Raw genomic sequence first — 132,468 nt, 5'->3', positions numbered from 1 at the left:
GTATCTGTTGGGAACATGCAAATGGTGTCCAAATATATTAATGAAATGCAATATGAAGACTTGTAAAATAATTTAAAAAATTAGAGAATGCATAATATTAGTTATATCTATGTATAATATCCCATAGTTAGTCAGCTTGTGTCAGACTTTCTGTAGTGTCAGAATGTTATTTTCTACTGAAATGCTTCCTATTTAGGTATCAGGTCTTACTATTTTCCTGGTATTTCAGATGTAGAATGAAACTTTGTCCTTAGTAAGGTGAGGTCTGCATCTTCAAATTACTTCAGGCTGAGCATATTCTTCTCATGTGAACTGAGCTGTCCTGAAGTGTTACTGCATTCTTGGAAATGAAAGACAAACACGTTAACAAAATTGTTCCCCATCATGTGGGAAAAAATGTTTAGAAATCATCCAATGAAAAATCAATTCTGATTTTTATTTCTAACCGAAACTTGTTAAAAATGAAAATACTTGTTTATCTTACAAAATCCTATACATTTGACCTGAAGAATGAGAGTTCAATTGTGGAACCAATCTACTACCCAGTAATTATTGTTAATAATTTTCTCCTACTTGTCATTCCCTTGAAACTTGTGCATAAGTTCATCTATGCATTGTGCAGTTCATAAATACTGAAGTGATAGTGTCTTTGCAGGGTACCCTAACGCATTTTTAATATGATTGTATTTGTATGTTTTTATTGTTTTTTCAGTAAATTGCTACCCAGAAGATTTATTTACTACTTTGGACAACTTTTAGATTTTTTTACAGCAATGTTATCAAATACCACAGGTGTTTAAAACTGAAGTAGTGATTGTTTCTTTTATATTTGTATTTTCTGCATCTGATGTCATCTGCCATTAAAACTCAAGTAAAGGTCGCTGCATTGAAGAGTCACAGGTAGCTGCTGCTTACCAACTCTGCTGTTGTTGGAGAATAATTTCTTTCCAAGGGTCTTTCAGTGATCACATCTTTTATAAACGAGTTTTGTCTCCTCAGTTCTGTTGTGTCTTAGCACTCTACAGTGTGGTCTGAAGTCCCAGTTTTTCATGACTCTCTGTAGTATAAATTTCCCAACAGCAAAGATTGTCTCTGCCTGTTTATTACAACACCATATTAGATACCAATGGAAACAACAGAGCTTGTTTGCTTTTAATTACATACAATTCAAGCAGTGTATAATACAAACCTTTGCTAATTTTGTTTCTGTTGCCTGCTATTGAGGCTAGTGCGACCTGGTTAGGAGCGAGACCACGGCAGCACTTACAGCCTTGCCGGACAGATCACACATCACACCAATATGGTGAATGGTGAAGTGCGATTTATTTCCTGTGGGCGCCCGCTTATATAACCGCGGGGTGCCCACGTAACGCTGCGGAGAGGGAGGGGCCCTACCTCCTCATACACCTGCGATCTTCCGCACGGTTTATGTCTAACTGCATTTCCCCCCTCTCCATGAACACTTAAATTCAAACTTATGCAAGCACAGCAACTGCAAACGAAGTAAACAACTTGTTAATAACATGCAAGCAAACTGAATTGTTAGTAAACAAAACTGGCTTAACGGTTATTCTAGGTTAGTTGTCTCTGCTGCAAAAGCATAATATCGATTCTACTTAACCGAGCTCTAACAAACTGGGTAACTTTAAGCAAACTTGTTAAGCAAACAGGGTCCGAGTATGAGAGCTAGTATTATAACGATGACGGGTCCCATCAGGGTAGAAACTATGGGGGTAATCCAAGGGTGTTGGCTGAAGAGGGAATTGAACCAGTTCTGCTGTTGAAGCTCGTAGCTGCGACGCTCGAGTCTATTTTTGAGCTCAGCCATGGATCGCCGGATAGGGCCCGAGTGGTTTACATAAGTGCAGCACTCCTCATTGAGGGCGGTGCATAGTCCTCCCTGCTGCATTAGCAAGAGCTCCAGACCTTGCCTATTTTGAAGGACCATTTCTGACAGGGAAATCAGGGATTCTTCTAGTTTTAAAATGTTTTTGTGGATTTCAAGGAGGTCTTCATCTATTGTTTGCTGCAACTTCTGCAGGCTTTGTTTTTGTGTGGCCAATGATGTGATGCCAGTGGCTGCACCTGTTCCTCCGAGGGTCAGCAGTACTGATGGCTGATAGCAGTGGCTATTTCTCGTTTCATTTGGTGTAGTTCAGCTTCAAAGTGCAGCATGACCTCATTGTCTGTATGATAAAGGATCCCGGGGATGACAATGACTTGAACACAAAAACCGTTAGATTCACTAAAATGCTTTATAAAGACACAGGGGGTAAGCCCGGTGGTGTGACAAGCCCATATATTCCCTGACGCAGGAAAGGCCCACTTTTTGTGCTGGTCTAGGTGGATAGAGGAGCTACACAGCTCTTTGCTTTGGGTTTTGATATTTTTGTTTCCTATGCAAACTCCGTAGCCTGAGATTATTTCCAGGGTGATCCCTTTGCTGGGGGTGTCCCACTTGCACTGTTTGGGGCTGGCCTCTTGGGAGTACTTAAAGGTTTTATTGGAACCTATTCCCTCGTAAAATGGTGGTCTGGAATCATAACACAGCCAACAAGACCTTGTAAGGTTGGGGCGTGAGGTGTTGAGGGATATAAAAGCAGCATACAACATTCGGGTAAACAAACTTTGTGAAGTGGTTTTGGGTGTAGGGATGGCTTGTACAGGGTTCGGTAAGGTAGCAGTAGCAAGCGGCTTTTTCTCCATTGAAGGAGTTGTCATTGGTGGTTTATTCCTTTGGAACATTGCCAATTCATTAGGCCCTACTGCTATGTGTTGCCTATGTGATGGGGACCTAATGATTTGTACGACGGTGCCTCGGTCAGGATTGCGGGTGAGAGATGTGTCCAGACTCCCCAGACTTCTGGAGGATGTCTCACAAATTCAGTAAAAGCTGCCGGCACGAAGCCTGCGTCTAAGTCAGAACCCGAGTCGGAATCCGAGTTGGAACTGGGGTTTGTACAGGATGTGCATTGTTGTCTGTATCTAAACCCCTTGTACCACCCGTGCCGGCTCGGCCTTGGGGCTCTCTCGGCCTCACTCTCCGACTGGGAGGAAGTGGAGTGGTCGGGGACTTCCGACCGGCTGTGCATTTTAGCTGGGTCCCGCCCTCTTGGTTTTTGGTGGGCAGTGGCAGCACTTGCCTTACTCCGCCCCTTTTTGGCCGTATAAGGGAATGGTTGAAAACTCGGTCTCTGATTGGCCTTTGGTTCCCCCTCCCAGTTAGAAGCCGCGCCTCCCTCCCCTTGGTCCTGACCACGCATGTCTGTGGCGGGAATCGCCTGCTGGCCCCGCCCCTGCTGCTTTGCCTCGGCGCCATATTGTGGTGCATAAGGGGGTGGTTTTGTTTCTGTTTGATTTGTATCTTTATTTTTACTATCGGCGCCATTACTGAAAAATGGGGAACTATTGCATTGGGGAAGTAGGTTTGGGTTAGTTTGTGGATCGGGGGTCAGGGCTGGAGATAGGGATCGCGACGGCGAAGGGTTGTTAGTGTCAAACGACCGATCAGCACTTGTAAAACTGTGACTAACAGCCGTTTGAGTAGCGGCGCCCACACCCAGTTTCGGAATGACTCTGAGACACTGCTGGGCTGCCTTCCACGTTTCCTGCTCTTTAAGGGCCTTTTTTAAAGCATGCATGACTCTGCCCCAGCTTTTGAAAGGTTTACTAGAGCCGGAGGCAAGAACATCATCGGCAAGAGCACTTGTACACCTCCCCCAACAGGCCGGGTGTAAAATTTCAACGGGACGATCGATAACATGTAACTTAAGCCACCGCGTTATAGCGGTATTAAAATCACTGAATTTACACGAAATACTCCACTGCTCGTGGACCTCTGCAATTACCTTCCCGAGAACTTCCATCTCGGTGGTACCTGGGAGCGTCCTCCCCACCGAAGTCGGTCCAGCCGCTCCGGTCGTCTCCTCCGCCAGCGTGTTTCCCGTCGCCCGCCGCTCAAACCCGTGCCTCGGGGAGCAGACCGGGTTTCGGCACCACTATGTTGCCTGCTATTGAGGTTAGTGCGACCTGGTTAGGAGCGAGACCACGGCAGCACTTACAGCCTTGCCGGACAGATCACACATCACACCAATATGGTGAATGGTGAAGTGCGATTTATTTCCTGTGGGCGCCCGCTTATATAACCGCGGGGTGCCCACGTAACGCTGCGGAGAGGGAGGGGCCCTACCTCCTCGTACACCCGCGGTCTTCCGCACGGTTTATGTCTAACTGCAGTTTCAAGAGTTAAACATATTGGTCAAATTTAGTAGATGACGCCCTAAAGGACTGTGCTACAGATTACAAGAGCTGTAGAAGCTTGTAAGCTGCTTTCTGGCACTGAATTTTAATTAAAAATATGAGAGGATATTTTGTAATCACATACATGTGAAGACTGGAAGAAAACAAAGATTAAAAAATTCACCTTCAGCTTATATTTGTACACTTCAATGTTTTTTTTTCTCCTATACCATGATATTTCAAAGGTTCCCAATGTAATTCAGATGATGAAGGAGACAGTTAGCCATTTGCATGACAGCTGTTCATGGAGGAAGGCTTTCATGTGCTAAGTCTCCCCCCCTGCTTTCAGAAGGAGCCATATTCAGAGTTTGTCACTTCCTGTGACGCCGCCACCGGTCTTAAGTTTGTGTCTCATTACACATTTGGGGAGAGCAGGGGGCTGCAGGTAAATAGTGGCATGGATTATGGCTTCACATACTCTATCTCCACTTGCCTTTTGTCCTCTGAGCAGTGTGGATTTCACAACAAGCAAGCTATTCCAAGTAGTTTTATTTTGGTTGGGGCTTTTCTGTGCAGCTTTCTACTTCACATGATAAGGGATTTCAGGAACAAAACAAAGAGGTGTCAGGGTTAGCGTGTGGTGAAGTTTCTACTTCTCCCTTCCTTTGCTGCATAACTGAGGGATACCTTGCTGGATTTTTATTAATTTACTTATCTAGCAGTCCTATAGGTCTTTTTGTTTTGGGGAGTTAACCAGTTTTAAATTACAGATGAGTAGACATAAGCAACTTGCTAGTCTTGATTTGTATCAGCTGGTTCTAAAGGAGCTCTTCGACAAGTTTCACAGAGTGTCTCCAACATCTGACCCATAATATTGAAAACATTATTTAAGGAAACATTTATTCGCTTTAAATTCACATTATATGAAATCATAGATTGATATCCCAACAGAAACACATTCATATAATGGTATCAAAAAATACAGCAGTAGGTAGTAGTATTTTAGTCATATAAGAGCCCAGGGCTGTAAATTTTACTACAGTCAGGTCACAGACACTGTAAGTGATGAAATGAAACAGTACCTACTTGAGTTCTTCTCCATACAAACATTTCAAACAAGCTGAGGCAAAATGAGTAATGCATGCATTAGTGTTCTGCAGAGTGATAGATCAATTAATTCTTTTAAAGCGTGTGGTGGATCTCCATGTGAATCATGAGAAAATACCAAGTACTTCCAACCTACTGAGTGTCAAAAATGGTAAGAAAATCTTATTTAGGTTTTGTTTTGTTCAATCTTTTTAGTGTGTGTGTCTGTGTACTTCAAGCTCCTGATAGGCTATTAATTAAAACAGGCTTTTTTCCCTTTCTCAATTCTTTTTTCTTCTTTTTGTACAGCAAATAATGAAGCAGTTCTGCCACTGGCAACTCAGAAAAGAAGAAGAGAGAAGAAAAGTTCAGGCAAAATAGCATAACTAAAAGTCATTTTTCCAAAGAAAACAGGAGACGAGACTACTTTATTGAGTTCTGGCAAATATCAAAATGACTCATGTTGTAACATTTAGGTTCCATGCTAACACCCAGGAAAGCTTTGAGTTCCATGTCCCAATACTCACCATTAAATTAGGAAAAAAACTCTCTGCATGGAGTGTGAATATCCTCTGTCAGAGGATCCAAGCTGGTGAGATGACCATAGCTTAGAGACAAAAGGCATCTTCTTAACTCAACTGAGCAGAACTCACTTCTCACTTCTCACTTCTCTCTTCTCACTTCTTCCTCCCTCCAGTGAGGCAAATTTTAGCATCAGATCTGTTATGCTTGTGTGAACGATCCCTTTGCTGCAGAAAACATTTTTTGACTGTAGGTTCAGGAGGACATGTCCAGCCGGTGCACCTCAGCGTCCACATGGTGTGGGTGCGTGACCAGCAGGTAACTCTGGATTTCACATTGCACCTTTGTAGGCACAGACCTCTTGGCGCTTGATCCCACGAGGAATCTCTGCCTATAGAGCTGCAAGGGTTTGGAGAGGTCTCATTCTCCCCAGGTCAGGCAGTGGGGAAGGACACGCTTGCACACAGTTTGTGAAAGGCAGGCATTCCTCCCAGTGAAACCACGCAAATGGACATTCATGCATTTCAATAGGCAAAGTCATACATAGTGTTTTCTCTAATTAAAAAATGTTTATGTGAATAATCTCTTAGGAAAATGGGGGAAAAAATCTATCATTTTTCCCACATTTTGAACTCTAGAATGTGACCCCAATAGGAGAATTACTTTGGCCAGCAGATTTTTTTTCATGAGCAATACTCTTTGGTCTGACATTTGAAACTTGTGCCAAAACCACTGGGGTCAAAAGGTAGAATTAAAAAAATTCCAAAACTCCTTTTTCCTTTCTTTACCTTTTATTTTTGTTGTTGTTTCAGGGGTTTTTTGTTTTTTAATTTTGTTTAAGGAGCAGGTATGTCTCTCTATACAGAAATTAAAGAGATGGAGTGGTTTTGCTTTTCATAAAGTTACTTATTCACTAGAAGTTTTACAGAATAAAAAGTTATTTACACACTGGGCAAATATGTTCTGTTTATCTGCCAAGACAATTCTTGCACCACAGTAATTCCTTCTGAAGAAACAAATGTCCCCTTTCACATTACAGCTATGCACAGTTTATATAAATTTTTCCAGGACTCCACTTTAGAAAACTGCAGCAACACTTAGATGTTTTTCTTTTCCTTTATGTGTAAGCTGTGACCTTTTTATCATGGCCCCATGCTTATACAAGCCAAAGCACTGGTAGGTGATAACCTGTAGGTGTTATGAAAAGTACTTTATTAAACAGGAGCACTGCAATTTTTGTCAGAGCAAATAGTTTTACCACATCCGTTTTAGAAGGGCAGACAAGGAACAGGATTTAGGAGCTCAGATTCAGCAAGTGTGAGATTTTGTGATCCATGATAGACATCCTTGATTTTTTCCTTTCTCTGGGTCCCCTTCTGTCAATGTTAAGAGAGCCATTATATCTAAAGCAAGTCTCCTAACATTTGTTGTGCCAACAATTCTAGTATTGGCTACCAGAGAATTCTTTAAATAAAATCCTGAGCCTAGACTGAGCGATGGCCTTGGGATGCTAGTCCACTGGGAACTCCCAGGACACTTAACCTCAGCGGTCGAGTGAAACTGTATTCTTTTCAAAATAGAATTATACAGATGCTTTATCTTAAAATAAGATTGACACAAAAATGTCAGCAATTAACCATAACATAGCCTCCTGCTCAGAGCAGGCTCTGGAAGTTGAGTGTTTAAGCCATGAGAAGATATCTGCCTCCTCAGAAGACTAAGAGATGTCTCCAAGAAAGCTCTTAAAGAATGAACTTCAAAAACATCTCATACCTTTATTATATTTCAAACTAACCTTGTGTTTTGGTTTGAAAGACAGGTGACTGCCAAGGAAGGTGGGAACTATGACCCCCTTCCCTCTGAATTATTAACACTTTGAAATTAAGAGCCTTTCAAGCAAAGATATGGGAGAACGAGTAACAGTTCTTTACTGGTGTGTGTACAGACAACAAGACAAACACACAAGAGCAGCAGTAACAAGAGGAACAGAAGGCTCGTGGAGGTCTCGGCTCTCCAAGCCCTTCCCCGGGTGCAGTTCCAGGCACGGCCAGCAGGGGCGCTGCGGGCTCCGGGCCGGCAGGGCGGGACCGTGCTTCCCCGCGCCTGCAGGGGGCGCTGCGGCGCGGCTCGGTCCCCTCAGGGGGCAATGGCGGGCGGGCCGGGCGGGGAAAATGGGCTGTGGCAGCAACCACGGGGCAATGGCGGCTGGAACGGGCTCACCCGGGGTAGCAAGAGGCAGCAGGATCTCAGCAGCTGTGGCAGAAACCGCAGGGCGTCCCAGCAGGCAGGAGGTGTGTGGCTATAGTGCAGCAAAAACCCAGAGCAGTGGCAAAGAAACCACCGGGGCTGGGCTGGGCTGGGCTCCTAGCTCAGGAGCAGGGCGAGGAGAGGCTCCCTTGGAGGAGGAGGGGCTTGGGGATGCCGGGGTTTCCCCTGAGGCACCCCAGCAGACAGTGAAGGGTCCCCTGTTTGCTGAGGCCCGTGTCGATAATGTCCCCGAGCAGCGGCCGCTCCTGTGAGCAGAGCTGCGCTCACCGGAGGAGAGGCAGCGGGAGATGGAGCCTGGCAGAGCGGGCGAGTCCTTCCCACAGCCCCGCAGCCCCAGGGGGCCCGAGCGCTGAGAGCGGCAGCTGCACTCACGCCCTTCCCCAGCCCAAACCTGCCGGATCTCTGCCTATTCCAGGAGAAACACCTCCGATAAGAGAAGTGCAGCCAGGTGCAAACCTCCTTCGTGGGTGCATATCTTTTGTCTCTCTTAAGTAGCGGTCATTATTGCTTCTTTTGTCAACATATGGGAAAAAACTCCCCGAGAAAAAGAAGCAAAAGGAAAAATTCCAACCCCTAATTCACTGGGATTTTAATTATACTACGCACACACTTTTAGAAAAGGGATGCACAAGTATGAGTTGTGAGAGTTGGTTCATCTCCATCTTTGGTGAATTTAGTACTGTAAACAAATTTATTGCTTCTGCTGTCCATGTCTGTAGCTATCCCAAACCGATTGTGCACAAACATCTGTAACACAAACCTTTCGTAGGGTGGAGGTCTCTGACTATTATGAGTGGCCAAAGTAAAACTGGTTTTGCTGGACTAACACCCCGCAGGTATATTGCCTCCACCAAGAATTCTCAATAAAACCCAAGAAGCATTTTTTAAAACTCATAACTGCTCAGATATTCCCAATTGCATATCTTCAAAATACTTTGCATATCACTAGGATTAAGCATTATTTGGTTTGAGTCACCTGTGCCTTGGAGGCCAGCAGTTACAGATTTGCCTTTACTCTTGAGAGAGCCTTACTTTAGTGAAAAAATACTGGTTTTCCTTGCTAGCAAGTTCCTTTTCTATTGGTACTGATGCATTGTGTCATTCACAAAAGACCAGTGATGTATGTGATTTATGATGATGATGTATTTATGTGATGTATGTGATTCACAGAAAATCTTCCTTGATTTTATCTGTGCAGAGTGATATTATCTTGACAAGCGGCATTTCCCGAACACCTTGTGGAATTTGTAGCTTTCTTACATTATCCTGCATTTTAAAATGAAGGTAAAAATTATCAGAAATTAAATGTGCAACACAGGTTTTATACAGTAAATTCAAATGGAGATATTTCCTGTAAGAAATGCTTCACTTTATAAACATATTTCCTTTTTTTTTGGGAGAAGAATTTGATCAGTATTTCCTGTGTTTTAATACTCTTGACGTATTTGTTATGACTGGTCACAGCAAAAGTAGCTAGACATTTGGCTAGTGGAAATAGAAGATATATTATTGTTTTCATTACCAATGGTAGCTTCACTGTTAGGACAAAGGAATGTATTTTCTTTTATAAGGCAAGAGGTTTCCAGATTATAGGTGCTTTAATGAAAATCAGTATTGATGTGGTGTGTGATTAATATAAGATAAAGCATTAAAAAATAAAATTCTGAAAATATTTTATTTAGGCTTTTTTTCCTTGCATTTTTTCCTGCCTGTGAAATGAGAGCAGGCCTGTGTGTTGGACTTTAGAAAAAAAATCTACTTGGTTTCAATTACCAGCTTTTATGGAGTAAAATATTTCTTAGAAATGCAATGACATTAGGGAACACTTAAAATTTGAACTGTTGTTTTTGACAAGGCAGTTTAAAATCACCTTAGATTTTGTATTAACTTCGCATTTTTTTGTTTAAAATTTTATTATTAAATTCAAAATTTAAGCCTAAGCTATTCTGGCACTGTTTCTTTAAGGGAAATGTCAGCATATAGTAAGCACTCTGGATAAGCTTTAAATTTTATTATAGTAGAGGGTTTTTTGTGGGGGAGGGGAAGGCAGGAGGGATATTGGACAATTCAGAGTAAAGGGGAAGAAAACCTAACAAATTCTTGGGTATTGTCCAATTCTTGAGCTAAGCCATGAACTCCATATTTGGCTTGAAATAAGGAATTTTCTCCTCAACAGCTGTCCCTGGAGTCAATATAAACTATTCTAAAATATTTAGTTACCAGAAGAGAGATACTACAGGAGACACAACCAAACTGTTGTGAAGCACTGGCAATTGCAAGGGAGCCTTGATTCACAGACTGACGTTGCATAATGGTGCAGCTATTCCCCAGCGTGCTTCTGATGTTGGGACATGTTACATAATGAGAGGGCTTCCGAGGCACCCAAGCCATACTTTTGGGAGGAATGACACAGGGATCAATAAAGCTGTTTGTGAGGAAGGAATGCAGATCCAGGCATGATGATAGAGGCTGAATTACCTTTCCTTTATTCCTAAGAAAACTTCACAAAAGAAAAGATGGTTTTCACCTCTTGGCCTATCTTGGTACTTTTTAAGGTCTTGCTGCTCAAGTAAATGATGATTTCTGGAAACAATACTTTCTGACAATGGAAAAAAGCCAAAACCCTGTTAAAACTTAAATAGAGTAATAGAACCCTTTGAGAAAGAACCCTTTGAGTAAAACTTTACAGTTTTGGATGAATTATATATTCAATTAAAGTCTTGAAATGCTACTTAAAATGAAGCCTTAAGAATGACAGTGCTTTTCTTCTTCCACTTGTAAATCTTCATAAAATCAGGACAAAAAGTTCTTTGTAATATGCTTCTTGAACTCCTCAGCTGCTGAACTGAAGCCTTATGCTAATTCATTATTCAACAGAATAATGAACTGAAATGGAGATTACCTACTCTAGGTTGTATATTTATACTGCTAGAGAAGCAGCAACCTTACTGCATATTTAAACAACGTATGAAAGAGGGTGCATGCAAATAAAGAATGTCATGTAGATATAAACCAGAACTGGCTGGAAGGAGACTGTGGAGCTGCATCTTCTCTTTAGCAGTCTGCTAAAAACTGTGTGTATTTTATTATCATCAAGGATGGTGTCTATTGTTGAAACCTGAAATATTGACACAGAAGGCTTGGATGTAACTTCTGCAAAGCAAGTATTACCAGAACACATCACTAAAAAGAATGTTTTTTGCAAGATTTCTCCCCTTAAGGACAGTTAGAAAGAATGCAATAAAATGAGTTAATTTTGAACTGAAATGCAACAACTGGCAAGAGCTATCTTGCAGCCAATGCAAGAGGCTTGAGGTTGTCTTGAGGTTGAATGTTGTCCAACCAAGAGGTTGAAACTAAACTCTTTAGCTCATGGGTATTATATAAAGATTGCTGGCAACAAACTCATTCACGTTTTGGATGATGTTGTTTAAAGTGTGTTAGCTTCATTCTGTTGACCTGGAGGACTGTCTATACTGTTACTGGAAAGAGCACATCACAAACCCCCCACGCCCCCCCCCAAATCAGAAGCTTAACTTTCATTGCAGAGAACAGAAATGGTGTGTGAAGATGATGGTAAATATATACAATATATAAGAACGCAAATGACTGTTGGTTCTGAAAAGATGATGGCTTTTCTTGCATTTCCCATAGTATCTGAGGACTGAGAAGTTCCATATCATGACTAAATTTTATATTTTCTAAACTGAGACAAAAGTTGGTATTAAATTTCTCTGCATAATTTCTGTCTTCTGTGGCAAAACTATAGTAATGAATGAATGGCAGTATAATCTTAAAATTATACCAAAACATAGGAAACAATTTTTTGCATATTTTTGGTGGGCAATAATTTCTGAATGAAAAGAAGCTTCTTCCTAGGGGCAGTCTTCAAGAATGGTTTTGTCAAAACCATGGCACTGCTTGATACAGCTGTCATGTGCAGTCTGGCTCTCAGCTCTTCCCAGCAGCCACCTGTCAGATTCCTGTGGCAGGCTGATGGAGAGCCCACGGGAATGTTTTAAATCCCTCCTAAAGCTGAATGCTCATCAGCCTGGGACAGCTAAGGTAACCTATAGGTAAAAGCACAAAAGGCAGCATTGTATTTGCTTACCTTTGCTGCCTGTAGCTGGTTTGGCCAGCTTGCAAAAGATGCCTTTCACTTCTGCCCCTTGCAGAAAAACTCCCTTTGGTTCTCCAGCTTCCAGCTCTACATGGAGAATAAATTAAATGGTGTTCAAAAGAGATTCAGTTGAATTTAGGATGGATAGAGAATGGAAATGCATGCTTGAGCTGTCAGTGAAAAACCTGCTAGAAAGCAGAAAAGTCAAGTTAGAAATGTTTAAATTCATACAACTGGATCTCTGTTGTAACACCTAAATGAAGTTCCCTGGAGATAAATCAACTTTTTAATGTGTGTGCATATTCTTCTAGTAAAACGCTGACATTTTCTGCATCTGTTAGCATGATCTGCTCCCTTGTAAGAATTTATGTAGCATAAGAATATCCAGCATTTTAAATTAAATCTCCTTGTGGAATTTGTTGTCTTCAGATTTTATTTTGTGTTATATAAATTGGACTGTTGACAGTTATACTAACAATGTCACTAATAATAACAAATAATATTTTAAAGAGTGTGATAATTTCATTAAAATATAAATGGATGGCTGTTCTGAAAAGCTCTGAATTCAAGGTTTTCATTTAATTATGTTACTTAATATATAATTTAACTTTTCTCTACAAGTTTCACATTAATAATGTGTGGTTTTCAAATTCCAGACAATTGTTGATTTGTTTTGTTATGGGACATCTGCAATGTAAGAGGTTGTTTAAAGCTGTCAATCAGTCTAAAGTGAATCACATCTTATTTCTGTGAAGTTTACTGAACATACAAAAAAAATTTACTCTCAGCTATCAAATGTTGATAATTCATATTTGCTGAAGTAACTGATTTTATAAAAATATCCAGTAGAATGTATACTTGGTACTTGTGCACAACCTGCACTCAAGATGGAAGCAGGTTTATAAGTATTAATGTGATAAAATTTATGATGCCAATAACCTTTCATTTCTGTGAATGTAAAACCTTGAGTTTTAAAACTGTTTCTTGTTAGAAACAAAATGAACAGACCTAGAAAAGTATTTTATAGGACGGTTAGGGGGATTTTTTAATTTTCCTCTGAGGATAGCGCTATGACTGTAAGCATCAAGATCTTAAATAGATCTGGCTTACCTTCATTTGGTCCACGTTTGCTCTAAGTGGCTACAGATATATTAATGAGATATACTAACAAAACAGCTCTCATAGTTCTTGGCTGAGGTGCAAACCAGCTGGTACACTCACAGAGAGCACCCAGCTGTGAGACCTTCCAGGAACCATTCCCAGGAGCTGTTTCCATGGGTGGATAGGGAAGGGGACGCACGTGACGTGTACTGTGTATGGTTGTTGGCCTCAGGGCCAGCAAACTCTACTGGTCCTTCTGTGAATATAGCCAAAAACATCTAGCAAGGCTGGATGGAACACTCTTCCCTCTTACTTATAGATATCTTTTGTGGGCAGGAACAATTTATCAGTTTCTGGAAAAACACAGAATAGGAAATTTTTGTTATGTCCCAGAAAAAAAATCTGTGCACAGCATTTTAGTAGGGAAGTGTATTTTGCAGGGGTCTGCTTCTCAGCAGTTTCTTTTCTTCTTGCTCTGACCAAAGCCTCCTCTCTGAGAAACTGTGGTGTATCTTTCCTTTGCCATTCTGGGCCTTATTTCACCCCTGACATTAGCTGGGATTGTTTCTTTGCAGATCGTGCAGAACTAGCACACCCCAGGATATTACTCTGCAGAGTCTCCCATAAATGTAGGTGGACAGAGAGCTCAATTTATCTCTCCAGCAGAAGTCTCTTCCTAGTAGCTCATCCTACTGAAAAACAGTTTCTTACCCACTTTTCATCGCTTTCAGAAGAAAGAGTGAAAAAAAAAAAAATCCTTAAATCTTATGACAATAGTACGGTAGTAAGAAAAAGAATGTATATCCATCAATTTGGTACATAAAATATTTATGGTGAAATCTAAGATTCTTTTCCCTGAGCTTGATTTCACATTAATGTGGGTCAAAATCAGGACCCACAACACAGTCTATTGATGATTTCAGTCTTTCAGAGAGAGGTGGGTCCCCAGGGCACCAATTACTTGATGTATAAGATATTTGGCATTCTAGTATCACCATCTGAAATTCATAATCTCTGGGACTATGAGGTAAAAAAAAAAAACACATTTGGAAACAACTGACAAAGGCATTTTTTTGTTGTTACTGTTTCTGGGATTAGTGTGGAGACATTTATCTTCTGCTAACTTTAGTTCAAAGTGTTCTGCCGCTGAATCTCTGGTCCAAATCTTCTTGTGAAGACACTAGTATCTCTCGACTAGACCTTAAAATTGTGACTATTCATGGTCTATTTGGGATCTTCTCAAAGCTGACAGGCTAATCAGGGTAGGGCATGTTGGGAAGCTTCTGGGGAGAGGCTGCAGCTGAAACTGGGCAAGCAGCAGATTGCTTTTGTCATAGCTTTCCTGGGCTTACACTTTGTTTTTCATGCAGCTTCTCGTTTCTCAGTGTGACTGAGGCAGTGCCTGGTCACATGCCCAAATTCAGCTGCCAGGTTTTTTGGTGTGTCAAAATGCTTTGCCTCCATACTACCCTTGTCCTAACCACATCATCATCATTGCATGATAGACATTGTGCAGATTGGTTGTGAGGCTTTTATTGAGTGGATCACCAAAGTATGGGTGCTGGGACTGTCCTAAGCTGTTGCATAATGATGTGGTTGTACATGTCTGAGATGTGTATGCTCTGCATTTAGGGGCCTGCATGGGCAACCCAAACAGGCAAGTGTGTTCATGACACTGGCATGAACTACTATGGGCTGTGAATATAACCTTGAGGGGCTGCAGGGAGCCCCTTTGGTGTAGAAAGTAAGAGGATCACATGTTTCTACTGGTTCTGTAAAGCTGGGCATAATTCCAAATCCGTTGTTTCATGCCTTGGTTTCCCAGTGATTTAAAACATCATGCCATTGTCTTAGAGAGGAGCTCTGACAATAAAGGTACCAATGAGTGCAATATTCTAGGGTACCATTGCAATAGAGGCCATTAGTGTGTTTCTTTCTTCTATGTGAAAAGTCTAAAATTTCAGATGTCCTTTATTAATTTCTTGGCTTTTAAGTGTTTCACTTTGGAAATGATGTGATAAGTAAGCACACTGTCATTTGGCAACATTCATGTTAGAAAAACACCAGCTACGACCTGGTAAGAAATTATGGAAGGCCTAGTTTGTTCTAGTGTGTAGGTTACACACCAGACAACATATATCCATAAGACAAATAGTTTTTCACATTTTGAGTTTTTTTTCAACGCCGTCAACATGGTGTAAATTTTGTTAAATAAAAGTTTTGCATCTGTCTGCGCTTGTATTTTCCCAGGCTCTTCTAATGCCTGAGGGAATAATTTATAGGGCTGTAATTTTGTGAGTTACTGTGTTATGACCATTCACAAATGTCTCCTTAGGGCACTAAAAGGGCCATTTGTATGTAAATACAAACACAAAACAGAAACAAATACCTGCAACATGAAGAAACCTACAAGGAGAGAGACCATATGGCCTAACAATTTAACTCCACTTAATGGCTCCATTCACCTCCAATTGAAATACAAGCACGTTTTACTATTGACCATGAAAGTAGACATTGAATGCTAAAACCTCATCTGTAATGTGACAAACACCTAACTCTGTGTTTGGTAGTATTCATACTAATGTATATATTTATTTTAATTATTGGGCATCCGTTCTTTACTACCAAATATAATTCCTTGTTCCCCTTTCCCTCCACATTTAATAATGAATATTTTGCAATACTCCTTTAGCTTTGGGCTGGGCTGTTTAATAAGCTCTGTATGATTCTTTTTATGTTGGAGTAGTTAAAGGGAGCTCTCAGTTGGGACACCTAGTGGGAGTGAAGCGCTGTGGTTCCTGTTCAGCATTTATGGAGAGACATACACGCTCCCACATGGAGAAATGGGAACTTTGAGGGGCTGACCTGCTCTGTGGCACCACATGTCTTATTGTCCAGAGCACCCAAGAATCAGTCATGGGCAAAACATTTCTTCTCAGGGCAATTTTACTTATTCTGTGTCCAGTTCACATCAACTTCTGAACACTGATATGGCTAGAGAGGGAAAAAAGAGAAAATCAGCAATAAAAAAATCACCTGCTAAAAGCTTTTTCCTCCCTCCTTCCCAGGCTTGACTTCCCCTGTATTTGTTGAGGTTAAACTCAGTCTGTCCCATTTACTCTGGTCAGATGATAGGTGACACAGGAGGTCTGGGGTTTTGTGCATAACTGTTTCTTCTGCTGTGCTCTTCACTTATTTATTTTGTTCTGTTGCTCTTTGCTTCTTACAGCATTTTCTCTGCTGCTGTTTGTTTCTTAATGTTTTTCTTTGCTGCTATTTGCTTTTCATTGTTTGTTTTTATTTGGATTTGTATTAGGTTGTGGGGTTTTTTTGGTTTTTTTTTTTGTTTTTTTGGTTTTTTTGTTTTTTTTTTTTTTTTGCTACACTACTTCTTAGTGTCTTTCATGTGGGTTCCTGTTGGCATAGTATCACAGGTGTCTCCCTGTTTTATGGAACACCTGGGCCTTTTGGTCCTACAGAGATGTCCCTGATGCAGTGGATCCCCCAAGGGTGGGGTGTCCCTGCTGCAGCTTTGGTCACCTTCTGTCCCTCAGGGAACTGAAAGGTACCATGTCCTCAAAGAGCTGGCTAATTGCAAAGCCTCTCTTGAGGATTGATTTTTGAACCATCTTGGGAATCTGGAGAGGTTCCATCTGACTGGAAGCTGGTGAATGTTCTCCTGATCTTCATGAAGGGCAAGAGGAGGGACCCTGGAAACTATAGACCTGTCAGTCTTATTGCAGTGACCAGTGAAATCATGGAAAAGAGTTATTGAAAAACACCTGGAGGGACAACACAGCCATTGGTCACAGCCAGCACAGCTCATGAGAAGAAAGTCCTGCCTATCAAATCGGATTTCTGTTTATGACAAGCTAAGCCACCCAGTTGGTCTAGGAAAGCCAGTTGATATAATATTTTTGGACTTAATCAAAGCTTCTGATACTGTCTCTCATTGTATCCTTGTGGACAGAGTGTGCATGTCACAACTGGACAAACACATAATGTGATGGGTAAGAAAATGGCTCATGGATCAATCACAGTGACTGAGGTGACGTCAGATTGGTGACCTGTCTCTGGTGGGGCTCCACAGGGCTCTATCCCTGTGCTCCTCAATATCTTCATAAATAACTTGGATGCAGGACTCAAAGGAATACTGAGTAAGTTTGCTGACAACACTAAATTCTGAGGAACTGTTGACCCTCTTAAAGGCAGGGAGGCCCTGCAAAGAGACCTCAGCAAATTACAAGACTAGGCAATCACTAATCATAAGAAGTTCATCAAAGGAAAGTGCCTCATTCTGCACCTGGGATGGGGCAATCCTGATTGTGTATGTAGACTGGTAATAGCATGCTGGAGAGCAGTGGAGAAAGGAGCCTGGGGGTCCTGGTTGATGGCAAGTTGAACATGAGCCAGCAGTGCCTGGCAGCCAGGAAGGCAAACCCTGTCCTGAGGGCATCAGGGACAGCATCACCAGCCAGGCAAGGGAGAGGATTGTCCTGCTCTGCTTTGCTCTGAGGTGGCCTCACTTTGAGTGCTGGGGCAGCTTTAGGTGCCACAATATAAAAAACCTATAAAGTTATCAGAAAGTGTCCAGAGGAGGGCCATGAGGTTGGTGAAGTGTCTGGAGGTGGAGCTGGATGAGGAATGGCTGAAGTCACTCAATCTGCTCAGCCTGGAGAACAGGAGAATGGGAGGGGGGAATGACATCATTGTGGTCTTCAACATCTTCATGAGAGATAATAGAGGAACAGACACTGATCTCTTCACTCTTGTGACTAGTGACAGGACCTGGGGAAATGGCCTAAAGCTGAGTCAGAGGAGGTTTAGCTTAGATGTCAGGAAAAGGTTTTTCACCCAGAGGATTGGAAGAAGCTACCCAGGGGAAGTGTCACAAGACCAAACCCATTTGAATTTAAGAAGCAGTTGGACAACTCTCTCAGGCATATGGTGTGACACTTGGGGTGTCCTGTGCAGGCCAGAAGTTGGAGTGGATGATCTTGATAAGCTCCTTCCAACTCAGTGAATTCTATGATTTATAGTTCTATATGAGCATCTTGCTTCAGATCATGTCTTGTGAAGTTTTTCTCCAATGTGAAGTGAAAATTTCTGGTGTGCTTCTAATAACTTTGGAATTAAGCCCCTGAAAACACAAGGAAAGGTATTCCTTTGCTCTTTAATTCTCCACTGTTAAAAATGAGTAGACCACATGTATGTGTAGCATACATTCACAACCTATAGAGTCTGAGATGCTTCTGAGGATGAGGCCATATGGACAAATATCTGTGAAGAGAAGATGTCTTTTCCTTTATTCCATGATAAGATTTTATTAATAACTACCTGCAAAAGCCGTATGGGCCAAATCATGGGACTAACTTCCTGGCTTTATAGAGAAAAATGTTGGATGAGTTAAGCTCTGTGATTAATGATTTAGGACAGTGTTTTTCTATGAGGAGTCTGTGAAAGACAGTTAATGAAATCAAGGCTTTGCTTTGCTTATGTTTACGTCTCCCATCTTTTCTGCAGAAACTTTGAAGATCCAGAAATGGGAAAGGCCAAAAATCACTGCTTTGGGCCATTTTTCCTCTTATTACATCTGAGTTCTTCAAATAAATCAATTTGAACTGGGACAGGGGAAACTGTGTGAGAAAGTGTAATGGGGCTGAGGCAAACTATCCTACCTTTTTCTCACTAGAGAAAACTTTTACTAAATGATATGAAAATGAGAAGAAGTGATGTAATCAGGAAGCTTTTTCAGCCACACTGATGGTTTGCAGAAGGGTAGGTGCCATATGAACAATGCTGCACGAGCCTTGAAATCTCCTGGCAAAGAAATCAGTTCTAAATGAAAAATCCTTGCCAAATGCACCCTGTCATGTTTTCCATCACTAGAACTGGATATTTGTGTATAATTCCTGTGGGATTGGAGGATGGTAATGTATACACACAGAAAAAGTTCAATTTCAAGTAGCTGCTAACATCCAGTAAACAATATGTTCCAAATTCCTTTCAAAGAATATACCAGATGGCCTTGTGACAGTCCATTTTTAACATTATAAAATGGGGAGAATCTAGGCCCTTGTTCTATGGGGCATTGTGACCAAGGCAGGCAAAACACACAAAATGGATGTTGATACTAGAGAGGAATGGAGTGACAGGGGCGCTCTCAGAAGTGCTTGAGATGCACCTGTAAGTTCACTGACTTTTAAAAGAGAAAATAAAATCCCTGCTTATGATTTCTGTAAAGCTTGTCATGCTTGTGTTTACATGTATTCACAGTGAGCAGAACTTTTGGTAAGCCACATGGCAGCACTGAAATCCCTATCATCAACACTGAAGTTACAGAAGAAAATTCCTCTCTGTTTAACTCACATTTTGTTTCTCAACACAGCACATGCCATAAACATCAGCCACCAAACACACTGCATCTCATCCAAACACACTGAATTCCCTTCTGGCTTTGAGAGTGTATGGAAGCCTGTGGTCAGCCCTTTTTACTCTTAGACAGCCTTTTGCTCACTTGCCATTAATGTCATCAAGCAAAGGAACTGCTCAGTCTTCATTTAAAGAGAAAGACGTGATGGGCCATACTTGAGAGCTGAAATATTTATTCAAGAGCTTATGCAGTACTTCTGGATGTTAAATAAACAGACTTCAAAAATAATGAGAGTAACTTAAAAATCATGACTTGATGCATCATAAAATGCCCCATGCTTTCCCCTTGGACTTTGAACTTTTACACATAAGGGACATTTAGGCATTTTTTAAACCTCAGTATGAGAAACTTCCTGTTGTGCCCAGGTCACTTAACCTGTGGCTTCTTTTTAACCACATCAGTCTTTCAGGATATCTTTCCCATGGAGGAGTATCTTTAGAGGCCTCTAGAGGAAGATTCTGTCTGCTTAAATTCTGTGGAAAGGATGAATTTCTTGGGCATACAAGATGAGTGTTTAAGGTAAGGGCTGAACACCCCTCTTGTAAGACATAAACTAAGATTTTTCATGAGATACGATTTTGAGAAAATGATGATGTACTGTAATATTCTTGATATAAACTTGTGAGTTGCTAACACTATGAAACAGAAGATGAGAGTAACCATACAGTTTTGTTTAGATTACTTAGGGCCCTTAAATTCTTACAGCTGTAAGTAGAGTTACCTTACCTTCTTTTTACCTTCTTACTTTTTCCTTTCCTCTTCCTTACCTTCTTCCCCAATCAAAAAGGATGACTAAAATTTTTCTTACATTATTATTAAATACTACAAATTGTCAAGCCACAAACAGTACTCGGTAGTAGTTGCATATATAGCTACCCAGTGTTTGTAAACTGATTTTCAAATACTTTCTCAAAGTGCAAATGGTGAACTTATTTGTATTATGGCAATGTGTCTATAGAGCAGCAAAATTGTTACAGACTGCACCTACCACACTGGATGGACACACTGGATGATGTTTATTCACATGCCTTTGGATAATCTTGCTATTGAATCTTATGGAGCTCCTGCTAGGAATTTGCAATGCAGTTTTTTTCCAGATTTCACAACTTTATTTGGCCCTTAATAAAAAAAAAAAAGAGCTCAGTCTTCTGACTCCCATCAGTTAACTTCATTAGGTGCTTCTCCACCCTGCATGGAGGCTAAGATGATCTTTTTAATGATCTTATTTGTGATTATGAGGTGAATGTGTGTGACAGATGTTGTTTAGGTTTCTTTAGTAAGAAAAGGAATATTCCCATCACTTATAACAGAAATGATCAGCCTTGAGATCTGTGAAGAGAGATCATTACATAATTTTTCTGTTTCTTTGTTTTATGGTATGGAATTTTTTCAGGTTGAAAATGAATCATTTACATTGCATTACTTCTTTCAGTCTCTGACTATTTGGGCAATGCTGGAGGCAAGCACCTTCAGCGATTAGTCTTGCTCTTTGAAATAGGAAATAATTCCAGAAGGGGAGATACAGTTTATTTTATAAAAGCTGTCTGTAATGTTAAGTACTCTATGACAGCTAACATTGTATAAATGTCTCACAACCACAGAATCATGCATGTTTGAAAAGACATTTGAAATCATCATGGCCAGCCTTTGACTGAACACAACCTGATGTCTTCACAGACATGATCATAGGCAGCACTAATTGTCATGTCCAATTTTTGCTTGAACATTTCTAGAGGTGGTGACTCTACCATTTCCCTGAGGCAGCCCATTCCAATACCTGACAACCCTTTCTCTGAAGAAATTAGTCCTGATGTCCAACCTGAATCTCCCTTGGTACAGGTTGAGGTAATTTCCTCTTGTTTAGACACTGGTTGACTGGAGAAGAGGCTGACCCTTACCTGACTATAACCTCCTTTCATTCAGTTGTGGAGACTGATAAGGTCTCCCCTGAGCCTCCTTTTCTATAAGATAAACACCACCAGTTCCCTCAGCTGCTCCTCCCAGGACTTGTGCTCCAGATTCTTCCCCAGTTCCAGTCCTTCACTCCAGTACCTGAATGTCTTTCTTGTTCTGTACACTAGTATTTTCTTCTCACTAGTACAAGGAGACAATCCATGCCTTAGTTCTGCTATTAACATGATTGCTGATCCAGCCAGGATGCCATTGGCCTTCTTGGCCCCTGGGCACACCCTGGCTCATGTTCAGTTGCTGCCACCAGCACCCCCAGGTCCTTTCCAGCCTCTCTGCCCCAGCCTGTGGCACTGCCTGGGGTTGTTGTGACCCAAGGGCAGGACCCAGCACTGGCCTTGTTGAACCTCACACCACTGGCCTCAGCCATGATCCAGCCTGTGCAGATCCCTCTGCAGAGCCTTCCTGCCCAACAGCAGATCAACATTCCAACACAACTTGGTGTCACCTGCAAACTGACTGATGGTGCACTCAATCCCCTTGTCTACACAGATCATTGGTCCAACAGTGAGACCTGGGGAAAACCAATTGGGACTAATTGGATTTATATCCATTTATCACCTCTCTCTGGGCCCTGCCGTCCCCTGAGATTTTAACCTAGTAAGGAGTGCAGCTGTCCAAGCCATGGGCTGCAGGCTTTTCCAGGACAGTGCCATGGGAAACAGTGTCAATAGCTTAACTTAAGTCCAAGTAGAGAACATCCACGGCCTTTCTCTCACCCACCGGGGGGGCTTACCAGGTCATCAAAAGAGATCAGGTTGGCCAAGAAGGACCTGCCCTTCCTAAACTCGTGCTGAGGCCTGATCCCCTGGTTGTTCTGTATGTGCAGCATTATGGCACTTCAGATGATCAGTTTTATAACCTTCCCCGGCAATGAGGTTAGGATAAAAAGCCTGTAGATCCTTGGATCCTTCTGTCCTTTCTTTCAGATTGGCATCACAATAGCCAACCTCCAGTCAACTGGGACCTGCCTGGTTAGCCAAGACTCATGGTAAAGGATGTTGAGTGGCTTAGGAAACTGTTCTGCCAGCTCCCTCAGTAACCTCAGGCAAATCCTGTCCTGCCCATTGGAGCTGTGGGTGTTTCAGTGATGCAGCAGGTTACTGACTACTCCCTCCTAGTTTATGGGTAATTCATTCTGCTCCCCATTCCTGTCAAGCAGCTCAGGAGGCCTGTTGCCCTGATGATCACCAGTCTTTCTGTTAAAGATTAAGGCAAAAAAGGCATCAAGTATCTCAACCTTTTCCTCCCCTTTCTGACAGTGTCCTTCTGCATGTCCAATAAAGGATGGGATTTTTCCTTGGCCATCTTTTTGTTGTCAATGTATTTATAAAAAAACCTTCTTGTTACCTTTCACAGCAGTGGCAGATGGAGTTTTAGCCTTTTTAATTTTTCTCTCTGCATGGCCTGACATTTTTGTACACTTCCTGAGTCACCTGTCCCATCTTCCAAAGGTTATAACCCTTATTTTTTTCTCTGAGTTCCAGCAAAAGCTCCCTGTTCAGGCAGGCCACTCTTCCTCACCAGGTTGTCTTTCAGTGTATAGTTATGCCTGCTTCCATGTTCTTTTAAGATTTCCTTCTTAAAGTATTTTCAGTCTTCCTTTGTTTCTATGGACTGTTTACCAGGGCATTCTCCAAGGCAGTGTCCTGAACAGACCAAGGCTGCCCTCTGGAAGATAGAAGTTTTGTTGATCATCTTTCTTACTTTGGTAAGAATCAAAATATGTAATTTCATCGTCACTATGCCCAAGACAGCATCTGACCAACATGAAGAGCTAAAGCCCACTACATTTTTTCCTCCATGCCAAGCCTCATATTTTGACTTTGTGCAAGACTTCAAACACAGAAGTAAAAAGCAGCATCTAAGAAGGCTGAAATTTCACTAAGCTGGAGAAGAACATCTTTTGAACTTTACAAATAAGAGTGAAAATCATTGCCTTGCTTTAAATTAAAAAACTGTGAACTGAAAAATAAAAAATTCCATATTTTAAAATATGGCATCTATCTTTATGACATATGAAATGTTCATCACACGGGTAGTTGAGCAAGCAATCTAGCTTCTCTTGACAAGATAACAAAAGTGCCCTAACATATTCCAGCACGTTTTAGATATGGTTATAAATTTGCAGAACAGTTTTAATATGTGTGATAATACTTTGCATTTTATCAGGAACTGTTATCTAAGCCAGAAGACTTACAAATATTAATTCAGCTTTACAAAATTCTTGTGAAGTAAGTAGAATAAATAAATAGATAATAATAAAATAATAATAATAAAAATAATAAAATAGATAATAAATAAATAAATATAATAGTAGAATAAATGTTAAATTTAGATGAAAGATTATCCAAAATGTTAAGCAATGTGCCAGTACAGTAACCCGATGCTTGATTCAGGAATACAGTTCTCCAGCAAATGCTGTAAGCCTTTAGGCTGCTCTGGATGACAGTTCACTGGAACTGTAAATGAACTTACAGCTGTCCTAATACATATGGAAAAGATGCCTTAATGTTCTCTGTCAGCAAATTGCAAGGCAGGAAGTCAGCCACACTGGAACTTACCACAGGATTTGATACTGGAGCAGTTGGATTCAGTAATGCAAACTAATGATACTTGATGTGGCATTTTATGAGAGTGTTCTCCAGCACAGACAGAAATGACATGGTTGTTTTGAGAGTAGAAGAATCCCATCTTGGGAAAGTCAGTTGAGTATTCAGGCTTGACTTTGAACCCTTTGATGAAAGAATCATGTCTGGTCTAATTTCTGAGTGACAAGTTCATCTACGCACACATTACTGTTATATGCCAATGGTCACATTATGCTCTGCTGATTTGCTTTGCCCTGCTCATTTAATTTCTTTAGAAATTTCAGTCCAGAGATGAAAGAGAAAAATGCACAATATGTTGTAAGGACCAAAAAGAGATTTTCTTTGCAAACTGTCTTTTTATCAAGCAAGGGACAGAAAACTACAGCAGCTCATGTAACCTAAAAAGGCCATGTAGGATGATCAAATAACACTCTTGTAGGTGAAAATCTGTTAATGTCAATCGGAGGTAAATGCAGATTAGCAAAGATACAATGTCAGTAAGAACCGCAGGCCCCTGTCTTCAGTCCCTTTACTGGTCATATCTCTGGAAATAATTTTCTACCAAATATGACTCTCTCTCCTGCTTTATGTGATGATGTGACTAGTAAGCAGAAGAACAACTGGCTTCACTTCTTGCTAGGGAATTTTTCCAGTGAAGGATGAAAAGTCTTCAGGAATTGCAAACCGATGGTGAAAACAAGGGTTGCTGTGATGCTGTACCGATGCTCTTACTGATAGCTGCCACAGCAGCACTGGAACTCTGGGCATCTGGGACAGGAATCAGGGTAGCCATGAGCCATGTTAATGCAAAGCAATGCTTTTGACTGACCTCTTTGACTGAAAGCCACTGATGTTCCATGCATCCAGCTAGCTAAAAAATCTCTCTTTGTAGCTATTTACAACAGATGGTAATGAACATTACTAAGGCCATCATAATAAATATTTGGAATCTTTCTTTATGACACTTCCAAATCTAATAAATTTGTAGTGATAGTGTGATTTCAAGTCCTAATGGAAAACAATCTCTCTTTAATATCTCTGAGCTAAATTCTTGGTACATATTTTTCTTTCACAAAAGAGAATGTAAAAATTTTAATCTTGCGTTTATAGGCAAGATGGTCTTGCCAGTTCCACAGACAAAAACTTCCTTCCCATTGACAAGTAAAACCAAAATTGTATAGCTCTTCTAGCAATACAATTCAATTTTTCTCATTTTCATATATCCTCTCTTGTGTCAAAAAGTTAACTACTTTAATTCAAGTATATATCACTTTGTGGAAAAGGGCTCTGAGGTGTTATGCTGATTAATCTCCAGCAATGCCAGTCTCTTGTTTGGAGGCCTGTGGTGAGTGACCTTCCAGTTAAGTATGCCCCCTGCTCTTTTTTCACTCAGACCCCCCGTACTCTTTCCCTCACATTAACAAAAAATGAGTTTCTATGGATTAGGCATATAGGGGCACTCCAATAATGAAAGTTTATTTGTGCATCTTGTGAGAAAAGACAATACATAGGAATCCACTTGATTCTATGCTACCCTTCTCTCTCCTTCACTACCAAAGTGTGAAAAGGACTGAAAGTCTCCACATAGAGGCACTACTCTCCCCTCTGACTTTGGTGGGAACTGAAAATCAAGCTCAAAGCTGATAGTGGGTTTGGAAGCTGTTTTCTGTTATGGGAAAATGCACTGCTCCTCCTCAGCCCTTCCTCCAGTTTGGGTTCATCTGCTAACTGAGCAAGGGAGTTGCATTCTTCTTTGACTTGGATGTCTGGAAAATCTTCACCTTGGTCTACTACTGCATGACTCTGAGGTTGCAGCCTGTATTTTTTTACACGCTGCTTTGGCCATAAAATCTTATCAAAATTTGATCTTGGCTGTCTATTATAACTGTCCCCAAAAGAACAGTCTACTAAATATATTCTGTTATAAATCTAAATTATGGTTATGACACCATAAAATTGCCTTCAGCTAACCAGGTCAGATCAGCAGATAAATTGTTATGGTTTTTACATGTATTTTATGTTGGATGTTTTGGATTCTGGTTGCAATGAGTCCAGACACAGCCAAAAAAAGAAATGCATATGGATTAGTTAATATTTGTGTGAACCCATTGTGCTATTTCATCCACCTCTTTAGGTGATTACATGCATGATGTGGTCCTAATGATGTGTAAGATACTCTGTTCTTCAAGGCAGACTGTCCTTACATGCACTCTGTATGTCTTGATGATTTGCCTTCGGATCTGTCTTGCTAGCAAAACATTTGGCCCCATTCTTTGCGCTCTTGGGAAGTCAGATGGATAACAAACAGCTTGCTTTGCTTGATGCCCCTGCTCCCTCATTGAACTTGATGCCTCAGCCAAGTGACATTAAATTTCCAATCTGTGTGGAGCTGTGAGAGCTGAACATAGGACACCAGACACTTTTGTTCCATCCTTATGCTGTCTTTGGTCCCTAGGTCAGTGCTGGTAGTGTAGTGGGACTCACACATATTCTGTGCAGGGCCTCTGAAACCTTCCTGGGAACCTAAAGAATGGGTCACCCTAATGGACTTAGATCCTTTTAACCATTGATAGGCACTGTATGACTGCATTAAAAGTTGTTTTGTGCATGGTTTATAAGAAAACAAATAACTTTCTCAGAGCTCTGATTATCCTCAGTAATTAATTGTAGAGCAGTTGTAGCTGAAAGTATATTGTAATTTGGAATAATTTTTTCAATAGTAACAAATTTATGTAGTAATTTATGAAAAAAGTTTCTGCATTTTCTGCCCCAAACTCCTTTGTTTGAGAAGGTTCTTCATGGCATTTTGTAAACCAAAATAGTAAAACAACTTTTTCCTGTAGGGTAATTACCAAAATTGCATCAATAGTAAACAGAGAAACAAAAATGGCATGCAGACACAAATAAATACAAGTCTATGCAGATGAAAAGTAATGGAGGAAAATGGAATAGTTTTCACGAGGAAAATGGAATAGTTTTCATGAGGAAAATGCACTTTAGTAGTGTACATTGCTTTATAGGAGACTTGGAGGATAAGAAACAGAAAGGCAGAAATAAAAAATCCTGCTGTGTAGTTGTCTAAGTTTGCAGACTTCTAAAACCTAGTTACAAAGCCTAACTGCTTTTAATGCATTACAATATCAGAGAATGTATTGAAATAAGAAAACCTAGAAAATTAGAGAAAAGAGAGGCTTCAGAGGGTTATTTCTTCCATACAAGGCAAGGTAATGGATTTGAGTATAAAACAAGAGATTTGAAATTTGTTTCAACTGATCATTCTTTCAATTTTGTACTGTGGTTCCAACTGAAGTAAAAACCATGTGTAACACTGCCATCTAGAACCACACCCTGGTTCTGGCCAGGACAGGGTTAATATTTGCAGTAACCAGAAGGGGGCATGGCCAGGATCCAAAGGTTGTTAGAGAGCACCTCGCCTCATTTTCTGGGAATGGTGGAGGGGGTCCCTTCCAAGTCAGTATAGAGGGTATGTGTTCTCATAGTATAGTGGTGAGCATTTCCATGAGAATCAATTGCCATTGCAATCTCTTGTGCTCTTTTGTTATTGTTACTGTTACCATTCACTTTCTTATTCTCCTGCTGTTTCCAGTGTATTGTTCTTATCTCAACTTGTGATCTTTACTTTTGGTGCCTCCAATTCTCCTGTCGAGCCTGCCTCAAGGAAGGGAGAGGGGGAGGAAGGAGTTACCAGCGCTGCATGTTTTAGTGTGGTTTCAGTGGGGACACTAAATGGGAGAGTACCATGACTAAACTATGACAAAATATTAATAAAAATGAGTACAAGAGTGCTAGTTTTCAGAACTTAACTAGTCTTATTATTAAGCCAACAGTTAAACTGAAAAAGTAGAGAAACAAAACTACTACAGTGCTCAAGAGCAAAGTTTAGTAGCATGACAGAACAGTTGACAAGATGGACCAAAATATTTGAAGGGATAAACAGAGATATGGAAAGAAAGAATAATTAATATCAATGCTCATACTCTGAACAGAATGCCAGAGGTTATCATTGACAGTAATGGAAACAAAGGCTGAGTCCTTTAAGGAAGCTGACTCTGCAAAATCAAACAGACTAGAAGCCCTTATAAAACAGAGAACTAGGAAAAGTAATGCAAAGCAAGAAGGAGATACAGCCATGGAATCAAACATTACATGAGAGGAGAAATGTTAACTATTATATAGTGAAGTTAAGAGTGTAAAAGATAAGAAAAGCAATACTGGCAAATGAAATTAATACCCTGAGATTAAGATAATAGAATTTCCAGGAGAGTGGATAGTACATGAGAGATAAGAAGTCAGTAAAGGAAGGAGAAGGACCTCTAAGAGCAGCTTGGATTATTTTACTGCCAGAAAAGCTAAAAATACTAAAATTACTTCTAAAGCTCTGTCCCCAAAAGCAGTTTAGCACAAATAAAGAATATAGCAAATTATGGAGAAATATTGAAAATATTGAATATTGAAATATTGTATAACAAACTCTCCTGACTCTAAGAGTGATATATTTGTTAGCCTGTCAGTTCTTTGGGAAAGAACAGTTAACTCTCTTTGACTGCAGAACTATCTTGGAAGCAGGATGTTGCAGTGAAGTCCTTTCCTTACTGGATGTTTTATGGCCAAATCAGTTTGATTGAGCTTCTGAGTTTTGGGTGTCAGTCACTCTAGTTCTCTCCCTCAGGGCTATGAGGCAGTGTTACAACTCTTGGGCAATCAGTTCCATTTCAATATGGAGGTTGGGTCTGCCACAGACTTGGCTGCCAAGATGCATTCCCAGCACCATGTTGCTTGGATGCATTTCCAGACAGCCTACCTGGTGGTGGAGCTCTTGTTTCTAGTCTTTGAGGATAAAACAGCGGGTAGGCGAGACACTTGAGTTTAGCCAAGCCACAATCACTTTTACTCTGGAATACACAAGACAGTTACAAAACAACATCCTGTATATACCCTCCTCCCCCGCTTAGTGTGATCTCATCTCTCCCAAGAGTCATGTTTTGGACAACATCTTTTCTGACTTTTCATCATGCATGTGGTAGTGGTTTGCCCTGTTTACTCACAGGATCAACTTTTATCATGGTCTCTGTCGTTCTTTTGCTCACATTCTTTAACTGGGAGTTGCGTAGTTTGCATATTCTCCACCCTCCACAGGCTTCTCTACATAGTTTGTCAAAGCAATGACTTACTGGTAGAAAACTCACTTTTCCAGTAAAAAAAAGATTATCAGAGACCAATGGGTCTTGACTGCTTTCTTAAACAAGCAAGGATATGAGTAAATGATATGTCAGACTGACATTTCTTAAAGGAGGAGCCATTCCTAGGATAATATGGATGAACTCCAGTGCAGAAGCACATTTTCAGTCTGTATATTGAAGAAGTAAGAACATGGTCATTTCAGTGCAAGTATGACACACTGCTGCAGCATAAGGTTTTTCCCCCACAACCCACCTGTTTTAGTGGCACTTACATATTAGCAACTTCCTAATTTATTTACAAATTGTGCTTGTCAATTTCTAACCCACTTTGCTCTTCAGATCCTTTTTGAGTCATTGGAGAAGCTGATGAGCTCTCATGTACTTCAGAGATCAGGCTTTTTCTTTTATGTTCTGTAATTCTTTCTTTTTCATCTCAGTTCAACTTCTTTTCTTTCAAAGTGTTCAATTTGTAGCTGACTTAAAGCCTGTTAGATTGTCTTGGTCCAGATCGTCATGAAGATGGAATTGCATCACAGAGAAAAACTACTACTATCTTTGGCTTTAGCTGAGATCCTTGCTGACTCTTTGAGAAGAGAGGCCCAGGATTTAATTTATCATGGGACTGAATTCTTTTGTTACCTCTCCCATGATCTGGTGTCTGCTCAGTGGAGGACTCCACCCAATGCTGATTCTGGCAGTGTTTCCAAGCAAAACGTTTGCATCAAAGAAAAAAAGGAGGAAAAAGCACTTAAAATGTTATTTCAGTTTTCACTTGTAAATGCCACCATGGGAATAATGTACTGTGATGATCCAAGCATGCTGTTTTGCTGTGGTATTTTAGAACTCTACTGCAGGATTGGCAAAAAGATGATTAAACTTTCCTAAATTGAGATGAATGGACTAAGGCTGGAAATCTAGAATAGATTAGTGCAGAAAAAGGTGATGGAGAAGATGACAGGTGAACATCTTTTCCATATAGCATTATTTTACTTTTTAAATACTGCTATGCTTTCACGGAAGAATATTTGGTAAAATATGTGATTTCAGTGGGAAAAAAAAAATTACCCAATATTGTTTTGCTATCCTCTATCTTTTGGCTTTGATGGGGTTTGTTGTCTGTTAGAAGGGACTGGGAATTGTTTGAGCATACAGGACAGACTGCATTTTTTTCTGCTCAGTTAGGAAAAAGCTCCAGTGATGTTGGTCATGTGTGGTCAAAAAAGAAAATATGTAAGTACTTGTTTCATATTTGAAGACCTATTCAAATTCTTCTATTATAATACATGAATAGTTCTTCTTTCTCCTGTCTTTTCAAAGAGGCCATGGAGGCCTCTTTTAGCTTCATGCCAGATTACAGATATTTGAGCTTAAAGGGACTGTAGTGGAAAGAAGAGCTGAAACTGGGGAAAGAGCATTGTAAATCATTTCTGTCTCCAAATCAGTTTTGTCTCAGACATATTTTTGTCTTACTAAATTGACTCTAGTGCCATTCATGACTAGCCCTGAGTTTGGTAATTTTCCATGGTGGAAACTAAGATGGATAACTTTTTAACAGCTGCAAGAAAACAAAAGTGATTCTGTTGCATACATCTGGATGAACTGAAATCCAAGTTTCCAGTCAATCCATTCTCCTGCTATATTGAGAAATAATCATGCTGTCTTATTTAGGATTATTTTAAATACTCTAGGCTTATTTGCAAGAAATATTATTCCCTGATTTAGGACTCTTGCAGGCCTATTAACTATATGGAGAGTGAGGCTCATTGCTGCTCTCAAAGGTATGTAAATAGCAGCTGTCAGTACAAACAAGACTGCAAAGAACCTTTCTTTGGAGGCCAAGCATGAAGGCTGGCTGTTTACTTCTTGCTAGAGGGAAAGTGGCTCATGTGTTCCCTGCAGGTACTGGTAAAAGCCAGTCTGTCACAACAAGGCATCTCTCTGTTTGAAGGGTTATTAGATCCAGGAGCGCATTTTACCATTTTCATCGGTTATGAACCCTGCTGAAGGCAGCAGAGAAGCTGAACTCTTTTTGTCTTTGTTGCGAGGGGTGTGTAGGTAGTAGGGGATCACAGGCTGCTTGTGAGGTACACCATAAAAGATTTTGTTCTGTGATATATTGTGTTGTACCAAATTGCTTACTAGACAGCATAACTGAATTACTTCATTGGAAAATATAGTCAGCTGGCTTGGCATTTGGTCTTATAGAATCTCTTATAAGATTATTGGTTCAGTCTGAGATGAACTGTGCACTTCTAATCAAGCCAATAGAAGATCAGAGCATTGCATAAGTGATAACATCAAACCATGGCAACACAATGTCAAGGGCAGGAGATGAAATATGTATCATCTTATCCAGGAAGGTATCTGTGAAACTTACCTGGTGGAGTCAGAAAGCATGAAAAATTCTTGAGAAGGCAGTGAAAGCTAGCTTTTATTCACTGCTTTGAGTAGAGTTTTGAGGAAAAGTGGAGAATTAAGTGTTTTCTTCTGTTTTTTTTTATTTTTTAAATAACCTCCTCACTTCCAAAACCACCCCATTTGTAAGAAATTGATTGGATATTCAGAGAAATTCATTTTTCAAGGAAAAGAAAATAAGCTGATTTATATAAATAGCAAATTATTTTATTTGCCATTTGATATACACAGTTGTCACCATAAATATAGTGATAGTTGCTAGTGTTGACAATAGTTTGTTCATTTGTGATGTACTGTATAGTCCATAGTATTGGCAGAAATCATGTTTATGCCTTGGCCCAAGCTATAATGTAGAGGTGGATGCAGGCAAATGCTGCTGGCTAGAGTGAAAAAGGTGGAGTGTGAAATGGTATTGCAAAAGCTGATAGTATACAACTCCTGCATGATAAGTATCACAGTTAGGAGGAAGACCAGTTGTTGATGCAAAGTAATCCACAAGCCTTTGTGTAAGCAAGACTTCAAAGTTATAGTGCTTTGCCTCATCCTATTTTTCAGCCCCAGGGCTCATCTACCAGTATTAGTGCATACAGTGTTTGCTTCTACTCCTACCCCATCCACAGAAGCTTCAGCTGGGTTAGTGCTGAAGTGCAAATCTCAAGTAAAATCCCACATATACTTTTTACCTGAAGGGCAGTCACACCACACCCTGGTATAAGCCAATTACTTGAGAGCAGACATCTGTAATAATATATCAGACAGGTTTGCTAGAATAATCCTTCGTCTATGTCTGTGTTATTTACGACCCTGAAAATGCTCTGCAGAATTACAGGATCAAAAAGTGTGAAGAAAAGGGAAACTACAGATTTGAATTCTTCAAGTTTTGAATCTCTCGCTCAACAGAAATGATGTATGAATTTTGTATGCTTATTGTCTACCATTTTCAAGTCCCTCTCTTTGCTGTCTTTATCTGTGTGTGGAAGTGAGCCAATGAGTTGTCCATTCTTTGTAGATCTGTGATTGAAGGCACTCCTCCCAGGTGTTGGGAAGTTTCCTTTCTGCATACTGTTCATTTTTCATCATTCTTTCATTGTACTGCAATATCCTGTGCAGTAGTACTTATTTTAGGGTTTTACTTTTTGAATTTGAGATTCTAAAGAGCCTTAATACCTATTGTCTCCACACCTACAAATATTTTTTTCTTCTTTATTGATTTGTTTTCCTTTTTCTGACATAAAATTATTATGTTATATAGTATATGTAAAAACTGGAAACAAAATTCTCCATGGACCTTTCATTTCCACATCCCTAAGCAATTACTTGACGTCTATGTTGCAAAGCAGCTTTAGATCATTAAGATAAGCCAGACACTTTACCCAGAAACACATATGGGGCATTAAACTTTTCTCCAGAATCGTCTCATCACAGACAGACCATGGCTGCAATATAAACATCACTCAATGGTTCTTGAAAATACAACACAAAGAGCTCAGTTGCTGTAGGGAAACTGGAAGGGATGAGTTCACCTGTTTCAAAATGTAGTTAGAAATCAACAATAACACCATCGGTGATGACTGTGACATTTAAAACAACCCTGGGTATTATGACCTTGGTTTCAGTATTCTCTGGTGATAATGCCAACAGAGCACAGTCTCAGGAAATTAAAGCTTGCCTTTAAATGAGTAGTCCAAAACAAAGCACCTTTAGAATTTATCAATAAAGATAGGGCCATTTTGGACACCTCTCTCAGGTCCTTATAATCTGGGATCAGATCAGAACATGCTGTCAGACTTTTTTGCATCACCCATTTTTTAATTAAACTTAGTATAGACTACAAAGAGTACTGTCATTGTGACCCGACCACCCAGTTTTATGTTATGAAAACTGAATAAATCAAATGCAAGGTAGTGAAGACACAAGTGTAATCCTTAAGTGGTAACTGTCTTTCATTTTCCATTCTATTTATTAACAGTTCCCACCTAAAAGGAAGAAAACATGCTGCGATTCAGAGTCATTACCTCAATGCTTATAGAAGTCGTGATGTACTGCATGTGCAACCAGTAAATATTGGTCAGCTAAATGTTCACCATCTGTTCTATTATCCTCACAGTAAATAATCACTGTTGCAGCATGTAAATCAAAATCATGCTTAGAAAACTGTGGTTTATTTCAGACAGTTCAGCTCATCACAGTTCACTTCAGCTCATCACACTGTTTCACAATTTACCTACATGTTTTTTCATCTGAGGATATTAGGAACAAGTAACAAAACAGGTGTGCACACACTTGGGTCATCGAAGAACATTTTTAAACCTCAGGAGTATATCTGCTTATGCTAGTTAGACTTTCCAGAGTATTTTATACAACCAGTAATAATGAACTGTTTGGTGAATATGACAGTGCCAGAAAGAAAAGCAGCAGTCTTTCTATAGACTGCACAGGGACTCAGTTCAGGCTCAATCATCTCATCCTTAGACCCATGCAGTTTATACTGGGTGCTCTTCATAATTTAAGCATTTGTGTAGTCACTCCCATTCTAATATGATTTCATTATCTTACTTGTACAGTCTTGCCAACAACTGGATATCTACCCTTACACTAGAGAAGACAGAATTTATTTTTAAATCCACTTCCAATTTTCCAGTAATTTTGATTTTTGGCCAATTTGAAATGTTAGGAATATGTAATTGGGAATGAATGGTTAAGATTATAAAATTATTGTGCTTTCAATCCATAGTGTTTTTAGTGAAATAGCCTCAGTGTTTACAAGAGACTTGCAAAGCTAAACCTACAAAGCTTTAAAGTGAATTGCACCATTTGTGTAATTCTCTGAGGAAGAAAATGTTTTTGCAAAGTTCTTGGCACAACTTTCTTTGAAATTGTTCGAGCCTTTTATTTACCAAACAGTGTATATTGTTAAAAGTAAAACTTCCCCTGTGCTCTAAATTTTGGCCCAGTTAATCTTTCATCAGTGCTGAAAACAGAGCTTTAATTAGCAACTTTATCAGTTAACCCAGTCACTCATCCCAGTGCTTATCTGATACTGTGTCCATACAGGCGTTTGGGGACATCAGAAAAAGGCCGACTTGTCAGTAGGACAGCTGAGAGGACCTTGGTGGCAGGGGGGATAAAAGAGACCACAGAAATGGATGACATTAAATGGAATTTGATACAAATCCAAAAGGAATTATCTGACCACAGCAGTCTAGGACAGGCATGGATTTCTCTTGTGTTTCTCCCTGATCTTCTCTGGTATGTCACCCGTAGGAACAGAGAGGAAGACAGTGGTCCCTTGCTGTGTGAATGCAGCATCTGGTGCGATTGAAGTCCTTTGCTGGGGAGGTGCTGACTGAGCTGAGAATAAAACCGTGCTGATGCTGTCGTCGCAGGAGCAGCCGGCTCAAGCCAGCATGGGGCTCTCGGCCAAGGCACTCATTAAGCTCTTTTGCTGTCTTCAGCAACAAAGATTTAGGGAGAAATTTGCTTTCCCAGTTGCCTCTAATTTTTCTGCTTTCTATTGAAGGGGAAGAGGATGTGTGTATATACGAGTGCAGTTGAAGGGGTGATGTCAATGTTTGAGTGGACTGAAAATCATATGTGTTTGCCTGTGAAGGGAACTGGGAAGAGTAATGGGTGAAGACTTTCTGGTGGATGGCCAGAACAGAGGAAACCCATGCTGATTTGTCTTAGGGATGAAAAGAGAAGACATCCTTGTTTCCTTGTAAGCCTGTCATCACAGATCTCTTGTAGCAGGAGTCTTGTTCTCCACTTCATGATGCACTCAGTCACCAGCAGTATTTGTCATGTGAGAACTTCAGTCTGTGCTTGGTAAACTCTGTGACCAGCCTCAGGGAGGGTTTGACCTGTGGTTTTAGAGGCCATGCCTAGTACTTTGAAACCCAAGGACATAGGTAGAAATTTTAAAAATAATACTAATCAAAAGAGTTGGTTTGCTTCAGATACTTCTGCTCAATAGAAAACCTGGAAAATAAAAAATAAATATAAGAAAATAAACATGGAAATGTAAATCAAATTGCAAAAAAGAAAGTCTATTTAGAGAAAAAAACCCACAAATAAAGCACTTTTATGGGTGAGCTGCACTTTCATTTTCTTCTGCACTTTCATTTTCTTCTTCACTTTACTTCATTTGCATTTGTGAAGTGGTCTGTAATGCTTGCACTTGGTTTAGACTCACATGGCATCATTTGTGGTTCAGAATTCTTATGCACCTCATTTTTCTCCCCTAAACAAAGATGTATCATTCATATAGTTGTAAAAATGTCTTGTCAGCAAAAAATCTGTAGTTCTTGGCAATGCAAGGAAGTCTGATATTAAAAGCATGTATGGCTTTGCTATCTTAAGATGAACCCATTAGCATGTGGCTGAAGAGTAAGCTCGAAAGAGACAATCGTGTTAAGAGGACTGAGTGTCTACCTGGTGCCAAGAAGATATTTTATGCTTGCTCAAGTGGTTTTGATGAGTTGATAGCTGAAATGTTTATGCTTTTATTCATATAGATAGCATACTAAAGAGCTCTATTTTAAACAGCAGATAATCCAAGTGGTGCATTTAGTTTGTGATGTAACTGTGTCTGGTGTTCTAAGACTTGGAGGTTTGCTCCTGCTCTTATTGACTTCCAGTGAGCCCTGCAAAGTGATGCCCTTGACTTCTTTCCAACATGAAAACAGAAAACAGGAAGACATGCACAGGCTGTAAATTTTCTGTTCCTGTTGATGCAGAATACAAATGCAAAACATTGCAATGATTTCCACTCCATTGCTAAAATGTGTGTAGTCACAGACACTTCTGCTTACTAATGTAAAATATGTGTCTTAGGCATGTTCAAGTGTATAACTTGGTGATTTACCAGATTTAGTGAGGTTTCAAACCGTTAAATTTGATGGGAGAATTTAAGTGCCATTAACAGCTTTAATCTAAGTGACCTAAATTTTTTTTATGTATTGTCACCTCCTTCAAACTGCTGCAGTCACTGCCTTTGGTTACTTGCTTTCCCCAACAAAAATTTCCTGATTTTCTGATTCTTTCTCTTAAAAAAAAAAAAAAAAAAAAAAAAAAAAAGGAAAAAAAAACCAAAAAAAAAAGCTTTGTCACTACACTGTTCTTTAAAAAAAGAAAATTTCCTTGATTTCCCTACCTGGATGCCAGTTATATCCCTGGCATCTGATCTCGGCTGTCTCTTGAGGACCATGGTTTATGATTCACTTCAATATTGTTAGTTGGTTGTTTTTTTTTTTCACAATCCTAGAATGTGTAAGGGAGTTTTTATCATAAAAACAGCCTACGCACCTCTTGCAGCCTCACCTTTCTATGGAGGGGTGTTTATTTTGATATAACTCTGACACATTCAAAAGGGGCAGTAAACCAGAGAACTCAAAATGAAATTAGCAGAAAATGAACAATAAAACATTTATTTGACATCCATTTATCTTATCCTTAGCCACTTCCTTAATTTCTTACAAATCCTCTCCCTCTAGTAATCATAGGTTAGCAGCCCATTCTAATAATTTTGATATGTATGCAACTGTCCAGACTATTTCGAAAACACCAAAGCTTGTATTAGCTGCAGCTGGGGAACCTTTTATTGATGGACTTCCCATGCAAAAGAATTCTAAGTCTTGGTAGAAAAGCTAGTGGAAAAATTTAAAGCATGTAAACTTTTCAATCTTTGTCTCAGAAGGAGTGACATTTTACCAAGCCACTGGGTAGTTTCTGTGATAGGTTATCTAGCTAATGTTATGGCAGCTCCTCAGTTTGTATCCTTTATGTCTATTAGGCATATGTCAAGGGCTGCCCAACAGCAGTGACTGCCATGTGCCATCTGTTTGGGATTACTCATGGAATCCTGGTATTTTGGCTTCTTGAGGCCCAGGATCTAAGTTTTTTCAGTCTGATCTCTCCTGTGACACAGAGATATAGCCATTTTTCATTCTGTCCCATTCAAAGATCTATTGCCAAAATTTTAGGCAGTGGATACACATTAACAGTGCTTGCACACTCAGAATAAGGAAAGTGAAAGAAGTCATTCAGTCAATTTCTGGTTTATGTCATTCATGAAAGATATTTGTCTGAATTGTTCTTAAATTCTCCCATGATGCTAGTACCACAGCTTCAGGCAACTGACAGTAGTTGGTACTAGAAGGTGTATCCTAATGCCTTCTCAAATATCCCTTGCAGCATTCCTTCTCCTTCTGATCTTCCTAGCAACAGCCTAGATATCATATTATTGTTATTCTATTTTTCACATATCTTCTCTTACCTAAGTTAAACAGTCCCAGGATCTCTCAATCACTTCTTCCAAGTCACTTCCAAGTCATTTTTTTCAGATGCCAGTTTACCGCTGCAGAACTCCTCTGGATTTTTACTTCATCTGTATTTCTACATGTGATTGAGAACATATTCCTCCTGAGGCCTTATCACAATTAAAAGACTACTTTGAATCTTCTGCAAGTGGAATTACTCCTTAAATATATCAAATTTGGTCTTTCCTTCTCATGGAATTTTAGATTGCTATGGAGCTTGTGGTCTGCTATTTGCTGTGCAATGTCCTGTGTTCCTAATAGTTCCCTAAAACCATTGTCAGTCCCTTTTCCACTGCATTGGGATTTTTTAATACCATTTTTCTGAATTGGCAAGATCATATCGAATTCTCTCACATCTCTCAAGGTTGATCTTAATCATAAATTTGAAATTCAGTTTCTTTCATCCTCCATGCTGACCATTTAGCATCAGTCACAGGACAGACTCCTTCATAAGGCTCAATACCTCTTCTTAGTAATTGTTAGCTTTTTTGATCCCATATTTTCATATTTTTTTTGGTATTAGGACTTACCACATTGAGATTTGTGACTAGATAATATATGTTAGGATCTATTAGATCAGGCACAGTATTTTGACAACCAGTTTTTTGTTGGTATATTGCACTACAAAGCTGAAAATGAAGGTAGCAGATAACTTTGCATTGTACCATAACTCTGGAAGCAGTGTCAACAAATATCATTACTGAAGCTAAGACAGACAGCACCTCTGCTTTTCCCTCATCTAAACAATCTCTTACCCATCACAGAAGAAAATTTGACAGGCGAGTCTGTCTTGGCTGTTTCTTATCTTCTCATCTCTTCAGGGTTCACTTGAAAACTGTTGCCTACAATATTTGCCAGGAAGCTTTTCTTTTTTTTTTTCTTTCTTTCTTTCTTCCTTTTTTGTTTGTTTTTGTTTTGTTTTGGTTTTTCCTTGAAAGTGAAGATGACCAGCCAAACATTCCATGATTCTTTTTTTTCTGTATAATTTTAAAATAAGCAAAATATTTCCCATTTATGGAGCCTCATTGATTCCTGCAGACTTGCAAATGTTATTGGAAACTGTGATGAATACTATGGACAGGCCTTTCAAAGTTTTCTAGAAACTAGATTTAAAATCCAGATTATTTGAAATAATCTAATTTATCCAACAGCTCTCTGATATAATTTCTATTAGTGTTACAGTGATTTGGCCTTTGGCCTGAAACAAAGCAAACATTAGATGCTCTGATACTGAGCATCGTCTGTATTTCTCATTAGCTAGCAAGCCAATATTTTTCTTAGTTAACCTCTGACTCCTAATGGATTCCTAGAGCCAATGTGACAATTTCTTTTCAGTCCAGTCATTTTGCATTTGTCTTGTCCATAAATAGTTAAGGTGCTGTTTTTACATTTCCCCCAAATACTCCCAGATCTCACTTTCTAAGAGAGGTCCCATTCATGTGCAATTTCTTTTTTTTAAAAATCAATAAACATCTACTTCTTTACTAGAAATTTTTTGAAAATTATTTGAAATGCTAGATTTTGTTATTTTCACTAAAACAGAACCGTGACGTGATACTGGTTGAAGGCAAGCCAACAGACAGGGCTCCCAGACTAAAAGCAAATCTCATTATCAAGAAAATATTAAAAATAACTTACAGTCTCCAAAACCAGTTAGAACTCACTACATCGTTGCCACAGCCATTGAGCTGAATGTAGTCTCTACACTTCATATTTTGCCCCATAAAACACCCTCCTACACTTTTTAGTGCATAGGAATTGTGGTGGTGGGTGTTTGCTTTGTTTTCTCTCGTGAGGTTTCCTTATTGTACAGTCAGTATTTGTATAGCACACTTTGTCACTGACTTTATGGTTTTCAGAAATTCTCTATACTTTTTTTTTTTTTGCTAAGAAAGTAGAAAATACTAGTTTCTGTACAACTAAAATGTATAAAAACAAGGTTGCATTATGAGTGAAACTGGAACAGAGAATTTTTTACCTGATCTTACATAGAATTTTGAGTGCTGACTAATCAAAGACTTAACTTCTTTTGACTAAGGAAAGGCCAAACCATGGGTCTATTGAGATAAATACTTTTCTTCTTTACTCCAGCAGGGCCAAGATTTTACTTAAAAGAGTGTTCTCACTATCTCTCCCCTCTCTATTTCCTAGCTGAGAATGATCACAGCTGTTGTGATTCAAGCAACAGAAGTTGCTCCATTTTCACTTCAGTCAGAGAACTCTTTTTCCATTGTTAGGCAGGTGATTAATTCATGTTTTTCGCCACCGAAGGCAACTGTTTATGAAATCCACAAGGGTAAAATGGCCATTCTTACTTTACTATCAAGTATGTCACAACCCTTCCATTTTGTATAACACAGATGTCAAGTGAAGAAGCTTAAATATGTAGGAGTGATATACTCCTACATGAAGAATGAGGAGACATATACAAAAAAAGCAGAAAGACGATGAAGTAGGATAGAAAGTTTTTGAATCCAGATTGTTGTAGAGAATTGCCTATTTTGTCAGATAAACACTCAAGGATAGCTCCTGAAAAGAGGAAATTTTTGTCTTAGAAGTGGCAATACAGTGAGTAACCAAGTGGTCCCCAAGGAGTCCCACAGGGCAAGAAAACCTAAGTGTGGCAGACTGATGGTCTTAAACCTATGGGTGAATGTGGAACATTGTGATTTTATTTTTCTCTGATGTAAAGCTTGCTTGTGTGTATCTCCCAGATGTGGACTATTGTAAGTGGAATTATTCAGAGTTTCATCAGATTTTGTTAATTCTTCTGGGCTTTCCTGTCTAACCACATGTTGGTTATTATGCTTTTTACCAAAATCAACATGTGATATTTTTATGGAATAAGAACAAAAGAAAATATAGTCTCACAATGATTTCCCCCATTTTTCTTACAAATAGAAGATATTCAGTGATTTATATTTTGATAATTTATTTCTGAGTACATTTCATTTGGGTGTACTCTCCCTTAGGGTCAAGTCCTGGAGGTTTGTGACCAGATTTATCTGTCTGTGTTTCCACATGATGGAGAGAGGAAAAAGGGCATGGCAGATCTGATGCGTCAAAAAAAACATGTATGCCAGATGCCTCAACACCCTGGCATGGATATTTGCATATCACGTATTTTGATGCTGGGAACTGCATCAGATCTATTTATGATGTAGTATGAAATCCTCCACAAAGCAAATTCGACTTGAGAGCTTGAGGTCATCATCAAAGGCTTGGTTCATGGTGAAGAGCACAGAGAAGCCCAGCTGATCATTACTGTGAAACAAATACTTAGAGAGTTCAGTCAATTCTATTTATAGTCCTGATTGTCCAGCCTCCTAGAACAGCTTAGGCAAGAAAGGAGAGAATATTGTCATGCATTTGAAAAATACATGCTGTCCATAGTGAGAATATTACAGTTATTTTCTTTTGCCAATTAACACCAAATATAGACTGGGCTCTATTTACCTCTCTTTGGGTAGTGATAATCAGGGCAGAATTCCAGTCTCAATTTCCAAAATACTCCTGACTTGCGTATACACTTTTGTCCTGTTGAGGATGCCAGTGTTTTTATGATTTTCTGTCTTTTCATACAAAAGCAGATTTTTTTCACCACTGAAGTGCATACAGTGGGTAAAATGTGTTACTGTAAGAGCTGTGTCTTCAGCACTTACCTGATTACTGCTTTTATGGTCAGGTAGGTAAGTAAAAAGATCTGTACTTCTGGTGTGTCTGGGTAATATTATAAATAAATGAAAATGACTACTTCATTTCTTACACAAGTTGTATCAGATTCTAGTAGAGAAATTACAGTTTTCTTCCCTTATCTTCTGGATTCAGTTTGAAATAAATGTTTCCAAAGGATATTTAGGATGTCCAAGAGATACCAGACTACCGTGCTTTGGCAGCTTCTTTCTGTTTTATAAATGCGTGAATCCAAAATCTACTGTGTACTTTAGAGTTCTCCATTCCTTTTCTTTTTTTGCTGAATGAGCTGAGATCATAAGGATCATCATGTATATTAACATTTAAAACAGCTTTTGAACAGATTGTGATTAAGAATCAGGTTTTTTTCCCTGCAGCTTATCTGAGTTTGCATGCATGAGAATTATGCAAATTATAGGATTTTAGTGAGAAAATAATTTAGAAGTGTACACAGAAAATGTGTAGTAGAAATACTTGAGTCCTTTTCCAAGCAGAGAATAGATTAGAACAACGTGTGTTTTGAGTGGGTATGATCTGTGCTTTCAAGCACATCATATGCTTGGTCACTCATTCAGCTGATCACAATTCAGTAGAATAACTCAAATCTCAAATATGCAAAAATACTTGATGAACTAAGCAAGTATCCCAGTTCAGTGAATATCAATTAAGTTCAGTGAAAATGATCTATTCACAGGTGTCTGATAGAGAGCAAAGGAACTTAAACCTCATGGAATTACTCATTCATGACAGATTATTCTCTCAGTATGAAATGTGGTCCACTTCCAACCAGAAAGAGCACTGTCTTTGGCAAAGACAAGATAATTAATTGCATGTGTTCTGTTATTGCATCTATCTCCTGCTTTCCAAGGTACTTCATAAAATTTGTTATAGATCTTTAGGACACTCCCCTGCCTCAAAATGTGGGTTTTTTAAGTTCCTTTTCTCCTTTTATTTGAAAATATTTACAGATAATTACTATACAAGTGTCAAATATTAAATTAATGTTTCAATGATCATTCTTTTTGAATGAAAATAAAATTCTCTTTGCACATATTAAAACCCACAAAAATTCCCACATTTCAATTATGGGAAAGCCAGTGCCAGTTCAAGACCTCTTTCAAGATGCACTGAAGTAAAATAAAAACACAAAGGAAGTTTGGAGCAGATGCACATTGCCAAAATGGCCACTGTATGACAATCCTGAAGACTACTTACAGCAGCTCTTCCTTTACACTGATAGGCTAGAGCAGCCCAAAGGTTGAACTTGAGACTATATTCAATACCTGCTAGAGTATTTGCCAAGAGTAAGTCTAGGAAGCAGAAATTGCCTTCAATTGAATTTGGAACATCTATGGAGAAGTCTTTTCAGGTGACTGCAATGGCCAAAACTCTTAAAAAAGAAATGCTATAATTAACACATACACAAATGATGTGCAGGTATTTGTATGGTCAATTTAGACCTGCTTCAGTCTCCACTGAAATGTTCCCCCCCCCCCCCCCCCCCCCCCCCATTTCAGTACATTTTGGAAAGCTTATTGTTTTATTCACCTATTATATTTCAAGTATGACACTGGGTTTCAAGGAAGCTAGATGGTCTTTCCTGCCTATCCAACTGTGTCTGATGCTGATCATGGCATATTCTCAAACACACAGGAGGAGAGTCTTCTCTGCAGCAGTGCATTAGTGCACCTCCAGGGATCAAAGGCATCCTCTTCGGTGTGTACTGGTGAGGCTTTCCTATGCCTTTGTGGCTTAGACATGCACCTGCAAATGCCCCTCGGCTGTAAACATAGCAAATCAAACAGGCTCCTGAATCTTCCCCAAGTAAACCGTGCTGTGCTTACACGTGCCCAGGCCACGAGTGCAGCTTCTGTGGTTCTGGCAGGCTCTGGGGCAACAGGTCAAAGATCAGGATTTGAAAATAAGTTTCTCAGCGGCATTACTTGTAAATTCTTATATGTGACGAGCTCCCTACTTGTGTGGCAAGCAGCAATATGGTTTGAAAAGGCACTCAAGAGTCTGTGCTTGCACATTTGACCTTCCTGCACTGAAGTTGCGGTCCCAGCATGTAAATGTGCTCATGGGGTAATTCGTTTTCCTGTCTTGCTTGCTTAGAGGCAGGAGGCACACAAATGTGGGGAGATCCCTGGCTCACACCCCGGGGCTGTAAAACAGCCTATGTAGCGATTTCATGAGCAAGTCATACAGCACCTCATTCACAAATGCGAAAAAAGCAGAGAAGTTCAGGGAACGGAGAAAGCTTTTAGGAAGAGAAAGCAGCAAAGATAGATCACATAACAGCCTGAATATGGGACATAGCTTTAGATAAAGCTGAAACTGCAGCCAGCTGCTGCTAGGAGTCTGCCAGGGAGTAGGTGCCATGACTAGCAGATGTGCTTCCTCTGTTTGGTGTCTCTGTATTGCTGACTGTTGAGACCAGAAGTGCTTGAGAGGACAAAGAGAAACGGGTCAGTGAGATCAAAGAATTCATATTTCATTGCTCAGAAGAGTGCTTATTGGTACTTATTTTCCTTAAAAAAAAAAAAAAAAAGCTGTTAAAATCATATTTTCAGCTCTGACTGCACCAAACTTCCACTTAGCAAGTGCAGCAATGAGCACCTCCAGTCCAGCAGAGCACTCAGGCACAGCTTAACCTCAGTTCTCAACACAGCTGTGTTTAATACCATCTAAATTCAGTTCAGTGAGCACTCTGTTGAAATGTGTCTTTGTATGGTATACACAGTGCATCCAAAATTAAGGTTTTCGTGGACTTTAGAGATATTAATTTAGATGTTTAGAATTTAGATATTTAGACTTTAGAATAGCCACAAAATGTCAACCACTGGTGCTGTTTACAGTAAGTGACCTAATTGTCCTTGATTGGTTTTACAATTAGTTGTCCCTAATTGTAGTTGTTCCTAGTTGTTGCAACCTCTTTAATCTAAAAACTAAAAAATAAATAGGTCTTAAGGTAAACAAACTTCTGAGGTCCAGTCAGAATATACAGATTCAGCTTTTTGCAGAAAACATATTCTTTTTTTTTTACCTTTTTTCCAAAATAAAATGTGATCAACTAGTAAGAAAATGCCTTATCTTGGCATTTCACTTTAATGCATTTCACACTTTCACAAATATATTTCAAAATTTTTGTCAGTTTGTCTGCAGATGAAGACTATTTTAATTACTTCATGTCCTAAGCTACTGGGTAAGTGTTAATGTGATTAATCAGTCTAGTAACAAATTTTTAATCACTCTTTTTTTGTTATAAGAACCATAAATTACCATAATTTTGGAAAAAAACACTTGAAATTACACAATTAGTGTTACTTATACCATTCATTTTATATAATTTTAAATTTCATCCAACAATAAATGCCTATGGAATCTCATTGAATTTTGTTTTTTATTGATAAGTAGCTGGAGTGTAGAACTCAGACATGCATAAAATATTTTTCATTGTAAGTACATTGTAAGAATTGTAAGTACTATTATAAAAATTGCACTTCTGTATCGAGTCTCTTTGAAGCAAATGGTAGCATTCTTGTGTTCCAGGTAGATAAGGTGACATATCTGCAAATATAAGTAGTCTGCTTAAAGTCACAAAGCACACAGCTGGCAAAGATCCAAGAGTTTGCAAGTTGGGGCTTCTGTGTATAAATACACATCATATATTTCTATGCAATATCTACAATAGTAAACATAAATTTCTTATTGTTAATTGCAATTATTTGAAACACAGTGGGTTTTCTTATAGGTTTACTGCTTTCCTTGAAGCAGTGCTGATCTTTTTTTTTTTGCTCTGTCTGTACCTGAAAAAATTGCAATCCTTATGTTAAAAGGAGATATAATAAAAATATTCTGTCTTTTTCTGTGCAATTTAAGGTCATTACTCTAATCTTTTTAGTTTTTAACTCTTGAAAGCATACAGTTTTCAATTGAATAATGAATATTTGGGCAAAGTGTCACAGCATGCATATGTTTTATTTGCAAGGTGTTTTATCTAGGAAAATCATTTTACATTTTTCCTTCGGTGCCAAGACATCATAATGCACTGGCAATGTAATACAAGTATATCTTTTGCTGCGCTCCCTTAATTCTTTTTGTTTACAGAGAATAGTTTCCATAATTTGTGAGGTAAACTATAAAAACTCCCTGCTAATGCTATCTGATGCAGCACTGAAAAGTGAGCTTAAATATTTCAGTGGAGGGCTCTTGCTTTGTACATTTGTATCACAGGATCCCAAAGCACTAATGGGACCTTTACAAGGAGGGGAAAAAAAGGTAGTAGCTGCCTACTCAAAGACATACCTTATCTGAATAGTGTTATTGTGAGAGATAGACTTGTGAACAAAAGATGGAAATTACAGAAACAGGAATCGGATATCACAGGTCCGGAATAAGAATGGCGAATAGAATATGGAGCAAAAGACTCAAAGCCTGAGTGGCAGCTCAAAGAAAAGATGGTATTTCATACATTTTCTAAACATTGCTTCTGTGCTTCCTTCAAAGAAAAGTTCAAATCCCAGCTGGCTTTCCTAATTAAAGAACAGTGAGTGTTCTATAGATAGAAAGTGTATGTGTGTTCAGTAGAAAGCAGCTGGATTTTATTTACCCGTTTCTCATTATGCTCTTTTTAATGTATAACTGCGTGACTATTTTTGAATGTAGCTTAAATGACGATTAGCTTGAAACAGAATAGTTAAAAGTTAAGCATTGCCAATTTATGAGGAGCCAATAGGAAGAGGAAAAAAGCAAATATCACTTGTCTGACACTATAGTCTGAAATAAATGCTTTGAAGCATGTTTTCCAGTGTCAGTTCTTCTCAGTAATTAGTCCCTTGACATAGTGCTCTTTTGGAGCAGGAACAGAAATATTTGGGAAAGTTTGACACTGAGTTATTCATTTGACAAACCTACTAGGTCAATCATCTAGGAAAGAGAAATATATTTTTCACATAACTTTTTTTTTTTTTCCCTTAAAAATGTCAGCTGCTCTTTTAATTATTATTATTTTGGACTATTTTTCCTGTTTACAATATAGCAGTCAAATGATAACTGAAGATCATGAAATTTGAGGAAACATGGAGACAAGAACTGCTTGAAAACAAACAGGATTTGTACCTAGTGAAATTGTATGTAAACATAATGAAAAAAAGGAGTGAGATGGAAGAAATTCCTTTTATGTGGCAGTATTTTGCTGCACAATGTCACTTTTTCCCTCTTATGACAGTCAGACTATCTAAAAAATGGCATCTCTAAACATTTTCAGACTTAAATGCAAGAGCCAAAAATGAGGCAGGTAGAAACAAAGTTTTCAAGATGACAGGTTCTGGTAGGAGCAGTAGCAAGACAACAGATAATAAACTAGCTGTAGAAAGTGGTGGAGAAACCAGTATGGAGGAATAATGATATGTAGGTCTATGAAAGTAAGTTAAAACTAACATAAATACTGTCAATGAAAAGTGCAATTGTCTCATCGAGGAAAGCAGTGGTTACAATTTTTTTGTTAAAAATATCATGTTAAAATAGGCAGTGAGATTCCTCATGTGCTGCTATCTGGTGAATTATGACTGGAGGAAATACTGGGCAGACTTTGTTGATTGGAGAATATAGGCAAGGGGATGAGCAAATGCTGAGGGACAGTTTAGAACCAGAAACTCACACAAAGAAAAGATTAAAAGTTAAGGGTGATAAAATTACACATGGTTAGAATAAATGCCTGGCTTTCACAACCATTGTCATTAGAAGAATTAATTAGACGAATATACAGCAAGGACTCTGAAAAAGGGAGAGTAGCAAAGGTAAAGTGTCTAAGAAGTGTCTTGTTTCATCATTATATTATTCCTCTTATTTCAGAGTGGCAATGAAACTACAATGAAAGAATTTTCTTCAAGTTATTGTTTGTTTCTTTTTGTTCTTATCTATTTGTAAAATTTACAGTGTTTTAATTTTTCTTGCAGTGCATTTTGAATGATATTATATATGGAACATGTTATGTTACAGAAAGATATGTTGTATTTTTATAATGTCTTTGATGATACAGGGCCAAATTGTGTCAGCGTATAAACAGGTGCAACTCAGTTTAAAGTCTATATTATTCATGCTTATTTTTATCAAGACTGAAATTGGTCCAGAGAGCATATGTAAAAGTCTAGGCCTCTTTCTTGTGGATTCAGTACTCATGCATCATTAACCTAATACATTTCTGTTTTTACAAGGGTTATACAAATTTCTGCTTCAATTTAGCAAGAGCTTGGAGGTAGCAAATAAACCATAAAGCCTAATAAAATCTAACTTTCAGACAAACCTTCTTGTATATAAAATTGAAGAGTACAAAGTGCCAAGGGCTTGTATTAGTACCATCCATTTTGTTAACATTTTTCCAATTTATCTTGCGTTACGAACCCTCAGAGTACTATGTCTATTGTAAATATTTAAGCATTACTGTTGACATAAAGATAATGCTGACAAATTGAGTTAACATTTCTGCTGAGGATTACTGACCATGTGTAGTGCAGAACAACTTTAACCCAACCAAGCGCTGCGCTCATGCCAAATTCTGTTTAGTCTACAATACGGCAGTGTCCCTCAAATGAATTTCTAGCTTTGATTTACACAAAACATGAAACAACCTTTCTTGGATCAATTAATTGTTTGACTTTCCTAATACATTTCCATTTTAACTAGATTATGTCTGTATCACAGGAGAAGTAATGGTTGCAAGATGTTAGTGCTCTCATGAGGAAGAGTGTCTGTGTGCATGCACACGTGCATGGTGCCATTGGTCTTTCTCCAATTTATTACTTTATGTGTTTGCAGCATCAAGCTACAGGTTACTCCTCTCTGCATGCATTTTCAGTCATATCTGAGTGTACACAACTTAAAAGCATGAGAAGGTTGTTGATGTGTGTTTTGTGATCCAAGAAAAAAGCTTTTGCATCATCTTTTCCCTTTTGACAAAGCACATGCAGTGCAGAAATAAAGCATCCAGGCAGACATTGGAAACCATTTTTTTCCAAAAGTGTGGTATTTATATGCTGCAGTTTGGAATTTGGTGGCACTTGTAGGAAGCAGACTTTCAAAATTGCAAGGAATTTGCATGTTGCATTTGCAACCACATAATTGGCATCCTGGACAGCACCAACATATTTTGATTTGAAGAAGACTGTAAGACCTTCATATATAACTTCAATTTACAAAAATATTGAAGCTCAAGCCATTTTCAGATTCACAATAATTGAGGTTGGTGCGTGTTAAAATTTCTCAAATTGAGAAATTGTCTGTGAACATTATGAGAAACATTAATTCTTCTGTATTGATATAATTCAATAATGAATTAATATCAAGCCCTGATTTCCTAATTTTGGACTGTGTAAACAATAACAGAACTGATTTGGATCAGGATGCCCCATTGCAATTTGGTTACACTGCATCCTTCCCTCTTCACTATCAAATTCTCCACATTGCTTCATCATGTTGATGAGAGATTTCCAAAATGTGTTTTACTATGAGGCAATTAAACCAAACCTTTTCACACCTTTTCCTTTCTCCAAATGACTCACAATATTTTCCATGCTTACAATTATTATGTCAATAACAGTACTCCTAGTAGCTCAAAGAAGTTTTACAGAGGGGGTTTAAAACTCTTTTCTAGCTTTCTAGTGAGGAGACCCAGGCAGACTGACTATCTGCCTAATAACCTAACAACAACACAGGTCTCCTCCAGCTCCTAGTTATACCCCTAAACCCAAAGAGCTCTAAATCCTAGGACATGAAACAAGGAAAAACCTGAGCTGAAACTACCGTGCTTTCTTGAGCAATGAAAGCAAACTGGAATTCTGAAGAAAATTGTAAATGTCATATCTGAGATGCTTGTTGTAGGTAAAACATTCTTTTGTTTTCGTTAAAACAAAGCTGAAGTAACTAACTATGACTTTGTTACTTTCGTCTGAATTTGTACATGGGGCTTCTCTTCATAACTTGGAGGCAGCCTTAGAGCTTGAATCAGAAAGTTGTTGGCCTCTGATCTAGTGAGATGAGTGCTTGGGAGCCCATACCACTGAAGGGGAAGGTGAAGTTCATTTGTCAGTCCAGAAATGAGAAGCAGCTCAGATGAAGTCTGTAAAAACCACACTGTGTCTGTTACTTCTAGCTCATGTGATTTAAACAAATACATGTATATTGCACTACTTGGTATCAGCAATGGAGTTTTCACAATTTTGACCTTTCTTGGCTTGGCCACCTGATTCTCCTGGTACCTCAGGAAAATCACAGCACTCATTCCAAGAAATAACTGTGGTCCTTAGCACAGGACTATGAGAACGAATTAAATTTGCTTTGAGTCCTGAAGCAGGAGGAATATCTCTGCAGTGTAGAAAGATGCAGTTCTGATCAGGATAATTTTACGCTAACAGTAAAAATAAAATGCTAATAAGATACCAGGTGGGTTGTCAGAGCTAGTTATAGCTTGCAGTTTACAAGACCAGTGTGTGTCTCTCTATTTAGCCAATCAATGGAGAAACTTAGCTTAAGAATACAAAAGCAGCCTATCTGTCAGAAGTAAATATCTAGAACTTAAACATTTTACATTCTGCTTTAATCACTCCGCAGAGAGTTGGTATAGCACCTGAGTTCTTTACAACCTGTGTGTCTGTTCTCAGTACAGCCCTGTAAAGCTGGCTAATGAAGAATTAAACAAAGACACACTAGAAAAATGATACATCCTTAGTCATAAAAAAGATCAATAACATGGTAACATCTAGCTACCAAGTTTTAATAGGAAATGCTAGAAACTAATTGTACATTTGTACTATTGTTTTGTATTATTGTTTTACTTGTCTTCTCTCCTACATCATGTATTCTTGTCCATTCTCCTTTTACTTTTCTGTCCTTCCTTGTAAGCCCATTGCCTCCCTACCTTAAAAACAGGAAAGTACCGTTCCCTTTTCTTCCTTGCCTGAGTGGAAGAAGCTTCTAACCACTCAAACATGCCTCAGTTTGCAGACAAACAATGGTAAAGTGGCCAGAAGTTCTGCATAAATGAGTGTGTAATTTCTTGATAAGGTGCTTTTCTGCAGAGGCCTTTGTCTGTGTGGGGCTCAAGAAAGGCATTTATATGAACACTCAGCAAAGATGTCTGGTATGCTCTAAAGTGGCATCAAACAGAATGTGTCTCTCATTGACTATCCACCTGCTTACCAGGAAAGCTCAGACCATAGAAATCCATGTTTGGATAGCTTTTTATAGGGACAGGTGCAATACAGACACAATATCTTTATTTGTTTTCTAAATTATTTCTTTGTGTTTGGCTGAATAATGAATTCATTCTCTTTCTATTTGAGTATTTGCATAGGTCTTTCTTCACAGGTCTTCCCTTACAGGAGTTATGGCCCCCTACTTTGCATGAATAAACATACTTTTTGAAATCACTGCTTAAAACTGTAGGGATCTTATTCTAGCTAGGATTTCTTGGGATCTTTTCACAGCTGCTGAAAGAGTTTCTGAGATATTTGTGTCATTAAGTCTTGAGGCATTTGTGTCATAAAGTCATACAAAACTAAATGCCTTCATTCACACATATGATGCTACTTATTTTGAAAATAAACAGGCTGGGAAAACTTGCGTCTTTGACAACATCCTTCCTGTAGAGTGGCAAAAGCAAAGGTTATGGCTTCTGGGAAAAAAACTGTGTTAGTGTGAGGATTATTAAGCACATTAACACTGGCTTTAATGATCTTTACTAGGAACAAGGATTTTTGTGAGTCTAAATTGGTGCTTTAATTGGCGACTGAAAAGAGGGAGTAATAAGCTTGGTATATCAACATTTACAAGCAACATCTAAATGCCTGGGAGGAACTGAGCACACAATGAAACTGCAGATCTACTGCAGCAGAAGGTGGAGAGAAAATTGATTCTTTAGCTAGGAAAAAAGCCCAACAACAAAACAACAACATTTAAAATGGGAAAGATAACATGAAAGGGTAGGGGGAGGGAGTAGAGTTGGTGTTAGTCCAGTGTTAACTTGCTGTATAACGTAAATTAGACTTTCCCACTAATGTTTCATCATGTCTTTTTCAGCCTAAATGACAAAATGCATATAAAGTAGCCTCTGTGCTGAATCTTAGAGAACTGTTTGAGAAGAAGAGCCAGCTATCTACTATTCTCTGTTGAGACTTACAAAACTATCTCACAAACAACAGAAAACTCCTTTTCAGCATTCACAGACTGTCCTACTTCTCAGTCTGCAGTTAACATACATAAACCCATGCACCAAAACACACTGGTGGAACAGGGCTGTGTACAGACTGATGTCAAAAAGCTGGGTTGATAATAATCTCCCTGTATATAAGGTGCTGTGGTTATACATGGAATATCTGCTGGACAATGCTTCTCACTACATGGCACTGAGGGAAGTAGATATTCAGGAAATAAGGAGGGCTGCTGTAGAGATGAAACACAGAGAGGCTGGGGATTTTTTGACCTGCTTAAAATATAGCTAAACTCTTGAAGGAGGATAAACTGCAAAAACCTTATGAATGAACATATGAAGGGATGGATGCACCAATAGTACAGAGGAATTATGTACAGTGACTTGACAATAAGAGAGGTAGCTAAGAACAGCAGAAGAGATTTTAGAGGAGGAAACCTCTTGGGCATGAGAGCTACTAGCCATGGAAAAATCCCCTGGGGAGGAGCAGACACTCTGTCCCATGGAACATGAAATCCAGACCTGACAAAATGCTGCTAGGAATACAATAGGGGCTGTACTGTTGCACTGAAAGGCAGCTATAACAGAGAAATCTGTAGGTTATTATTTGCAGATCCTATGATTACTGGAAGAATTGGTAGCTCTCCTCTGCCCCTCAAAAATGGCACCCTGCTGCTCTTTTTTGGAAACAGGGATAAAAGTACCCTTCCTCTGCAGGACAGAGGCTCAGATACATGTACGCAGTAGCTTCGTCTGGATTAATGCCCAACTATATTTTTGTTGTTAGTGGAGGTTTTTTTTTTTTTTTTTTTTTTTTGTTTTGAAGCCTGAAGGCAGGTTAATCCTTCCCCTGTGCCATCTGCCCCAGCTTAACTGGGTACATGTTGGCTGGTACATTGCAAAGGTTTACAGCCTGGGATTGTTTTTCAGACTATTCAGACTATTGAAGCTTTTGATAAGATCTGTCACATCTTCAGAGAAATGCCGGCTTTCCTCAAATAATTTTATAAGCTCTAATTGATCTGAGAACTGAGTTGTTATAAATCAGGGCAGAACTTGTCAAAATGCTTTGAGACTCTGCAGGAGGACAAAAAATATTACATTAAATGGAGCACTTATTTTATTTAAATATAGACAATTAACATTCTTCAATTTTTTATAAAATGTATGTGCAATGTTAAAATTCACTGACCCAGAGGAGAAATTCTATAAAAACATTCAGCATATCCTTTATTCTTTGTAGAGATGCAGATCTATGAAATTAAATACAGACTTTCCCATAGTTGATTGATAAATTTGCAACCCAGTAAATTGGTAAGGTGTGTAAGTTTTTTTAATTCATAGAATTTTAGGTAGTATAACTCTAACTATATATAGGGTGGGAATAAAGCACCACTTGCATCCTGCCAAATCTGCCATTTCAGGGGCAGAAAGTTTCTCTTCTACTCTATTTACACATATCCTCAATTTCACCAGTGGAAAGAGCAACTTCTCTTCACAGATTCACTCTTAGTGGGATTCTTGAGTGACAGAGCTGCTTTAGGAGTTTGATTGAGAAAGCTCCTTTAAGGTAATTTCCACTGAAAATGAGACTTTCATGGAAGTATCATATTGTTAGTGTACAAGTGTTTGACAGGCACTTGTGTGCTGCAAAAATGGGTTATCTCCAGATCCCCACCTTAATTTTACATGCAACCTAGAATGAATTACTTTGCTTAAATAATCACTTTCATTTCTCCATTGCACACAATGAGAACACCCCTGCTCACAGTTTTTTGCAAAATGGTGCTAGTAGGCGGACTAAGCTCTTTCCAGTTTGGGAATGACCAAAGAAAGAAGGATGAAGGGAAATACTTCCTCTGTCATTTGATATAATAGAAAGAATTGCTCATTATCTTAAAAGAATACATTAAAACCAAAAGAAGATGAAACGATTCTTTCATCCTAGTGTAATTGGGAGTTACCCACTCTTTGTCTAGATGAATAGAATTTTAAGCCACATTAAGAAACAAAGGCAAAACTGCAAGGCTTAGGTTACAATCTTTGGATGTACAAAAAAATGTACTTTTCATAGCTGATATGGGAGCATTTCATTATTCAAATTTTCTCCCTTTTATTATCTTGTGAAAATAAGCACTGGGGAGGAAAAAAGTTTTGGAGACTTAGAGGCAAACACAGTACATGGGATGCCAAGAGAATAAAATTAGGAATAATACTGGAAGCTAAAAGTCACAGAATCCAAACCCAGAATGTGCCTGTCAGTAATGTGTGCTTTTACCGTTTTGTTGTCAGGGGTGTGAGAGCCACTAGGGATGAAAGGGGGAACATTTTGAAGGGAAGGAATATAGATCAAGTGAAAGATGCTCAGTGTTGCAGACTGCCAAACAGGTTGCTCCTATTTTGAAGCAAATTTGGTGAGATGGAGTCTCCTTCCAGCTCTAGGCCTGGAGATATGGTTCCAAGTCAGGACTTGGAGGAATCCCTGCCAGAATCTCTGCCCTGGCGGTGAGAGGGGCAGAGGTGCAGGCATGGCCAGGCTGCTATTCTCTATTACACACGTCACTGCTGGCAGTGTGGCTTTGGGCTAAAGCTGGGCATGGTTTCTTCTCCCTCTGAGACTGGGGACAGTGCCAGCTGGACTGGTGCATGTCTTTTCCCATTCCTCCAAAACACAGCTTGGATATGTAGTGCTGAAAAGCAGCACCAGAGTGGGAAGTATCTGCAGGGAAGAGTGGTGGAGGTGAGTTCAAGTGCAGCCAAATCTGACCTGAGCTGAAAGGAGCCAAGCTGAAGGCAATTGAGGAGAGCAGTGAGGAATGGGCAAAAGTGATAATGCCAATGCCAGATGCAGGCATCAAGAGGATCAAGTCCAGCATCCAAAGCAGTGGTGTGTCACAACACTGACCATTTGGCTTTTGGGGATTTGTCCATCTTGTTCTCTATTTTGTCTTGCAGAGCTCACAACCTTGTCTTTGTCTGGTGAAAGCCACATGGACACAACTATGGGGACAACCTGATATCTTGTCTTTGTTCCAGTGGCCACACAGCACTAAGTCGAGGTGGTAAACCCTTTAGTGTGTAAGGCACTTTCTCATTTTGTATACTTATTTTCTAATATTGTTTCTGTTCCTATGCATTTCTTGTTCCACTGCTTTTTCTTTCACTAGATTGTTATCTCAATATATGGTCTCTGCCTTTTCACCTCTCTTATCAGAAGAGGTGGGGGGAAGGTGAGAGACTTATTTGTAGTTTAATTTACAGCTGTTCTTAAACCACCACATGATATACTACCAATTAGTAATCAGAAGATATGTGGCTGTACAGGTTACTTCTAGAATTAGCTGAATCTCCTAGTGTCCTAAATTAAAAGTTCATAAGCATTTCAGATCAAAAGAAGCTGCTTTGACCAGACAATTGCCTGAAATGTGATCCTTGAGAATGAAGACATCCTAGCTATAATTTATTTGATTTTGTGTAATCAGCATATTTAGTGAATAGAAACAAAAGCACACAGAACTGTGAGAGGAATGCAAGCCCCAGCAATGTCAAAAAAGATCCCCACAAAACTAAGCTTCATATAGACGAGTGTCCTCAAATGGGAGGAATACTAAATGTTCAGGAGATTTTTGACCACCACATAGTGTTTAGAGAAAACCAGAAAACAGCTTGTAGGATGTTTGGGAACATGGGCCTTGTGCATATAAGGGCAGCTGAGAGTAGCAGAAGATGGGCAGGAGGAGCACCTTTCCCTCCAGCACATGTGCACAGGAACCACATTGTGATTGATAGGTGTGAGTGGTCAGGCTCAGTCCCAGGAGCCCTGACTGATCTCACTCCATGTCTGCACATTCTGATCCAGAGATCTTGGAAGCAGTAATGTTTTGAAGCTCTGAAGGCTAGGATGGATGTCAGACAGGGGAGACCAAAATGCATCAGGGTTTGGGAAGTCTGTTGTGAAGGTCACTGGCCAGCCTAAGAAGCAGACTTGAGTTGTATCAAAGTATAAATCTAATCAGAAAGACTCAGAGTAGCATCCACCTGGAGGACAAAGGGACAAGTAAGTTATGAGGGGAAAACAGCAAGATGGAAAACCAGTAATTTTAGGAAAAAAATGGGAAAAGGTTAAATATTGAAGAAGTACTCACAAAAGAAGAAAACACCCAGAAATCTCCCCTTTTCTTAATATATAAAAATCCTTATATGGGTATATCCTTACAATTATTTTCTGCTCTTTTTCTTTTCTGTTCAGAACCTACCAATATGGATCAGATTGCAGATCTCCTGAAGCAAAGAGCTTTCTTTTTGTCCTGAGGAGATTTTATAGGTCCTGACTTTCTGAACAGATGTTTGAAGGGATTGTTTCAGGGAGGATCCTTGAAAAATGCCTCTAAGACATGGAAGTAAAACAAAGGCAATATGAAAAATACTTATAAGCCAACAGAAAGTTTCTCAGTGGTGAACAGGTTTTGTTTATATAATCATTACAGCTAAGTTGTGTATTTTGTGCAAAGTCACATCTTCCTTTTCTCTTCAATACTTTCTTTGTTCATTTGTTCTTTCTTTAACTACAAAATAAAGTTGAAATGTGACTACTATAGTTTATATTTAGGATAACTTCATCCTGGGCTGCAGCATTGTCTAGGCTTGATTAGAATCCTATTTCTGCCTCAGAGTCAAAGAATCTCTCGTGCAAATAAAAAGGAAAAATAATAGACAGACTTGGCATTGTGTTTATGTATTTATTAGCAAATGTGTCTAGTCAGACACTTTTTACACTTAAATGACACTTTGTTAATGACTGGGTTGTGTTTTCATTTCTCTCCAGTGAGAGAAAATACTATTAAATTGCTGGGTCAAATTAGACAATTAAGTTTTTCAGAGGGGAGGAGTCATTTGAGGACCAGGTGAAGATTTCTATGAAGGTCAGTCTGGCCTCCTGTATAGCACTAGTTTACATTACTTTGGACTGAGCCATTTTAGAATTCAGTGTCTTTGATGTGATAGTCCAGCTGTCCATCCTGTTGCTCTTCCTTTTGTGATCATAACTGGCTACAGGTTATGTCTGTTCTCAAAGGAAAATATTTTCCTTAAGATAATGAAATATTGTCCCACTCATCTGTGGTAATCAACAGAGCAAGATGCAGTTCAAAAGGCCTGATTTATGTTATTTTCCTCTGTTAGTTGTCTTTGCTAATAGCAAAAGATTTCCCCCTTGCAAACATAATAGTTCACAAAGATAATATCAGCAGAGTTAAAAAAACCCCAGCAATGAAGCTTGTGCAGACAGGTTTTGTGTCCATATGTATATCTTGCATCTAAAAATGTTAAACAAAGACACTGAATAAAAGGAGAAAAGAAACATAAATATAAATTTTGGATTTGAAATATAATAGCAATTTCATAAATATTCATTCATTCCTTTTCAGTGAACATTATAACCCCTCTGAAATGCACATTTCACCTTCCACTGTCCTGTTTCTTTTACCCATATGTTGTAACTGTCATGCTCAATATCTTTGTCTCTTTGTTGTTTTGGTTTTTTTATTATTTTTAGCTGAATGCTAGTAGTCTCTGTATTTATAAATATAGATGAGATGCATAAGTGTACACTGCCAATTGCAGTCAGAGGTTAGTTACAGAACTGATTATTCCAAGCTTAAAAAGATTCTCTCTTATTTACTGCTGATTATTAGTTTGATATATATTATTATTAGAAAAATAGATATAGGAGTGACTTCTTTCTACACTCCTTTCTCATCACGTTTGCTTAGAATAAAATATATTTTTCCTTCTGATAATTCTTCACATAAAATATGGAATCTAAAAGCCAAGCTGCCTCTTCTATTCTTGCCCACCATCATTGTTCTGTGCTTGCTAATTAAGTGACAGTGCTGCTGCTGATGCACAAGAATGGCCTGAGGCCAGATCCTTTTTCTACACTGTGTTTGGCTTTGCAGTGCTAACAGAAGTGAAACATTCCTTTTGCCAGAAAAAGCAGGAGCTACTTCTCAAAAACACACATGAAGCAGAGAGATTTTGAAGGAATGTGACATTTCTACAGAGCTGGGTTTTTGGGTTCTAACTCGACATTAAAGGAAACTGAAGGAGAAACTTTGGAACAACTCTGCCATAAAGGACATATTATAAGGACTCAGCCCCTTTACAATTTCTTTAAATAAAACCAACCAGAACAAACCACATCAAAAAAACCAAACTGAACAAAAAAATAAACTGAATGATCTCACTTGAGAAAGATTTGTTGAAGCTCTCATTCTCCCTGAAGTGTAAGCTGCCACTCTAGGAAACACAAGGAGTTTCCTCTGACATGGTTTGCAGAATTATTTCTTCATATATATGATTCAGCTTCTCCTTTAAGTGTGTGTGGAGGAAATAGGGATAGTGGGCTCAGGCTTGCTTGCAGTTCCCCACCTGCAAGAAATCTCAGGAGAAACCAGCTGGGAGAGATGGGTTTTCAGCTGGTTGTTGATCAAAGTGGACAAGTCTCGATGACTGTCACAACTTGGTGTCTGTCTCTCCTTGTGCAGCTAGAGAAACTTATTCCCTCTGCTGGAGGATGAAGTCATGGAGATCATTATGTTTTCTCAGTCTTCTATATGCTGGTAGCCACTAAATAGTACTCTGTTCTTGCAGCCAGTATTTTCTGTGCAAGCACAATGCTGTTTACAGATATGAAAACTGTCTCAAACATCACCCACTGCTTTTAACATGATTAGTAACCCTAAGTGTGTTAGCACTATTTCTAGTATGAACTTCAGCCTGAACTTCTTTCTTGGCATTTTCCTTTTGTCCTAACTAATAGGATATTATTATAGAGTGACAGAGTGACAGCTTTAGTACTCACCTAATGATGACACTTAGACACCACAATTAACATCCTGCTCCTTTTCACTATGTCTCTTGCTGCAAGGTAACTAACTGCTCCCCTCCTCTCCTGATAAATATTTCTGTTGATCAGATCTAACAACTTTTCACTAATCATTATGAAAAAATCACAGCCAGATTTCTTGTAATTATTTATCAAATTTTTTACCCGAATTGCTGATTCTCATTTCTCTTTTCAGACTTCATAAAAAATTTATTTAATGCTATGGAGTTGTCCTCTGCTTTCTTTTCCTTAAAAACCAAAAAGACTTTTATCTGTGTTTGACAGAGAAGCTTATCCCCATTCTCTAGCACCTGGACATAGTCAGTCTGATGGAAAGCTTCGTGGAAATGTGAGGAACATGCCCCAGTCTCTAGGTTCCTCAGGTATCATTGGGTGCAGTTGAACTGGGACTATGTTGAACACATGGTATAATGAGAAATTATATCTGCTCTTCTTGGCCACCTGGGCACACACTTGCTCATGCTCAGCTGCTGTGGACCAGAACTCCCAAGTCCCTTTTCACTGGTCACTTTCCAGCCTGTGCAGATCCCTCTGCAGAGCCTTCCTGCCCAACAGCAGATCAACATTCCAACACAGCTGGGTGTCATCTGCAAATTGGCTGGGGGTGAACTTCATTCCCTGATCCAGATCACTGATGAAAAAACCAGAATTGGCTGCAATACTGAGCCATGATAAACCCCACAGTGACCACCACCAGCTGAATATAACTATATAATTATTTATAATATAATATTCATTGCTCTCTGGCTTTTTACCCAGCAAAGACCACACCCATTCAAGCCATAAGCAGCCAGTTTTTCCATGAGAATATTGTATGAAACTTCCAAAGGCTTTACTGAAGTGCAGGCAGACAGCATCTACAGCATTTCTGTCATTCTCTAAGTGGGTCACCTGTCACAGAAGGAGATCAGGTTCATCAAGCAAGACCTCCCTTTCCTAAACCCATCTGGCTAGGCCTGATCCCCTGCCTGTATGTTCTGCATACAGACACTCAAGGTTACCTGCTCCACAAATCCCCTGGCATTGAGATCAGGCTGGGAGGCCTGTAATTCTCTGAGTACTCCTTTGTGTGGATAGACATCACACTGGCCACACACCAGCCAAACAGGACCTCCCTGGATGCTAGAACTCTTGATAAATGATGGAAAGTGTCTTGGTGAGCACTTCTACCAACTCCCATACACATTCGAGTCAATCCCATCCAGGCTCAGAGAACTGTGTGTGTGTGGTGTAGCAGCTTGCTGGTCCTTTCCTCTTGGATTATAGGAGCATATTCACTATAGTACTGGCAGCATCTTAGTGCTCTTTTTGACCCTCAACATCTTAGCCAGAACTCCTTGGACACTCAGGCCCAAATTATCCAGGCCTATGGATTTTAAGGTATCTGTCTTCAATAGAGGTCATGTTTGACACTTATCCTTGTTACTTGTGGAAAGTGTGTTGGCCTTGTGATCTAAGTATATAAACTCATTTCCTTGCAAATGCAGAAGAGAAGCATTTATTGGCTGGATTTTCATTTGTTGATTCTTCATCCTCATTAATAACCTTATCATTTTAATCTACTAAAGAGCTAAATTATTGATGTATTTTTGAACTGCAAAGTTGAATATTGTCTCAGCAGTCATCATTGTTATCCACATTACTCTGCAAAGAAACATTTATAATGTTTTTCATGAGTCTCTAAGATTTATTGTATGCTGATGGCAGCTATTATTTTTACTTATTTTGATTATTTTTGCCTTATTGTTATACTGAGATATTTTAGCCTTTAAGGATTTTGATGTTAACTTATATTTTACTGTTTATGTAGCTTCATAACACTCTTTTCCAAACTTGTCTCAGGATCACAGAATAATGGTGAACATGAGAACTAATCCAAATTCATAGGAAGTTCATGGCCCATGTTTTCCCAAGTTTGTCTGCCTAGGTTCCCATCTGTAAAAGGGGAATAATTCTATCTCTCCTCATTGAAAGATTTTGATTAATGAATTTTAAAGAATGGACAAGTTCTTTATTTAGGGCCATATGTACAGAAAAGTGAATATCCCAGCACAGAACTTGAAAAATATCTGAATGTGAAAAGCAGTTTATCTTGTTTGCTTTATCATGAACAAACAGCTACATAGTTTTATGAAATCTTTGTCTCACATGACTTGCTACATGAGTGAAAGTGAGCCCCTTGTTTGGATATATTAGTTTAATTTGTGCTCAAGCTTATACTTCAGTAAATCATATTTGGAGGTCAACGGGATAAACAGTAAGCGATAGCCTGATTCTCCACTCCTGTGAATTTAAATCAGAAAAAACTTCTCTGAAGCACATGTAGTTGAATGAAGTTAAAAACCATGCTTTATAAGAAAATGAAGCTCTCCAGTGTTTGCATTACTAGTTGCAAGTCATTCACTGCTTTCTCTTTACACATGTAATATCCTCCCACATGCTAGTTTGTTCCTTCTTGTGTAGGATTAGAAAGAAAAATGCAGGAAATTATGTTCACAAGATCAAGTAGAGTACATGAAGTGTGATGCCACTAAAGAGGTTTGAATACAAAAAGTTGAGGACTTGCCAGTGAAATGATGAACATTTAGGAGACATTATCAGTCAGCCCTTGGAAAGCCATGCAGACACATCACAGGTCTCTTAGCAGAGGTAACTCCCATGCCATATCACTGTCTAACAGTGTTTTCTCTCTGGTGTTTCGTCTCACACACTCTGTCTTGTCCTATTATTTTTTTCAATTCTTTCAAGACATCTGTAATTGCAGTTAATCCATTGCACAAAATGTGCTAGCTAGGGATGGGATCACTTCCATTTTGGGTATTGTGCTGTTAATCCAAAAATGCTCTCACCCCTCCTATATTTTGATGAAAATAGTGGCTGCTCAACTGTCCACAGCGGCAAATGGGTCTGTGATGCATAAATTCAGAACAATGACTTTTGCCTTTGTTTACAGAAGTGTTGGAAAGGACAATGGGAAGAACAGATTGAAGTGCTATTGTTGAAATGGAGGGAGTGAGAAAGAAGGGAGTTATTATCACTTCTGCTGGATTCAAAGCTCTATCCTCTTTACTGTTCTGCTGCTGGACTGTACTGCGGTTTAGGTCTTACCCTGTAGATGGTAAGACCATTCCTTGGTCTTTGGCACTCTCACGTGATGTTCAGAGCTTGTATGAAGGAAGTTTGTTTTAGGAAAGTGTTCAGTACAGCTTGGTTACTCAGTGGTATTTAAAAAAAACCCCAAAATAAACAGGGAGCTTGTGACTGGAAAAGGCAAGTTCTCTGTGTAATTTGAGACAAATATCTTGTCATTTGAAGGTCTTTCTGCTTTTTAGTTGACCACAGGATGCTGCAAGAAATTTTCTTCAGTGACTAGGAGCACATCCAAGACAAGGCAGGCCTTAGCAGGTGTTTGCCACATGCTGTTGTGATGGCTGGGATTAGTTGGGTAACAGTGAGCAAACATCTGTCTTGCATTATTCATACAGACTTCATTTCAATTCATATCAATGTTCCTATCAGTATGTGACAGTTGATTTGGCTCTTCAAAGTTCAGTACAAAGGATGACGGTAAAGTATCCAGTAAATATGTCTTTCTATGCAGGGGTGCAGCTTCTTCCCACTACTGATGATAGGGTTTACCAGGACATCCGAGCAAGAAGAAAGGGCAACTTTACCAATCAGCACGTGCCAGGGTTCTTTCTTAAGATTTTTTTTTACTTGGCTATACACAAAAATAAAGCTACAAAACTTATCTTACCCCCCAAAAAAGTTTACAACAGTATACTCCAGTGGGAAATTAAAGTATCAGGAAACAATTTTATTTTCAAATGTTTTGCCAGCTGCAGAACAGGGTCCAATAAGTAGAACAGACCTAGCTTGTTTGGTTATTTCCTCTCTTTTGGCCAGATTTCACTTGCTAGTCCTCTCATAGTCCTCTCTTAGGATATTTATTTTCCCCTACATAGTGACTGGCAAACAGCAATCCTGTTGAAAGTTTGTAGGAGACATTTCCTAATGTTTCATTGGCCTTTAGAAAGGAAAAAACTGTTGAGGTTAGAAAAAGTGTCAGGTTGTTATTTATGTAGTGAAGAGCAGTGTGATGTAGAAAAGGTAATTAACCCCGGGGGAGTGTTTCTTCAAGACATAGCTCCATTTTTTTCTTCTCTGGCTCTTTCCATGGCTTATTTCAGTTCTCTTCGGGGAACTTCTCTGGAGCCGGCATTTTTGTTGAGAAAACAAAGTAGATTGGCTGTTGTGCTTGTATTTATTTAATTAAAGGGGTTTCTTTGCTTTGTTTTATTTTGTTCTAGGATGTAAGTCAAGATTTTAAAATAAACTTGTTAGTCTAAGATAAAAGGATGAAATCTAGAAAGCGTGAAAAGTCAGTCAGAAAATAATTTTCTGTTATCAATCAAAATATTTCTGTAATTTTAGAATATTTTGTTGCATTTTGTCATTCTACCCAAGCAAGATCAAAGTCAACAAGATTTTCTTTAACCAATTCGAGGAAGTCTCTGTACCAAGAACCTAACCTGTTGGAAAGAATTTAACTTCCCTAAAGTCTGCTGAAAGAGCAACATGGCAAGTTGCAATCAGCTGAGGTGACTTCTGCGGGGTATGAATGGTAACACCTTGATGAAGATAATGGGGTTGAGAACCAAAGGTGAGGCACAGTTGGATCACTTATTTAATAGCAGAGATGTGGTTAGGAATATGATAATCATCAGCGTTGCTCTAGCAACCATCAACCATTGGAGCTCAAGCAAGGAAAGTGAGTAACAGATAAACTTATTGAGGAGATTAGGGGGTGGGACCCCATGAGACAGCTCTGAAGGGCAAAGGAGATGAGGAAACCTTGCAAGACTTTAAGGACTGAGCCATACAAGCCTTTTGTCTTCTGAAAAAGCATAGGCACACCAGGAGCATAATGCAAAGATGTGAATTGCCAGTCATGCCTAGGAAGGCAGAGTCCTTTCCCTTTGCAACAACAGGCTGGCACTGGCTGCCTGGGCAGCAGCATGTTGGATAAATCCCTAGGGCTTTGGAAGAGACAGGAGCGGGCAGCTGGTGGGCTGGCAGCAGGGAAGGCCAGCTGGACCCTGCGCTCTGTGAGCAAGGACACACAGGAGCTGGAGGGACACTGGAGGGTCATGGGGGGATGAAGGCAGCGTGGGGGGACACATCAGGGGTATGATGAGACGGGGGGGATATGGGGATGAAGGGGACATGGGGACACACATGGCAGAAATGTGAAGGGCTGTGAGGGGACACAGCAGGGTGTGAGGGATATGTAGCAGGGGCATGAGGAAATGAGGAGAGCAGTGGCACTGGGAGCACGTGGGGAGGTAAGGAGAATATGGGGGCACACACAGCAGGTATGTGATGAGGGGAGGTACTGCCATGGCACTGGGGACACAGGAGGGAAATGGAAGCATGAAGGATGTGAGGAGACATGGGGGGTGAGACTGAGGACATGGGAGTGAAGGACACATGGAGGACATATGGTGGGGATCTGAGGGGACTCATGGAATATGGGGGGAAAATGATAAGAATATGGGGGGTTGAGTGGGATACATAAGAAGGATGTATGTCCATCATGTCCCCTTGATCCCTCCATGTCCCCTCAAATCCCTGATGAACATCCCCCCATCAGTATGAAGGACATACTTTTGAGTCAGGTGAAAGATCTCTGGGCCAGGTGCTGTCTTGGCAGACTTCCTTCTGCCCTTGCTTTGCTGAAGCCTACACTTGTTAGCCTGCCAGTCATGCTGAGTTTACAACTTCAATTTGCCATGGAATGGAAGTTAAAGAGATGGAAAACAATTAGGAGTTCCGTTTATTGGCTGACTCTTGGTTCTACTCTGATTTTTTTAATATCAGATCATGATTTAAATTGTTTGTTCATTTAAACAGATGAGCCATCTGTAAATGCTCTCCTGGTTATTGAATCCTGGGGACTGGGAAGTAACTTGTTACTTTGAATAATTTTCATGGAAACTTAGTGGTTTTTTTTAAATTTTTGTATTAAGCACCTATTATCTTACCTGAAAATTAATAAAATTAATTCACAACATGACTTTTGCAAATATTCTCAGCCAAAGGCACATTAGGCCCAGACAGATATTTTTAGTATTTTTTTCAGAACCAGTCTGAGGAAGTTGTAAATGTTGTTCACGGAACAAGTAGTTGTGGTGACAGGTTATGGTTGCAGCCATCTGCTTTACTTTCTGCAAAGAAAGGAACGCAGCAAGAAAAATATGTAACAAAAGACTCAGACTATAGTAGATGACATAAAACTAATTGCATTTTTTTTTTTTTTTTTTTTAAATCAGAGTGTTCGGAAATATCTTATCATTATGAACTGTTGCAGTTCCAACTTGTGGACTGAAATCCCATTCCCTAAGTCAGCTACTGGGTTATAAGGGATAAAAGTTTGGTAACTGCAGAGTCAGGAATAAACATTCATCATAGACTTTCATACCAGATCTGTGTGGACTTAGTTGCTTTGATCTGTTGGGTTTTATTTTTTTAATTTTAGGTGGGGTTTTTTTGCATCTAAATTTTAGTAAGGATTTTACTATTTATTTGGGGATATGACAATGACAATAATGAATGATTTGGGAAGAATGAGCAGTAGCTTTCATGCATAAATATTTTCAAGTACTTGTCAAAATTGTAAACCCTCTTCAAGAAAATATTTGGCCAGAGAAGTTACATAGAGCCTGCAGCACACAGACAATCTGGTGATGGCTAGCTGTAACCAAGAACAGATTGCTAAGACAAACCTGTATTTAGCTCTAGAGATGTTAGAGCTGCTTAGGATTTAAATAGGTCAATAATTATGGATTGCTGTTTTGATTCCATTCACTGCTGAATCCTGGTGATTGGAAAATAATGCACATAAAAAATTAATATACATACCATCAGCATTAGTCAGATCATCTACATGGAACAAATAGTATCTGTAGAAAAGCTGAAATACTTTATTACCCTGTAAATTAGTCAGAAACTCTTTAAAGTGAACTATTTTTTTCTAGATATTTTTAAGGTCTTCAAATTGCCTGAAATTCCCTTTAAAAAATGAGGTGATATTATTTCTCTATTATCTTTTTATTTTGTCATGTTAATCTTGTAATTTCACATGGATTCCTTAAAAACACAATCTTTTCGTTGAAATTTTTATGGATTAACAATATAAAAATTAAGCTCAATCCTTTTTTATTCATGATACTGAATTATTGACTTTAAACCATACTTTATTGTCAACCATATGTATTGCATTTCTTAAAATGCTATTATTTACCACTGGTACTTTTTTGATATATTTTTCAGTTGATAAAATTCAAATTAGGTAATTCAGTAATGGCAACTCACTGTTGTTTCAACTTCTATATTTTTTCTGTTTATATAGTGTATACATATACCTCAAAATTCTGCTTTGTTGTGATACCATGGAAAGGCAAAGCAGCTGAACAAGAAATGGAACATAGCCCTCTGTGTGCCTGGACTGCTGATATACAGAAACAATTGTAACCCTTGCCATTTTTATGTCTTTAGCATTCTTCTTTCCTTCTCTTCTCTAGTCTCAGAATGCAGGTACAGGGATTATTTTCTTGTTAGAGGATGATACTTTTCTCAACAAAACAGGATTTTGGACCGTGGCTGGAGCTCCTTAAGTGCTATGGTAATATAAATTAAAATAGATGTTTGTGATTAGAGAAACTGCATGGTGTTTTTGAGACAAATATGTTTGGATCACATGCAGGAGCTTGTATCTTTGATACAAACAAGAGGTACTTATAAATACATATTAATTCCACTTAAGTCTAGAGTTCTTATAGAGTCATTCCATTCAAATCCATTAATTTACACCAGTCTAAAATATTTTATTTACATATTCCTTCTTTGGTGTACACCAAAGAAGCATATTCTACATCTTTTCTATAAAAAAAACATCAGGAAAAAATCCCCCAAATTTTAAATTGGATCAGCTGCTGTAAATCAGCCTACTTTGGAAAAACTAGCAAACTCTTCCACTGGCATGTGTTGTTTAGAACAATCAGTCTCTGTGATCTCCTTTGTCTGTCATAGGAACATGCCAGCTATCAGTTTGCATTACAGTCTCATGATAAATTAGTTGCAATGAGCCATCTCACTCCAAAAAACATGTGGACAATGATTTTCTGCTGATTAGTGATGACTATTTTTTATGGTTGACTGCACAGGTTATTGATTCTTGGCTTTAATCTCAGAATAGACAGCAGTTTTGCAGAAATTATTTTAATTTTTGACCTTTATCATAACCACCTGATTCTCCCAGACATCCAGATTCTGGAGGGTTGTGATTTTTGGTGCAGAAAGAAAAGGACAATTAATCCTAGATATACATACCTAAGAAAATGTCTCTATTGAATTAAATTGATGCAATTGTTTTAACATCAATTGAAACATTGCTTTTTAATCAGGGGAAAAAAAGTGATATGTGAGTTTTTAATGAATCACATGGGTAAGGCAATCAAAAAAGTTGAATGCAATGGTTGGGTTTTTTTCTTGGTTGATATCTTCCACTGTCATGTCTGTGATTTGCAGCTTCTGTATTAACAATAGTATGTAGTGGATGTTTCAGAAATCCGTAAAACAGGAGTTGCTCTGGACTCTGCATAAGGAGATGACAGAATGGACAACAATCACTCTTCTTCAGCAAACATACACAAGCATCAGTTGGACAACTAGCAACACAGTATCAATTAATTTAACGAACTGACAGTATTCTCAATATCTTTCCTGTTTTAAGCAATAGCCTTGCAACTAGAACTATCTAGGAGTTCAGCTGCAGTTATGCTGTATCACTTATCCTGGGCTGGATGAAGCCCTGCAATGTTCTTTTCTGACTTCAGCCTCTAAAAAGCACTTTGTAGCTTCTGCCAGTTTATTTAGATTACTAATAGATTACTAGCTCCTTATGCTAGTAATTCTTTGTTAACCCTGAGTCTACCTGGAGTTTTACACAGAGGCATAACAAGAGAATTGGGCAGAACAAGCTGTAGAAAGAATGCCTCAAATATAACACCCATGCACAGAGGCTTTCTGTTAGCTGTCACACCATGGTCACTGGAATCTATGTGAACATACGACATCTAATTTGGCTCTTGGTTTTTTGGCTTTTCTATTTGGTGTGTCTTGAAACAGCGCATCAGTGAAATACCTGTGGAAACTGTGCTCATGTACCAACATCTGGATATTGGTGCAAAATAGCAGGCTATCTAAAAGACTTTGGATGGCTATCTCTCCTTGTGTATACTAACAAGGTTGTATAGGACTGAATTTTAGGACTTAGACCATAGATTACAAACAGATATTCTTCTGGGAGTAATATAATTCATACTTGCTACTTTCTTAAGGAAAACCAGGCAGAATTTTCTTCACTAGCAATAATTCTTCGCTTTCTTGAGCCAATGACCTTTATGTAACTCCCAAAGGAGGAAAAAGGAAAGTTTGCTAATATCCAGTAGTCTAAAAATATGGATTTTCTTTCTGTCTTCAGTATGAGTTGTTTTATCACTTTCTTTCTGAATACTAAGAGCTATTTCTGTTAGATGATTTTTTCAAATACATACATGTATGGTGCTAATAGGGTACCAATCTTTGCCGTCACACTTCTGACTGAGGAATAAGGTTAAAGAAATTCCTGCTTGGCATAAGCTTTGTCTAAAATATACAAGAAACTTTTCAATCTCATATAGACTGGATCTGAAATATTAGAATTTATCTATCTCTCACCGAATGTCTGTGTAGGGAAATAAAGAGAAAACAAGTTTCGTTCAGTTTATTATCTGAAATGCTGGAACACCCTCTTACTTTCTGTCATTGACCAAAAACCTAAATATAACTGAAGGGCATGTCTAGACTGCTGTCAGACTGGAGAATATGCTGTGGTTCTTCCCTTTTAAATGCATTCAAGTTTTCATGATTGGAAATCATAGGCTGGAGGGAGGTGGCAAAGCAGAAAGGCATTGAGAATGTGCCCGGCCTCAGAAGCTCTGACCCATGTGTCATCAGTCACACAGGCACTTGCGTGTGCACACCTTGCATTTGTTTGTACAGACCAGATTTGCAGACATTTTCTAGGCTCTGCTTTCTTAAATGTTTTCCACTGATTATTGCTTCAGATATTTTTCCCCCAAGTTCAACGTTTTAATCAGTTTTACCCACAGATGATGTTGCCAGAATCCTTTTGGAAAGCCAGAGGTTAGAGGGGCAGCAGCACAGACAGTCCAGCAGACATCAATGGTCTGGAAAAGAAGTAGATAATGAACTAATTTTAAAACAGTTTTATCCTGCAAGAGCAACAGCGTTCACAGTGCTAGCAGAGACTGCCACTCAGAAAGGCTTGTAATTCAACACAACTTCAGTTTCATAGTTGACCAGCTTTAAATGTTGTTTATAGCTGTTCACATCACTGTTATGCCACATGAATTCCCTTTTATCTCTAGGTTCAGGTTTTGGATATACTTGCTTCTGGCTATATTTCAAAGTCAGTAAGCCGAGGGCTTATACTGCTGAAGAGGTTAGTCAGAGCTTGGTCCAACTTCTGAACAATGATTAAGCTTATGATTTCTGAAATGTTTATGTGAGCTGTGTCTTGCATTGTTTACTGCTGTTGTTGACACTAACACGTATGGTCCAGATGGCAGAAGAAGATCTGCATTTGAGATTATGTGGTGTATTGTAAACTCAACTTTGCAGATGTACTTCTAGCTAATCAAAGACAGAGAAATTGCTTTGAGTCACATGTTGGAAAGTTAATAGGGATATTTAACGCAACTCTTCCATTTCCAACTTGGAGAACTTGACAGACGCAAATAACTGGAGGCTTAGTGAGACATTTCTGAAGCTACTAACAGGCTCCTTTCTTTGGAAAACCTTAAGTGCAGCTGAAAGAGAACTCTACAAATTATTTACAAAATAAAATAGTAATTAATACCTGCTGGTGGGGGCAGACTTAATAAATACTGTCTGTTCTGAAAAGTGACCTAAACTAATTCGCTCACAAAAATCCAGTGAAATACAATAAATATGTGACTACTCCCATGTTGCAGCTGAGGACAAAGATGTAGACTTTCATAACACGGGGACATGACTAAGCCTGGAGCTTCTTACCACAGCTTCCCTCTCAGTCTGCAGGGACTGCTAGATTATTCCAGAAAGTTTGTCACTGCTTTAGGGGCTGAACTGCACACTTCTCAAAAGAGTAGCACTCTTCACCATCCCTGACTTTTGGGAAAACTACGGTCTGAACCAAGTATCCTGAATTTGTGTTAAAAACATCCACAGAGAGAGGGGATTTTAGCAATTTGCTCAGGTGCCTAGACTTGTGCTTAGAATTTAGTTTCAGACAAGGAAGTAATTTTTAGTAAAAACCTGTCAGAAGGTACTGGCATGACTCAAATGTAGTGTTCCTGTTCTGCCAAGAAGGCCTGAAGGCAGGAAAAAAAAAAAAAAGTGAGTCTGTCTTTAAGTTGGCACTACTTCTCTAATGCACAATTCAGTAGCATTTTCTGTGACTGCCTTCCTTAGAATTAACATTTATTTGCAATTTAATTTCTATTTCATTTTTAACTTTGCTTACATGATCACTATAGCTGCTAATGGCATTGGATCAGAACATAGGCTTGTGAATGACAATGAAGTATCTTTCTTCTGGGTCCATAACAATAAAAATAACAGCAAGAACAATGACAGCAGTGTCAGGGTAGTATTGTACCTCAGCTTTTAGCACAGACTTGGAAGCTTTCAAGTCAATCTGAATATAATGTATTTACCTTCACAGTTTTCTTGATTTGACATAAGTCAACCAAGACAGCTTCATAACTCTAGGAAATAAATAATTTTTAAGATGAATAAAGTGACCTAGGGATAACTTTTCTCCAAGAAGTACAAAGAAACAGGTAGACTGGATTTCTGGAAACTGGAAAGGTTAGGACCTACAGTCTAGACTGGTTGTCGTACAGACTTAAGAGGTTTCATCTCAATTTTTCTGTACAGCTTGTGTTTTTTTCTTTGTTCAGCAGCTGTTGGTTCTTCTCTGTAGAAAGGTGTTCCGTGCCCATCTCCCTGTTTTTGCTATACCATGGTGGGGAACTGTTTACAGTTCCTGTTACACTGAGCTGGATGTTCTACGAAGTACTATTTCATTAGTCTTCTCTGTACTTTTATTGTCCTTCTGATTGATCTGTGATAACATCTGATGTGATTTAGCACATTGCATTTATTCAATGTAAAATATTTAATCTCTTTAGCTGTATTACAGAAGAAGAAACTTTTCACACAAGAAACTTCGGTTTTCCACTTATCTTTCAATTCTCTCTGGAAATTGTATATGTTCAATATCTGTGTGTTGTTAATGAGAAAATTTTTGTGCATACCTTTGTTCTAGTGTTATGATAGCTTTTTTATGATGGAATACAATGTGAGTAATTTTTGTTTATAAACCACATTGCTTTTCAATAAATTGGAAATGCAGTTTACACAGAATTAAATCACAGACTAATTACCTACAAATGTGGTGCATCCTCATTTCTTCTTTTTTTTCATTATTAATACAGAATTGATCAACCATTAAGAAACAAAAGGAATACTGTTTTTTTTAATAGTTAACACAAGTTTTACATGTGTTTATGTGAAAAGAAACAGGTGCTATAAAAGCAGGTGCTATCAAACAAAATAAATCTGTAGCAAAACCACTCAAAAGCCAAATGTATGTGTTTTGTTCACACTCTAACATTTTGATTTATGAATGTTTTAAAATGCTTATTCGGAAATCATTGAATATCTCCTGGTGCTGTTATATTTATCAAATATATTTTTCCCACAGTAAACATAGCAACTAGAACTCAATTTGGAATTCAACCATATATTTGAAATACGACCTCATAAATCTGGGTACATTTCACCATTTGTATTTGCATATCTCCTTTCTAATATAAAATTGAATTACACTATCAGGCTATGTAAAATGTGTTGTTTTAGTACCAAAGCATTTCTCTAATCTCCTTTGTTGTTTAGTTCTGTAAATATTTACAAGCTTGTTTCTAAAAGCAAGAATTTTAAATGAAGTAGAGAAGCTAAATACAACAAAAGTAACAAATCAGAAAAGCATTTTTTCTTGGCCACAGGCTGATTTGGTTCAGAGTCTGATGAATGTTGCAACATAACAGTTGTGCAGAGGTAGGGGCTCCTTCTATCTTTGCCCCACAACAGCTACCACTGTATGTACCAGTCCTTTCTGTCTTTGTCAGGACTTTATACTTCAGCACATTCTGCAGCACCTCTTTGTAGCCAGACTGGCAAAAGAGAGCTCAGATGTTATACTAAACTTTTCCATGAATTACTTTAAGATACATTTTAAAGGACAGTCTATCTCCTGTTTTTAGAGAACATTTAAATAGTAATTAAAAATATAATTATCTGGAAAAGTATGACTTATTCCTATGTTTACATGTGAATTTTACCTCATTAAAACTACACTTCTGCCTTTTATCAAGACTGGTTTTCCAGCAAGGATTACTTCTTACATGGGGAAGGAGTGCACCAGCTCTGGATGACAACCCGAGCCCCAAGAAGGTTGAACCATGGAAAGATTAAAAGAAGGGTTGTGCTTATCTATTTACCCCAAAGAGCAGAAGTTGAGAGAACAAACTTTCTGTGTCTGACGCATTCTCTTTACTTCTCTCTGGCAGAGCAGAGTGGGTGGGGATGTTTCCAGAGATGTTTCTCAAGCCTTGGACATAGGGAGATGGCTTCACCCCAGCTATTTGCCCGCTCTGCAGAGTTAAGAATCTATCATCAAGTTCATGGCCCTTTGATTCCAGCAAATTCTGAAGGGCACAGGTCTTAACATTCGGTTATCTTTATGGCTGGACTCCATAATCTTAAAGGTTCCAACCTAAAGGTTTTCCAATCGAAATAAATCTTTGAAAATCTAGTCAGAAATGTGAAATGTCTGCAGGGATTCTTCTGAAGAAGAACAGTAGACTCCTCCATCAAAGTCACAAAGTATCTAGGATGTAAACAGGATCTAGAGAGTGGGACTGTCCAAGAAAATGAAACTTAGAATGCTATATTTGGTCTGAGACAGAAGCTGTGTGTAAAATAAACAGGAAAAGCACTTTGAGAAATGAGTAAAAGGACTTGCTGGCACTGGGAGAGCATGGAAGGCTTTTGCTGAAATGGAGATGTGACTGGACAGAGCTGGGTGAACATTGCTTATAAATATTTATCTGACTTACATATGCAAAATTCACTCTGACTTGTTCCCCTTTTTCTCTTTGTTGCAAGAATTTTATAAGTTTTTTTTTTTAATAGAAGTATCCTTGGAAAAGGAATCAACCAGTGTGTGATGGATTTACCTATGCAGACACATGAGAAGTATATGCAAACTAATTTTGAAAACTATCTGTTTGAAGATCATGCAATGAAATAAATGATATGGTAAAATTATATAAATTACACAATCAAGCCCACTGAATTCTGCACAGTGTAACTTCAAGACTCAGACTGCACTGGAAGTCTGAACTCTTACTTTCAGTGCTTTCCTGTGTGCTAAACATAGGGGTTTTTTACAGCAATTTTGCTGCAGCCATATCAGCCTTTTATCTGCTGTGGTCTGTGTTGCTACCAGCTCCTGTTTCTCAGGCATATGAGGCAAAGTCTTTTTTGTTTACAAGTGAGGTGAGTTGCTCTAATGCCAATCTTAAATTTTAGCTAAAATTTACAGTTGGACTTAATCAATATTTACACTGCTACCTAGTCTCATCAGCCTAGTTTTCTGAAGTTCCCCTTTTGCTGCTTCACTCCAGCACATGGACAGGGTAAGTTTTTGGGACCAAAGCTTCAATCTGTCTACACCACTTTCTTAGCCAAGTGGCTCTGCTTGTATATGTTTTTCTTCTTGACAGTCTGCTGGGGTGCAATGCTAGACTGTTTGTTTAGTTCAAGGTTGGTTATTTTCTTTATTTGTTTTACTTAGTCATTTTGTCTGACAAAATGACAAGATGGTAGCAAGTGTTTCTTGAGGCAAGAACAGCTGCCTGATGTCATCTTTTAGGGTGGTTTATTTTCTAAACAAGATCCCAGCTGCTCTGGTACTGGGTTCTATAAAAACCAAATTGCTTCTAAACAGCTAGATGCATAATTGCAAACACAGAGCTATGCAGGTGTTTGTTAGCTCCCTTGTAGTACAAAACCAAATCTCCTTCCATCCCCTCAACACCAGCTTCCTCAGTCTCCTCCTTCCACTCAAAATGAAGATGAAATACTTACACTTTTAGACCTTTTATCAGAGAATGCTGAAGTGAATTGATATGTAAACTACAGATACAGGAGATCAGTGTAGTCAAACAGTGTTAGATGAACTGATTTCTGGGCTCTTAAAGCACAGATATACACTTTGGGCTCATCAACTGCTGAGATCTTGGGTGAAACTCTCAGATAGAAATATATCAGATCTAATGTTTACCACGAGCTTATAAATCCTCCACATCCTTCTTAGTTTAAGTACAACTTCAGTATTGCTGGTGCTCCCACAGCAATAGACTCAATAACCTCCTTTTCAGTTATCTAGGATTACAGTTTGCTGTTTAAAGAAATTATCTGTAAAAAGCTGTCGGGAGAGTATTCTTAAAGTACTCTCTTGGTATCTGTTTTCTCAAATATCTGGTATGTTCTTGTCCACTCAAAGCTGTTAAATTCCATCACTCTGAGATTACAAAATTTTCTCAGCTCAGGCTGGAGTAAGGGTATTCTTATGTTTTTCTTCCTTGGCCTCTTACACAATTGCATTGAGGAATATAAAGATATAAATATGTTGAAAGTAATCTCACAGACCAAGATCTGCTGACCTAGGATGTCTTTCTGGTGTTACTGTTCTCAGATAAGTGGCAAAGAGCCAAATGTGATGTTATGGGCAGGAAGAAGTAAATGCATACATTCCTTGTACAGAGAAACCTGCGGGGGGTATACTTGAACTTAGTTTTGTATAAACAGAAGTAGTTAAGAAGATAAAAATGGTGCAAAGAATATTGCATGCTAACTAAGGTATCATGCACTTTAAAGAATAGTCTTGGGAGCAGCAAGCAGGCTTTATTTACTGTGGCCTTGAAAGGATCTCTGAGGGGAACCTGGAAGGTCATCCACAAAGAAGGAACAGCTGCAGGACAAGGAATGGTTGAAAAACAACAAGTTCCAAAACATCATGGTAAAACAGAAAGAGTCTGTTTCAATATTAAATATGGAAAAGTAGAGATTGTTAAATCTAGAGTTTCATGAGTTCAGTGAGAATAAATACATTGTGCTTGTACATGTGGGGAGGTAACTTTGTTCAATTTTGGGGAAATGATCAGGAGTCAATTTCTGGCTACAGTATCTTTGTTAAATTACTTGCTCTACCACCTCATAGCTGTAGACTTCCTAAAAAATAGGTGGTGGCTAATGAAGGGAACACCTCAGAAGGACATGGCAGAACAAACTACCCTCCTACTCTTCACCTGGAAGATGTCATCCCTGGAGGCAAGGCATGGTGTGGCTGGACAATCCTTCCTGACAGCCACAGCAGGTTCTGCCCATGCTGGGCAGAAAACAGTGGCAGTCATGCCACTGCTCATACAAGTTATGGGCTCTTAGGAACACAGGGAAGACTTAGCCTATTTTTCACATGCTCTTCCTGATATTGACTAAAAAGAGGAAAGTTGGATTTCATGATCAGTTAGGTAACAGAAAGAAAGGCAAATTCTTGTCTTATTCATATTTTTCTCATTTTCCTGAGGACAGAACTCTACTCTTTGATCTGCTGATCCTATTTTCATTTTAAGATTCTGCTCTCTGTGTATGCATGGGAACGTTACTGTAAATATGGAGGTCATGCACAGAAGAGTGAACTGCAAAGCCAACAAAGAGCTCAGTGTTGCGATGGCCCAAGAAGGTTTATTTTGGGGTGTTACTACAAGGATATTTTTGTACTTTATATTCAATTGGAAAGGAGGAACAGTTACAGCTTTGTTTAAGTATAAACAGTTCTGTTGTTGAAATAAATAAAATTATCTCATTTTCTGTAGGCCAGAGTAGTATTGTTTTCAAGCACTGAGTCTGAATAAACAGCAGACTGTTCTCATTCAGAGGTGAAATCATAAACTGTTTTCCCCCTTTAAATGTCCCTGGACTTTTTGAAATGACATCACCTGCACATTCATCAAAGCTCTGTATTTGGCTGGTTTGGCAAAAATTAAGCAATGACTTGAATATAGGCCAATTTGTAGAAAAAAATTACTTTACAAAATACATGTGTTTTAAATTTTCTTTGGAAGCTTAGTAACATAAAAGTTTTTATGCCATTATTTCCATACTTCTTTCCCCCCCTCCAAATTTTTTGGAATGTGTATTGTGTAGGATCAGAAATGTTTTCTTATTGAAAAACCTGCAAATCAAGAAATAAGCTTCTCAGAAATGTCTGCATTTTCACGATAACCTTGTTTGGAGGAAGGAATGTTTGCTTGAGGCTGCGCTGTTGTTTCTGCCTGGTGGGTGGGTTGGTGGTGCTGGAACATTCCTTCAAGCAGCTCTTGAGCTGATTGTGACAGAGAGCTCCATGCAAACACACACACAGCAGGAAAAAGGTGTCTCCTAAATGCAGGATCACACCCACACCACTGTGCTTGCTTAGCTTTATGCTTAAGTTTAATCCTGCTTCCCTTTTGCAAAAGGAGATGTCTCAAGTCTCTGGGGCTGCCACTGTATGGAGGGGCCTGATTGAATCCTGGTGTGGGCGGGAGGGATCCACCATCCCGGCAGGCAGTACACCTGTGCCTTGGGGCAGCTGGGGAGGCGCTGAATGCTCCAGTGTGCCGGGTGTGCCACTTGCTGCTGCTCAGAGTGGCAGAGTGGCTGTGTCCTGCTGACCGAGTCTGCCAGTGCCCTCCGGCAGCAGGATTTCCCTGGGCCAGCGGCAGGAGATTCCTGGGAATCCTCTGTCAGCCTGCAGGATAGCAGCTGGCAAGTTCTGCACACCGGGAGAACAGTGCCCTCCTGTCTTCTACCTTCTGGCACCAGCTAAGGGAAGTACCAAACAATTCACTAGACTAAATAAATATCTAGATTTACTTTTAAGGACCAATATAGCTTAACATAGGAAAAGTCCAAACTTCACTGGTTTTTTTTTTTGTTTTTTTTTTTTTTTGGTAATTAGATAATAAACATAAGCTTTTATTTTTGATGATTACTTTTTAGTTTGTGTAACATTACTGGACAATGGAAGACAGACTGTGGGCATGTAACATTCCCGTATTAAATTAATTAAGGAGGCCAGGCTGGAATTATGTAATCTTCATTCCTCAAAACTGAGAGCTTGGTAAAATAATTAATTCTTTTCATAGCAGCTTTAGATTGGACCCAGAAGGCCAGCTTATTGCTGGAGTTAATGAAAACAATATTTTTGCTCTGTACTCCTGTTTAAAGTCAGAAGGCCAAAAGCTGTGGACTCACTGAACCAGATTTTTCTTCTTGCTTGCACTTTAACACCAGAATTGTTGCAGTGGATCGGAGCAAAACTCCTACAAAGTTCTTAGCTGAAGCTTGGACCCAAGTTTAGGCTTTGTCAGAGCTTCATTGGACAGTAGAGTTTAAGAGCCATCTGCAGAGCTGCCTTTTGCACCTCAGTAACCCCATGGACTCCACAGGATTTTCTGCTGCTTCTGGATAGGGTTACCTTGGCTACATGTGCCTTTTCTGTTTATTCAGTTTATTGATGGGATTGCTGAACCAGCCATTTCCCTGACTGACCCTCAGAGTGGCCTTCACCATTACTTGTGTGCAGGAGCACATGGTCACTGTTAATCAGAGTTTTTAATGGGGGACTCTGGCACAGATGATTACCTTTGTATTTAGGTACTTGCTCCTTAATTTTAGGCAATATCACTGGACAAGCTGCATCCAGAGATGTTTAGGTTGGATGTTAGGAACAATTTCTTAATGGAAAGGTTTGTCAAGCATTGAAACAGCCTGCTCAGTGACATGGTTGAATCACCAATCCTGAAGGTATAGGCATACCTTCAAAATGTGGCATTTAGGGAACTGGGAAGTGTTAGGCATACTCAAAGATGTTAAGGGTCTTTTTCAAAGTAAATTATTCAAGGCTTTTCTGATAATCTAGCAAACTCTGGCATCAGAGAATCCCAGGCTGTTGTCTGTCAGTGAGTTAACAATACTCCAATTTTGGGTGTTTGTGCCTCTCTTTTTCCCGCTTCATTTCATTTGTGGGTTGGGTAGGAAAAAATCAGCCTCATAATTTTGCCTTACTAGAGCTAAAGTTGCAGAGGGTGAACTGAAAGCACCTTGAAGACTGCAGCTGCTGAACACCTTTTGAATCAGACACTTTCTCTGGGGCCACTATTCAGAGTATTGCATCTGGATGAGCAAATATTCAAGATGGATGATAAACCTCTGACTGAGTGAAGATCTTTGGCTAGAGAAGGCCATTCATTCATGGGGAGAGTTTAAGCCTTTTAATAAAATAGATGCCTGGTGGGCTTCATGGCTGAACTGTAGAAGCCAAAATGATATTTTTCTTTTGAGAATGAAATTCATATACCTGTAATCTGACTGCATCTTCCACTCTGTATTCTGTTCAGATTTCTTTTCATTTGCACATTGTAATCAGATTGACTTCTTCAAACTTTATTCTCATCTTTATCTTAATCTTATCTGCACAAGTCAGGATTTCATTCCAGTGAGTTGTCAAACAGTGCTGTGCTGGATCATGAACATTGGTAATCCTTCTGCATGTTGAATAAAACTAGGCACTTGACAAACTAGGCCCTTACGATTTCCCACAGGAGTAATTATACAAAAAACCAAGATCTATTCTTTCTGTGAGAGGCAAATGAACAGCAAATTTAGGAGGGAGAGGCACAGCAGAGTCAGAATGCACTGCTCCAAAAGAGTAAAGAGTAAAAACTAGAAGTTTTTAAAGAAGCTTTTATGCTAACAGATACAGAGGACAGACAGCACTTGCTTATTGAAGTAAATTTCTCAAATAACCAGAAGTTTTTACAAATAAACTTGTGCAGTGAATTTATCTAGTAAATACTAAAAATGTAAATGAAGGCTGACATGGTATGCCACAGCTGATGTGCTGTTTCCTTCTTTTGCAGCTGGAGAGTAAGTGACATGGGCATTTAGAAACAATTGTTAAAAGGAGGCAACTGGTCAATTTAAAATATATCAATCATTGTTACATTTTGTAAAAACAAACTATGATTCTTGTTCTCAGCAGAAAACACTAAGAAAGTGCGAAGATATGTGGTGTTGGTGGTTTTGTAAACCCCATATTAAATTTAAAAACTGAGAATCATGAGGGAACGTGAAAAAAAGTAAGCACTTAGTAAGGAAGAGGACAGAATCAGTGTTAGCTGCCACTGTAACCACTGAGAAAAATGTGCCAAGTTACTGGGAGGGGAAAAAAATGGGACAGTTACCAAATAAGCAAGTATGGACTTGGGTCATGAAGCTGTTGTTAGAATCTAGTCATATGAGTGGAAAAGTATGTGACAGAGCAGAAAGAAAGAAATTGAAGGGGTAAATGGTGTGTCACTGAAAAGCAACCTTATGACAGAGGACTGAACTAGGAAGAAGATAATAAATACTTAGAATCACAGAAACATAAAATGTTAAGTCATAGAAACATAGAATATCAATGGGTTGGAATGGACCTTAAAGATCACTAGTGCCAACCTTCCCTGCCAGGAGCAAGGATGCCTCTCACTAGACCAGATTGATTAAGGCTTTATTCAGCCTGCCATTGAGCACTTCCAGGGCTGGGGCATCCACAACCTTCTTGAACCTGTTCCAATGCCTAACCAATCTCAAAATAAAAAATTTTTTCAGCCCTAACTTTTTCAGCCTGTCTTTTTAGAGGAGGTCCTCCAGCTCTCTCATCAGCTTTGTGGTCTCCTCTGGACTTGCTCCAGCAGTTCCGTGTCCCTCCAAAACTGGGGACACCTGGGCTGCACATTGTGGACATCACTGAAGGCCCAGGAAATATTTGCTGGGCTTTTCAGGCTCGGAACTTCTTTTCTTTTTTTCACTCTGGGAAATCTTTCCCATGCTTTGACAGTTTCTTAGCTCCAGCCTGAGCCTTTCCCAAGAGGATAACATTCGGGAAAAACAGAAAGGAATTAATAATAAAGATAAAGCATCAGGTGTTGATTGAGAAACAGTTCTCATGCTATGTGATAGGGTTTGTTTTCTTCTATTGTCCAATGGACTGCTGTTCTGTTTGCAGCTTGAACCACACTATAAATGCAGTTGATTTTTTCACTAAATCGCTTCTTTCGCTGCTAGCTCTGCAAGGCTTTGTCGTTACTTGCGTGACTTCTGGCGCGCACAGCGACAGCACACTGTGCTCCTGGTGGGGTTTCACAGGAGCAGAATAGGAGGCAGAATCCCCTCCCTCGACCTGCTGCCATGCTCCTTTGGATGCAGCCAGGATTCCCTTGGCTTTCTGAGCTGGGGGCACTCACTGCTGGCTCATGGTGAGTTTTCCATCAGCCACCACCCCCAAGTCCTTCCCCACAGGGCTGCTCTCAATCACTCCTGTGCCAGCCTGTGTGTCTGGGCTGGCCCCAGCACAGGGGCAGGAGCTGGCACTTGGCCTTGCTGAACTCCCTGGGGTTTGCATGGTGCCACCTCTCAAGCCTGTCCAGATCCCTGTGGATGCCATCCCTCCCTCCCCTGTGCTGGCTGCCCCACCCAGCTCAGTGTCTGAGCTCAGGCTTGCTGGGGGTGCCTCGATGCCACTGTCCATGCCACTGACAAAGGTCTGGAACAGTCTCAGCCCCAGGGACCAACCCTGAGAGACACCACTGGTCACTGGTCTCCATGTGGACAATGACCACAATTCTGAGCGTGGCCATCCAGCCAGCTTTTTATCCACCATGTGGCCAATCCATCAACCCACGTCTCTCCAATTTGGAGAAAAAGCTGTTGTGCAGGACAGTGCCAGAAAAAAAATTGTACTCATGGTACAGTATAGCCCTAATGTAAAAGGAGCTGTTGTGTTATTGTCCTTATTTTGTCTTAATTCTTTTATTTGGTCTTTATTCTTTTGTGTGTGTTTTCAAACCTCATTCATACATTTAGTGACATTTCCATTCTTCAAATGAAACATAAGCATATGTTTTCTAAAGCAAAATTTAGGAGTAATGCTGAACTGTAGTAGTGTTTTGTAGTAGATCTCATACTTCTTTTTTCATTTGCCCTTCTTTGAGATGTTCTTTGTTAATCTTTCATTTCTTTCTTTTGCCTTCTGTATTTGTCAGTCCCATTGGGAGAATCTAGAGAAGTCTGAGAAACACCAGATTTTTTCTCCCTTAGCCCTCCTTTAAATTTACAGTTTCATGAAGCACAGATGCAGTCTATTTTATAAGGTATAATTTTCTAACATTAAATCAACGACTAAATTGGGGAAATATCTAATAAGTGGGGAAACAATGTAGTTGAGTGACTATTGTTCTGTCAGAAAGTTCTACTTTTGAAAAGCATTAGTCTGTGCTCTGGCCACCCTTGTGCTCCTTAAGTCCATACAAAGGAAAATTGTCTGAGTTAGTAACAAGTGAATTACACCCTGTAGTATCTCAGATCTTAAGACATGTCTATTTCAGATCGTCTCTTGATTCTATGCTTTACCCTGATGTGAACATTGAATATGGCTCTGTCACTGAAGAACATTCAAACACTGAAATCTTCTTAAATTTGTGTTAAAACTCTAGTTTAGAGAGCTAGAAAATCAGGAAATTTTGTGCTAAACAGGTTACGGAAGAATGCTCTGCTCCTACTGTAAGCAGAAATCGCTGTGGTAGAACTTTGATTTTAGAGAAGCCAGGAATTAGAGTGCGCTCATTCCCTCAGGTTGGGGCTTTTTTGCCTTTTGCTCCTTTTTACTTATAGAATTTTTTCCCTAAGTTGCTAGGAAACACTAGCTACTGGGTACTTACGGGTACTTAAGAAAAACAAAAGAAGTGGCCAAGCTCAGGAGAAGCTTTCTGTTTTACAGGAGTTTCTCTCCGAGGGACAGAGATACCTTGAGAACTGGGCAGGTGAAGGATGGGGGCTGGGGCAGCCGCTGGCATCTCTCGTTCTCAGCCTCGGAGGAGGATGGTCAGAGCTGAGGCTTGAGGAAAGGAATTGCTGCCACCGCTATAACCCAGGCGGGATCTGTTTCTTCTGCTGTGGGGTGAGCCTTTGTTCGCTAGAACGGACACTGAATCGGGACCTTATTGTCATCCACCTCACCAAAAGAGGGGCCTATCACCATTTCTCGTGTGCCCGGGATCCTGAGCCCAGAGCCAGGCCACCACTGCCCCATCCCCACGGCTCCTCTGACGCTGCTCCGGGTCTCTCCGCACTGTAACCCTGCACCCCCTGCCCTGCCGGGACATCCTGCAGTCCCAGCTGCCACCGCAGAGCTCCTGATCCACCTCATCCACCACCCGGGAATTCTGCTCATTCCTGCCGGCCCAGCTTGGTGCTCCCCAGAGTCCTGCAGGGGCTCCGGGATCACCTGTCCAAGAGGTTTTTGATCCAATCCTTTCCCATCCCGGCTGTCCCAGGGGTTTTTGATCCAATCCTTTCCCATCCCGGCTGTCCCAGGGGTTTTTGATCCAATCCTTTCCCATCCCGGCTGTCCCAGGGGTTTTTGATCCAATCCTTTCCCATTCCGGCTGTTCCAGGGGTTTTTGATCCAATCCTTTCCCATCCCGGCTGTCCCAGGGGTTTTTGATCCAATCCTTTCCCATCCTGGCTGTTCCAGGGGTTTTTGATCCAATCCTTTCCCATCCCAGCTGTCCCAGGGGTTTTTGATCCAATCCTTTCCCATCCCGGCTGTCCCAGGGGTTTTTGATCCAATCCTTTCCCATCCCGGCTGTCCCAGGGGTTTTTGATCCAATCCTTTCCCATCCCGGCTGTCCCAGGGGTTTTTGATCCAATCCTTTCCCATCCCGGCCCGTCTGGGCTCCGCCGCCGCTCCCGCCGCTCCCCGCCCACAGCGCCCCCTGCAGGCGCGGGGGAGTCACCGCCCCTGCCGGCCGGGAGCCCGCAGCGCCCCTGCTGGCCGTGCCCGGAGCTGCGCCCGGGGCAGTCCCGGCCGGAGGGGCCCTGGGCTCTGCTCTGCCTGGGGCCGGCGCTGCGGGGGTTGCTGTTTGTTTGCTTTGTCACACACACTAGCAAAGAACTGGTACTCCTATTCTCATATCTTTGCCTGAGAGCCCCTTCATTTCAAAAATATGATAATTTGAAGGGAGAGGATTTACATTTTCCATTCCAAGGGAGGCTTCTGCCTTCCTTAGCAGAGACCTGTCTTTCAAACTGAGACACTGAAGAAACAATAAAAAAAGTAGTTTAAAAAAGTGTTTAACTCCTGTATGTACCTTTGAAACTACTAAATATGATCTATCCCATATTAGACATATATTCAAATTAATCCATCAATAATGAACTGATGCAGTGATGTGAGGTTAAATATCTGAATATCCAAATGAAAACAAACTTTGCAGTGACAATTAAGAAGAAACTTCAAGACTTAGATCCACAGCGGGAGCCAGCCTATAGCTAGGCAAAGAAAGCATGCAGCAGAAGGAGTAACTCTTGGTAGTAAATCGAGAAGGCACCACAGCTCAACGGTCGCAACCAAGGCAACATCATTAAATATAACCACAGTAGCTAAGAGCTGAGATGACGTAATGCAGCCTCTCTTCCAGTCATGCCTTTTGACTGCCTGTTGGCATGAACTACAAGATAATCAAATAGATCTGTAATTTCTTGCATAGCCTGTTACCTGTATTGACAGTATAGCTGTCATCCCATGTTCTTCATCAGCCATCAAGGAATGATGCCTACAACATGTGTAGCCTGGAGTTCAATACAGGGCTGCATGTATATATATATATATATACACATTGTGAGCTTTAGTTGAAAGTTGAAATTTGTGTATTTAAGACAAAATTGTGTAATTCTCCCACTCTATAATTGGATAGCATAATTGCTTCCCTAATAAATAAGCATAATGCAGTCAATTCATTCCATGATCCATAAATAAAAAGCATAATTCATTCATTTAGTGACTTGTTCTCAGTATGAATACTACAGTAGAAAATACGTATATTATGATATCAAACAGAACTAGATCAGTATGAAATCACTGATGAGTGAAATCAAGTGAGATACAAAGTCACAAACATGGTCAAAGCCTACCTCATCATTATGTCCTTCTAAGACTTTAAGATTTAAAACTGAGTCATTTAGTTGACCACTGAAAATAACATTTGGCAGAATTAGAGAACAAATTTATCTCCAACAATCTTGGTGTTACTGTTTTTTTGTCTGGAGTAGGCATGTACATATTTGCCTTCTTAAAGATTTAAAAACTGGTTGTTAATGATATTAATAATTAAGTAATAATAATTATTTAGTTGAAATAAATATGATTCTTTTTATAATTCTAAATATAATTCTTTTTGCAGGAATGATTTTGACTAAGTCTAAAAATTTAATTACATAACGTGCTGAAATTTAGGGAAGATTAATCTCTGTTAAAGGTTGTTGAGATGAGGAGTCTGCCTGGAACAGCCAAGGAAAAGCACATAAAATTGAAAGAAGGACCTGGGGAAAAAGTGGATGGATATTTCTTGACTGACAACTACAGATTTAGTTTTAGTTAAAAGCACTTGAGAATTCATGCTACATTTTGGATGAAAGTTTGTTACATTTTTATTATTATATTTCTGTAAATCAAAATGTTTCATTTCAAATTCCTTGAAATGAAATGTCTTTGTTGAGATATTTTGCTTTGAAATATGCTTGTAAAATTTTAAAGGTAAATACATTAATAAATTTTTTTCTCTTTCTTTCTCTGTTTACTTTAAGGAGAATAAAACTTCTTTTCTATTTTGAGCTTCTTTAGATTTAGTTTGAATTGCTTTATCAGGTTTGACCAGAGAATTGAAAAGTGGTTTCTGAGAAGTCAGGAGTGGATATTGTACGTAGTATAGAAGGTATAAAATAAATAAGAAATAAAATAAGAAAAAAAAGAAAAACAAGAAATAAAATAAGAAAAGACTGCAGTAGTAGTAGTACACCAACTATTTTAGACCCATGATGTGTAACTTGATTAGGCTTATTTCTTCAGCTAGGAATATTTTGTATCCTGGTTCACACTGTGATTGAAGACATACTTTTCTTATGTAAAACTGTTATGTCATGTGAAATGTGCAAGCTATAAAAAACACCTTATAATGAAATCTGCCAAGACTGATTGAAAAAGCAACAGTTCAAAATGGGGTTGAGAAAATAATTCCGACCAGGATATCCTATTTTGCTGGTTTGAGTGCTCTGATTGAAACCGTCTGTGAAGAAAACAGCCTTTGCGTGATAGGCCCAGATATAAATTAATAAGACAACACTGTGTTGACCTACTAAGCAAAAAACACAACAGCCCAATAACTACAAACAGACACAGCTATTTTACTGCTTTGCTAAAAACTTCCCTCTCCCACCCAAATTGTTTTGTGGTGGCTTCTTTTGGCTGCATGCAAATTCCTCTGTTAAAATGCACACTTCCCCAGACAGTCCCACCTGTGAATGATTGCAGCCTTTAACCCTTAGGTTACATTTTCTCCTAACAGTTCACCCAAAGATGCATATTGTTCTGTTTTGTTTTTCAGCAGCTTAGTAGTTATATTACATAAACCAAACGAGATGCTAGGGAGCTTCATCCCAAGGGTCAAAACATTAGAGGTTCCCTCCAGAGACTCTGATCACTATTGTAATCTGCATCAGAATTGTGTTCTGTCTCAAGGCAGGGTTAACATATTGATCATGTAACTTGAATAAACTACAGGTAACAACTTTGTACCCTCCTGAAAGAAGTGAAATATATTTTTTATGTGACTAACACAAAATATTTTATAGCAGTTGATTTGTTTCAAGTGTGCCTATGACAGAAGAATCCAATACTGCATTTGCCTCTGCATGAGATGTTACAAGCCTTCTGCTGCCAACATGGGCACGGTGACACTCTGCACATCATGTGTTTAACAATTTATTTCACTGAACTTGAACAATGTTTTTTTCATTATCCTTGTGCTTTACTGAAGTTTTGTAACACTGGCTGTCTTCTAATGATATTTACAGCAGAGAGGGTTAATCTCAAATGCCTTTTTCCAAGATAGCTGAACACCTGGATAGTATCAATTTTTAATAGAAATTCAGATTTTTAACTCCTTGGTGGCTAACTGTAATTTGAAAAAATCTATTTGTCAATATCAGGAAAATTAGACTAAACAAGGGAATAACCATAACAACTTGCAAGAGCTATTTTCACAAGTAAGTGTACTTGCAGTATAAATATTAATCTCAGTCCAACAATCTGTTCAATTTATGACTTTTTGTCCCAATTTTTAAATTCCAAATTCAAATGGACTAATAGTTTCCATATTGAAGGTATTTTCACAGTATAAACAAATAGGCATTTTCCCATGAAAAGAACACTAAAATTTTGAACAACATCCATCCAGCATGAGGGAAACAGCAAGATGCAGTCTCTCTCCAAATGTGGAGCTCATGCAACCACATGGGACACTAAGTGCCAAACTGATTGGTGCTCAGCAACAAGACTTATGGTGCCAGTAAATATTAACCTAGAACTGTTCAGAAGCCTAAATTGTCTGAGTGATACATGGGTGGACAGTGTACTGTTTCTGATCTATTAAAAAACCCTTTCACTGGATTTTAGATAATGTATGAAGCTGTAGAAAAAAAAATCTATGATTTTAAGTACCTGACTTGCAGAAATACATTTGGGAAGACAATATTGGAGACAATAGGATTTAATGTGCTCTTAGAGAATTATACATTTGTGGTTTCAGATATAATCAGTAATATCAGTCATAGGAAAACTATAAAGAGTTAAAATAATTACTGTATAATTCAGTAATTTCCTAGGCTTTCATGAGATGTAGTATCAATTCCAATTAAAAACCAAAGAAGGAAACACTACAACCTTCCAAACAAACAAACACCCCACAAAAAAGCAATCAAACTATTACATGAGTACATAATTCAAGAATAAAAAGGTCTCAGTTTTAGTAATTTTAAACCTGTTTTTCAGTTTAAAAGTTGCTGTTAATCACCAAAGAGTTTTCGTTGCAGCAAAAAGAAAATTTCAGATAGTAAATGGTGTGTGCTGTATTGGAATATACATTGCTACAGAAACTGAATATTCTGTTCCTGCTGTCACTGCCACAGTAGTTCACAAGACATAACTCATCTGTCCCACTCATCCCTGATATTATTGATATTAATTCAAATCCTTTCTTTGGCTAGGAATATAAATTTTAACCTGGACTGACATATTTTAAGACATATTCCATGTCTGAGGGTTGACAAACATGTTAAACTCTCATGGTGAAGATGTTTTACTCCTCTTGTGTTATGTAAGAAGTGTGGTGACTTTTTACAGTGGTGATGTAAAGACCCAAAAGAAGCAGCAGAATAGTTTGGAGCAGATGTTTCAGCATCTCTGATGCCACTGTGTCTATATGGAGAATAATCTCTTTTTTACAGTGAATAGTATCTGAATTAAACTGCCTAACAACAGGAAATAGTTAATTTCCAAGAACATGTGGTCAGGTTCTGAGGTTAAATGTGTAACCTTGTGGGGAAGATGAAGGCTAGAAATGTCTTTTTTAGCATTTTTTACCTTCAAGTTCAGTCCAGAAATGTCAATGTTGTGGTTGACTTTCACCATTCCTATTTTAACTGGCTGATGCTAAGATGAAAATTCTAGAACCAGTCTGACAATTGATTCTTATTGACAGGCCTTGAAATGCCTTTCACAGAAATTAAATTTTTGAGAAGCTCCACTGACAAGCACAACAGGGCTCTTAGCAGCATCTGCCCATTCATCCAATTCATTCCCTTATACACTTGTGTCTGAAAACTTTCTCCAGCAGTGAGCACAGTGAAATATCAATGATTTTTAATTGATAGCTGAAAAATCTTTTCTCCAGCTTCAGTGAGGTTTCAGCACAGGATCATTGGATAATTCAAGCTGGAAGGCTTAAATTTAATTGCAAGCTTAAATTCTTTGCTGGCTGCAAGCCTTTAGCATGTACCTGTTGTTCTAAAGACTCCTCTGTGGTATCAAGTGACTCACAAAACACATATTAAAAATTTCACTTCCCACATGACCGGCACATTACTGAGCTGGAAAGCAAAGTCTGGAGAATTTATGAGAGTGGCTCAGATAACACAGGAAGCCATAACTAGAATGGAGTTCCTGACTTTTAATAATATTGACTCTTGACTCTGCTTTTGTCATGGTAATATCCACCCCTATGGGAATGGGAACGTGGGTTTACTGACCACCAAACACATTTTTGATTATGTAGCACTCTAAAGAATATTAATATTTATTTCTAGTTCAGGTTAAAGAATGACATTAAGGGAGCATTTGAGGGTCACTTGCTTCTAATTTCATGCAAGGACATATACATTCTTAAATTGTTATATAGATAATTGTAATCAAAGATTAAATGAAATTCAAATAAATAAGAAGATTCTAGTTGGTGAAGTACAGGGATCTTTCATCAAGGCAAAATGTTTCTCTGTGCACAGAGTCTGACCAACAAAACAGGACTAATTATATTCTAAGTTCAAATGGTGGCATAGCATTTTTCATGGCACAAACAATCATCGTGTATGTATTATATGACAGCTGAAATATGGTGGGTGCTTCCAGCAGTCCAGTATTTCTACTTCTGGCACTAGGCTGACATTAACCAAGAGGGGAAAATACACCTTCCTGTAACTCCCAGGCTCTCTTATCTAAATTTTCATTTGGCCTAAGTCCAGGATTTAGTTTATGACCTCTGATGAGTTCACAGTACAAAGCAGAAAACCCACAAATCTCATCTGCGTAGTCTTACCCATTTCCCTTCTATTATATTATTTCTCATAGTTGCTGTAAATTTCCATGCTTGTATTAACATTGCACAATTTATTGGCAAAGCAGTTTAATTACTTGTTTTTATTAACAATTAATTGATATTGGAAACCCATGCTCTGGGAATATTTATACATGGAAATTTTAGTTTTAATAACTAGGAAAAATAATAGTGTGTAAGCTGAACTCTTTTTATGTGGCATATTTTGTAGGGGACTTTCCTTTCACATCTCATCAACTGCCAGTCAACTAGTACTTTATTACATTAATAAAGTCTAAGTGGAGAATATCTGATGACAGAAACATTGTTTTCCTAAACTATAAGCTAAACTTAGTGTTTGAATATTATCACCTAAGGTGGGTACAATAAAATACCTTACACATATTTAATTTATATACCAAACTCTATTTTTCCTATTCCTTCTTATTATTAAAGTAAGATTCTGGCTTAATTTAATCCAAAGTACTATGTTTTTAAAATTTCCTGAGAGAGTTATTAATCTGCAGGAGTAGAGTTTATCTGAGTTAGCTGAGGGACTTGCTCTAAGTCAGCATTTTTCAACAGTGAGGTGGTAACATCTCTGGGGAGAATTAAATCTTATAATAGCGATTCAAGAAGGATGTAGGAAAATGAAGACAAGTTTTTCTTTTTTATTAGATATTTTTCTTTGGGGACCTACGAAATGCTGAACCATTTATTGAATATCCTGTAAGCATTTTGGTTTTCCTTCATAAGAGCAAGAGAACAGCTGGCCAGCTGCTGTGTTCTTCTTGGGCTGAGTGAACAGCAGAAGTGGCTGGTGGGGGAATTTCACTTTCAGATCTCAACAGGGATGTGCATCTCCTTTACTCTGCATGGAGAAGGAAGCTGTGGAGACAAGAGCAGGATGGTGCAAAGGCCTGAGAACTTGCAGGGGTTTTGGGATTTTGATAGTATTTTGAAGACATCAGGTCATGTGCTGTGATCAGTCAAAACAGAAATTCACACAGCTGCCATGGCACATGAGTCTCATCCAACACACTGTCAATCAGCATCAGTTTCATTCTGTTCTCTCCATCTGCTGGAATGGAATAAGGATTGCAAAGCTGGTTCAAAACATTGCCAGACATCACTTCAGTAACTTCTTAGTTCCTGCCTGTCTTGCCTGCAGCATATAGTCCAGCATTTGGCAGGTCTCACTTCTGTGAAAGTGGAAAATGTACGTGGCCAACACATGAAAATAAATTTGTATTGAGAGTTAATTTGTATTTTTTCTTACAATGGTGCTGCTCAGCAAATATCCCTTCAAATTTCATATTTATTGGGCTTGCCTGAGTACTAGACTTGGGTAGGCTCCTCACAGATTTCCCAAATAAATAGAGCCTGGGTTTTGGTTGGAAACTTGGACAACTTACAAGAATCTTTTCTGAGTTGAAAGGACTGAGTTATCTCTGATCCATAGGTACTTAGTTTGCATCTATTTTGCAAGCCCCCATGTATCTTCATCGTCACTGCCTTTAAAAAAAAAAATCAAAGATCAGGTGCATTTATTTCCCCAAGTATTTGTTTAGATAATTTAGCTTCCTAACTTATACAGTATAAGGAATTTTTATTTACCCGTTATCAGTTGATCTACTGACACTATTTTAAAGAAGAGTCATCTGCTTCTAGTAGTGTCCAAAAAATAATTGTATTTTATGCTGAAAATATTTCTTTGTTTAATGACTTCCGGATTGCTCCCTGGATAGGACATGGAGGTCAGAGAATACTTTACCCTGCGAGCAAACAATAAAATAAAAGGGTCTGTACCCTTGACATTCCCAAACCAGAGGCAAACAAGGACAGAAGTAACTCATTTAGGCACTCTAGTGGTATGCTTAACAATGGAAGAGGAAAAATGGATGCATCACTGTAATTAAAATAGATTAAACAGACGCGGAATTTATTAGTCATGGAAAAATCACAGCTTCCAGCTCTTGAGGAGACAGTTTCTGGAAGGCTATTTTTGTGATATGATTGACTTTAAAATGGAATCCACTGTACTTTGAGAATTATCTGGAGGCAAGACCAGCAAATGCATTCAAACTGTCATATATCAGTATTGGCAAAAAGGAATAATTTGCAAATAATACTTCCAACATTTCTGAAATATGCTGCTACTTGGAAGCTACTGTGGTTGTCAACCTTCCTGCAGACTAAAAAAATAGACAGTACTCTGCTCCTTTGCATGCAGCATGAGAGCACTAGGAATGTGCAGAAAGTTTGGATAACACGTAGAGTTAAGTAAATGGAATAGGCCAGATGAGATCAGAAAAGCAGGAAGAAATCTAAAACTGCAAGTACAGCTGGTCAAGACAAGCACAGCTCTATCCTAACACTTAATAGGTGGTGCAGGCTTGATGGCCATGGAGCTTCCTCTCTCCATGCCATGTAGTCAGGGAGGCACCTGCTCCTACTCCAGCTATTACACAGATTGCTTCTTCAAGTCAGTTTCTCTGTCTAAGTTTACTTGGGACTTTCGGTGGTGGAAGATTTGATCTTGATGAATTTTTCTTACTGGGAAATTCTTTTATTGCTACGAGTGTATTCAAGTACAATAACAGTAACAATTATAGTAGTAGTAGTAGTAGTAATAATAATAATTATAATATTGCTTGTGCATGAAGAGCTAAGCTTTTCTTGAATTAAGGAATCTCAGGCTCATCAGAGCTTTGTGAAATTGTATAACATATTATATGTGTAATGCTTCATAAACAGAATTTTCATCATTGATTACATGGTGCAAGGAAGCAGATGCATTTTATAAACAGTTCTAAAACTTTTGAAGGGAGAAAAATACTTTAGGCACTGCAATGAAACTGTGAACCATTATGATTCCAAGCTAATGCACTAAATTAATATCATATTGTGTGAAAAAGCAGAAGCAGGATTCTGAGGTAACTTATTTTAATATTTCTCTAGTTTAACACTCTTGACCTTAAGAGAATTGGATGAGATTCATAAAAGAGTAAAATACGCTCAAAGTTGAACAGAAAGTGATGGGAAAGAGTGGGGGACATGAAACTCTTGAAGAATTTTATACATTTTTTTAGGTATCTTAGTACAAGGAGCAAAACTTAAAAGTAGAGATGTTTATTAGAAAGTTTCCAATCTTAAATCTAAGAGTCCTACCAAAGACTTTGAAATTGTCAACATGGCCCTTTATAAGTTTATTATTTGCCTATGAACTGGCATGTGTTTTAGATTTGTAAGAGGAAGTTTTCTAATGTACACTTTCAGTGTTTCTCTACTGTAAACAAGTCTTAAATACAGAAAGTTGTACCATGAGCCAAGCTGGACTTTTACTGGTCACCAGGGTCAACTGCAGAACCAAGTCTGACCTTCAATCTCTGACTCCAATTAGTCACAGAACTAATTTATTTTTCATTTTCCAGACCATTTGTCTTCTTGGAAACCACAGTGACTTATATAATTCCAAGAGTTACACTTGGAAAAAATTATTGTAGTGTGTTCATCTGTATTTAGTTTTAACACGTGTTCATACCAGTGATTTATACATTACAAAAGGTGCTAGTTTATTTGAATTAAAAGATTTTGTGGCTCTGTTAGTGTTTGTGTCTGTATTGTGTTCTCTCGAGGAAGAATGAGGTTTAATTATGATCATTTTATGTTTTCCTAGGTACATAGGTACATAGATACACTGCAATACATGCCAGGTTGTCATGTTTTAGCTATTTGGTTAAACTTTCTACTGCTCAATACTGCAAAGAGCATGACAGAACTTTTTAAAAAGTTCAGTACCTATGAATTTGTGCTTAAGTGCAGCTGGAAATTCAGTGGATATGGTTTCTTGGTGCCCATTGGAGATAACATAGATGTATGATTTTCAGTATTAGCAGATCATATTCTGTGATATACCGACATTATTTTTCCAACAGTGAGGAAGAATTACATTTCCTTTGTGGTGCAGTACTGTGTACACACAATTATCATGAACGACAGCTAGAATGAAGCACATTGTTCCCAGTGTAGGATCAATAATAATTCTCTCTCTCTCACCTTATATTCTAGATAGCATAGAAAATAAATACATGTATACATGACATCCAAAAATCCAAGTTAGCAGTGGAACTTTAGAAAATGCCAACCAAGAAGAGCAAAAGCTGCAGAAAGGGATACTTGCTAGGGTATTCTCACCAGCATTTTAGATTTCAGAATGCCCCAGAGCCTATCATCTTGCATCCATGAACTGTTTGTTCTAGGTAGCCTGCCCTCAGCCTGAGACACAAGCAGACTTTTTTCTCTTCTGTGCTGTATTGAACAGGATAGCAAGCCAGGCACACAGGAATCACAGAAAGAATCAGTGACAGAAGGAAGTACAGAAGGAATCACAGCATGTTCATGCAGTCTAGACATAGCCTCACTCTTCTGAAAATGCCTTCCCAATATAACCTATTCTTAGGTTAGGCTACTGACTTGAAAAAGAAAGGACCAGCCTGAGAAACATGCTTCTCTATGAGGACATTCTGTCCTTGAGACCTTCCTACATCTATGTCCTGGCCTTTCTGAAGGTCAAATTTGCCAGTGCACTATTTCACTCTTCCTAGTCACAAAACCTCTTCTTCTATAGAAAAGCACAAGCACTAAAGCATTATGTTTTTTCATAAATCTATTAAAAATATGATTTAAAAAATCTTGTTGAATGGTAGTAATTTATATGTTAATTTTATTTGTGTCAACTATTTAAAGTTTGTTTTTTGCAATTTCTAGAGCTAATCTTGGAACACAATGTCCAGGCAGACAGACGATGGAAGAATTTTGAGGTTGATTTCTAAAATCCTCCCAATTTTCCCATTGGTAGTGACTGTGGGATTTTTTGGAAGCCATATGGAATGCGCTTTTTACAGTTTTCCAGTGAAACATCCAGAATGGGCATTCTCAGAGCCCTCTCATACTGTCTAGGGTAGCAGCCAAGCCTTTTCCCTCTCTGACATTTTAAACACACTAGAGCTTCAGTTGGTAGATGCAGATGATGTATCACTTTCAGTGACTTTGACAATCACTGTATGAAAAGCACAGTACTGCTTATGTTTTCGTTAAAAAAATGAAAGGAAAAAAGGGATTAGTATACGTAGTAGCAAGTGAGTGAAGTCGAAGATGCAACCTTGGAGTTTTTCAGAAAAGCACCAGACATAGTCTGATTAAAAGCTTTGGGTGGAAAAATTGCATGCGTGATTTAATGTTTTAGATATTCTGCAGCAAGCTGTGGCTCAGGATTTCACTGGTGATCCATTTCCTTTAAAGGTGCCCTTGAGAGACTAATTTCTCGTCATGCAGACACCGTGGTAGTTTGCTATAAAGATGTCTTTGAGGATTTTCTTGCAAGTCTTCTTCTGAGAGGCATGCTAGGATGGAGTTGAGACCCAGAAACCTACTGTGGTGTGACTGTGCTTTGCAGCACTGGGAGATCCTGAGGCTGACAAGGAAATTCATATGCCTGATAGAATTGTCTTGGGAAAAAGAACATCTCATTGATCTATAGTCATCAATTCCATCCTTCAGTCCTTGCTATAGTCTGTCTGTAATACAATGTACATGCATATGACACATTTCCATCTACATCTCTCCAGAATACAACTCAGTTTACCTGATTCAGAAAATATGCTAACAATCCTAAAGCTAATGTGTAAAGTCTATTGAAAGTCTAAATAAGCAAGAAAATGTGTAAGTGGATGCTGTAGAAAACAAGACATCATAGAACACTTTCATAGATAATGAAAAGGAAAAATTATGAGGTGCTGTTAGCCTCATTATCTCCAAGAGGCAGTCTGGAATAAAAAAAAATTTATATAAACAAAAGCTGAAGATGCTTCAAATACCTGATTCATTGTACTTGTAAGGTGATAATTTATGCAAAAATCAGCATGCAAAAATGGAATGTCATATGGGTTTCCTTTCCAAAGTAGAACCACACCCGAGTATTGTATTAGGACCAAATCAGATGAAATGTTTGGATTTTTTTTTTCTCCTGTAACATAGCACTGAAATTTATGGAAAATACCTTCTGGATTATGAGAGTAAGGTCATTGTCAGTGTTATTTTTCCTGGAATATACTACCAAAAATCTAATAAAAGGATTTTGCTGCTTCCATCGTTTGGTCTGCATCTGTGCAAGAGATATTCAGAGCACTACATTCCTTATTTCTAATGACTTTGAGAGATGTCCCTTCAATCCATAAATTCCTGCATCCATAAGTTCACTGTCTAAGATATGGAGTCTGCTTTTTTGCTTTAAGTTTTACCCAGAACTGTTTTTTGTTTACCTTTTCCATTCTTGCTATTGTTACTAGTGCACATTGTGAGTCCACTGGACTTCAGGTTATAAAAAGGAGAAACTTCAGGCTGATTCCTAAAGATAGTGAGCATCTCTTTTGCACTGGATATAAAAGGAGATGAAGGAATTTTGTGTTTCAGATTAAAAAGACTCAGTCATTTTATGACATTTACTAGATTGCTGGATATCTCCGGTCATTTCCCACACAGTTATGGCAACCAATCCATGTAAATTATGAATAAAATAATAAAGAGAATAAAAATGAATGAGCAATAGTGTGACCATACAAAAAAAGTGCAAATCAAAGTGCAGAAAAAACCCCAAAGACTATAAAAACAAGAGAAAAATACAAAACAATGCAAGGAATAAGAAGAAGATGAAAAGAATAAGAAGCTGGCGGGGAGAAGGTGTTTCAGAACTAGTAATATATGGAGAGAGAGAACCATTATGTACAGAATTTGGAAATGCATGCTAGGCAGATGTACAGTTTTGCCTTAACAGCAAGAGAGCCTGAGGCCTGACTCAGTGTTGGATTCATATACCTCCCATATTGCTCAAAACTGAGTGTCTGAATTTACTAGCTCAATCTGCATTCAATATTTAAGTTATCGAGACTGCAACAATGAATTCTCTTTTCTCAAAGCAGACGCAGGGCTGTGGCACAGCTCTGTTCCCACTTAGCAAGGCAATGCAGTCATGGACCCAGTCTCAGTCCACATTGGGATGAGATCAAGTCACTAAGTTTGGAATGATATTTTACCTCATCTGTTCCTTGGTTCTGGATCATTTATATCCAAGCTTTTGCTTTGTTTTCTGTCCTGTTTTCTTTTCTGTCCATTGCCTCTCTGATTATGGGTATTAAGTCTGGGGACTGAGCCGGGTTGTGTTGTATCCATACTCACTTCCATTGTTGGCAAATGTTTAATAATTTGTCTCCCAAAACAGATGGAAATGTTTGCTTACTACAGTCTTATGACAGGAATCTTGAAGAAAATAAATTAATTTTACTCGAGTGAAAGCATTACAAAAGCTATTGCCAGTAGGAAGGAGGGTAGACATCAAAAAGCAGTGCACCAAAAGGAGGATTTTTAACTTGAAGGAGGCTTCAAATCTTACTTTAAATCCTATTTTGCAATCATTTCTTGGCCTATTCATCAGCCACAGGAAAAGTTCATCAAGAGCTAAGCCTTATTGCTTATTCTATGGTGCAGGAGGGGCTGTGATTGAAGCTGGACATGTTATCAAAAATTGCAGTTACAACTGAAGGAAACAATTAAGTTCAGGTTTGGTAGACTCTCTAACTTGGTCCTTTGTAATATATATTTTTTACTCTAAGCTGCTGGAACATCTGCAAATAGCAAACCTAAGGTGTATCCCTGTAGACAGCAACTGAGCTAGGGAGAAATATTTAGCAGAAGGATTCCTTTGAGACATACATGTGGGTTGTTTTTAAACTGGATTTGTTACTTAGAGGGCAAGCTACCAGTTATTCTGTTTTCTGTTAACTCACAGGGCTGTTGTTTTCCGAGCATACAAGTCTTTATTTTTATTTGCCATTAGTCTCTGAAATGAAACAATTCCAGTTACTAGCTACTGTTGCTGCTGCTGGCAAGAAAACTACTTTTACAAGCCATACAACAAAGTATAACAGTAATATCTCCCTGAGACTTGCTGTTTGATACACCTTTACCTTATTTAACACTGGGGCAACGCCAGCTGGGACCACCCATTCTTGGAAATATAAAGAACCAGCACAAATTGGAAAAATGTTGATTGTTGAATCATCATGTGGTATATCCAGTTCCAGCTCCCCAGGGCAACATTTACTCCAGCCCATATGGAATACCAGGTCACAGAGAGAAGCTCTGAGCCTGTCTGTGGCCCCTACCCGGGAAAACTTTTTTTTATTCAGAAAGGGTGCTAATGTGCATTTTAACAGTTAGCATGTGTTTTAATGCCTTTTGACTTCTGTGGCTTTTAGACACATTCATAAGGTCTTGTGAGCAAAGGTCTAAGCCAGTAGACATCATCTTTCCCTGAAGAATTTTATGAAGTTTTTGTGACCCTTTTCCAGCATTTCACTGATGCTTAAATTCTTTGTCTTGCTGACACTTCTATAGTGATATGAAAGCTACTACTGTGTTTTCAAGTATGTAAATGTTAAAGTGGTATTTTTGATTTACCCACTTTAGGACAACAAACAGGCTTACTGAAATAAAAGGATCACTATTAACTGATTATTAAAATAATCTTAAATAATTTTGATTAAAATAATCCATTTAATTTGATTAAATAAATAATAAAATAATAAATTAAAAAATAAATCAATTTTAATTTAATTAAATTAGTCCATAAAAGTGTCTCAGGATAAAATGTGTATTTAGACCAACAAAGCCTTGTTTTCAACCAGAAATTATGAGGAAATTTAGTCAGATTAATAGACTTGTCAGTCCTGCTGGGAATTTAATAGAAAGCACTGTTCTCTGGTTCAGCTTTTGGGTACTTTTAATAGGTTCCAGCTCTAAGAGAATTAACAACTTTCATAGTACTTAACCTGTTATCAGGGTATGAAACTACTGACAATTCTTACAATGTATATGAGTAATCAAGCATTTAGGTACTTAAATTTGTATAGTTAGATATCAGGATAAAATGAAATATTAGGAAGAAAAATATCAGTGAATTAACGTGCCTTTTATGCATCAATGTGGATTAAATGTGCCAGTACCACATGCAATAATTAAGGCTGTTTGGAAGGAATTTGTTGTTTCATGAAGTAATCCTGTGCATAAAAGCAATCACTGTTTCACAAAGTCACATAGGATATGTCTTAATCAGAAAAGTGATATTAAATTTTGGAAGAAATATCATAATATGTCAAGCTCTTTTCATAGCACTGTTTATAAGTGAACTTTACTGGGGTTCTGATTTTCCTGGATATAAATTTCTTCTGTGAAATTGATGTGTCTCTTCTAACTGCAAGATTTGTGAAATTAAAAATATGGGATATCTTTAAATATTTCTTGGTGTAACTAAATGAGGATTATATGCAAAACAGAAGCACAGTAATACATTTTAGTAAGCCCTCCCAGATTTCAGCAGTAACAGAGAGGTCTACTGAACTGCAAATGGTGCTGGAGCATGTCCAAAGAATGGAAACAAAGGTGGTGAAGAGTCTGGAACATAAGTTCTATCTGGAATGGCTAAGGGAACTGGGAAGCAGCAGAGTCATGGGAGACCTTGCTGGTCTCTACAACTATCTGAAAGAAACTTGTAATCAACTGAATGTCACTTTCTTCTCCTGGGTAAGAAAGAAACAAGACAAGAGCAAGTGGCCTCAAGTCGCACCAGAGATTTGGATTGGACATTAGGAAAAATTTCTTCATGGGAAGAGTTGTCATGCATTGGAACTGGCTGTCCAAGGCACTGTTGGAGTCATCATTACTGAAAGTGTTTAAAAAAATGTGTGGATATTGTACTTGAAAACATGAGTTTGTGGTGAACACACTGGATGTTGACAGCTGGACCTAGTAAGGTTAGAAGTCTTAATGATTCCATGATTCCATAAACATCCATGCAGCACTATTCTAGGCAATGAGATGGAGCACTTAGGAAGGTCTGAAAAGATTCCAGGACATTTACATTTACATTTACATTTACATTTACATTTACATTTACATTTACATTTACATTTACATTTACATTTACATTTAAGAATTTCAGATTTACACCTGCTAAAGCTGACACATTTTGAGAGGACTTGGTGAAATGTTTTGATGCATAAGTCCCTGTCAAAGATTAGGATTCCAGATGAAAACTAACATTACAGATGATTATCCAACACATGCCTATGCTGAAATGCTTACACCTTTCTTTGGTATTTGCATCTGGTATTTACAACCATCATAGATAAGGTATTGAACATCAGTGGCAGAACAACAGAATGGCAGATGTTGGCAATACTTTGAGATTGTTTATAATGCTTTCCTAAAATATTTTCTGTGGCAGGAGGCATGAATATATTTGAATGTACAGCTAGAGAAAGAGTGTGTTACATGGCTAATCTGTTAGATTATTCTAAAACTTTTGACAAGGGGTGTTCATTACAGATATTGGGTCTTTGTATTCTACTCATGACCTACCATAAAGAATAACATTTAGCATGGAATCATACCACAAAGCTTTGCTTTAATTATGAGAGGAAAAATATATTCTGCAAATTAGTAAGTTTTCCTTATGCTTTTTTCCTTCTAGGTGTAACTGTACAAATTTATGTAGCATGTCATGGAAATACATATATCATTGACTTCTTTGTGAGAGGCAATTAGAAGTAGTGAAAGGACAGTAAAAAAAATAGAAAAACACCCAGTCACTCAGGTCAATAAATCATATTTAATTCCAAATTGTGACTTTTAAAAATGAAGCAATATAAGCACATTAATTCAAACATCTCTCTTCAGATGGTCTTCACTCATGTAATAATACTGCTGGGGCTCTATGAAGGGAATCCTTTGCTGTTATTTTTAATGTTCTCTGGCTAAAAAGACCATGAGGTAGGACAGAAATACAACATAGCTAGAGAACACCAGGTAACTGTGGTGAGGTCCTAATGCTGTGGGTGGGTGGAAACCTTGGTGAATGGGCTGCATTTCCCACACCTTTGTAAGTTCATTTATGTCAGTGGCAAAGACTCAAGAACAGATATGCTTTGTGCATCACGTCTGAAGGACGTATTGCAGGTTTTTCTTATCTCTGTATCAGTTTGGCAAATCTTCATTTATCCATGAATAAGAGGGTCCTTTGTCCAAGAATAAAAGACAGCAGGAGACAACGAGCTATTTTATTATTCTCTCATCACCTTAGTTCTCTCCCTGTATTTCCAAGGAAAAAATTCATGTGGAACAAACATGTGCAAGAACACAAGATCCACATAAAAGGGCACCAAGCATCCTGTTTGTGAATAGTTGTTATGCAGTTGCAGCCAGCTGCCAGCATGTAATGATGATTTATGCTTTGGCTACCATTTGCTTGGCTTACTTGTGATTGGCTTTTAATCCTGGCTAGAAGGAACGAATGAGCTACTTTCAAAAACATGGCACTTGAAATGAGCAGTTGTTAAAGCCTTTCCTAATCCATCCATCAGCTGAAGGGCTCTAATCAGTCTGGTCCTAACACGGGTGAGCAAAACTTATGGGAAGTGTAGCTGGGCAGCAGAATGCAGCTCCAAGATGAGTATTTGGGCAGAAGGAGAAGCAGCCATGCCAGGTATACATGCTGATTTTTCTATAGTGCTTACAGAAGCTCTGATCAAGAGAGAGCTTGAGAAGGATACTTTACCTTGCCAAGAAGGTAATAGACAGAAGCACAGTATAATAGACAAAGAAGAAGGAATATTCTGACAGAGTATGTGCCATTGGCAATCATCTAGGCTGAAGACCTATGAAATCTGTTTGCGTGAGGCCTCTGCTTAAGTGGCCAGAAATAGCTACATGTAATTACCAAGTTTTCAGTTGAATAATTTGGCAAGCTTATGAAACATGTGTAGAGGGTTTCCATCGTCTCATGTGGTCCCTGTGTTTGTGAAGGGTGAGAAACACTTAAACTGAAACAGTCCTGATGTATGGGTTCTCCTGGACCAGCATTTTTAACTTTGTTTCCAGGGGTGAATTAGTCTTGAGCCGGGAAGTTGCGCTAATTAATTCCTAGCCAACCTGGCTTCTTGGCTAACAAGAGAGAGCAAACAAAGCAGGGACGACGAAAACTTTCATAACCAGAGTGTTACAAACCAGAAAAAAAGCCAACCCGAAAAAACCCAAACCAACAAACCGTCAAAATGTCTTATAAAAAGTTCAAGTGCTGTTTCTGTGAACAAAAAGCCTTGGGAAAAACACTTTCTACCCATGCAGCAGAGTATGTCTATTCCTGAACCCTCTGTGAACCATAGAGAAAGTGCCTAGAATACAATATTAGGCAACTGACCTAAAAATAATACCTACAGTACATATAATCCATGTTAACTGTGATCTGAAAACAGAATGCAGGAAAATAACTTGTACTCCTTTTCTATTTTTATTTATTTTATTTTATTTTATTTTATTTTATTTTATTTTATTTTATTTTATTTTATTTTATTTTATTTTATTTTATTTTATTTTATTTTATTTTATTTTATTTTATTTTATTTTATTTTAGCATGGGTAATATAAGAATTCCTCTGAGTTAAAGTTTAGTATTTTAAAGGCTTCAAGATGTCTCACTAGGTTTTTCATCCTGGATATCAACTGAACTACATGAATGATTCAGTTTTTAACTGCATATAAACTCCACTTTTTTAGCTTTCTAATTCTCTCTTTTCCCAACACTTTTAAATAGAAAAAACCAAAATCTACCTCTCCCTTCATTCACACACAAGAAAGAAAAAACTACAGTCTCAAATATAACAGCAGTGATTCATATTAAGTTTAAAAGTTATAAATAATCAATATAACAACATTATTTTCAGGCAAGATTGAACATGTAGGTTGAATACAGCAAATTGTAGAATATAAAGCACCATGTGTGTCCTCAGTAAACAGTTTCAGTGGGTGGAAGTGTCTACCTTATAGGTAATTAAGACATTCCTTCCATTTGATTCCATAAATGAATGAATGACCACATAACGAGGACCCTCTAAGGTACCATTTCTTGGGTCAGGACTCTGTGTCTCATTTTGCTTGAGAAAAACATGAAAATTCCAGCTGAATTTACCATTAAGGAAGAAATTCCACTAAATAACTGATTCAAATAAAGTTTAATGAATAGGAATTACTGAAAGATGGAGAATTACTAAAAAGGTGCTTTAAGTTTCCTTTTTGGCATATGGGAAGACCCCAAATGTGAGGTCTGAGAGCTCCAGAAAAACCATTTACAATTTTCTCAGCTAAGAATACACAGGAATTCTAGTGGCCTGAATCTGATGGTTTTTATCATCAGATTACAGTGAAATTATCATCAATTGCAAGTGAAGTTATTTTTTCAAGAAACTGAGAAGATTTATGTCACTTGTAGTGATTTTCAAGTCAGGTATCTTCATTGGTATCTACTTAACTACAAGGAATTTTTAAGAAAAATGTAGAAAAAAATATGCAAACACTGTTGAGTTTAGAATATTACTTATATGAAGCAGCTTTAATTTGTGAAGATTCTATCTTAGATGCCACCCTGAAATGTGCTAGAAGTGTGAAGCACTGAGAGAAGTGAAAGTAGGTAGCACAAAAAATGTTTACTTACTAGACTAATTCAGTATAGTTGTAATTCTTTTATATTGTAGCAATGATTTGGAGAAAGAATAAGATACAGGTAAATCCATTTAAAAATGCTGCTTATAGAAAGGTTGAATTAAAAAGGCAGCAAAAACAACATGACAAACCCATTATTAAAAACTATGAAAAACTGGGATATACACATACACGTGTCAGGTATATTTTTTTGTTTCTTTAAAAAATCCAAAATTGTTTCGAAACAGCTTTTGGTATTATGCTCAAAAGTTGCAATTTCAAAAATCAATGGGAAAAGCTTAAAATGTTAGGCTACACAGATTTCATCCTTATTCCAGACAGAAAGCACAACAATTACCTTTTTTAAAGATACTTCCTTCCCTTTCAAAAAGATTTCTTTCTGTTTTGTGATTAGTTCTAGATTAATAGTATAACTAACAGTAACTGTCAACTGGAAAATTTAAAACATAGTCTCTTGTTGGAAGGTATATGAACAAACTCAGATACAACAAATACTTTATTTATGCTTTAGAGTATTTTAAATATTTAGCAACACTTTATATAAATCTCTTAATAAACTTCAATTGTTAAGATTTGGGAATAATGACAGGAAGAAAAGAAAGTAATAGCTGAAAAAAATATTTTATTGAAAGAAGTGGCAGAACCCACGATGAGTTCAATTTTGCTGGAGCTAAAATATAAGTCATTGTTAGATTTTTAGACAACTGATGAGAAAAATAATTTTTTCTTCCTATCTACTTGCTACTTGAATTCAAGAACATCTTTCCTAGACTTCTATGTACAAAAGGGCTTGGTTTTGCTTTTTTCCTCTAGTATTCTTATTTGTTTCTTTGAATTGTGAACAAAGAGGTGCTTGAATTTTCTTATGGCTTAGTGGCAGGATGTTCCAGGGTTTTGTATCACTGCTGCTTTCTCTGGACATGCAAGCCCTTTTAGGCTTGCAATCATGAACAGCTTCAATGGACAAAGGGCAATTAATTACCTCAGGATAAGAGGGTCTTTTTAGCTAGCATTTGAAAAACTAGCAAATAAAGCTAATTAACCTTCAGCTTGCTGTCAGTCTGTTTTACTGGCAATTCATGTGTACTTAGACATTAATTTAGGGTCTTAAACTAAATCATTGTTCTTATTGATTGCTTCTGACTATATGTATAAGAGAAGTAAACTTGTTGCAGGAGTAATTACTCTAATAAATAAGAGTCATTTGCGGAATCATTAATTTACATTCAGTAGGTATTCTTGGTAATTCTGGGAAAATTATGGTCTCCTGAAAGAAGGCACTGCTCAAAGTGAGTAAGTGTGATACAGTATGTGGCAGGATGATCTGGAGATGTGAACTTGATGTGATTTTGTGCAAGTTCCTCAAATGCATCCCCACTGCTTTGTATGAAACACCCATAACATACCAACAGAGACGAGTATCTAGTTTAAGATTTGTTAACAACAAATCTAAAAATAAGTGAAAAACATGAAAAACTTCACAGAATGACATCTTTTATTTTAAGGATGGTTATGTAGTATCAATCACTATTCACCTGATTTAGAGGAGGAAGCTAATGGAAGATAAATATATTTCTCTGTGAGAAAAATGGTGCCAAAATCATCTCAGTTGATAAATGACACTGCTCAGTGCTGGTAATTTTTAGACTAATAAAATACTCATATTTACATCACTGACATCAGTGAGGTTCTTCTTCACCTCTTTGCCATGTGTCATAATTGCTGTAATACAACACTGTGTAAAATCCTAGTGTGAAGTAAGGACTGCCATCTACTATGAGACACTGTGTGGGGAATGAAGAGCTCTAATTTTCAACTGATCATTGTATTTTATCTGTTAAATATCCCTGGGTAGAATCCTTTAGCCCTTCAAACTAGTATTTCTCTTTTGATTCTAGTCTAACGTGTTTGGTTTCTTCTTAGGGGTTTCAGAAGTTAAAAGGGCAGTAGGATGTATTTGGCATGTTGAATCAGCATGCCTTACACAGCCTAAGCACAATGTTCAGAGCCTTGCAACAGCAGCAACAATATGTAGTGAATGCTATTAATTACATTTGGTAATATATATAACAAACTGCACAATCCAGTCCCTCAAAGAGTTTTATTCAGTCTAGTGGGAATACTCATGCATGTGAGCTCACAGGATTATGGTTCAAGTCTGTTGGGTCAATAAGGACGATTGCAAAATATAAAACAAACATGCAGCCAGAATCCTCTATCCACATTGTCTATGCACTAAGTTACTTAAAACATTTTCAACAATTATTTGTGTTACAGATGGATTTTAAAACATGTTGTTCTCCTTTTAGTGTCTGAGTCCTTCAGATATCCCTTGGACAAGTGCAGAAAATTAATTACAGCAAAGATTTCCCAGAGTCTCATGAAAGCACACTTGTCAGGCAATCTTTACTATTATTTTAATCTCCATTGTTTCGTAGATTGTTTATGTTAATCTTCTCCTGCCCTTTTTACTGTTCCAGGCAATTTTGTGGCAGAATTGAAAGTGGAGGAGGCTGAGACAGACAGCATGAGGCATGACAGTCGCTCAAGCTCTCCTAGCTTGTGTATGGTTTTATGTGCTTCTAATTATCAATGTGTGGGAGTTTTGTCAAAAAAAGCTGGGCGTGTGGTTCCTTTTGTTCTTCTGTGTCTGTTGTGGTTTATATTTTAAATGGGACACAAATGTGATTTATAGTGCATGGCATGATGCAGTTAGGGAAAATTGGTCTTTTCCAGGCAACACAAACATGAGCAGGAGAAAGAGTGCACGTGAACAGTATGTTCCTCTCAGTGGAGAAGAAACTAAAGCTCACAGAGAGTGTAAACAACTTGTGAGAAACCCTCTTCAAAAAAGGAGAAAAAAAATCAATGGCTTACTTCCACTGCATCTAAAAATACACATAATTGAAAGGCAGAGCTGTGAGACATCAAAGACAATAGGCTTTCAGCAGAGTCACCCTGCAGTGTGAAAAGCTCTGGGATGGCATGGAAAGCATGTATTCTGACCTGCAAGGCACGTGTCACAGCACCTGGGTTACCTTCTGGGCAGCCCACTGCTGGGTAGTGCAGCTCAAAGCAATCCTGCAGGAAGATTCACACGAGGTTCTAGCCAGCTCCCTGCAAAACAGGGAAAAATTATTTCCAGGCCCATAATCTCTAATCAGCCAGTAAAACAGGAGGACACAGTAAAGTGACTGGTCTGAAAATGTCATTATTAAATTGTCTGATGTTGGAAAAGTAAAACATAAGAGGAGCAAGCCTTTTCCTTATTAAAAAATCACTGCATAAACACAGAGATTATTGTGATTTACCTCTGCTGCCAATGGGCTGCTAATGAAGAACACTTCATATTTAGTTAGTGAAAACAAAGTACGCAGAAATATATTGGAGGGCTTGATAGTTATCCAACTCCTAACATATATTCCCAGAACAACTGAAAAAGATGTTACAAGAAATCTGATGGAACCCACTGTTTTTTTTCTAATTGAAGGGTGCAGTAAGGCATACCACCTGAAGCTCAAATTTTTAATACAGAGGTGATCATCCCAGGCCAATTTTTGGAAAGGGTCAGTCTTACCCTACTTCTAAAGACTTTAAATTCCCTCAAAAAGACATGGTTCAGGCTGCTTATTTTACTACTGATAATTAGGTAATCAACAATGTATGAACCTGAAATGAGACACATAGATGATCTGTGAGAAGAATGAATACATGGATATATAACCCAAGTGGCAAAGATATGAACCAAACATTTAATTAAAAGGAGTTATTCCAAAGACAACCTTTATAGCAAATGTCTGAACTCTACAAAGCTCAGACAGTGGGTGGCAGGTTGCCTACAGAGGCATTTTTGTCTCAGTTTTAAATATGAAGCATGATCTTGCAATGGGTTAAAAGAAATCTTGTGTGTTTGGATTCTCCCTGGACTCCTTGTTTGGGAAGGACAAGACTGGATCTGTGGATAACTCCCAGCCCTGGGAACACTGCAGCCTCATTTCTAAATACTTTAGCTCAGAGCTAAAGAAAAAAAGAATGAAGAAAAATGTGGTTTCAAATTAAGATGGATTCTTGAGTGTGGCAGTAAAAAATAAACAAGCAGTGCTACAAGTATACGTTCTCTGCAATCTGCATTATATTTGCATACAGGAAAAGGCAGGGAAATACTTTGCTGGTTAGAACAGAGAGAAAAGTGAAAACCTATGTGAGGAAATGTACAACTTTTTCAAAGTGAATGGATTTTGACTCTAAAAAGAGATCTGTTTTTTAGCAACAGAAATATCTACAAAGACTTTCTAGAATTTTGCTCAGCTCCTTGTTCCTAGTGTCCCCTACTTCATTACAAACGCACAACAAAATACTGTGCTATGACAAGAAAACTAAAACCACTTCTGCCTCAGGGTATGCATGCTTTACTTTACTGGATTATATTGCTTCATTCCTGATGTTTCATCCACTTACTTAAATCGTTCACAAAACATTTGATTTGTGTACATTAATGCAAAACACATTCAACTGGAAGTTTCATGCATTCTTACTCTCCCCACTTCAGGTATTTACTGTTTACAGCTGTGGAAATTTCGTACTTTGGCACCTTTCAATTCTGAAGTCTAACCATATTTAGATGTTAAACTGACTGATTTAAGTGAACAGGTCTTTATACATATGTGTTTTTAGGGTAGCTTGAGTATGAAAACTTACAGTCTTCTTTGTTTAAGGTGTTCCAAGGTACATGGAATGTACATGAGCTACTAAGATCAAAATTTTAGAACCTCTAACAGCAAAAGAAATATTGGACAAAATTGCCTTTTCTTTTAAAGATCCACTAATTCTATTCAAATTATTTAATCTTAATGAAAATAGGAAAACCATCTGAAATATGCAATGTCTTGTGCTATCTGTGGTCTTTCTTGGTCTTATATTTATTTGCAGAATTTGATTTTCAAATCAGCACAAATATCTTTACTGCATATCTAGTTCAGAACTTCTAAGCATAGTAAAATCAGTTATTTTCTGGGATACTAATTTATCCCAACTCTGCAGATACTCTATTTACTTTCTTGAACATTGAAAGTGGGAATGGACATTACTTGCCTCTGCAAATATGCAACTGAATCCAATAAACTTACCTATAGTTGCACTGGAAGTGAGCTCAGCCCATGTATGTTATGTTTTTTTTTCTGAATCATATTGTCAAGAGTATTTTAGAGTGAATCTAAGGGTAATATTTCCAACAATCTTGTTTATTGCCGTAGTGTTATTGTGTTGTCCCCAAGAGATGCCACCTCTCTTCCCTGATGAATTTGCTCTAAAGTTAAGCTCTGAGGCAGCTCATGCCACATTTTTTGAAAGCAAACAAAAGCCAGTGGAGTCTTTTGAACTCCAAAGCTATGTTTTAAACTGAAAACATGCAATCAAAGAAATGCAGAGCAGCAAATTTTTAAAAATCACAGCCCTGCAGGGAATGGGTATCACAAGGAGGATGATGCTGTCCAGGTTCTGTGTCTGCCTGCAGGACAAGGGGCAAGGATGGCTCACTCCAGCCTGGCTCCCTGTCCAGAAACTCTTAGTGCTGCACAGGAAAGGCACTGCCCTGCCCAGGGAAAGGCACTGCCCTGCCCAGGGCTGGCTTTTCACTGCTCTGCTCCTCCCTGCAGAGTGCCCATGGGTGAAGCCTGGCCAGGCTATCCAGCTCACCATGGCCACTCCCTCTGGAACATTCCAGGGGCGGGAGCTTCTGTTCTCAGGGCAGGGTCACCAGGACCTTTTCTGCCTCTCTTCCCAGCTGGGTGTCAGGCTGCACACTGCCACTGAAACCTGACCCTGTCCTCCAGAGCTCCTGCATCCTGCTGTCCTCCATCTCTGTTTTTGGCTTGTTCCATCTGCCAGGCAGCACACTCACCTTACGTTTTGCTGCATTTTACTATTTCCCTTTGATGTCAATCTTTTAATCCACTTTTCTTTTTTATTGTTGTTTCCTTCTTTTTTTTAATTTTATTTTTTTAATTTTTATTTTTTAAATTTTTTTTTTTTTTTTTTTTTTTTTTTTGCACATACCAGGAGATTTGTTTTCCCCTCCATCAGCCATCTGGTGTCTATCCATTATCACCTTTTGGAAAAGTGCCTGATTTTCATCGGGCCAGAGTCTGTTTAGTTTGAGCTCTCTGTAGACTGAATTCCTGGAACTTGAACTAGCTTAAAAGTTTTGATTGCGGGGAACTGAGGAGTTATTTTGAGACCTGCAACATGGAAGGCAATGTAATTACATAGAAATAGGAGAGATCGTGAACTTAAATTCATCTTTTAGACATTTAATCTCTGCTGGAGTGAGTATATGGTGGTTTTTAATGGATATGTAAAATACAGATGAAAACTAATACACAAGGGAAAGAAAATCAGCAATGCAACAAACTGAGGATGATTGCATAACAAATAATAAAGCTAACATGTCCCTTTTTGGAAAAACTCATGCTTTGATCCACCATTATGTTTATCTTGAAAACATATTGTTTATCTAGCAGAGTATGTGGTTGGCTTCTGAGGTCACTGTCATATGGTGAAAAGTCCAGTTTGCTGTGAGTAGGAACATTAGGAAAAACCTTGTAGGTCAGCCAGGATAAAGCAGAGTCAAACTATTGCACACTTTCCCTGGAATAAATGACTAGTTACAGGTCAGCACGTGCATGAGGATTCCTGGCAGTTAGAGAAGGTCACCATCTGTTAAAGGAAAAAACAAATCCAAAATTAAATAAATGAGGTTAATCACCTTTTCTCAGAGGACCCTAGTTTTCCCTCAGAACTTTAGGGATTAGATTTAAGATTGCCGAAGATTGCACAGTAGGGAGAATCTTGTACTTGAATGAAGGAAGCAACTGCTGGGAAATCCAGGCTTTAAAAGTCAAAGATTAAACAAAATTGAGCATAAAATTTATATTTATCTAAAGGGCTTTGAAGTAATAGTGGAACTAAGGGATGGATTAATATGTCCAACTTAATGGCATCTAACACATAGACATACCAAGACTCCATTTGGGGTTGGGGAGTACCAAGGCTTTGCCCAGAGAAGATGATTTTTGAACACTCTCAAAAGGATATGAATTGCACACAAGTAATTGAGTGCAACTCAGGTTCATGTATGTTAATATTCATCACTATGAGTACTTTATTATTCTTTATTGACTGGAGGAAGAATTTAAATATTGACTGTCTATGACTTAGAAGTCAATATTTAGGGATAAGTAGATGGCTAATGTAGTTAATAGATGTGGTAGGAGCCTGGAAATGTACTTCTCTAAATTATATATCTACAGATCCTAGAAAAAGATGACTAATTTTCAGTAGTATTGTTCTTTGTAAGACCATAACTTTTTTTGATAGAGCTGAGTTTTCAATTTCTAAGGGCTTTTACTTGCAGGTGTGGGTTTCAGATGAAATGATGCCATTGGCTTCCTTTCCCAAGGATTTATAAACAATATAGAGACACAGAGAATTGTTTAATTTTTAGGTTGCTCTCATAACTAGAGACCAGTTAAACAATATTTTTGGAAAAATAAGCACAATTGAAAGTACTTGGTGAGTACTCCACAAAACATTGACATAATAAGAGTTCCAAATCTGACTTTAAAATTTCTTCTCAGAGAAATAAACACCTGTTTTCTATTTATTTCTATTTAGGATTTGAAACACAATATACAATTAATGAATCTCCTCAGAATTCCTATATTGATTTGTGAGTTTCATTAAATATATCATATTCTTAGTTCAGTACCTGCTGGATCAAGCCATTTGTCCAGCTGCTAATGTTGCTGTGCTTTTTCATAAGTGATGGGGGACAGTTTCATGTGTGATCAGCCTCCACTGAGTCTCTTTGAAAGATACTCTGCCCATCAGTATATCGCCCAGGAAAGGACAGAAAATGGTGAGAGGAGTAAGAACCATCACCAAGGCAGCCTGTGGCAGAGAGACAGCAGCAAAGCTGTTTGTGAAAATCAGCAGTTCTCAGATTAGTGTCACAAGGCCTGTCTGACTATGACTATATCAGCGTCTTTGCAAATGAAAGAAAATTTGAGCGAAGACTGACAGTAATTCTGTTCAGTTCACTGCTCACTGTTAGTAATACGATGTCAGTCATTTAGTTCTAGTTCTAGTTCTAGTCATTTAGTTCTCCTAGATTTTGGTTTGATGTAATGTTCTTTAAGTTATGTATGTTACTTGTTTATAAATCTCTGACTGGAGCTATTGTATCAACTGTACTGTTTGAGCAGTATTAGGCTTCTTTTTTTCAGTAGGAGGACTGAAAGAATTACTGAGGAATAATTTCTTAGTGTCCCCCTTTGGTACTTCCAAAGTACCCCCTTTTGGTACTTGAACTGTCAGTTCAAGAATATTGATGGGGTTGCCAGTTGAATTCCTATCCACACAACATCCAACTGTGGGCTCTTTGGACTAGCTTTTATGGCTGAGTGACATAGTCCATTTGACTGCTAGGGTTTCATGTTGCTGTCTGAGAGTTTCTTGAGAATGACTGCATTTTTCTCTCAGTAGTATATTTCCCATATTCCTTATGCCAGAGCCTTCCAGCATTTATATTTTCTTTGTGACTTACAATTCCAGAAAAAATAGGAAGAACTTCTGTGGGATTATGCATTTGTTCAGGTTCAGCCTTTCATTCCACATTTCTTTTGTAGTGTGAGAAATGGAGCAAAGGTCATGTCCACTTTAATTTCCCTTGCTTACTGTATGATTTTCTCAGCTAGCTTGCTGTACTACAGGCAATAACAGCTTTAGTTATGGATGTGAAACTGCAATAACTTACAAACCTACAAAATCCCTCAGAGGCCAGTTGTACTCTATTATCTCAAATTAATTCTTTCCAACTAATAGGCTCTGTGAAAAGAAACCCTGAAATTGTAGAAGTTTCAACAGCTGTTTTTCCTGCCCTGATTTTAATGATCAGTATTATTCATAACCCTGTGACTCACTGCCCAGTCCTCCACAAGCTCTGGCCCATGTACTCCTAATTTCTGTGTCCTGACATCTGTATCCTGGTGCCCATAACACTCTGCTCCCATGAAATGAACTTACATCAACTCAAGTACTGTCAGGGAGATTTCACAGTGTCAGAAGAAAGATTTGGTCCAGTAAAAGTAATGTGAGTTTTTGAGACTCACTTTTTCTTTTACCTATGAATATAAACAAAGACCTATTTTGAGGCACTGTAGATGCTGCTACCACTAGGAACATAATCAATATTCAAGCTAATGAAAACAGCTTGGGAACGTGGTTTCTTTGTGTTGTCTTTGGTATTTGAATGACAGCATCTGAATTCCTCAAGAAAATAGATATGTGTTTCTATCTGCATTCAGAGAGAAGCCCTGAAATTAAAAATGGCACATCCTCAAATATAGTACCACTTAAAAACTCTTAGTTGTGACACATGTTGCAGGAACATTTTCTTTAGAGGTCAATTAGTACAATCCCAAGACACTGAACTGGGGAAATAGCATCCCCTGCCCCTGAATACCTAGTTCATAAAAATGAATTTCATTGTTTGGTTACTGCAAGAACCACACAATGGTTTTGAGGCACACCCTGTTCTTTAGGAACTGACAGCTCCTCTGCAAGCTTTGGCATGATTTCAGGTAATTTTATGTCTCCCCATCACTTCCTGAACCACAATATTGAAATGTGGTCAAATGTTTTTTGTTTTCTTTTCTGAATTCCCAGTCTCCATTTCTTTCTCATAGTATTGGAGTCACTTTTATTAGAGTAAAGTTAGGCTCCACTCCAGGAAATGATAGCTATTTTGCCCACAAGAAACTTTCAGATGACATGCTTATTTAAAGCAGTTTTGTTTATATTTCAGAATGCTTGATTCTCTTCAACAAGTGAATTTAGTAAATGGAAACATTATTTTCTCCTCCTCTTTTTATGTCTATTTATTCAAATTCTTGAAGGTTCTAGCAGATAGCTTCTTGTCATAGATACTAAATGAGCAAACTAGGAGGATTGCCCTCCTAGACATAATGTTTGTGAATGGAGAAGAACTCATGGGGGCTGTGATGGTAGGCAGGTGTCTTGGCCACAGTGACCATGATATGAGTTGGCTCAATGTGTTTATTGTAAGGAGAAAAAAAAAAAAAGAGTAGAGCTGCCAACCTGACCTAACTTTAAGATATTCAAGAACCCATTCTGCAGGCTACCCTAGAATTTGCTTTTGAAGGTTTACCAGTCCATGGGGGCAGGTCTGTCTTTAAGAAGCACAGGAGCAGCCTGTCCCACTGCAGTGTAAGTGAAGCAAGGGGGGCAAAACATCCCCTTGGCTGAACAGTGAACTCCTCATGGAGCTCAAGAGGAAAAGAAAACTATGAAAAGGTGACCTGTGAAAGTAAGGTCAAACTTTGCAGGAAAGTTGCAAAACTATTGTTCGTATGTGCAGGACCGAGACACAAAAGGCAGAATTTCAGTTAGAGTTGAGACTGCCAGTGATCTGTTAGACAACAACAAAGGCTTTTATAAATATGTTAATAACAAGAGGACATCTAAAGAAAACACTGGAACAATACTTGTTGAAGATAGTTAGCTACTGCTAGGGATTCTAGGGATGAAGAAAAAGTGAAGGCATTCAATGTGGCTTTTGTCTCAATATTTAATAATAGATGTGGGGCTTACCAGTACCTGAGTCTATGGACCACAAATGCAGAAACTTGAATTTACATTGTGGATGCTGAAGTTGTAAGGGACCAGCTGAATCAACTTAATGCTCTCAGGTCCATGGAGCTTGGTGGGATTTGTTCCAGGATACTGAGGGAACTACTGAATATTGTGGCAGGACTCATCTTCATCATCTATTAAAGATCTTTAGGAGGTTTCTGCTGATTGGAAATGAGCCAGTGGTATTCCAATCTAGAAAAAAGGTGTGAGAGAAGAGCCAGGGAACTTGTCATTCTTTAGGAATGGTACTCTCCACTTCAGTGCTCCCAATTGAGGCTCTCTAAATCACAGGCCAGTCTCTCACTTCTCTGCTTTCCCTCCCCCCTCAATTGTAGAGTGGGGAATTGAAGACACAAAAGGTGAAGTTCATGGGTTAAGTAAGAACAATTTACTGAAAACACCCATGAAATAAAGCAATTGGTAACAGCAACAAAATTAATAACATAAGTGTACAAAAGAGAGAGTGAGTCGTGCTAAAACGTATGTTGTGGAGCTGACCACCTGTCTGCACCCATGTCACTCCAAGCAGGGAAGAGCCTCTCCTTCTGGAAAGTGACTCCTTTCCCCTGCCTCTGACAATGAGATAGTATAGAATAACCTCTGGGTCCTAGGCATGCCCCCTCCAAACTACTGAAAAAATTAACTCTGTCCTGGCTGCAACCAAGATAGAAATAATTTGAGTTCCTAGAAAAATTATGCAGAAGATCATGCTAGGTAATATTTTAAAACATGTGATAAACAATCATCACAATCATCACATGCAGTCAGCATGGTTTTATGAAGAGAAAGTTTTTTTTAATTAATTTCCTATCCTTCTATGACAAGGTCCATCTAGTGGAGGAAGGCAAGACAGGGGTTGTATCTTCCCTGGATTTTAGTTAGATTTTATTGTTAAGTAAACTTTCCTGTCCTGCCATCCAGGAGCCACTCTAGCAGTTGCACCACCTGAGCTGGGATAGAAACCCCTTTCAGTGGGCAGCTCCAGAGCTGCCAAATGCCCTGCTAACTCCCTACACACACCACACACTGTCAGACAAGACTTTCTCAATGACTCAACCATGTTTTCCATTGTAGAATCTCGGACATCTCTTCCTTAAAAATTTTAATCTTGGTTCAATAACTAAGTAACAAAATCACAGCTCCTGCTGGGAGCCTCCAAGGAGGCACCTCAAAAAAATCCTCAGAGTGTTGGTCCCCTGGTTCAAGGTCCCTATGTCCTTTGTTAAGGAAAGTTGTCATGTGTGGCCTCTTGCCTGGAGTTCCTGTCACCCAGAGCTCATCCTGCAGCTCCACTGCAGCTGGACCCAGGGCTATCTGCACTGGTTCTATTCTTTACCAATACTGTACCTCAAAGCATCCTTCTGGACGTGCAGTCCAGCTGTGGGATGAGCAGGTTAGTGGTGTGGGTGAGGAACTGGCTGAGGGACTGAGCCCAGTGTGAAAGGGACAAGGTTTGGTTGGTGACTGGTCACACCAGTGCAGTTCCTCAGGGCTCCACTCCAGGGCCAGTTCTGTTCTGAGTGTTCAGCACCATCTGGATGCAGCAGGGGAATGCACCTGTAGCAAGTGTGCTGATACCCAATCTGGAGGTGGTGCTGGGTCTTAGGAAGGAAAAGAGGTTTTGCAGAAGAATCTAGCTGATTGGACTGAACAATCCTAAATGGGGTGAAATTTGGCAGGTGTAAATGCTGAATTCTGCACCTGGGATGGAGTGACATGGAGCCCAGGGGTGCAGTGGGAGAGGAGGGGCTGCACAGCTGCAGAGGGAGCTGGGGCTGGCTGGGGCTGGGCTCTGTGGGTCAGCAGAGGACAAGCCCCATCCCAGACACTGACCACAGCACAGCCCTGGAGGGGATGGTCCTGCTGGGCTCAGCCTTGGCGCAGCCTCAGCGTGAGCCCTGAGGGAGAAGGGTGGGAAGGTCCTTCAGAGCATCCTGAGGAGGGAAACAAAGCTGGGAGGGCTGGAAAACCTGTCCTAGAGACTGGTGGAGGAATGTGGCTTGTGTGGTTTGGAGAAAAGGAGGCTGAGGAGTGACTCAGCACTCTCTGCAGCTTCCTGAGGAGGGGAAGGGCTCAGGGAGGTGCTGAGCACCTCTCCCTGGTGTGCAGTGACAGGATGTGTGGGAATGATTCACAGCTGTGCTGGGGGAGGTTTGGACTGCACATTTCAAAGCATTTATTTACTGAGAGAGTGGCCAAACTTTGAAACATATTAGTGATGTGGTGAGTATCCTGTCAGTGTTGAGGAGATATTTAGACAACACCCATTTTAACTTCTGGGCTAAGGAGCTGTTCAGCTTTGTGAATTAGGAGCAATTCTACTAAAACCAAGGATTTTATCTTGGCCCTATTAATTTCTAAAGAAGGAGAAATAGATCTAACATACATAATGACTGGAGAAAACTTTTAAATAAGCATCTTAGATATTCTATGACTATATGATTTGCCCAAGCAGATTTAGATTAGATACAGCACCTGGTGTAAGCAAGATAAATGTCACTTCAGCATCCAGATGCAGTCTTATAAATAGTGTTTCTGCAATACCAATAGTCTGATCTCTCTAGAAAGGAACAAATTTTCCAGAAGTCATGAGAAGCCTCAGGAAAGATAACAGAGATTAGAGATGGATCACTGGTACAGGTGGCATGCTACTATCCTTTCCCAACATTAAAATTGTCTTGTCTTCAGTAATTCCTATCATCATAAGAGAAATTGTCTGTTATTCAAACCATATCAATCCTTTTTTCACAGTGGGATATGTGTTGTCTGAAAATAGAGGCTGGTGTGTGGTAGTCTAATGGATTCATAGTTACAAATTTGGTGCAAAGTTCAGGATTCAGTCATTCAGTAATAATATTAAATCTGATAAAATTTCTACTGAAAGCTTACCCATTTATCAAGAATATTTAATTCTTAGAAAAGATACTAGAACTGCAGATCAAGGTGATTTTATTTCCTTGTCCATGGATTGTGCCAATGTCATAAACTTAAGGGAAGGAAAAAAATCAAGGAGATCCAGTCTCTGGGTCAAATAAAGACATCTATTTGTTGCATCTCCAGGTTAATTAAAGCTGCCTCATAAAAACCTTAATGTGGAATTAATATTTCAGGTTGAGACACCTTGATTTAGGTGGTTATATATATGTGTTTGCATGTACACTGTACTCACACTTGTATTATAGACACTGGGGCTCTAGTCCATACCCTAGAGCTGACCCCAGCAATTCGAGCCACAGTATATTTTATGTACCTTCAAATACCTTTTTAATAGATTCCTCGGCTCCTTTGCAGTATCAGTTCACATTCCAAACATTTTCCTAAGGCTATTCTCAGGCCATGAACCTGGATACAGTGTACATGCTATGGAAATAAAGGAAATTATATAGAGATTTTGATTTATTAATGATTAATTGTTTTCTTTCAGGTTTCTTTTCTCATTTTGTGCTCTTTTAAACAAGTTTTTGTCAGAGTAATATTTTAACTAATGTAAATTTTAAACAACTATAAATAATGAAAACCATAAGCATTTTGGAGTACATCTTATTTTTCATGGATATTATCCATAATATTTTATCAGAGGTTGCATTTGCTCTTACGTAATGGAAAAGCTTTGCAGTACCATTGAAAATGATTAGGAGCAGCAGGTTACTAAACAGCTAGAGCTTTCACAGAAACTGCAATGGTATCCCTTCTTACTTGATTTAATATAAAGTGAAATGTGCTTGACTGGAACATATATGCTTTGACTATTGTGCTTGAACCACATCGCAAAGGCAGAATTGAAACCATACGTTAATGGAATGCGGATATCGATGACAGGAAGGATGTTCTCATAAACAGAGATTGGAATCCATATATCCCTCCTCCTTCTGCTTGTTTTCATCTGCTGGCTAAGGAGATGATCCCACGACTTAGTTTGTATCAGTTCTTGGAAATAAGCCCAATAGTACAGTGGAGCACAAGAAAGGCAACTGCTTGAGGACATCGGCAGCAGAAGCAGCAGCAGGGGTTGTAAAATATTAGCACAAATGTGAATTTTTGCAAAGTCCTATGTGTGATGCAACTCTCTGTTGACAAGGTAAAAATTCTTTTAGTGCCAATGGACACATTTTTCTGCTGTGATATTTAATTGCTGACAACAAGCACATAAGAAAGCATTCAGTGTCATGCAGTTCTGTCTTATTATTGTAAGTGGTGTAATAGTTATATAATATATATTTGATTGATTCAAGACAAGTTTTATCTGGATTAAGAAAATGGCTGCTGTGAGATGACCTCTGAGAAAATAGTTCTCATCCTGACAAAGCAAATAGACATTTTCAAAAAATTTATTTGTTTCATGATATGCACATATGAAACTGGCATCTATTTTGCTGTAACTCTGTTAATACAAACAATGGGATTATTCTGCCTTTAATTTCTTATTAATTTAAAAATACTTAAGAAGCCTGATAGTAAAACTGTTAAACATCATATAAGATTTTTCACCATTTTAGAAAACTTGCAGGAATTACTTTCCATCTCTGTGGCCCATAACAATCAATTGGCTCTCTTATAAAATTAAAATTGCAAGAGAGTTTTGGGGAAAACTCTTTTCTGGAGCTTTATCATAAAGTAATATCTTGAAATGACACTTTTCTGCTGCGTGACAGAAAATCCATTAAATTTCCTAATGATAGTTAGAGAAACCTCCTTTTCAATTTGTTGTGGTTGGGTCCTGGCTATGGGGTGGGGCAGTGGTAGGAGCTTGTGTTCATCTCTTTGCTTACAGCATGTCCTGGTTTGAAGGACAGGTGTCTGCCAATAAAGGCAGAAGCTTCTCTTTGAAATGGAGAATGTAAACCTCCTCTCTCTAAATTATTAAAATTTTGAAATTAAGGTGCTGTCTGGGAAAGATATGGGAAACAGGAATAACAGTTCTTTACTAGGAAAATTAAAACAGAAATGCAGTATTACAAAGAACAATTCCAAAACACTGACAGAGTCAGAATACAGCCTGACACCCTGTCAGTCAAGGTGTTGGCAGCAGTCCCATTAAATGGTGTCTGCATCCTCCTGCAGTGGCAGATGTGGTTCAGCTGGAGCAGTGCTCCTGTAGAAGGTGCAGTTTTCCTCTGAAAGTCCAGGGATACTGTGGGAGGATCCAGCTTTCCTCTGGAATCCAGTGGAAAGAAGGTACCTTGCTGTCCAAAATCTCAGTTTTTATCTGGGTAGGAAAGGCTCGGCTCCTCCCCCTGGCTGGAGCATCTCCCATGGGATGATGTAATTTTATCAGTCATGCACTGGGACTCAATGGGCCAGCAGCAGATGATTTCTTCCTGGAGGGAGGATGGGTTGTGGAAAAGATAAAGATGATTGTCCCACCTGGTCTTAGAGATGGCCCATTAGCAGATAATATGTGCCACGGAGATGAGGGTCACTGCCCCACCCACCTTCAACAGATGGTGACAGAACACACATTTCAGCCACATCAACCCAACACACAGCATCACTTTGCTTATAGAAGCTGTTAATGGTAAATCTGGTATCAGTGAATGATGGGATTTGGGTGGGAGACTGTAGAGAGAAGGCTGAGACTTAGATTCAGTTGTTTCATCTCAGAACGTCTCAGTAGACATTCACAGCTCATGCATTCTATTTATTAAGTTGTTGCAAATGAGATGTCATAAAAAATAAACATAGAATACAAGCATTTCTCCAAAAAGATGGTAAGTAGATATTAGTTAATTAGAGAGAAAATTTTTAAATATATAAAGCACATATTTATAAAATTGTTCTGACTAGTGCACAAGCAGAATGCCTTTCAGAGTAGAATAAGAAAATGCACCTGTTAGACATATTTATTTCTGCTTTTGTTTTAATGCAAATCTATTCTGCTTTTTATCAGCCAGTTCTGTGCTCTCTCCAGGTGATTCTTAATACATGGTTAATTTTTTTTAATGTCAATACCCAGATAGGTTTAGTGAGAATACTTGAGGGGAAAAAAAATAAGGAATGATGAAGTGTTCTCTGTTTAATCTTCATAGAAAAGGCTGACACACAAGTCACATGCAGTAGGATGAGGGTAGATAACTCTTTAGAGTGAAGATAAATAATAATTTTGCCAAGAAATTTGGTAAGTCAAGAGAAATATTATTCATAATGAGCTGGATTTGGCTAGAACTTTTCCAGATTCCTCCTTTGTATCATGCCCATTTTTCCTCTCTCTTATACCCTGCCTGTTCTGCATTCAATAAAGTGAAGAAATTCCTAAAAGTGGAATTTTTATTATGTTCTGTAAAAATAAGCAAGAATAAGCAGTTATGTTGGCTCAAGGTTTCAATGTTCCCCAGTTCACTGGAAAAATTGTTCAGAAATAGCTGTTTAATTAAGTAAAATAATAATTATATGCGCATTTTTCTTTATGTGTACAAACACAACTGCTCAGTGCTACCACATTAAGTGAAAGCAATTCAAGGATTTCCTTCACTGAAAATAGCTGAAATTCTTCCCTGGGTACTTACACAGAAGAGCTCAGAGGATGTGTTGTCTGTGTCCCTCTCTCTGCCCCTTCTCCCTCCAAAAAAAATCCCCAGACAAACAAACAGACAAAGAAAGAAACACACAAACAAACAAACCCACAAAAAAAAAAAAAAAAATCCCAGATACTGTAAAACCCATGCAATTCAGGAGCAGCAAGACAGCTGGCAAACAGAAAATTGGTGGAGTTTGCTTGTATGAGATAACCTAAATCTTATTTGAAGAATTGTAGATATTCTTCTAACGTCTTCGGTTCATCCTCAAAGCACAAACAAGATTTCAGTTGATTTGTAAACATGAATGCAGAAGATCCAGCTGTGGGAGGAAATGACTAATAAGGAATGCATGACAACTTGACTTACTGTTGACTTCTTGGGTGACCAGTTCAAATAGCCAGAGGATGTGTTAACTAAACCAACAACCAGATTCCAGTGGGTGGAGGTTATGACAACATTTGTCTTTCCAAACCCATGCCTGCTGACACAGACACTGGGTACATTCCTGCTGGTTTTGTAGACTTTCTGACACATGGAGCAGCCTTGAAGTTTGCAAAGTTCATTTTATCTTTTCATATAGAATAAGAGCAACGGAGGAAGTGACCTAAAAACCCAAACAGTGAATAGCTGTAAACCCATGCAGATTTTATCTGTTTAGTTTAGATTTGGAATAGGTTGTACATTTTGGCTATCATGTAGCATTTTAGAAAGACAAAACTTTATTCATACTAAGTACCTTGGTGAAGACATTCTAGACATTCAAAACGATGCAAGGCATTAAAAGAAAATATTTTGATCCTTCTCCTTTCAATAAGACCAGCTCTTTCTTACTGGAGTACCTAAGTAAGTTGACCTTATCTGGCAGGCTTAGAGAGGATTCAAGCTCTTTAAGAGTCTCTCCAGTGCTCAACATATTGATCATACTGGTTACAGATTTTTCACAAATTTTTTAGGACAGAAGTCATAGGAATGATTTTAGAGACACTTATTTTAGAAGTGACAGAAGTTTCACTTCTGTTTTAGAAGAATAATGAAGAAAAAATGATCTGTCATTGTGACATACCAGTGTACTATTGATAATCACTGTATCAGCTTTGCATCCTTCCACTGTAATGGCAAGCAAGGTTACACAACTGTCCATTTCGTAAGAACACAACATTCCACATGAACGAATTTTCTTCTCAAAAGTTTATATATTCAATTTGAAGGTATTGCCTCATTTTTTTTTTTTTTTTTATGTGAAAACTGAGGCAAAAAGGTTGTGAGATAATTACCTCTGCTTACCTAGAAAATCTAAATTAGAAATTGTGTTCAGATCACAAGTGGAAAGTGCCAGAATACAAGAAAACATACTATCCTATTGTTTTTTATTCTTTCCACTTTTGTCATTTACTGTAAGATGCTTGAGCTGGGTCCCTATAAATCTATGGGACCTGATGGGATTAATTCAAGAATTCCTAGATCTGATGTTGTCTCCCAGCTGATATTGTCTCCAAGCTCTCTCAGTGATTTTGGATATTCTTGGGAGTCTGGTGAGCTCCCACTGGCCTCACCTCTAGTGCTGGGGCAGTTTTGGGTGCCACAATAAAAAAACAAAAATTAAACTATTAACAAACATTCAAAGAAGTGCAGCAGAGATTTGAAGAGCCTGGAAGGGAAGCTGCATGAGGAGCAGCTGAGGTCACTTGGTCTGTTCAGCCTGAAGAAGGGGAGACTGAGGGCAGATCTCACTGCAGTTACAATTTCCTTGAGAGGAGAAAGTGGAGGGGCAGGCACTGAACTCTCTGACCAGTGACATGACTCGAGGCATTAGTGTAAAGCTGTGTCAGGGGAGGTTTAGGTCAGATGTAAGGAGTTGTTGGGTACTGGAACAGTGTCCTCAGGGCAGTGGTGACATCAATTACCTTGAAGAGCCCAGGAAGCATTTGGACAATGCTCTCAGGCACACAGTGTGGCTCTTCAGGCTATCAGACCTGTCACTGTCTGCAGACTAAATTATTATTAATTGACTTGTGGGCTATTGACAGATTATCCTTTTTAGATCTAAAATCTAGACCATATACACATAAGTATAGTGCCTCTTTATTGCTTTTTCTTCAGTAGAAATATTTCTTGCAGTAGAAGTTACTGGTTCATTGATGAAATATGTTGATCTGCTGGACGATAGGAAAGCACTGCAAAGGCGTCAGGATAGGCTAGATCAATGGGCCAATGATATGAGATTCATCAAAACAAAGCACTGAGTCCTGCTTCTGGGACACAACAATCCCAGGCAGTGCCACAGGCTGGGACAGAGAGGCTGGAAAGGACCTGGGGGTGCTGGTGGCAGCAGCTGAACATGAGCCAGGGTGTGCCCAGGGGCCAAGAAGGCCAATGGCATCCTGGCTGGATCAGCAATAGTGTGGGCAGCAGGAGCAGGGCAGGGATTGTCCCCCTGTCCTGGGCACTGCTGAGGCCACACCTCGAGTGCTGTGTCCAGCTCTGGGCCTGAGTGCAAGAGAGACACTGAGGGGCTGGAGTGAGTGCAGAGAAGGGAATGGAGGAAGGAGATTTATGAGGAGGGATTTAAGATTGTTTATCCTGCAGAAAAGGAGGCTCAGGGGAGAAAATTCACTGAAAGGAGGCTGTAGTGAGACAGAGGTTGGTCTCTTCTCCTAGGCAAACAGGGACAGGACAAGACAAAATGGCCCCAAGTTGCTCTGGGAGATAACAGGAAATTTAATATAGGATTATAATAGGATTATAATTAGGAAATTTTTTTGATGGAAAACAAGGCCAAATTTTGGAACAGGCTTGACAGAGAAGTGGTAGAATTACCATCCCTGGAAGTGTTTAAAAAAAAAAAAAAAAGTTTATGGCACTTTAAGACACGGTTTAGTGTCACCATGGTGGTGCTAGGTTGAATATTGGATTTGATCTTAGAGGCCTATTCCAACTGTAACAATTCTATGATTCTGTGGTTCTATCTATTATATTTTACAAACATTTAGAGTCAAATTTGGCCAATACAAGTCAACACAACTGATTTACTGACTTTTCAATGAAGTAAAAAAGTAAACTGATTATTTCAGTTGAGATCTAAGGTCATTAAGATGTAAATCCCATAAGTTTTATATGCCTATTCTCTGAGAGCAAGTTACAACCATATGATCATGATTATGGCAGTGGACTAGGAGTCAGAACATCTCAGATGCAGGCATGTCTGAAAGATGCTCACATTTAGCACTACTGGTTTTGAAAAGACCATTTTCTGGTATTTGTCAGTTTAGATTATGACAGTGGAAAGCAGGTGGCTCAACCTTACACCAGCACGGAAATTCAGCTTCTTGATCACATGCCAAAACAAAGGTTTTCAAATTAAGCTGCAAAATTACTTCATTTGTATAGACCTGCTGTTACAAAGCTCTGGCAAATGAAGAGCTACACTTGTATTGTTTGTGCTTTAAATCAGCTGAGGCAGTAAACACTTAAAACTTAGGCATGTTAGAAGGTGCATGAAAAACATTCTTAAAACTATGTGATGTTTTTAGCTAAGTAGAAATAATATTGGGCTTGTTTTAAGGTGCTATTCCAGGGATAACATAAACAGATTGTTGTTACTAGTTGTTTTTGTTCCACCTGTTTTCCGTCTGAATTTTATTAGTTCTTTCTTTGCTCTGTGTCTTTTTATATTTGTTTTCTTGTTCTGTGTGTCATTTTTTCCTGTGTCATTTTAAATTCACTTTCATAGCAGGATTGTCTCCCTCTCTCATTCACTTAGAAGAAAACAAACATGACAACCACAATGTTTGGGTGTATTCACATTTAAGTAAAGAAACAAAACACAAAGTACTGGACTAGCTGGTCTTGGTTATGCCATTTTTAACATTCAGACTTGCAAGGAGTACTGAACACTGCCTGTCTTCAGATACAATAATGATTAGTAACCTAATTTTGCATCGTAACCTTTTCCATTCCTATTCAGGCTCCATTATTTTGGCATTTGAATCTTCTGCAAATATTTATTTTTTCATTCTTGGCCTGTTTTTAATTATTCTTTCTACAGTGGGAGGTAGAACATAAAGTGATACAAAAAATTATTTAATTGGATGTTAAAACTAATGATATTTTCAATACAAGGAAAGGAGTCCTGGAAATAATTTCATAAACTATGAAGTTAGCAATTTCTTATTAGCTAAACCATTAAAAATTGTGTGTTGATTCTTAGGAAACTAAAATAAATTTATTCCTTTAATGTAAAACTTCTATGCAAGTGAAGACCCATTAAAGTCACTTCATGACTTCTAACTTTGAATTTAGCCAAACCCGAGGGATTAAATTATTCCATATGATGTAAAACCAGCAGTGAGTCATCCACCAATTTAACTTAGGCAAAAATCTGCCTTGCCATTCCAAAAGCAATAATACCACGCTTTGTTTCTGTAGCCTTAGTCTCAGGCAGATGTTTTTTAGACCATCTGCTGTGCAGTTTTTGGTGGATCAACAGCATACCAGTCTGTAACCTTTTTCTCCTCACAATTTAGTGTATAGTGTCTGGAAATACATGGTAACTGAATTTGGCAAAGAAATTTTACAAGATGAGGAAATAAGTCAAGATGAAAATATGTAAAAATTTTAATGTGTTGAGTTATAGTCTGTATCTTCATACATTCTGTTAAATATGTTTTCGCAGTTTATTGTGTTGTGAAAACTCAAAGATAATACCGACTTTTTATTAAAAATATTATGCATTAAGTTTTAATGATCCTGTGCAGAGTACCTCAATAGTATTGTAAACTGTGTTAGAACTAGATGGAAGCTTTGTTAAGAGCTGTTGCCCATTATTCTGGTTAACTTTAGGTAGTGGATCACAGTGTGTGTGCTCACCCAAGACTGGGAATGCTCCATAAGAAAGGATTGAGTAGTTATTGTTTAATAGCTCTACTTAGAAGAGAATGCAGAAATAAAAGAATTTATTCTCTACAAATGTGAAGGATATTGAAATAAAAAAAACCCCACCCTTTTCTTAAATTGGTGTTTTTATGCAACAGTATGGGAAAGTTAAGGTGAACATGAGAAAAAATCCTGCAATCTATAAAGATGGATAAATTCTAGAGCAGATTTTTTTTAGATAACCCTGGGATCTGCACTACTGAACACCTTGAAAATTGTGTCCAAAAGGCAATTCAGGAATGGTAAAGGGAAAAATTGAACTTGCAAGTGGCATAGACTAGAAGTCTCCACCAGGATTTTCAGAATGTACATGAAGGCTTCTGTAAGAAAGTTGAGAGTTGTGCCCCAGGGTTTGTATCTCAAATCATAAATAATTAATGCAAATATAATTTCATAGGCAGATGTAAACACTGCTCATGTCTTACCATTCTCTGCATACTTTTCTTTTTCAAGCTGTGTGGTTTCAGGAAATTAATTAGGATATTCTGCAGTGCATGTTGTAATCTGATTTTGGGTTACATTTTGTCTGGTTTGAACAATGTTCAGTGTCAGAATTATGCCTGCTTTTTAGTATTAACCTAATTTTTAAGACCACAGGTAGATTTTGTATTTCAAATAGATCAGAATGAAATTGAAGTGTTTTTGCACCTTATTTAAAACATTGAGCTGTTACCAAGGGTTATTAATTCTACAAGTAAGAAACTTTTTATTCCTATAATTTTTTGCGTCTATTTTTAGGCAAACTAAGTGCAAAATTAAATTTCTCAGAAATTTAATGTTACAATGCTTGTTTATTGCACAAAAATCAGCTATGTTTGATTTTTTTTTTTCATTCCTGTATGGACAGGTCAAATCCTGCAGAACATTCAAGGTACACTGAACTGAGTGTTGCTCATTTTAAGTTTTACAGACTGAGGAATACAAATAAATATATGGCTTCCAATCTTCATTCATGTGCATCTCTTGTGGATCAGCTGTCACATCTGCTGGGAGACGATATGCAGACTAAATATCTAGTTTTGAGAGGAAAAAAGATATTTCATTTTTAAAGAAAAGAATAAGCTGGGTGTGAGTTGTCTCTGCACACATTCTTTGTTTTTTATGGCAAACAATTGCCACAATGGGCTGATGCAGCCTTGATCCACAGCTCAGGAAAGTTATTCTCAGCTGATAAATTGGAGCTTTACTGGGGTGGCTGTGACCCCCTTGTGTCTGACCACTGCTGTGCAAGGTACTCTGTAAAGGGAGTAGGTGAAGAGGCAAAGTCCAACTTTAATTTGATTGCAGTAAGGACTGAGAAGAAGGTCAAAAGGAAGAAAATGTTGGTGTATTTTTTTTTTTATTTGCTTGTTTTAGCTTGTTTTGTTTTGGTTTATTTTTTGTTTTTGGTTTTTTTTTTTTGTTTTTTTTTTTTTTGTTTGTTTGTTTGTTTGTTTGTTTGTTTTTTTTATGTAAGTAAGGAAACAGTGAATAATAAGAAAAATAATTGGTTGTAATTAAACTTTCTGAAATGGAGCACCAGTAAGGTAGAAGGAGAACAATGACAGAATTGAGAAGTTTTGTAGGGGTTATTGTTGTCAGCCAATTAGTTTTGCTTGATCCCTAATAAAAGGAGAACCTTCCAGTCCGAGTAGCCCAAATGAAAAATGGAAAAGGTATGAAAAGAAAAGAAGAATATGACAAACCGAATATGGCAAAAGAAAAATATGACAAACAAATGGAACATTCATTCTCAAAGTGCTGAACAAAACTTCCTTAAAATATGAGAGGAATACTCAAGAAAATTTCCCAAAAGTGAACAACTCTTTTTGATTCCGATCACAAGAGTTCTACAAGCAGTGATGACATTTTAATGTATTTGCCCTCTTTCACACTCAAAGTGCAGAAGCTGTAGGCATGAATGCAACAGTGCAAAGCAGAATAGAACTGCTTTAAAACCTGAGTTATTGCCTACTCGGTAATAAGACATTTGATATCTTTCAGGGAATTATAATGTGGTTGTAAAAATGTTTTCCCAGCCTGACACTTAGGTATTCAATCCAGCAGCATATTTGTTTTCATAATATTTGAAAAACCTGTTTAGTTCTTTTTCAAATTACTGTAGTGAAAATGAATAAATAGAAATAAAACTAAAAAGAAAGAAAAAGGGAGTTACTGCTTTCAGATGTTCTTCCACACTTCGCTTAACTCAAGCATTGCATTGTTTTTTTAAATGTAATTTTGGAAGCCCTTCCAGTCCACTCTGTAGTGGTTGTGGACTGGTACTTTTGGCTACTCAGAGAAATAAACATTTTAAAATAACTAAATGCATAATTTTGGAAAAACTGCTCCTGCACATGTTTAGCCACAACATACTCAATGAGAAATGTCAGAGTTTTAAAACTGGAACATGTGGAAGTTGCACTGAGACATATAATAATAATACACCACAACAGGGGTGCACATTAGCAGATTGCTGGTATACTTGGATGTCATGTTGGTCTGGAGACCAATGTCTGACAGACTTCAGTGTCTTCAGAAGTGGGCTAATAGCCTTCATGATTTAGCTCCAGCTGGCAACTAAGCCCCATTGGGGAATAGGGGAGAGCACTGGAAGAGTAAAAGTGAGAAAAATTGTGGGTTGAGACAGAGACAGTTTAATAGGGAAAGCAAAAGCTGTGCACACAAGCAAAACAAAACAAAGAATTTATTCACCACTTCCCACAGGCAGGCAGGTGTTCAGCCCTTCCAGCAGCAAATAACAGTGACTTGAGAAGACAAATGCCATTGTTCCAAGTGTCCCCTCCCTTGTCCTTCTTCCCCCAGCTTTACATGTTGAGCATGATGCCCTGTGGGATGGAATATCCTTGTGGTCAGCTGGGGTCAGCCACCCTGGATGTGTCTCCTCCCAGCTTCTTGTGCACCCCCAGCCTCCTCTGGAAGGGTGGGGTGAGAAGCAAAAAAGACCTTAGCCCTGTGTGACTAAAACATGCCTGTGTAGTCAACACTGCTCTCAGCACCAATAAAAAACACAGCCCTCTACTGCCTACTTTGAAGAAAATTATTCTAGATAAAATCAGCATATTAGAACATTTCTGTACCTTGTTACTAGATTGTCTTACAGGTAGCTTGCAGGTTAACATATTCTATAGTACTCTGAAGAGTTTCACGTATTGTATCTTTCACTTTGAAGAATAAAGGTCAAGAAAAGAATAATTGAAAATATATATAATATATATAGTGTATAAATTTACATAGGTTTTATGGTGGTTTAAGTAGTTTAAGGTTTTTAAGTTTTTAAGTAGTTTAATAGTTTTAACAGCTATTATAAAAAGAAAATTTGAAAAGCCAGCAACTAATATGGAATATTGAAGAGACCTACTTTAGCTTTTGCTTATGTAAATTTAATTACCTGTTAATAGTCACTCCTATTATGGGCTTGATGGTGCATATCAGTAGATGATAGAGATTTAAAATTGCTTAACTGAAAAATCCTGTAAGGGGTTTAAAATGTTTCAGTCAATTTAACTTATTGAAAATATGTGGTTTGTTCAAATGCTGTGCACCTTTTTATGTGCAGAATAGAACTCTTCTCAAGGTCTCTAGTTCTTGATGCACTATGTAACAAGTAGTAACAGGAAGATTTTAGTCTTCAGAATAGATGTAAGTTTAAAAATTACTAGATACATTTACAGTATTGAAAGTACAGCATTATTGATTTCTGTGGAATTCACCCGGAATTAAAAAATGCAATCAAAAAACTAAGTAAATATCAGTCTACCATCTATGAAAAAGTAACTAAATACCTGTGGATAATTTTTTGTAGGTGGTAGGCATTTTTAATAAATTAAAATAAGGTATTTTACAGCCATCCCTTTTTATACCATTTTCACCTTAAACTGAAAATTTCTGATCAAATATTTTCAGAATTTCCTTCAGAATGCCTTGAATCAGATCCTGAGCTAGTCTTTTTCAGACAGGAGGGAATGCAAAGTGTGTGTTGTAGTCACATTTTTCAGATGGTGTTTATTATCCTGGGTAATTTTATGTTAATACATAAAATTATTCTTGCACAAGCTACTAAATCAGGCAGTTTCTGTCAGGTGGTAAGTTTTGCTGTTGATGCATTGTATTAGGGATATGATTGTGCTAAACCAGCTTAATTTCCTGTTTGAATATTTTATTAAAATGTAAAATAAACAAGATATAGTTTCTACAAGTTTGGTAAATATTATCTCGATATGAACAAATCATTGAAATCTCAGTGTTCCAACTAGCATAAAATACAAAGGTTTGACTATCAGGTAATTTCTTCTTTTTTTTTTTTTTTTTTCCATAAACCTCTCAACCCAACATTTCCAGCAATTTCATATTAGGATGTAGTCTGTTAAGACAAACTAGAATATCTTGCAGGTGATATATCTGCAGACTGCCTTTTGTTTGATAGGGCTCTTTCCATCACTGGTACTATTTCCAGATATAGGCATTGCACAATGGAACAGAAAATCCTCTGCCCTCCCACAGCCAGACGTGGTAAAAATGTTGGAATTAAATGTCTGGAATAATTTCTCAGATGTCTCAACTGAAACCACTTTTCATAGAATTATTGATTAGAAATTATTAAAGAGTAAACAAAGAACACAAGTGAGAAAGTACAATTATATGAACAAAATTAGAACATATTGAAATTGTACCCTAATATGTAAAGACTGCATATCTATAAAATGTTCTTAAACCAAACTACAGTAAATAAGTGCTTTGTGCCTTTGTGTTCTTTGTGATATGTTTTAAGAATCCAGGGGTAACGTAATTAAGTGCCACTTGCCAATATTTTCCAGAGCTGTGTAAAGTTAACTGCACATATAAAACATATTGTCTCCTGCTGCTGACTTTTTATTGTCCTGTGTCTGTATTAAATACTGGACTGGTATGCTTAAGGATATAATTCTGTTCAGGAAACCACAATAAGGTCTGGGAGTAATTGCAACACAAGATCAAGATTAAAAGATAGACTTTTCCAAAAAACACTCGACATTTTTATCTAAAGGGTTTCTCTAAACACAATAATTCTGATGATCAGTTAATGGATAAAGGCAAATGTGAGTGAGAGCAACTGGTAGTTAATGTTGCCACATACCTAAACAGTTATATAAGACTTGATCAAGCCATGACATTACCTTGTCATCTGGCTCAACACTCAGTTAGAAAACCATTTTGTTATAATGTTTTACAATTCTTCTAGCCATGAACACTTTGGCTTTAAGACTAGGAGTTTGGCTTAGTTTTCCACTGATGGAAAAGTTGTTCTTGAGAACAATTGCCAGGCCTGGAGATGTGTAGAAGACATGGTTGAACATGGTCTGCCTTCCATTATAGTTTGTTCCAATGAAGATTTTATTTCTGATTAATGAGGCCAGGAGAAAAAAAATCATAAAATGAAAGAGGCTGCTTCCTCTTTGTTTTATTCAGCAGGCCCCTTGCTCTTGATACAAAGTGAAAGGTTACCCTAGACCCCTGACTCTTGCCATTTTGCACAAAATTCCCTTTGAAATACTTATTTATTTTAATTTGAGAGGGAGAAGAATTGATTTATGCTTCAAATGTTTCAGGGACAATTCAAACTGAGTCCACAGCAACAGAACAAGCAACACTGTAATTCATACAGGATGTGCCATCAGTAGAGGATGTAATTGCAGTGGTGTTATAAGCTGTTCTCTGTTGGCCAAACATGTGGAGCATTCTCTAGATGTTCTATTTGGATGAAAATGTTTAATGCCATGATATTTTGATTTGGAATGAGCATCCAGGAACAATGTTCTAATCCTAAGTACAGAACAGCAGCTTCAAACAGAGCATTTAAAGATGGGCTTGTAAAACACAAGAACTTATAAATCCTTACAGACCTCCTTGGTGTCAGAATGGAGGAGCTGCATGCTAGAGCTTCAGTATGAGATTCATGAAATATGCTTAATTGCCTTCAGACAGATTAGTTTCATCTTGATCTGAGATCTTAATTCACACCAGTCAGTCTAGTCTGACCAAAGAAACAACAAACAAGCAACTACTTTCTTTCTGTTGATGTTAAAACCGATTTCTTAAAATAATGCATAAACTTGAGAAGTCATAATTTTTAATGACAACACGTTATTGTCATTTGTTACCTCAACTATGTGTGCTGTCTTCCACAATACAGTGACTGGCAGAGTTGGTTTCCTTATCTGTCACTCAGAAGTGTGTTTTCAGAACTCTGGAAAGCATGAACTTTTCAGGAGTTCATCCACCCTTGTGGGAGAAATTCACACTCTGTGTCACATCACAATTGCTATATTTTGTTGATTTGTTTTTGCTATGGTAAGATGTCCAAATCCTGTGAGTACACCACATAGAAGAAAAACCATCCTTAGGAGGCACCTGAAGCTTAGATGGTGGATCACTGTAAGTGGTACAACACTTGGGAATCCTGACCAAAAAGAAAGAAATGCCTATGGAATTTAAGCAGTAACCAAATAAAGGTTGTCAGATTAAAAGTGCAGAATTGCATGGTGTGTGACCTTAAAGAAAAGAAGGCTCAGTAATAAATTTCTCATAAAACCTACCTGCTAAGTACATAGTGTTTCTGAAAAACAGGTAAATAGAATTACAAATTTTGATGTAGTCACCATGTCTGCCGAAGACACAGTTTTGCATCTTTTCCACAGGTATTTCTATTTATATTTTTCTCTAGAAGTCTTGCCAAAGTCCTATATAGTCACTCTGGCAGCTGAGTTTTGAGGCCAGAATTTCAGTCTAGTGCCTTACAAGATTACCTTTATGCTTAAACACCAGAGACATCCTTTGAAAAGTTTGGTTTGTGTTTAAGATTGCAATCAGATTTCCTGTATTCTGCAGTAAACATTTAAAAAAGAGACAGTTTTTGGTTCGAGATGATAGGGGGATTTAGCACTCAACAGTTGCCCTTCAGAAGTGAAACATAAGGCTGCAATAATTTCATATGGGCTTTCCCCATTCTACCTAGCTTCAGCTAGAGTTTCATTCTCTAAAAGCCAAGTAAAACAGCACTTCTGTATTTTTTAACCTGCTTTCATCATTTGAGGTTCCTCAACATTTCAGTGCTCATTCCTCTTGATGATAATTCTGGAATGCAGTTTGAAAAACAAGGTTTTTTGAGGCTCAAAGTTCAGAACATTTTTAAATTCTGTTATTAAAGACACAGAATTGAATCACATCAGGGCACCAGTCTTGACATCTTAATTTCAGCATCAAGCAGGTTTCAGTAAGACATTGTTTGTATTCAGCAGCTTGCTCTCAGCACGTCCCTTAACATCAGAGCCTCTGCAGATTTTTGGTTTAAAGATAAGCTAATCTTCATACTGCTCATTTATCATGTAAACACAACTCCATGTGTTTTAAAGATATTTCTCACTTCCATTCCCTTCCGACCTGTGTGATGAATATTTTTACCTTTTGTTTCACTGGAACTGTGGCATAGCAAACATCCCAGACTTCATGTAGCAGAAGTGTTAGCAGGTGTATTTACAATGTTTTCTAAAATATGTCTTGCAAAATTGAAGGGTGTCTTCTTTTTTGTCTATAAATTTCGCAAAGAGTTACAGACCTTGCAACTGAA

The 132,468-nt window shown here is 38.4% G+C and overlaps 1 long non-coding RNA gene across 8 annotated transcripts; it reads right to left on the bottom strand.

Moving 5' to 3' along the window:
* Positions 1-33,597: 33,597 nt before the first annotated feature.
* Positions 33,598-108,524, bottom strand: LOC306814547. Of its 8 annotated transcripts, XR_013777194.1 has the most exons (6): positions 108,400-108,524; positions 105,712-105,822; positions 69,277-69,360; positions 65,854-65,945; positions 56,378-56,546; positions 54,896-56,199 (listed from the first exon to the last, which is right to left on the bottom strand). It is a non-coding gene; the product is annotated as an uncharacterized lncRNA (long non-coding RNA). The 8 variants fall into 8 exon arrangements; XR_013777192.1 differs by lacking the exons at positions 54,896-56,199; positions 56,378-56,546 and adding an exon at positions 33,598-35,922; XR_013777193.1 differs by lacking the exons at positions 54,896-56,199; positions 56,378-56,546 and adding an exon at positions 33,598-35,922 and having other exon boundaries at positions 69,281-69,360.
* Positions 108,525-132,468: the final 23,944 nt, after the last annotated feature.

Source organism: Erithacus rubecula (genome assembly GCF_903797595.1).
Source record: "Erithacus rubecula genome assembly, chromosome: Z".
NCBI lineage: Eukaryota > Metazoa > Chordata > Aves > Passeriformes > Muscicapidae > Erithacus > Erithacus rubecula.
The sequence above is the reverse complement of the archived record's forward strand: the minus strand, read 5'-3'. Positions and strand labels throughout refer to the sequence as shown.